Source organism: Schistocerca gregaria, chromosome 7, assembly GCF_023897955.1.
Source record: "Schistocerca gregaria isolate iqSchGreg1 chromosome 7, iqSchGreg1.2, whole genome shotgun sequence".
Classification (NCBI taxonomy): Eukaryota; Metazoa; Arthropoda; class Insecta; order Orthoptera; family Acrididae; genus Schistocerca; species Schistocerca gregaria.
In genome coordinates this window covers 461,437,409-461,581,587 of record NC_064926.1, presented here as the reverse complement: position 1 = coordinate 461,581,587, position 144,179 = coordinate 461,437,409, and the positions used below count along the sequence as shown (strand labels likewise).

The 144,179-nt window shown below is 40.7% G+C and overlaps 1 protein-coding gene and 1 non-coding gene across 6 annotated transcripts; one reads left to right on the top strand and one right to left on the bottom strand.

The window, feature by feature from the left end:
* Positions 1-59,236: 59,236 nt before the first annotated feature.
* On the bottom strand, positions 59,237-141,915 carry LOC126281418 (gastrula zinc finger protein XlCGF17.1-like). 5 transcript variants are annotated; one of them, XM_049980358.1, is made up of 6 exons: positions 141,774-141,915; positions 141,309-141,374; positions 100,593-100,702; positions 89,785-89,828; positions 82,711-82,798; positions 59,237-62,592 (listed from the first exon to the last, which is right to left on the bottom strand). In XM_049980358.1, exons 2-6 carry the CDS (start codon positions 141,342-141,344, stop codon positions 61,518-61,520), a joined length of 1,353 nt encoding a protein of 450 aa, XP_049836315.1. In that variant the 5' UTR covers positions 141,345-141,374; positions 141,774-141,915; the 3' UTR covers positions 59,237-61,517. The 5 variants fall into 5 exon arrangements, with proteins under 5 accessions (XP_049836315.1, XP_049836314.1, XP_049836317.1 ...); XM_049980357.1 differs by having other exon boundaries at positions 141,625-141,843; XM_049980360.1 differs by lacking the exon at positions 141,774-141,915 and adding an exon at positions 134,637-134,702 and having other exon boundaries at positions 141,309-141,508.
* Trnat-ugu (transfer RNA threonine (anticodon UGU)) lies at positions 94,291-94,365 on the top strand. The gene has a single exon. It is a non-coding gene; the product is annotated as a tRNA-Thr (tRNA).
* Positions 141,916-144,179: the final 2,264 nt, after the last annotated feature.

Sequence of the window (144,179 nt, the reverse complement as noted above, 5' to 3'; positions counted from 1 at the left end):
GCGACTTGCACACAGAAGGTACGATACGACAGAAAATTGCGGATAAAGATTGGCAGAGGGCTACAAAGACCCCATCCATGAAGTGTAGAAAGGATGTGATGACGCCATGTCGTATCGTTTGCCTTCCACAAGTCGAAAAAGACAGCGTCCAGGTGCTGACGGCGGGCAAAGGCAGTACGAATGGCCGACTCCAGACTCACCAGATTGTCGGCGGCGGAGCGGCCTTTACGGAACCCACCCTGAGACGGAGCGAGAAGGCCCCGAGACTCCAGTACACAGTTCAACCGCCGGCTCACAATCTGTTCAAGCAACTAGCAAAGAACGTTAGTGAGGCTAATGGGACAGTAGCTGTCCACCTCCAAAGGGTTCTTGCCTGGTTTCAGAATTGGGATAACAATACTTTCCTGCCATTGCAACGGAAACTCATCCTCGACCCAAATACGGTTGTAGAGGTCGAGGAGCCGTCGCTGGCAGTCCACTGAAAGGCGTTTCAGCATCTGACAGTGGATGCCATCTGGCCCAGTAGTGGTATCAGAGCAAGCGGCTAAGGCACTGCGAAATTCGCACTCGCTGAATGGAACATTGTACGATTCTGGATGGTGGGTGCGAAACGAAAGGCTCCGACGTTCCATCCACTGTTTAATGGATCAGAAGGCCAGCAAAATGCTCTGCCAAGCTGTCGGCAATTTCGTTGGGGTCCGTAAAAACTGCTCCATTCAGTGAGAGTGCAGGGACACTGACTGGGTTCCGATAGCCATAGAGGCGTCGGATCTTGACCCAGACATGCGATGGAGAGACATGGAGGCCAATGGTGGACACATGCCGCTCCCAGCACTCCTGCTTGCTTTGGCGGATAAGGCGGAGGGGTCGCGCACGCAGCCGTTTGAAGGTGCTGAGGTGTTCAATGCAGGGATGTCGCTTGTGACGCTGGAGCACCCGCCGGCGATCTTTAAGCGCTTCAGCGATCTCAGGCGTCCACCTAGGCACAGTCCGCCGCCGAGGGGATCCAGAAGAACGGGGAATGGCAGATTCGGCGTCAGTAACGATGCCGGTTGTGACCGATTGAACCACCGCATCAATGTCATCACTAGAGAGAGGCTCAATAGTGGCAGTGGAGGAAAACAAGTCCCAGTCAGCCTTATTCATAGCCCACCTGCAAGGGCGCAGAGAAGACTGACGCTGTGGCAGTGGCGGAAAGACTGGAAAGTGGTCACTACCACACAGGTCGTCATGCACTCTCCATTGGACAGACGGTAAGAGGCTAGGGCTGCAGATGGAAAGGTCGATGGCGGAGTACGTGCCATGCACCACGCTGAAGTGTGTGAAGGAACCATTATTTAAAAGTGAAAGATCGAGCTGTGCCAATAAATGCTCAGTGGTGGCGCCTCGATCTGTCGCCACTGACCCACCCCACAGAGCGTTATGGGCGTTGAAGTCGCCCAGTAACAAAAAAGGTGGCGGCAATTGGGCTATCAGAGCAGCCAGGACCCGCTGTGGGACATCACCATCCAGTGGAAGGTAAAGACTGCAGACGGTAACAGCCTGTGGCGTCCACACGCGAACAGCAACAGCCTCTAAATGTGTTTGTAGAGGTACAGGCGCGCTGTGAAGAGAGTTAAGGACATATATGCAGACGCCACCAGACACCCTTTCATAAGCTGCCCGGTTCTTATAATAACCCCAATAGCCATGGAGGGTGGGGGTTTGCATTGCTGGGAACCAAGTTTCCTGAATAGCAATGCAGAAGAAAGGGCGAAGGCTGATAAGTTGTCGGAGCTCAGCTAGATGGTGGAAGAAACCACTGCAGTTCCACTGGAGAATGGTATTGTCCATGTCTGAGAAAGGCGTGACAGGACGTGGAAGGCAGATTACGACGCTGGGTCACCTGCTGCCTCCAATTGAGCACCAGTGCTAGCGCTATCCATGGTGTCTGAGGGACCGGCGAGATCAAGGTCCTCAGCGGACGCCAGAATCTCCACGTCATCCTCAGACGCAGAGCTTGTAGGAAGCAGTGGGATGGGTGCCACCGCAATGTCGTTAGCCTTGGGGACTTTCTTCTTCTTCTGTTTCTCTCGCTGTGCCTTTGGTGGTTCAGGCTTCACGGGCTTCACAGGGTCAGTCTCAGGGACAGACGACGACTGTGAGGCCCGACGACCAGGGACTGGTGGTTGTTTCAGCCACTTGCGGGTGTCCGCTTTTCCACTGGTTGGAACTTGCGAAGGGAGGTCCCCAAGGGACCCCTTCCTGGCGAGAGTAGCCAAAGAAGTCTTACCCTTCTCAGGCTGGGAAGGGGGAGCTGATGTCCCTGATGGTTGGGAGGGTGTTGCTCCTGAAGAAGATGGAGCAGGAGCTACAGGGTGTGAAGTGCCCCCACAACAATGGGGGCTGTTGGATTCTGACCAATCATAGAACCAACCATACAGGACGACACAGGAGATGGAAGAACCGTCGTTGCAGCAGCGGTGTACATTGACATCATTGGCACAGGATGGAGCCTTTCATATTTCCGCCTAGCCTCAGAGTAGGTCAGGCGGTCCAGGGTTTTATATTCCATTATCTTCCATTCTTTATGGAAGGTCCTACAGTCCGGCAAGCAGGGGGAATGGTGTTCTCCGTAGTTAACACAGGGGGAGCACATGGAGTATTGGGATGTGAAGGACGTCCACAATCTCGACATGTGATGCCGGAAGTACAGCGGGATGACATTTGCCCAAACTTCCAGCATTTAAAACACTGCATCGGAGGAGGGATATATGGCTTCACATCACAGTGGTAAACCATCACCTTGACCTTTTCGGGTAAAACACCACCTTTGAAGGCCAAGATGAAGGCACGGGTGGCTACCTGATTATCCCTCGGACCCCGATGGATGCGCCGTACGAAGTGAACACCCCGTTGTTCTAGATTGGAGCGTAGTTCATCGTCGGGCTGCAGTAGAAAATCCCTGTGGAATATAATACCCTGGACCATGTTTAAACTTTTATGGGGAGTGATGGTGACGGAAACATCCCCCAACTTGTCACAAGTGAGCAACCTCCGTGACTGGGCAGAGAATGCTGTTTTGATGAGAACCGACTCTCATTTCAAACTGTATCGAGCGATGGATGTGTGTGGATAAGGAGACAACCTCATGAATCCATGGACCTTGCATGTCAGCAGGAGATTGTTCAAGTTAGTGGAGGCTCTGTAATGGTGTGAGGAGTGTGCAGTTGGATAGATATGGGACCTGTGATATGTCTAGATTTGACTCTGACAGGTGACATGTACATATACATCGTGTCTGATTACCTGCATCCATTCACATCCATTGTGCATTCGGACGGACTTGGGCAATTCCTGCAGGACAATGTGACTTCCAAAAGAACCAGAACTGCTACAAAGTGGCTCCAGGAACACTCTTCTGAGTTTAAACACTTCAGCTGGCCACCAGACTCCCCAGACATGAACATTTTGAGCATATCTGGAATGCCTTGCAACACACTGTTAAGAAGAGATCTCCACCACCTCATACTCTTATGGATTTGGACAGTCCTGCAGGATTCATGGTGTCATTTCCCTCCAGCACTACTTCAGACATTAGTTGAGTCCATGCCACTTCTGTATGGCACGTGTAACCAGTTTCTTTGGTTCTTCAGGCTGCAAGAATTAAATTTGTAATGGTGTCATTCTGGAGTGTTAGATACTAATTTTGTTTAACTTTATGCTAGGTATGTATAAAAGCATTAAAACTGAAGGTACTATTTGATTGATACACTGTACACCTATGTGTTGTAGTGCTAAGTTTCATGTTAAATTCTCAGCTTTGTCTTCTTTTTTGGTGACTTTGTTGTGCATTGATGCAGGTTCAGCATGGTTGTTAACAGTTTTGACAAGGTTAGTTTAAGGGGTGGAAGGATGCCCTTTCTTTTGCCACCCCATTACCAACCTCCCCCCACCCCACCACCACCACCACCACCACCAACACCATCACCACCATTTGGTTACCTCCCTTCGCATCAGGAGTAATGGCTTGATGGCCTGTCCTGGGCACAGACAGTCTTGTAGTGATATGTGCCCTTCGTAGAATCTCTTCCACTTTTGCACACACATCCAAAGCACACAGTGTTCACCATACATAGTGGACATGCAACAATGAATTTTATGTACATTGGTACCGTCAGCCACCTCAAAATGAATCATACTTCTCCTCTCTTCTTTGCTTGCCACCATGTGAACAACTGGATGAACAGAGTAGACCAGTCCACCAAAAATCAAGGTCATAACCTAACAACTGTTTGCCCTTTGATGTAGCACTAAGCCAATCCCCTACCACATGAATGACAATATTGAACGATAAAAAATGCAGCCAACTGTCATGCAAATAGTGTGTTATGGTGGGTGTTCAGTTTTGATTTGACTGCCTCTTATGATTATCTTTGTAATACTAAATCATATCTTTGGTGTGCATTTCTGTGTTTGGCTTGTAAACAATAATAAGCAAGCAATACATGTTTGTTGACTTTGTTTTCTGTATATATTTGTGATTAAAAACATGTTTGACAGAAGGAAAGTGGTATAAATACTTGTAGGAAACCTGCAACTAAAATAATAGATTGGTACTCATCATAAAGATGACACATCTAATTGAAGATAGGCACAGCAAAAATACTGATATAATTTAGCTTTCGGCTAAAGCCTTCTTCAGAAAAGGAAATACGCGCACACACACACACACACACACACACACACACACACACACACACACATATTTATTCACATAAGCCACTACACCTCATGCACACATGACCATCATCTCCAGCAAAATGCAATTGTCTCATTGAACTGAAAGCAGCGGTCTGGAGGAGGTAGGGACGGGGAAGGCATAGCGGGGTGAGGATAGAGAAGAGTGCTATCTGGTGGAGCATGCAGGGACTAGATGGAGGCCTGCAGACTGCCTGCAGACTCTGTTGGGCAGAGAGGTGGGAAGGGGGGGGGGATGGGCAGATACTTTGGTAGAGGGCAGTACACTGTGAGAGTGATGGTACATGAATGGGGAGGATTTGATTGGACAGTGGGGGCAGAAACTGTTTTGTGGAGGGTGTGTGAACAACAAGTTACCACAGATTGAGGCTGGATAATTTCAATAGCAGAGAATGTGTTGCAAGTATAACTCCCACCTGCACTGTTCAGAAAAGCTGGTGATGGAACGGAGCATCTGAGTTTTTATACTGATGCCTCTTCTTTAGTCTTTTCCTTCTTCTTGTTTATCCCGGCTTCTTGAGATCTCTTGTGAAGAGACATGATACAACAAGTTCCATAGTGGTGTAGGTCAATCAATGAAGTTACACAATAGTTAATAATTTAACTTTTGAAACTGCTAGTTAATTGGCATTTATGGAAAGAAAAACACTCTCATACTAAAACATTACTATGAATTAATTTTGATTTAAGTTAAAGTACTGATCATTGCTGGTGATCTGTTGCAGTGCAAGTCCTGGAAAATGGTGACTGTAGGATTTAACTATAAAGTTAAATGAATATTTAATCCAGTATAATGTTTCAGCTGAATATTTACTATGACCTCAAAGTAAATAAAAGTATCTTGACAAATATGAAATAAGTTGTAACATACATACAATAATGAAATGAATCATGCTCAACAAACTACATGCTTTCTGTCCCAATACACACAAAGTACTGACCCCCTATGCCAATATGACTACCCCTATATATATTTTCCAAACAACCCCGAACAATACTCAGCATTGTATAGGATCATTTTTTGATTAACTAACAATTAAAATTAATATAGAAAACTGAAAATACATATATAACAGCAAGTACAGTTCTATGTCGGGTCATATTTGTGATACTATTTGAGTATAATTTCTCAAATACATCATTACAAAAATGCATTTACATATCTTGTTTTTACTTGAGGTTCCCTTCATGGAAATTGTTCCCTTCATTTACAGATCTTCTACACTTTGAAGTAAATGAAATCAAGCAATTATTTTTGGAGTTACAATTTTTTATAGACAAGTTACATATTTTTGTATGCATGTGTAATTCCGAATTCATCTGGAGAAAGCATGTTTTAAGTGAGTCTGACTGGGCTGTTAACTCTCATGCCATCATCAAACTTCATGTAACATTTTGTGTGTGTAATGGGCCTTACTACATCGCAAATTGTTCTAATGAATTAATTAAGGTGCTTTACAGTGTTGCTAGGCAACGTAATCAACAAGGTGATACATGTCTGAATTAAAATTGGACCTCGATATTATAAATAAACTTTTGGTTCATTTTTTGTCAAAATCAGCACTTGTCTCAAAATTAATTTCCAACTTTGTGCATTAAGTCCAAATGCATTTACAGCTATTGTATGCTATTTACTGGACAGCTCTATCATGCACTGGCATGTAACATATTTCAAATCAAGCGTGAAGTTTTGAGTTTTCCTAATGGCTAAATGACGTATTTGTAATAACGTGATGTGTCTATCTCATGTAAAGTTTAAATGAAACTGGATTTACTCTCCATTCGGGTCAAGATCACAAAATAAAATTCACCACATAGGTCAGCAAACTGTACACACACACTTTTAGCACTCTAAGTGATAACTCATCTCAGAGTAAAAGTCACACATAAATTCACACTTTTTTTATGCATATAATATTCAAAATACCTTTTTATTAAACAAATAAATCATGGCATGTCATTACTAATTAAACATTTCCAATTCTGAATAAACTTCAAGAACTTGTATTAAAATTTTATCGCCTAAGAGAAATTATTAGTTTGCTAAAATGGATTCAGATTACAGTCAACTTGTGTCTAGACATTGACATCACAAGCTGACACTTGCTTGGAATTAATGAAATACCTGTACTGAAAAATACTGTCCATTGAGTAATGTACTGACTTTTATATCAAATTTGGTGCCCCTTGCATTACTACATTGTGAACCAACTGTTGAAATCAAGCTTGTTATGCTCATCTGCATATTGTGCCACAGGGTGGTCAACTTTGCTCTTCATCACAGTTTGGCAGTGGTCATTCATCCTGGTCAACAGCTTGTTAGTAGTCACACCAACACAAAAAGCTCTGCAATGATTGCAGCAGAGCTGGTATAGGACATGGCTGCTTTTGCAGGTGGCCAGGTCTCTGATGGGGTAGGATAAGCCTGAAACAGAACTGGAATCAGAAGTGCCAGGTGAGTGTGCTGGGAAAGTATTGCACCTGGGTCTTTCACAGTGATATGATCTCTGTGGAAAGGGTTTTGGATTGGGAGTGGTATAGAAATGGACTAGGATGATGTTGAGGTTGGGTGGTCAATGGAACACCACTTTAGGAGGGATGGGAAGGATCTTGGGTAGAATGTCACTCATTTCAGGATGTGCTGATAGGTAAAGGATGTGGTTCACTTGTCCTAGTCTAGTGTGTTACTGGATGACATAGGGGGCACTCCTTTGCAGCTGGTTCTTGAGGTTTTTGGAAAGATTGGTGGTATGTAGGGAATGGCACTGAAGATCTGTTTGCAGACTAGGTCTAGGAGTTCTTGTCACTTTAAATATGACATCCAAGCTGTGTGGGAGGGATTTTTTGGTGTGGAAGGGATGACACCTGTTGAAATGCAGGTAACATTGGTGGTTGGTGGGTTTAATGTGGACAGAGGCATGGATGGAGCCTTCAGAGAGGAGGAGGTCAACATGTAGAATGGTGGCATGCTGGGTTGAGAAGAAGCAAGTGAAATGTATGGGAGATTGTGAAGAATGAGGATAGGGTGGTGCTGAGCTCAGATCATGAAGTTATCATCAACAAACCTGAACCAGACCAGGTATTTGGGGTTTCAGAAGGATACGAAGGTTTTCTCTAGATGGTCCATAAACAGGTTGGCACAGGAGGGGGCCATGCGGGTGTCCATAGCCATGCTGCGGATTTGTTTGCATAGCTTCTCTTCAAAGGAGAAGTAGTTGTGTGTTAGGACAAAGTAAGTTGTATGAGGAATGAGATAATGGGTTTGGGGTCTGAAGGATTTTGGGGAAGGTAGTGTTCAATAATGGGAAGACCATGGGCATGCCGTCCCTCATGCCACACTTTCTATTCCATTCCTGCCACAGGACTGTTCTACCCCATCAGTGGCCATGCCACCTGTGAAAGCCATGTCATATACTGACCAGCCAGATCATTATGATGACCAACCTACTACCAATAAAAACGCAACCAGGTAATAGCAGCATCACCTCGTGAGGAATGACTGCTAGTCAGACATTTGCGCAGTGCACATAGTATCAGTGAGTGTGTTGTCTGTGTGTTGAATGGGGGAGGTACACAGTCTATATGAGTCTGACCAGACTGGTAAAACAGGACAGATGGTGAACTGTGTTGGAACTAACTTAGACTTAAAGAGTACAAGTATGACTGAACACACAGTGCAGCAAACACCCCTGATGATGGGCCTCTGCAGCCAATGACTCAAGCTTGTGCCAATGTTAATACCATGATATCGGCAAATATGACTCAAATGGGCACATGACCATTGGCACAGTAGCAGAGCATTGCATGGTCTGATGAATCCTGATACCCTATTTGTCATACTGATGAGAGGGCGCAAATCCATCATATTCAACGGAAACAGCTCCTTGACAACTGTACTGTGGGACAGAGGCAAGCTGGTGGTGACTCCAATATGCTCTGGGGAACATTCGTGTGGGCATCAGTGGGTCCAGTGGAGCTCGTGTGAGGTACCACAACAGCCAAGGAGTACCGTGCATTGGTTGGAGACCACATACACCCCTTCATGACAATCAAGTTTCTTGATGGCAGTGGCATTTTACAACAAGATGATGTGCCACATGACAAGGTCAGAAATGTGATGGAGTGGTTCAAGGAACACACTGGCAAGTTCCAGTTAATGTGCTGGCCCCCAACTTGCCAGATCTGAACCTGATTGAAAGCATCTGGGATGTGACTGAAGGACTGAATGTGGCATCAGAGCTCATTGCCTCCCCCCCACCTAGAATTTACAGGAATTAGGTGACTTGTGCATGCACATGAGGTGCCAACTACTTCCAGCAATCTACTGAGGCCTCAGGGCTTCCATGACACAATTCATCGCTGATATGATCCATGCCAAAGGGGGCCATATTGGCTATTAGGTAGATGGTCATAGTGTTCTGGCTGATCAATGTACACCAGCTCTCCTGTAATTGTTGCACAGCTTTTTATAATGGTATGACTACCAAGCAGCTGTCCACCAGTATGAAGCCACTGCCAAACAGTGGCCAATAGCAAAGTTCACCACTTTGTGGTACAATATGCAGCTTAGCATAATATGCTTTATTACAATGGCTTCTTCACAATTTGGGCTATCTGCACCCCCCCCCCCCCCCCCACTCCACCACTAGCTTTTCTCAGCTGTGCAGATGGAAATATCCTTACAACACATTCCTTGAACCCGAAATTATCATAATAGCCACAACCTAAGGTAATCTACTGTCCCCATAGTCTCCATCCAATTGTTACTGCCCCCTCTGTCCTATCACCTCCTCCCCATTCATGTCCCCTCAGCCCCATTGTCTGCCATCCTCTACCATTGCACCCACCTGTCTTTCCCCTTCCCTGGTCCTATGCTTCTCCACTCCATGTCCCCCCTCCCTGCCCCACAGACTCCTGGCACCATGCCTGGCAGTCATCATGCTTCCATCTAGTCCCTGCACACTGCCATGCTTCCATCTAGTCCCAGCACACTGCCAGACAGCACTCATCTCTTTCTCCTCCTGCACTCCACTGCCCTTCCCTTTCCCTGACTGCTCAAGATTGCTGCTTCCATTCAATGTCACAGTTGCATTCCAGTCCAATTTGTCAGAGATGGTGGGTGGTCATGTGTCTGAGAGGCATGCTTGCTTATGTGAACGAATATGTGTGTGTTTTCCTTTCTGAAGAAATGCTCTAGCTGAAAGCTAAATTGTAGCAGTCTTTTTGTTGTGCCTGTCTGCAACTCAATGTGTCATCTTTATGGTGAGTAGCACTCTATCCTTTTCCTTAAGCTTCCACTGCTAGAAGTAAAAGTAAGTTAGGGGAACGGAAATGAATAGCACAATTAGGAAAGAGAGAGAGAGAGTCACAATAAAGTAGATATATATGAAAAAAAGGGGGGGGGGGGGTGTTTAATGGATATTAATCCCAGGATGGTGTTGGCATGCAAGTGTTTGTAGAAGGGCAGGTTTCCATCTCTAGACTTAAGGAAAATTAGTATCAGGTGGGGGATCTGAATAGCACATATGTCGTAGCGAGCACTCAGACCACTTGAGATATGCTGTAGAGCATTTTGAGCTACTGGGCACTGTATGTTCTCAAGGTGGACAGTTCTTCTATGCCCATTCCTATACTCAGCCAGTTATGTGGTGGTCATGCCATTGTGCAATAGGCACTAGTTAGTTGTATGAATTTTCGTTCGACACAAATACACTATAACTGTCAGTCATCACTTTCACTAGATGCTGTGAGGTTAAGGTGAAAGTTGTCTGTGTAAAAGAAAAACCAAATATTCATCTTCAATACTTAGTTCCTCATCTCAAATTTTAGATCTTCTACCATCAGTAAAATTTTGACCCCAGAGTTATGACATACTCTCTAGACCATAAATTAGTGTGTAAACATCAGATAAAAGTTAGGTGAATGCTACAATAATCCAACTTTGTTTTGCTTTCAAGGCATAGAGTGCTTGTTAAAGGACAGCCTCATTTAGCTGTTGAATATAAAGACAGAACATTTTTACTTGCCACTGAAGAATACTTACGTACATTCATGAGACAACCACAGAAATATATCAGTGAGGAAATGCACTCAATAAAACTAAATAATCCAGATATACAGGCAAAACAGGTAATGTAGTGGTCCATTTAGATTTAGTGACATAGATGAAAGTTTATATAATTTGAATAGTTTATAATGTTCCTTGTTGTTTTCCTCTAGTGTTATATTAATTTGTTCCAAATGCAACATGCTAAATTAGCACAAAATGTGTTGAACAGTCTAGTTTCAGAGGTCTTGATCATCTTTAACATTGTAAAGTAGGTGCTTTACCTTTCTGATGGGACTGAATTATTTTGGGACACAGTTCTCTAAAAGAGTACTCATATTCTCAGAGACAGTGCATTACAGTGTAGATGGGTGTCTTTTGTCTTTTTGTGCATGATCTTAATCTATTCCAGAAATATGGACATTCTTTGGTGAAACGCATATTTGATTTGTTGAACTGATCACCCATACTTTTATAAAATTATTTTCACATGCAGTATTTTTTGGCAATGCCCACCGTCTGTCACATCCCCTGAGTTCCATGGACCTTAAATCCCTAGACTGCCACTTATGTGTGACAAAAAAGATAACTTCAGATATGGAGATAGAGACTGTTGCATATAAGTGTAGACCCAGCACTCTGTATACTGATTTCTTTACTACCACAATAATGAAACTAGCTAGCCTTCTTTTTTGTGCTATTACAATGTTTTTGGTATAGTAAATAGAGTTTAGGTGTATGAAGAAATCTTGAACTTTTCTTTGTCCCTTGCATCTATTGCACAAATTTGTTATCCATGTCCAATAGAAAGCAGAATTATTATATTTGTTCATTTTGCATCAGAATATCGTCATCAAACAGAAAATTATTTGATGTAGGAGAATACTTATAGTTGAGAAGACCACTCATCAAAATTCACATTTTAGCTCCAGTGATTCAAAAATTGGGGCTTGCAAAACCCCTAATTAAGCTGGCCATAATATCTGCATCATGGAAATTAATTTTCTGTGGTAAAGTCAGAAGTTTAGCAGAGGCAGGATTAACATATTTATTTCAAATACTCCATCATTTAATATGATGTTGCTCTGGTACATCCAACTACCAATCTTATAGGAATGATTTCCTTCTGTAACAGTAGTCACTGTTATATAGTGTGGATAAAGCCAATGATGATACTTGGAATGTTATGACTAAATTTTCATCAATGCATGAAACAAACTTGTTAGTATATTAATAGGTAATAATATGTTTGCACTGAGAAACACTTCAGTGCGTATGTAGTGTTCAAGAAAATAATTCAGAAGGAAACGTGTCCTCTGCAATAGGGTTTTGTGTAATATTTGCATTGTATGTCTGTTTGCATGAATGTGTTCATATAACATAAGCTATATTTCAGGTGTTTCTCCTGCAGTAAAATAGCTTTTGATAAAAAGGTGTGCATTTTTGCCTTCAAGAAAAATGTGAACCATATCTCAAACAAATATATTAAGGAAGGGCACAATATCTCAATAGAATTATGTTGACATTTGGACTTTGGTAATAATCTACTGTGTGTTATACAAGGACAGTTGACTGCATTGGCTGTAGAAGTGCAGGATATAAAATTTAATTTGAAATACAACAGTGACACTAATTTTCATATCTCATATACACTAAGATTTTTCTGCAGTTAAAGTGTCAGTAATTGTCATAAAAGATTAGTGTACTGCTGTAACAATTACCTTTGCCTTCATTGATATAACATAATAAAACCCACTCCCTACTCTTTTTCAGCAAACAAAACCTAACTTTCACTCCTTTTCTTAAAGTAAAATTTTAATTTTGCGCAAATTTGCATGTCTCTGCAATTGGCAGTTATTTTACTGTACTGGTGAGCTAGTTTATATGGATGTATGGCAGTGCTACTGAATGGACAGTGTGATTAACATTATTTTCCCATTAAATAATGAAATCACTGTCTCCCTTTGCACAAATATAACCTAAATTATAATTACAAAATTGTAAAAATATGCCACACACTTACTTCAAAATAAACTTTGCAATTATAGGTCCAGTTGTTCCCAATTCTTGGTTTCCTGCAACAGTTTGCAGCAGACATTGTCAGTCAGTGTATTATTTCTGTTGGATCTCTGCGCCCAAAATATCCTTTTATGAATCCAGCTACATCTGTTGCTTTGTACATTGGTTTCTACCTTAAAGGTAAGTGGCATTTTCACTTATACATAAAAAATAACTTTTTTTGAAGTGCATACGGGCAGATAAATGTCAGTTTGAGGGTAGCCTGTTAGTGCCATGAAAACAATAGCAGATTCAAGTATGGAAGTATAAAGTTAATAAATGTAAGGAAGCAGAATGCAAGATGGCGCAACAGCACAGTCTATAACTCTTACCCGGCCCTACGCACTTAAAAAAAAGTGCTTATTCCATACTTGAATCTGCTTTTGATTTCACGGCACTAACAAACTACCCTCAAACACAGCCAAAAGTAAAATTGTTAAGACTTTTGTGGCCAGTTGACAAATTTCCTGTTGGCTTCTGACTCAGGTTCTTCAGCCAATGTATGTTTCATGATTTTTCTGACATTTCATCTGCACAAATGGCTGGCATTGTGAAAGCTCCATCTTCCATTGCTGGTGGTGGATTGGCATTTATCTCATGGCCACTGAAAAGGTCTGATAGCTCTTCTCTTCAGTGATAACTTCTCAGCTGTAGAGAAGAGCTTGTTCTACTTGTTCTAGGAAGGTATAGAAATACTCAAGCATGACAATGGCTTCCACAAGAAAGAAAGAAACCTCAAGATGAACAGATCCTGGATTCCCATACTGCAGCAAACAAGCACTGCGAGTAGCAAGGGGAGTTCCCCCCCCCCTCAGTTTCCCAGCAGTAATTACCTCAACAATGCCAGCCTCTTGTGTCTGTGAAATGTCAGAAAACTCATCAAACAAACATCAGCCAAAGGATTGCTGAGAGTGCTTCAGAATGATATGACACTTCACGTATTAAATAAAAATTATGATACAATAAACAACATATACCTCCAGTCCCTATGTAATCTGTCTGACAATTAATTTGGTTACATTTGTTAACTTCAGAATATGTTATGTAAATCTAATTTTGACGTCGTGATGATAACCCTTTAGCCTCCTGAAAATGCTTTCTGAGCATATGAAATTATTTTTGATGAAAATAATTTACTTTCCTTTTAGTTCAAGTTAATTTTCCCAATGTTTTCTCCATTGAGAACGTTCCAGGTACCAGGGCATGACTTGGTGTCTGGCAGTGAGGCTGGAGGGGTAGTACTGGATGGCTTCCTAAAGAATATTTTGAAATGGGGATAATTGTGTGTCTAGGAAGTTTGGTGTATGGTCTGTCATATATCACATTATGGTGTCACATTATACATGATGATGGTTCATTTTAAATAAAAACTGGTTGTTTAATGGAGTGATAATACAGCTGTGTGGAAATCATGGTATTCCAAAAATTTCTAGAAGTTGTAAATCACTGCCTCTTCAAAATAATGTAGTTATAAGGGCTGAGGAATGTCTTAAGATTAAGAGGGAAGGCTGGGGGGCCCTATTCTGTATCTTTCCGCCATTTGGCTGATCAGTTCAGTACGCAAGTGCACCAAATGGTCTTGTTTCTGAAGGAAAGCATTTTGGAAGTGAGACACTGTTGTCAGTTCTCCTTGTGCCAACGAATCAAAAGCGATCTGCCTCAGATCTGCACATGAGCACTACAGCGCCACAGTGGCATGAACCCAAAGCGTCTAGCAGCCGATACAGTCAAGCTATTCTTCACAGTCCCAAAAAGTGTGGTTAGAGCATGTAATACTGTTTAGATTTTGCTGACCATGTGCTTCCATGAATGTATGATAACGATAGGATATTGACTGTGTTCTATAAACTGTCATAAATGTCACATTGTGTCATTTTGTTCTCATTCACATCAATGTCTTGTTTTGGATTTTATGTTTCAGAATATGAGTAAGGAACAGAGTGTAGTACCTCATTGTAAAATACATCTATATAAACACCCAAAAAACTGACCATTTTTTTTCAGTTTTCCGTCATTCCTTATTGCTTCATATTTCATGGAGGTACATTCCATCTATGCAACTAATTGAAGGCAGTTTGTTTATTGCCACACACATTTCACTTCTTTTATTTGTGAAGCATCTGCTTGTGGTCTTCAATTAGCTGTATAGGCGGAACATACCTCCATGAACCCAAAAAATACCTTAAGAGAGTGTCAAAGAATAAGAAGATGCATAGAATGTGGTTGTAACTCACTCCTAAAGTCCCAAATGATGAAGAAGCCTATTTCCCTATGTGATATAACAATGATTTGGTTCTTAAAAACAAAATTTAAAAAACACCTTTTTGAGAGTGTGTGGCAAGTGCAGATATTGAAGTTCCTTGTAGTTTATAATATACATCTGATGAATCTAAATGTTTCATATATGGTGGCATAGTCTAAAAATATTATGGTGGGGATCTTTCATCTCTGTCTACTATTGTTAAGGATCCAATGGCTAATTTATACTTGCAACAATAAAGAGTATAAAGACGGTTGCTGCTAGTTTCATTTGCAATAATTTAAGTTGTCCGACCACACACTCAGAAATTGCTACAAATTCAGAAAAATATGTTGAATTATTTGTGACAATAAAAAATACATATGTCACTGTGAGTTGTTACACGCACAGCAATTTCATCTTTCGTTCCTTAAATATACGGAAGTCATGGACTGAAAATGACATCACTACAGATGCTAACACATTGCGCTGATCGGTATGAACGATACAGAATAAAGCCCCTGGGAGAGGTTGTTGGTGTAAGAGTTGAGGAATTTGGTGGTGGAGGAGGTGCATTGTCATTGATACCTAAGCTGTAAGGAAATGAATGATGTGGAAGTGGTAATTATGTCAAAGTGTTTATTGTTGCTTATTGGTTGATTTCATATGGACTGAGATTGGGTGTGGGCTTCAGTGAGGTGGAGTTCAGTGTGGCACTGAGTTTGGAAAAGGTGCAGGTGAATATGAGTTGAGAAAATCAGTTACATTGTTGCAAGAAGTGGAGTTCTTCTTCACCGTGAATCCAGACCACAAACCTGTCACTGATAAATTAGTACCAAGCCCAAGAGCCCAACTTTGGAGTCTGGATGAATGCCTCTCACGAAAAGGTTATCATAGAGCAGGATCACTCTGGTTCCAACAGCAGTTCCTCTGATTGTTTGGAAGTCTAACCATCACAAGTGAAGTAGTCGTGGCTGAGGATGAATTTGGCTTTGGTAACAATAAATCAGATTTTAGGAAGTCTTTCAGGTGGCCACTGAAGAAATAGTGTTCTAGTGTTGAGAGGGTGAGTGTATGAGGGATGTCCGTGTAAAGCAAAGTGCACATCAGTCATGACAAAGAGAGTTCCAGGTGGGAGATAGGAGTGGATTTAGACGTTTCAGGAGGTGATTACTACACTCCTGGAAATTGAAATAAGAACACCCTGAATTCATTGTCCCAGGAAGGGGAAACTTTATTGACACATTCTTGGGGTCAGATACATCACATGATCACACTGACAGAACCACAGGCACATAGACACAGGCAACAGAGCATGCACAATGTCGGCACTAGTACAGTGTATATCCACCTTTCGCAGCAATGCAGGCTGCTATTCTCCCATGGAGACGATCGTAGAGATGCGGGATGTAGTCCTGTGGAACGGCTTGCCATGCCATTTCCACCTGGCGCCTCAGTTGGACCAGCGTTCGTGCTGGACGTGCAGACCGTGTGAGACGACGCTTCATCCAGTCCCAAACATGCTCAATAGGGGACAGATCCAGAGATCTTGCTGGCCAGGGTAGTTGACTTACACCTTCTAGAGCACGTTGGGTGGCACGGGATACATGCGGACGTGCATTGTACAGTTGGAACAGCAAGTTCCCTTGCCGGTCTAGGAATGGTAGAATGATGGGTTCGATGACGGTTTGGATGTACCGTGCACTATTCAGTGTCCCCTCGACGATCACCAGAGGTGTACGGCCAGTGTAGGAGATCGCTCCCCACACCATGATGCCGGGTGTTGGCCCTGTGTGCCTCAGTTGTATGCAGTCCTGATTGTGGCGCTCACCTGCACGGCGCCAAACACGCATACGACCATCATTGGCACCAAGGCAGAAGCGACTCTCATCACTGAAGACGACATGTCTCCATTCGTCCCTCCATTCACGCCTGTCGCGACACCACTGGAGGCGGGCTGCACGATGTTGGGGCGTGAGCGGAAGACGGCCTAACGGTGTGCGGGACCGTAGCCCAGCTTCATGGAGACGGTTGCGAATGGTCCTCGCCGATACCCCAGGAGCAACAGTGTCCCTAATTTGCTGGGAAGTGGTGGTGCGGTCCCCTATGGCACTGCGTAGGATCGTACGGTCTTGGCATGCATCCGTGCGTCACTGCGGTCCGGTCCCAGGTCGATGGGCACGTGCACCTTCTGCTGACCACTGGCGACAACATCGATGTACTGTGGAGACCTCACGCCCCACGTGTTGAGCAATTCAGCGGTACGTCCACCTGGCCTCCCGCATCCCACTATATGCCCTCGCTCAAAGTCCGTCAACTGCACATATGGTTCACGTCCACGCTGTCGCGGCATGCTACCAGTGTTAAAGACTGCGATGGAGCTCCGTATGCCATGGCAAACTGGCTGACACTGACGGCGGCGGTGCACAAATGCTGCGCAGCTAGTGCCATTCGACGGCCAACACCGCGGTTCCTGGTCTGTCCGCTGTGCCGTGCGTGTGATCATTGCTTGTACAGCCCTCTCGCAGTGTCCGGAGCAAGTATGGTGTGTCTGACACACCGGTGTCAATGTGTTCTTTTTTCCATTTCCAGGAGTGTATATTTTATGTAGGACAGGAGGTGCTTTGTGATAGATTGGAAGCACTAGATAACCAGGGTTCATTTGGTTTTGGTGGGGGGTTTTAAGGCCAGCTAGTATGGATTATTGTATAAAGCCCATTGCCACAGTCCACACTATGCAGGTATGATATCTAAATCATTTTACAATTTGTTCTGAACTTCTAATGACTTTACTGTGTGGTAAATGACAGAACAACCTGCAAACAATCTGACTGTTCAGATTGTCTCCTAAACTGTCTTTATGGATTAAGAACAGAAGAGAGACTAAAACATTTCCTTGGGGACCCTCAGTTATCACTTTGGTTTCACTAGATGACTTCCCATCAATTACTATGAGCTGTGACTTTATTAAAGAGGCAATATTGAATCAAGTCACACAAATGAGATGATACTGCATACTCACACAAATTGATTAGAAGATCATTGTGAGGAAAGTTTTCTGGAAATCTAGAAATATAGACTCAACTTCAGATTCCTTGTTGACAGCTCTCACTCTTCAGGCAAACAAAAAAAATCAGTTATGTTTTACGGAAACAATGTTGTCCAAATCTGTGTTAGTTATGCATCCATAGATCAGTTCCTTGGAGATATTTCATAATTCTGGAACGCGGTAAATGTACATAAATCCTACTACAAATCAATGAGAGTGACATGGGATATTTAACAGATTAGCTGTCTTTCCTTTCTTTCAGAGTGGAATTACCTCTTCAAATTCTAGTCTTCCATCTAGTGAGTAGTTGTATATGGTTACTAAAAATAGAGCTATATCATCAGCAGATTCCAAAAGGAACTGAATTTTTAGAGAATCTGGACAGGTTAGACTTGGCTTTATTAACTGAGTGAAGTTGCTTCACTTCTTCGAAGGTATCTGTTTCCAAATTACCATTGTTGTGCTTGGTCAGTCTTTACTTCTGCCAGTGCCATGTGGTAATAAAATGGTAGGTATTGCTTGCTAGGTTCCATTACCAAACTTAACCCTGATGGCAGTTATTGCTGCACTTTATATAATCCCAGCAAGTACCGGTCCGGTAGAAACAAATTAGTGCTCAGCTGCCCATATAAAGTGTGATTCAAAGCTTCCTCCAGGCTAGTCACTCCTCCCTTCCTCCAGGCTAGTCACTCCTCCCTGCACATCCCACAGACTGTCAGCTACTACCTGCAAAAGTCTTATCAACATGATCCTGGTATAATGCACTTCCAAGCATCCCTCTAATGCTCCTAGATTTTGGTTCATGATGTCTTCTGATATTTTAGCATACTTCTCCACCTTTCTACAGCTACATCTACATCCATATTCCGCAAGCCACCTGATGGTGTGTGGCGGAGGGTACCCTGAGTACCTCTATCGGTTCTCTCTTCTATTTCAGCCTCGTATTGTTCGTGGAAAGAAGGATTGTCGGTATGATTATGTGTGGGCTCTAATCTCTTTGATTTTATCCTCATGGTCTCTTCGCGAGATATACGTAGGAGGGAGCAATATACTGCTTAACTCTTTGGTGAAGGTATGTTCTCGAAACTTTAACAAAAGCCTTACCGAGCTACTGAGCATCTCTCCTGCAGAGTCTTCCACTGGAGTTTATCTATCATCTCCGTAACGCTTTCGCGATTACTAAATGATCCTGTAACAAATAGACTGCTCTCCATTGGATCTTCTCTATCTCTTCTATCAACCCTATCTGGTACGGATCCCACACTGCTGAGCAGTATTCAAGCAGTGGGCGAACAAGCGTACTGTAACCTACTTCCTTTGTTTTTGATTGCATTTCCTTAGGATTCTTCCAATGAATCTCAGTCTGGCATCTGCTTTACCAATGATCAACTTTAATATGATCATTCCATTTTTAACTGCTTCCAGTGCTGACCTGCTATTTTGTAGCTAAATGATAAGCGATCTATCTTTCTATGTACTCGCAGCACATTACGCTTGTCTACATTGAGATTCAATTGCCATTCCCTGCACCATTCGCTGCAGATCCTCCTGCATTTCAGTACAATTTTCATTTTTTACAACCTCTCGATACACCACAGCATCATCTGCAAAAAGCCTCAGTGAACTTCCGATGTCATCCACAAGGTAATTTATGTATATTGTGAATAGCAACGGTCCTATGATACTCCCCTGCGGCACACCTGAAATCACTCTTACTTCGGAAGACTTCTCTCCATTGAGAATGGCATACTCCGTTCTGTTATCTAGGAACTCCTCAATCCAATCACACAATTGGTCTGATAGTCCATATGCTCTTACTTTGTTCATTAAACGACTGTGGGCAACTGTATGAAACGAATTGCGGAAGTCAAGAAACACGGCATCTACCTGTGAACCCGTGTCTATGGCTCTCTGAGTCTCGTGGACGAATAGCGCAAGCTGGGTTTCACACAACCATCTTTTGTGAAACCCATGCTGATTTCTACAGAGTAGATTTCTAGTCTCCAGAAAAGTCATTATACTCGAACATAATACGTGTTCCAAAATTCTACAACTGATCGATGTTAGAGATATAGGTCTATAGTCCTGCACGTCTGTTCAATGTCCCTTCTTGAAAATGGGGATGACCTATGCCCTTTTCCAATCCTTTGGAACGCTACGATCTTCTAGAGACCTACGGTACACCGCTGCAAGAAGGGGGGCAAGTTCCTTTGCATACTCTGTGTAAAATCGAACTGGTATCCCATCAGGTCCAGCGGTCTTTCCTCTTTTGAGCGATTTTAATTGTTTCTCTATCCATCTGTCGTCTATTTTGATATCTACCATTTTGTCATCTGTGCGACAATCTAGAGAAGGAACTACAGTGCAGTCTACCTCTGTGAAACAGCTTTGGAAGAAGACATTTAGTATTTCGGCCTTTAGTCTGTCATCCTCTGTTTCAGTACCATTTTGGTCACAGAGTGTCTGGACATTTTGTTTTGATCCACCTAATGCTTTGACAGAAGACCAAAATTTCTTAGGATTTTCTGCCAAGTCAGTGCATAGAACTTTACTTTCGAATTCATTGAACACCTCTTGCATAGCCCTCCTCACACTACATTTTGCTTCGCGTAATTTTTGTTTGTCTGCAAGGCTTTGGCTATGTTTATGTTTTGCTGTGAAGTTCCCTTTGCTTCCGCAGCAGTTTTCTAACTCGGTTGTTGTACCAAGGTGGCTCTTTTCCATCTCTTACAATCTTGCTTGGCACATACTCATCTAATGCATATTGTACAATGGTTTTGAACTTTGTCCACTAATCCTCAACACTATCTGTACTTGAGACAAAACTTTTGTGTTAAGCCGTCAGGTACTCTATAATCTGCTTTTTGTCACTTTTACTAAACAGAAAAATTCTCCTACCATTTTTAATATTTCTATTTACGGCTGAAATCATCGATGCAGTAACCGCTTTATGATCGCTGATTCCCTGTTCTGCATTAACTTTTTCAAGTAGTTCGGGTCTGCTTGTCACCAGAAGGTCTAATATGTTATCGCCATGAGTCTGTTCTCTGTTTAACTGCTCCAGGCAGTTTTCAGATAAAGCACTTAAAAAAATTTCACTGGATTCTTTGTCCCTGCCACCCATTATGAACATTTGAGTCTCCCAGTCTATATCTGGTAAATTAAAATCTCCACCCAGAACTATAACATGGTGGGGAAATCTACTCGAAATATTTTCCAAATTATTCTTCAGGTGCTCAGCCACAACAGCTGCTGAGCCTGGGGGGCCTATAGAGACACCCAATTACCATGTCTGAGCCTGTTTTAACTGTGACCTTCTCCCAAATCATTTCACATTTCGGATCTCCGTCAATTTCCTTCGATGCTATTGCACTACTTATCGCTATAAACACACCTCCCCCTTCACTTTCCAGCCTGTCTCTGCGGTATACATTCCAATCTGAGTTTAGGATTTCATTACTGTTTACGTCTGGTTTCAGTCAACTTTCTGTCCCTAGTACTATATGGGCGTTGTGACCATTTATAAATGAGAGCAGTTCTGGGACCTTTCTATAGACGCTCCTGCAGTTTACTATTAGCACATTAATATTGTTATTTCCTGTTGCATTTTGCCTACTCCTACCTTGCCGTGTCTCAGGAGGCATCTTGTCGGGCCTAGGGAGGGAATTCTCTAACCTAAAAAAACCCCATGTGCACTCCACACTTACTCCGCTACCCTTGTAGCCACTTCCGGCGTGTAGTGCACGCCTGACCGATTCAGGGGGACCCTACATTTCTCCACCCGATAGCGGAGGTAGAGAAATTTGCACCCCAGCTCTCTGCAGAATCATCTGAGCCTCTGGTTTAAGCCTTCCACTCAGCTCCAAACCAGAGGACCACGATCGGTTCTGGGAACGATACTACAAATAGTTAGCTCTGATTCCACCCCATGAGCAAGGCTTTCCGCCTTCACCAATTCCGCCAACCACCTGTACGAACTGAGGATGACCTCTGAACCCAGACGGCAGGAGTCATTGGTGCCGACATGAGCAACAATTTGCAGTCGGGTGCACCCAGTGCTCTCTATCGCCGCCGGTAGGGCCTCCTCCACATCTCAGACAACTTACAAAGTAGAATGTATTGCACAGGACTACCCCTTCCAAACTCTATATTTGTGTCACATCCCATGCCTCCATTGCTTTATTCTCCTCTGCCAATTTCTTTACAGTTCAATTCCCTAATATTGCATTCATTGGTCATTCCACATTCACCCTGATGAGGACGACGAGATGCACCAGGGCCAAGGTTGCCATTTTTGGTAACCAGAGGACAGGAATCACCTTCGCCCTTCCTCCATTTTCAAAAGACTGCTGCCCCTAGCAGTCTCTGTAACACACATAAAGTCAAACACATAACTAAATTACAACAGAATGGAATGGTCAGTCACTACTAGCTAATAGAAAAAAATTACACATACTTCCTACTACCTCCTAAATCGCAACGCATATGGCACTTCACGCTCTGGCTCAATCACATCTTACTGTTTCTCCCTTTGCTCTACCTTTTCTGTTTCCCCTTTTTTCCTTCCAAAATAGCCAGAATTCCATCTGCACATCCATTAAACAAGCACAGATGCCCAGTGTGCACAGTTGACTAGTGGGCAATTGAAGTTTAATGTTGACAGGTGATGTGGCTTCTGCTACCTCATGTCACCCTTGATACCAGGTGATGAATTTCTTGGTCTCCCCTTTTGGCATATATGGGCTCTCAACAGCATCTCCCATTACCCCACTCTGTATCATGACAAACTCACCACCCATCTCACTGGCTCCTCCTGCTTATCCATTTGCTTTTTGCACTCATTTCCACATGTCCCGAACCATTATCATGAACTCATGCACTGATTCTCCATTTCTTCCCTTTCCCACCTTTATCAGATCAAATGGAGAAGGCATTTTCCATCCTTATACTATCTCTTATGGAGACAACCTGGTATTCATGTGGACTTTTTGGTTGTAAGCACAGATGAAATACCCTAGATATTCATCCCAGTCCTGATGATGTGAGTTCATATAGTAACCCAGCATCTTACCAACCATTCTGTGCACACATTCTGTCCTCCCATTTGCCTGAAAATGCAGCATGCTCATCCACAACTTCTTTACCTTCAGCAATCAACAAAGTTCTTGCAAAAGATCTGACATAAAATTGGTGCCCTGGTCAGCATGATCATTTTGAGTACACCAAACTTCAAAATCCAGTTGTTCAACAACACTTGCATGACTATCAAGCCTGCTGATTCAGCATGGCTACCATTTCTACATACCATGAAAAATGGTCTATTATTATTAGAATGAATATGTTCCCTGCTGGTGTTCACCTGAACAATACCATGATATCAGTCTCCAACACAGAAAATGGCTTGGTGTTTCTGGCAATCTCCACAGTTGTATCTGCTTCTGGCTCAAATAACCCCTTTGCACACACTATATATAGCTTCTCTCATACTGGTCTACATAATTTATTGGTCCCTTCCACTAATACCTCTCTGGCACTCTCCTATTCATCTACCTACATCCACTATTACCAGACAATACATCATCATGCAATTCGCTTACACTTTCTCCTTTAGCTTTGTTGTCACCACTACTTGTGGTCCTAACCCCATTTATCTGCACAAAAGACCATCATGTGTGCTACACTGTGCCTGTGTCCAGTACCACTTACAATCACCATAAGTGTCCAGTATTTTCTACCATGCTGCAGGATCATGACCCAGGGCTTTCACCATTGCCTCCTTTTTACTGAGTGTCCATATTATCACGCTTTTTCCCTGTCTTGTGTAAGATGCCATAGTCAAACTTACTAAGCCTTAAAGCCTACCTTGCAATTCTATTAGATGGATATTTCAGTTCCAGCAGCCATTTAAAAGTGGTGAGGTCTGTTACCACATGAAATTTTTGCCCATAGAGATAACACTTAAAATATGCAATCTCATAAACCACACTACTCGTTTCCCTCTGTGTCACTGAGTGATTCCTTTCTACTGCATTCTGTTGTCTTGATACATAGGCCACAGGATGCTCCTTCCCCTCAAGTTACTGGCTATGAACACACCCCAGTGTCTGATTATATGTGTCGCATGCCAGAATAAACTCGTTCTCAAAATCTGGAAAAACAAGAATCAGACCCAATGTCAGCATGCTTCCTGATACTCCCCCACTCCCCTGTCCACTTACGCATCACACCCTTCTGTAAGAACTGTGTAGAAAGGACACTACTTGAAGATAGACATAAATTATTCTGAGAAAACTTATTATTGAAATTTCAAAAACCGGCTTTAAATGATGACTCTAAGAATATACTAAAATCCATTAATATTGCTCACATAGAGATCATGAGGATAAGATTAGAATAATTACTGCATGCACAGAAGCATTCAAACAGTCATTCTTCCTGCACTTTATATGTGAATGGAATGAGAAGAAACCATAATAACTGGTAAAATGGGAACTACCCCCTGTCGTCCATCTCACAGTTGTTGCAGAGTATAGATGCAGATGTACATGTAGATTTATTTTCATGATTGCTTTGGGAATTTAATGTTTTGCTTTTTACAAAAGCATCAATACTTGTTGTAAGTTTAAAATACTGATTCTTGCTCGTTATAGCTTACACAACTTTTTTTTTAATGCTGGTATCACAATTAGTCTAAAATTCCTTTTTTTTTTTTTTTTTTTTTGGCAATAGCTGTAAGCCTTACAATTAGTAAATGGCTCTGGATCATATTTAGTAATATATATGAGAGCAGTTTTCCTACTCTTACATGACTGAATGTCAAATAAATCTAAAATAAGTCCAAATAACCACTCTAATTTCATCCTCATATCAGACAACAAATACATATTTGAAGTCTTAAAATAAACATGAATATCCATTTTTTCACCTGAAGCAAATTTCTCCTCACAAACTCAATACTAAAGAACGTCAACCTCTGTTAGTAAACACACTCTGAAAACTACTTTACCGCCAACAGACTCAGAACCAACTGTAACTAGAAATGGCATACCGCCCTTTTTATAGCGATCAGAAAGCAATGCCTTTGGATAAAATAACGGATTGGACTAGTATTGAGAAAGAATATGGTGCTTGTAATACTGTATTTCAGACTAATCTGATAGGAGACAATAAAAAACGCACAAACACACACACAAATATCAAGCTTTCACAACCCATGGTTGCTTCATCAGGAAAGAGGGAAGGAGAGGGGAAGTCAAAAGAATGTGGGTTTTAAGGGAGAGGGTAAGAAGTCATTCCAGTACCGGGAGTGGAAAGACTTACCTTGGGGGGAAAAAGGGAGCTATATCATCAGCAGATTCCAAAAGGAACTGAATTGTTACAGAATCTGGACAGGTTAGGCTTGGCTTTATTAAGTGACTGAAGTTGCTTCACTACTTCGAAGGTATCAAAGATTCTGTGACTTACCAAACAAAACCACTGGCAGGTCAATAGACACACAAACATACATACAAAATTCAAGCTTTCGCAATCGCAACCAATGGTTGCTTCTTCAGGAAAGAGGGAAGGAGAGGGAAAGATGAAAGGATGTGGGTTTTAAGGGAGAGGGTAAGGAGTCATTCCAATCCCAGGAGCAGAAAGACTTACCTTAGGAGGAAAAAAGGACAGGTATACACTCGTACACACACATATCCATCCGCACATACACAGACAGAAGCATACATTTGTAAAGGCAAAGAGTTTGGGCAGAGATGTCAGTCGAGGCGGAAGTACAGAGCCAAAGATGTTGTTGAAAGACAGGCAGCAACTTGAAATAGCAGAGTTTGAGGCCTGATGGATAACGAGAAGAGAGGATATACTGAAGGGCAAGTTCCCATCTCCGGAGTTCTGACAGGTTAGTGTTAGTGCGAAGTATCCAGATAATCCGGACGGTGTAACACTGTGCCAAGATGTGCTGGCCGTGCGCCAAGGCATGTTTAGCCACAGGGTGATCCTCATTACCAACAAACACTGTCTGCCTGTGTCCATTCATGCGAATGGACAGTTTGTTACTGGTCATTCCTACATAGAAATCTTCACAGTGTAGGCAGGTCAGTTGGTAAATCACGTGGGTGCTTTCACACGTGGCTCTGACTTTGATCGTGTACATCTTCCGGGTTACAGGAACTGGAATAGGTGGTGGTGGGAGGGTGCATGAGACAGGTAGTACATCGGGGGTGGTTACAAAGGTAGGAGCCAGAGGGTAGGGAAGGTGGTTTGGGGATTTCATAGGAATGAACTAAGCAGTTACGAAGGTTAGGTGGACGGCGGAAAGACACTATTGGTGGAGTGCGGAGGATTTCATGAAAGATGGATCTCATTTCAGGGCAGGATTTGAGGAAGTCGTATCCCTGCTGAAGAGCCACATTCAGAGTCTGATCCAGTCCCGGAAAGTATCTTGTCACAAGTAGGGCACTTTTGTGGTTCTTCTGTGGGAGGTTCTGGGTTTGAGGGGATGAGGAAGTGGCTCTGGTTATTTGCTTCTGTACCAGGTTGGGAGGGTAGCTGCGGGATGCGAAAGCTGTTTTCAGGTTGTTGGTGTAATGGTTCAGGGATTCTGGACTGGAGCAGATTCGTTTGCTGTGAAGACCTAGGCTGTAGGGAAGGGACCGTTTGATGTGGAATGGGTGGCAGCTGTCATAATGGAGGTACTATTGCTTGATGGTGGGTTTGATGTGGACGGACGTGTGAAGCTGGCCATTAGACAGATGGAGGTCAACATCAAGGAAATATATATAATTTGAAAGAATCACATATAATAGGTTAATGGAATTTGTGGATAAGAAATGCCCAACATGGTTTTCAGAAAAATAAATCTACAACCAGAGTTGTTGTTTGTTGTTGTTGTGGTCTTCAGTCCTGAGACTGGTTTGATGCAGCTCTCCATGCTACCCTATCCTGTGCAAGCTTCTTCATCTCTCAGTACTTACTGCAACCTGAATCCTTCTGAATCTGCTTAGTGTATTCATCTCTTGGTCTTCCTCTACAATTTTTACCCTCCATGCTGCCCTCCAATGCTAAATTTATGATCCCTTGATGCCTCAGAACATGTCCTACCAACCAGTCACTTCTTCTTGTCAAGTTGTGCCACAAACTCCTCTTCTCCCCAATTCTATTCAATACCTCCTCATTAGTTATGCGATCTACCCACCTAATCTTCAGAATTCTTCTGTAGCACCACATTTCAAAAGCTTCTATTCTCTTCTTGTCCAAACTATTTATCATCCATGTTTCACTTCCATACATGGATACACTCCAAACAAATACTTTCAGAAATGACTTCCTGACACTTAAATCTATACTCGATGTTAACAAATTTCTCTTCTTTAGAAGCGCTTTCCTTGCCATTGCCAGTCTACATTTTATATCTTCTCTACTTCAGTTATCATCAGTTATTTTGTTCCCCAAATAGCAAAACTCCTTTACTACTTTAAGTGTCTCATTTCCTAATCTAATTCTATCAGCATCACCCGACTTAATTCGACTGCATTCCATTATCCTCGTTTTGCTTTTGTTGTTGTTCATCTTATATCCTCCTTTCAAGACACTGTCCATTCCATTTAACTGCTCTTCCAAGTCCTTTGCTGTCTCTGACAGAATTACAATGTCATCGGTGAACCTCAATATACAGATTCAATAACGTCAGGGAGAGGCTATAACCCTGCCTCACTCCCTCCCAACCACTGCTTCCCTTTCATGCCCATTGACTCTTATAACTGCCATCTGGTTTTTGTACAAATTGTAAATAGCCTTTCACTCCCTGTATTTTATCCCTGCCACCTTTAGAATTTGAAAGATAGTATTCTAGTCAACTACAACCAGTCCCATATAGAATTTCTTAGAAATTGATCTAGAAGCACTGGATAATAAACAAAATGCTGCTGGTATTTTCTTAGATCTGAGCAATCCTGTTGGAAAAACTCCAAAAGTATGCCATAAGAGGCTCCGCATTAAAATGGTTCTCCTCATATCTTACAAGCTGAAAACAAAGAGTACTGTAATAATAACATATGAACTAAATGCTAGTACTAGAACATATTTTTCAGATGCAGGCATAATTAAAACTGGAGTCCCCCAAGGATCCATCACTGGGCCTATTATTTTCCTTATGTATATAAATGATGTAGATGTAAGCATAGACTCACACCTAAATATTTGGCTTGCAGATGACACAAGCATACTTCTTACAAGGGAAACACAAACACAGCTAAAAGGAAACATAAATAAAGCTACAGACTAGCTAAATGACTGGTTTGGAGGAAATAAACTAATAATAAACACTTCCAAAGCAACTGTGCTTAGTTTCTGCTTGAAGGAGGAAGCCTGCAACACTTCTGTGACAATAAACACCAGTGGAATTACACCCTAACTGGAAACAAAATTTTTAGGCATATGGCATCAAAATTATTTTAGATGGCGGACACATATAACAAAAATGAATACGACAATGAAAAAAGTATGCTGCAGCCTACATTTACGTGCACACAAAGCAAGCTTCCACACTGTTAGAGTTGCATAACTTGGCCAGTTCCATGGTATTCTACAGTATGGAATTATATTCTGTGGTAGCAAAGCTGCTAGCTCAGTAATCTTACAGACCCGAAAAAGAGCTGTAAGAGCAATGCACCATGCAAAACAGACTGACTCATGTAGGTCTCTCTTTAAAAGTCGTCCATCCCCCCTCCCCCCTGTCTTTTTATTCTAGAAAATTGTAAATATGTGAGGAAAAATATCAAAGAGGTAAATAAAACATGTAAAGTACACATGTTTGCATAATACCAGACAAAAAAAAACCTCCATGTTCAGTCAGTACGGACAACAGCCTATAAACTCCAGTACAAATAGTGCAATACAAATGTATAATAGTCTACCACATAAAATTAAAGTTATTTCTTCATTTTCTCTGTTTCACAAATTCCTAAGGGCATTCTTATTAGATCACTGCTTATATTCAGTGGCAGAATTCTTAAACCATGTAAAGTACAACAGACATGAAGTAAGAATATGCAAAAACTACTACTGCTGCTAAACCAAGATCAAATATAACGGATTTATTGTACTATTAAAATGTATCTTCCACATGTGAGGTTGAATATTTTATGACTCAATCTTTTTTCAGTGAACAATTGCAAGGCCCCAGTGGAACAGCAACAGATATTTGCTGAAAGATGGAAGGACTTCAAACATAAGTGTGCACTGCTTACGTCACCTGAACATCAAACATGTATGCTAGAATTATATCCTGTGAAGAATATTTCAATATAGTTTATTCTGTAATAATGTTGCACCCTTTCTCTAGAAGGCATTGTGTTCTAGAAGAATTGCTGACTTACAAGTTATACATGTTAAAATGCTTACTGTTGCTACAATTTATGTAGTTATGACTGTTTCTTGTTTCCCTCTTTCTTAAGTGACATTAGAAAGTGGTAGAGGAATTAAAAGCGCCATTAATTTCCCCTTTGTTATTCTAATTACTCATCCAATAAAGAGTACGATATATCACTACTAGTGAAATTTTTGTCACTTGTAAATATGTATAAAAATAATAAAAGACAATCTAAACTCAGGACTATTACTATTTCACAAGTTTAAGCTAAAAAAGAGCACAGCTCAGTATGTTCCACTTTTCCCTATCATGCTCATTGTTTTCCGTCATGACTCGCACATGCAAGTGGTATCTGCTTCTTTTGGCTACCGTGTGTAGGTATGAGAGTCTTCTGTTTCAAACACTGTTACTCATCAATAACTTAAGTTTTACAATAACTGTTGATAACTCATCTTCTAGATAACTCATCTTCTACTCATTTATGTGTTTGTTTCTACCAAAGGAAATGATAATCTACACTTACATATAAAGGGGAAATGTTATTAGCAAAAGTCTCAAAGTTCTTGACTGATTTCTTAAATAACATTGTACAGGTTTTCTATTAAAACTGATTGCAAGGGAGAAAATGCTGTGCAGTGAAACGTTTGGTTTCATTTTCTTTCTCACAGCAGATTTTTTACTACAGTAGCATAAAGTGAATGAGTAAATCTGTTGGGATCATTGATATACACGGGGTATGAGAGAAACCTCTCTAGCTGCCACATCTGTGTAGATAATAGTTTCAATGACATTATTTTGCATAGTTTTAATCTATGAATGTGTAGCATTACAAAGTTACAGAGTTTCCATTGCAGTGACCTACTGTCCTTCTCCCAATGCCTGCAATGGAAACACTTACTTATGTGCCACTCCAACCAAAGCCAACCTAAGTCTAACATTAAACCTGCCTCTCCCAGTTCATACCAACACCCAACCATGATCCTCTCCCCCCCCCCCCCCCCCCCTCCCCACCCTTCCTACCAACCACCCGGTGCCGGTCACCTTCCAGGAATGCTTTACTCCAACTCAGCCTCACCATAGTTCTTCAGGTCCATTTCTCAGAACAACATCCATTCAGTAGAAGGAATAATAGCCATATACTATCTCAAAACAAATTCTGACCTAATCATCCTACCTGCAGACAAAGGTTACACCACTGCTTTTATGAATTGCAGTGACTACCTGGTGGAAGACTTCTGCCAATTACCTGACTCCTTCACCTATAAACACAGTCAGAGTGATCCTATCCCAGAAGTCCAACACAATTTCCAATCCCCACTTAAAGCCTTAGGCCCTGCCCATGATCTCTCCCCTGAATCAATTTTCTCCTCCCACCTATGACACCTTGCACATGTACTTTCTACATGCTCCCCAAAATCCACAAACCCAACAATCCTGGATGCCTCATTGTGCATGATTATTGTGCCCCATCTGAAAGAATTTTCGTCCTCATTGGCCAATACCTCCAACCAATTTCATGTAATTTAGCATCCCACATCAAAGATATCAACCACTTCACCAACTCTCCACCATCCCCACTCCTTTAACTACTGCATCCGTACTCATCACTGTTAATGCCAGCTCCCTAGGCACTAAAATCTCTCTTGCCTTTGGTCTTATTGCTGTTGAATACTACCTTTCCCAATGTCCTTCAGGTTCCAAACCCACTACCTCATTCCCCATACACCTTACTAAAATTTCAATTAGTTTTCCTTTGAAGGGAAGGTATACAAACAAATTTGTGGCACAGGCATGGATACCCGCATGGCACCCTCCTGTTCCAACCTGTTGATGGGCCAACTAGAGGAGACCTCTTAGCCTCCCAAAACACCAAACCCCTGCTCTGGTTCAGATTCATTGATTATATCTTCATGATCTGGACTCATGGCCAAGAGACCCGACCTTCATTCAAGACATCGTACTTTCCCCCTACCACAACCTCAACACTTTCTCTCCCACCCATTTCACCTAGTTCTCCTCAACCCAGTGTGCCACCTCCTTAGACGTTGACATCTTCCTGTCTGGTGGCTCCATCTGCACCTCTGCCCACATTAAGCCCAACAGCAGGCCACAGTACCTGCATTTTGACAGCTGTCATTCATTTCACATCAAAAAATCCCATAGAGCCTGGCCACCCAGGGACAGCGTATCTGTAGTGACAAATGCCCAGTATGCTGAATATATCACCAAAACCTCCCCCAGACCTAGTCCACAAATAGATCTCCCATGCCATTTCCCCTCACAAATCCAATTTTCCCACCAGCCCCCAAGAACCAGTATCAGACCCTAGATCCTTTCCACCCCTCCTAAAGTGTTGTTCCATCACTTACCCAACCTCCACAACATCCAAGTTCACCCCCATCAAAGTCCCAATCTCAACTCCTTACCAGAAAGATGATATCCCTGTGGAAGACCCAGGTGCAAGACCTGCCCAATACATCCAACCATCACTTCCTATCGCAGCCCTGTCACAGGTTTATCTTACCCCATCATGGGCTGGGGCACCTGTGAAAGCAGCAATGTCATTTACCAGCTCTGTTGCAGTCATTACTTTGTATGTTGGCACGACTACCAATCAGCTGTTCACCATGATGAACAGCCATCACCAAACTGAGGCTAAGAGCAAAGTAGACCATCCTGTGGCACAGCAGCTGATCACAACAGGCTCAGTTTCAATGGCTGCTTCATTACCCAAGCCATCTGGATTTTACCCTTGACCATCAGCTTTTATGAACTCTGCACTTGGAAGGTATCCCTATGGTACATTTTCCGCTCCTGTAATAATCCTGTCCTGAACATATGGTAAAATATTCTGCACACCCTCGATCCAAAAGTTTCCACCTTCTCGGTTCTATGACCTCCCTATTGACTTCCCCCATCATCTGTTTGCTGCCCTCTGCCAATGCACCCACCTATCTTTTACCATTGCTCTTTTTTTTTTTTTTTTTTTTTTTTTTTTGCTCCGATTTCCCCACCTCCCTGCCCCACAACACCTGATTCTATGCCTATTAACATTCTAGTCCCTGCACACACTGCCACGTAGAATTCGTCTCTCCCCCCACCCATACATTGCTATCACTCCCTCTTCCATCCACCCCTATTAGCTGAGTGGTCAGTGCTGTGGAATGCCATGCCAAGGGGCCTGGGATCGATTCCATGCTCGGGCAGGAGATTTTCTCCACTCAGGGACTAGGTGTTGAGTTGTCATCATCATCATTTCATACCCATCTCCAATGCACATGTCGCTCAATGTGGCGTCAAATGCAAGAAGTACTTGCCCTTGGTGACCGAATTTCCCCAAATGGGGGACTCCTGGACCACAATGCCGTACGCTCATTTCGATTTTCACTTCCCTGCCACCTCCCAACTGCTGCTTCCATCCCATTTGATATTGCATTCTGGCCCAAGCTGCCAGAGTTGGTGCTCATGTGTGCATGAGATGTGCTTACTTGTGTGAGTAGATAGTGTGTATTTCTCTTTTTCTGGTGAAGTCAATGGCCAAAAGCTTATTTGTAAGTGTCTTTCAATTGTGCCTGTCTGCAACTTAATATGCCATCTGTATGGCAAGTAGCAATCTATCTTTTCCTTCATTTTTTATATTCCTACCTGGAGTTTCCATTGTTGGGCAAAGTCCTTTGCTATGTATAGAAAAAACACACACATTCATACAAGCGGCACGAGATGATAATGGCCATGGGTCTGAGAGTAATGTTTATGTGAATGTCTGTGAGTTTTCTATGTCTGATGAGTTATGTGGTCCAGTTGCTGCATATATGTAGCATTCTTTTTCATTGTCTGCTGTTAGAAGTAATAAGTTATGTTATTTCAAAATAATGTATGCAGAGTTTAATAAGTTGTTTGAAAGAAATATATATAGAGAGAAAATTGTTGGTTGGCATTTAGGAGGCTTCCTGGAACAAAGAAAAAGAGCTAAAATCTTATATTACACTCGGTTATCAATATGTTACCAGCAATAATTGCAATATTTCAAACATTTGATACTCAAATTGCTTGAAAAGAATGGAAAACCAATGTGCTCACTAAATGCCTTTATTTTTTAAATGCTGTTGTAGTGATGTTTCATGTCCATATGCAGTGATTGTGAGTTGAATTCCCAGTAACATCAGCAGTATCTCCCATAAGTCCATTCTTTTTACAATTGCAATGAACCTTCTCCAGTGTACACTAGATGGTGTGTAGTTGCAAATAACCTAGTAATGCTGGAAGCACCCTACACAATTATTTGAACCTGTTGTGACTAATTTTCCACTCTATTTTATTTTTTTTAATTAGTTACTTGCATTTTTTGTGGATCATAATTTGCATATGTGCATGTCCAAAGGAACATTGCATCACAGTCAGAATAACACAAGCACTGCAATATCACATACAACTGCCAATACTGGGCAAGTGACTTTCTAGTAAAACGTCTGACCTGTATTGGAATATACATAACCAATACAGGAATACAGGCTGTGGATGCATGGTTGATGACATTTGGAAGTTTGGGTCTGGCTGTGAATCATGCACGGGTAGCTAAATGGTAAGGTGACCACTTTTGACAAATGGGAATTCTGGGTTTGAGTTCTGGGCCAGCACAAATTTTCATTGCTGTCATTCCATTCTACAGCTGATGGTAGTCCTTATTTGCAATTGCGAATTCATTTGTTGTGTTTTGTAATGGCTGTGGTCACCACAGTGCCCTTTCCTTTGGATATGCATGCATGTACAAAGGAACTTTGCATCATAATCAGAATAACACAGGCACTGCAATATCATATAAAGGAGATGTTGAGCTGCAGACAAGCACAACACGATTGCCACACATTTAAGCTTTCAACCAAAAGACCTACTTCTAAAGTAGGAAACACACACACACACACACACACACACACACACACACACACACAAATGCGAGCACGAATGCAAGTGTGTGTAAGTGCAAGTGCACATGTGCGCTCATGCCTTTGACCTCTGTCTCTGGACATTGAGGCCAGAGTGTGAGCAAAAGCGTCTGATGGGAGAAGAAACCTGGGAGCGGTGGGGGTAAGGAGGAAGCTGAGTCACGGAAGTGGTGGGATTAAAGGGTAGGGGTGGGGCACTGCGTAGTGCTGCTTGCGGGAGCATGCAGGAAAGTAGTGGGGACAGGACAGGGATGCTAGATGCAGTCAGGAAATCTGACGGAGGGAACAGGGGCAGTAAGTAAGAGAAGTAGACGAAAATAAAAAGATTAATGGATGGATTGGTGGAATAGGAGGCTGTGCAGTGCTGGAGTGGAAACAAGGAAGGGGATAATTGGGTGAATTCTGTAAGTGCAAATGTTGCTATTCAGTGTAATCCTTAACGTGAGAGACCCTCCCAATACACCAATAGTAATTGGAATGCTTCCCAAGGTAGCAGGAACATTTCAATGTGTTGGAGGTGCTGGGATTGCACAAAGGTGGTCTTTAATATGTTTGTATATTTGCAGATAATAGTGTGTTGCCATGTACAAAATTTGCACATGGATTTGCAAATAAAAGAGCTTAATAAGTGAAGGATGACCAAATAATCACTGGACTGCCACACAAAAGATGAGTGTGATATTTTTCAGTGACTAACTTTCTGTTCAATTCCTTTTCATAGTGTTTGCGAGTGACTATATCGGAGGCAGGCTAAGGTGTTAAATGCATGTGACAAAGTTTGGGGTTAGGATTTGCTGTTGTGTATATTGTGCCCTCCCATAACCATCACCCCTCTAGCTCCGAGAATATAGACATTACAGGAGAAACATCTACTCCATTACAACAAACTCGTATGTCGACCCCAAACTGGCAGCTATCATTGGAAAGTCCACCATTTTTGGGATTTGGATCAAGAGAGCAAGAATCTGGTTTACTAGCGAACTTGGCAGAACTATCAAAACAAAATAACAAGGATCTGCAACAAGGTCTACAAAAGACCTGAAAGAGGATATTGATAGCAAATTTGAAGGTTTAAATCATACTACTGATAACCTGAATGAATATTAAAGACTCTAATGAATATGTTAGAAATCAGTCAGCTACGTGAATCTGCTGCCATAGATTTTCAAACAGTTAATGACAGGTTGGAAAATGCAGAATCCCATGTTAAGAACTCGATAGACGCAATGCAGAGTTTAAGGTTATCAATGAATACATCGAGCAAGAATGCTCCTTTATTGAGGAAAGACTAAAACTGAATAATAATCAAATGCAGGGACATTCTTCAAATGTTAACCATAAAATAAGTGTTGTTTCTCAAAACATTCAAACTTTCGAATCTCATCTGAACAATGTAGAATCAACTATGGTGCACCTACAAGTTAATGTTAGCTTTGTACCATCCTGCAACTTATTGCTTAAATATTTTCCCAGGGATTTTAAGGTGCACCTCATTGATTTTATCTGTCAGTGTAGAGATAGCTTTCTTGCTGGCTTGTCTGACTCGGCTAAAATAAAATTAGCAAAACAGTTTCTTGATGGTGAAGCCCTGTCTTGAGCCAGTTGGCATATTCAAGCTGAAATTACATTTACAGAATTTGAGCAGTTATTCTTAAACAAATTCTGGTGTGCAAACAGGCCAGCATTAAAAGAGCATTTTTAAATGGTAGCCATTACAGGCCTGGTAATATATTGATGAGAGAATTCTGTGAAAGATCATCTCAACAAACCGCTAGATCATTTAATACTTATAGATGCTTTAAGAAGACGTTTGCCCAGAAGAGCTCAATGGGGCCTAGCCTGCAGTCTCGATGACACAATTAATAATTTCTTAAGGCATGTTGATAAATAAGAAAATCTTTAGATGAGGAAGACAGATACAAAAATTCACATAACACAAATGGTAACCATAATGGAGGTTCTGATAATCATAAACAGCAGAACTTTCACAACAGACACAGAAAGAACCACCACAACAACAGTAATCTCAACAATCACAATAATTGGAATGGTAATAGGAACAATAACCACAACTCCCACAACCAGGAAAACCAATAATTCCTTCACTTGAGGCCTTTCAAGTGGTGTACTTAGAAATATTCAATAATAACCATACCAGTTATTCAATGCAGAAAAGCCAACTAATTCCAACTGATGTAAGTGGCTTTGTAGCAAACCAGGACAAAAGTAGTCAACGTACTGAAACTGACAGTAGAATTAAGGAACACTTCAGAAACTGTGGGGAGGTTGCAACAGATAATATGAATGATCATCAACATATAAATGTCCAACAATAGTGTAAACCAGTTATGTGACTTAGACTTTAAGGAGGTTGAGAATGATTCATTGAGAGAAGATAATGTTACAGAACAACATAATTATATGGTAGCCCATACATAGAGATATTGGTTGGTAACTGGATAGGTTTATGTCTGACATTGGCAGTGCATTTTCAATCATATCTGATAAATTTAGAGACAGAGTACAGAATAATCCTGACTACATTGAGTTTCCTATCTCAGGAATTAAAATCAGAGGTGCAACTGGTAAGTACAGCAAAGTGGTTAATAAAGAAGCATTAATTACCTTCCATATAGGAAAAACTGTGTTTGAGCAGGGTTGTCTGATCGTCAGTGATATCAACGATGAGATACACCTGCAAATAGATTGGATCTTAAAGTATGATATGTCTTTTGACTGGATTAATTCGGAGGTTCAGTATGGAATTGACTGTTGTGAGAGCGAAGTTCAAATTTCTGGTCATACTAAGCTATATCTAAGAACTGCTGAGTCTACAACTAACAAAGTGTGTGGCAATGAGGTAGAAGTAAAGAAAGGAGTTTTAGATGACCTTACGGGTGTTGATGTTACTGTTAAGGACATTGATCATTTGGTTAGTGATAAGGTCAGTGAGACTGATGGGCTTACTGAGTACAAAAAAATCTGAACTTGAAAGTGTATGGAGAGAGTTCAAAGATATTTTGAGTGTTTGAAGATAAATTCAGTGAAAAGCCAGGTAAAGTTAAGAATTATTCTTGTAAGCTTCAGCTGAAGCGGCATCAGCCCTTCATAAGGCCATACTCAGTGCCTACATGTAAGAAACAGATTGTGGAGAGGGAACTCCAAAAGTTGCAAGAGTGTGGAACTATTGAAAGAAGCATAGGCCAGTACAGCCACCCTCTTGTTGTCGTATCCATAAAAGATGGTGGAGTCAGGCTTGTACTTGATTCAAGACATCTAAACAAATATTTGGAAAGGGAAACAGATCACCCAGAGTCAATGGAAGAATTATTAAATAAGTTAAATGGTGCCAGGTATTTTATTTGTCAGGATCTGACATTAGACTTCCATCAGATCACTCTTGATCCTAGTTCCAGAAAATACACTGCTTTTTTATTCTCTGGAAAAAGTTATGTCTCAATATGCCAGTTGCAGAATTTATAAGAGCCATAGATTTAGTGTTAGTGAGATACTATCCACGCTGGTTATTTATGTTGATGACATTCTCATAACGAGTAGTTCATGGAATGAACACATCAAGACAATTAAGAAGGTAGCAATGAAATTCAGAAAAGGAGGTATGACCCTCAAATTAGTTACATGTAGATTTGGGCTTAAATCTTTGAACCTCTTGGGTCCCACCATCAGTGAGGAAGGATTTCTGCCCAATGTAGATAAAATTAAAGCTATTGACGGTTTTCCCAGACCCAGGAATAAAGATGAACTGAGCTCCTTCTATGGATTATGTAACTTCTACCATAAATACATAAGATCACAAGTTCTGAATGAACCATGTTTACTTCATTTATTAAAAAAGAACACATTGTGGGAATGGTCCACAGAATGTCAAACAGTTTTTGATGAAATCAAAAAACAGCTTTGCAATAGTCTGATTCTACGTAGGCCTGATCTTTCCTTACCATTTTGCTTTATGGCAGATAGTTGTGATTATGGGCTTGGTGCCTATATTTTTCAGCAGAAAGAGGATGATGGTCAGATGGAACAATGTGCAATAAGTTTTGCAAGTAGGAGTTTACTTAAACACAAAAGGAATTACACAGCCCTGAAGAAGAGTTTCTTGCAATTTTGTGGGGTTTCAAGAAATTTAGGAACCATCTCACTGGACATAAAGTCATCGTATTCTCTGATCACACAGTTCTGAACTATTTACAGGAATGTAAGCTGTATCATAACTGATCACTCACTGGGCATTATTTCTTGAGCAATTTTATTACACTATTTCCCATATTAAAGGTGAGCAAAATTCTGTTGCTGATGCCTTATCTAGGTTGTCAGCTGGTAATGATCAGGAGAGTACTGAGATTCAGAAGGACAAGAACTTTAGAAATATGTTCATTAAGGGAGTGAAATGTGAGAGAGAAATTAGAAAAATTTGTGAACAATTACAGAGACACCAAAACCAAGATGAGGATTTGAAACTAGTGAAAAGCTTACTCAGTAAGAAAGGTGAAGATAAAGTTGGACAGTATTACCAGGTGCACATGGGTATTTTGTTCAGAAGACACAGACCAGACTCTGATAACTGGAAGCTATGTTGGCCCTAACAACACATAGACTTACTCATCGAGTTTATACATGAGAGTTTTGTCCACTGTGGTATTATGAAATGCACTCAAAAGCTACAAGAAAATGTTTATTTTCATAATATAGCCAGGAGAGTAAAATGTTGGCTAGCTTCTTGTGATAGATGCCAGAGAGTAAAGGTAACAAATCAGTGCCATAAAGATTTTTTAAATAGCATTATACCCAAAGGTAAATCTGAGTTATTTGGAGTTGACTTCTTTGGACAATTATCTCATTCCAAAGAAGGATACAGTTATATCTTTGTTGTGGTTTATTTGTTTAGTAAATTAGTTAAATTGTACCCATTGAAAAAGGCTACCAGTACAAAAATTATCCAATGCTTTGGAAATGATTATTTCACCAATCCTGGCAAACCTAAAGCTATATTGTCCAACAATAGAAGCCAGTTCTTCTCACATATATGGAAACAGTTTATGGCAGATCAGTATATCATATTTGTATTTCCATTTACTCACCGTCTTGCAATCTTACTGACAGATACATGCGTGAGATTGGTCGACTTTGTAGGACTTACTGTTGCAAAGATCATTCAGATTGGTACTCATATGTAACACAATTTGAGGATACTTTCAACCATCTGCAACACATAACTACTGGATTTTCTCCTTACACGATACATTACAATAAGAAACCAACTAATTTATTGTATGAACTAGCAAAGTTTCCCAAGTGTTCTGAGTTGTCTCCTGGTAAGAGAGAAGATATTTCGAAGAGAAATATGGAGATGTATCACAGCAAGAAGAAGTTACGGTATGGCAAAAATGTTAAGGTGATTCAGTACAAAGTTGGTGATCTGGTGTTAATGAAAAGTTATGAGAAATCAAAAGCTATAAATAAGGAGATCAAAAGTTTATGTCCTTTTGAAATTTGTGAAATGCCACATCCCAATGCATACAGACTCATCTATCCTAGATTCAGGAAAGTGTTTGGATTGAGAAACACAGTGCAGGTTAAACCATATGTACGCTACTGACCATTAAAACTGCTACACCAAGAAGAAATGCAGGTGATAAACGGGTATTCATTGGACACATATATTATACTAGAACCGACATGTGATTACATTTTCAAGCAATTTGGGTGCATAGATGCTGAGAAATCAGTACCCAGAACAACCCCCTTTGGCCGTAATAATGGCCTTAATACGCCTGGGCACCGAGTCAAACAGAGCTCAGTTGGCGTGTACAGGTATAGCTGCCCATGCAGCTTCAACATGATACCACAGTTCATCAAGAGCCAGTTGCTCAGCCACCATTGACCAGAAGTTTTCAATTGGTGAGAGATATGGAGAATGTGCTGGCCAGGGCAGCAGTCAAACATTTTCTGTATCCAGAAAGGCCCGTACGGGACCTGCAACATGCAGTCGTGCAGTATCCTGCTAAAATGTAGGGTTTCACAGGGATTGAATGAAGGGTAGAGCTACGGGTCGTAACACATCTGAAATTTAACGTCCGCTGTTCAAAGTGCCGTCAATGCGAACAAGAGGTGACCGAGACATGTGACCAATGGCACCCCATACCATCACGCCAGGTGATAAGCCAGCATGGCGATGACGAATACACACTTCCAATGTGCATTCACCGCGATGTCGCCAAACTTGGATGCGACCATCATGATGCTGTAAACAGAACCTGGATTCATCAAAAAAAAAAAAAAATGTTTTGCCATTCGTGCATCCAGGTTCATCTTTGAGTACACCATCCTGTCTGTGATGCCGCATCAAGGGTAACCGCAGCCATGGTTCCCGAGTTCCCGAGCTGATAGTCCATGCTGCTGCATACGTCATCGAACTGTTCATGCAGATGGTTGTTAGTCTTGCAAACGTCCCCATCTGTTGACTCAGGGATCGAGATGTGGCTGCACGATTCGTTACAGCCATGCGGATAAGATGCCTGTCATCTCGACTGCTAGTGATATGAGGCAGTTGGGATCCAGCTTTCCGTATTACCCTCCTGAACCCACTGATTCCATATTCTGCTAACAGTCATTGGATCTCGACCAACGTGAGCAGCAATGTTGCTATACGATAAACTGCAATCGCAATAGGCTACAATCTGACTTTTATCAAAGTCAGAAACATGATGGTACGCATTTCTTCTCTTTACACAAGGCATCACAACAACATTTCACCAAGCAACGCCAGTCAACTGCTGTTTGTGTATGAGAAATTGGTTGGAAACTTTCCTCATGTCAGCACGTTGTAGGTCTCGCCACCAAAGCCAACCTTGTGCGAATGCTCTGAAAAGCTAATCATTTGCATATCGCAGCATCTTCTTCCTGTTGGTTAAATTTCGCTTCTGTAGAATGTCATCTTCGTGGTGTAGCAATTTTAATGGCCAGTAGTGTATAATAAAGTTACACTTCAGTAGCACATCACTCATATACAGATTGATACATATGATTTTCTGTTGTTGTTCTGCATACATTTGAAAGTGGTGAATTTTGTCTTTTGAAAACCTGTGAGTGATACATTTGAAAAGTACTTTTTGGTACTGAGACAAATTGGATTGAGAATTTGAGAATGTTGATTGATGAAGAAATTTATACATCAGCTTATGACATTTGACAAAGCTATCAGGAATTTTTGACTCTGAAGGTGTTTTTCATGCTCGATCCAGGGGTGACAGCAGCAGATAGGGGAATGAGTTGGTTGTGCAATGTTTTGAATTGATGACTTCGCTTGATACCATCACTCTGGTGGGTGCCTTGCAAAGCTTTAGGATTTTTGGATGATTTGGTCAGTGAATGACCAGCCTTTTCAATATTTGTGATATACATTTTTGAATGAACATGTTAAATTGGTTGATATCACTTGAGTTTTTTTTTTTAACTTGTTGGGATTGGTTCATTTGTGGATGGCAACATATTGCATCTTGTTTCACCCTTATCAACAGGCTGGGGGCGAGGGGGTAGTTTTAACTTAATAATTTTTTATGTGTTTAGGTTAGATGATTTTCACTTTGCATAGTACATATGAGAGACATTGTGAGTTGGAGGAGATGGTTTCCTTAGAGAAATGAGTTTAACACTACTGAGATTGAAAATAAAAATTGACACTTGGACTTAGACTGTACAATTTCAGTGACATAACTTGGATAATATTAATGGAAAAAAACGGTTAGGTTAAGTTATTTTAATGATTTTGTCTTACTACTTTACATATATTTCTCTTACATTGTACAGGGTAACTTATTGTTTTCATGTCATACAGTTAACACACCTATTGCATCTATGTACAACTTATTCTTCATGAAACCTCAAGGTGACGCTGTGTATCCTGAGACTCAGAAAGAAGATAAAACCTTACTTGGCGCTGTGCAGTTAGCACAAACATGCTGTGATATTAACAGTTTTAACACATGAGGGGAACAATGTTGTGGTTATTGATTCTAAATCCACACTCACACTAACTACACTGCTTATAGTAAACCCACATTTACGTTGTCCAAACCGTTAACATGAAATGTTTGTCAAGAAAAGTTGAGCAAGCTATTTAGATTCGGGGCATTGAGATTACCTTGACTTGGCTATTCGATACCATACCTGGATTTGACTTTTCCATAACTACTGAATGTCAGAATGAGAACTATCCTATGATTATTTTTCTTATTTGTATTTTGTGCCATTTTCATTTATCTTGTTTAGTGTATTTTCTATATTTTGTATATATAGCTGGATTTGGCTTAAAAGTAGTCTGTCTGATTTCGTGCCAAAACTAAAAATGTTATACAAATATGAAGAAATGTTCATTATACCTGAGAGAAAATACATGATAAATAGAGAACGTGTAATGTTTAAGGTATAAAGACTCTGATTTAAATGATTGTGTATGCAATATATTCAAGTGGAATGGAACCTAATAAAACTAGTTTCAGGAACTGAAAAGTCAGTAAGATACCTGAGACTAGCTAATTTAATGGACCAAATTTGAGAGCAGACACCTCTCTGAAGGAGACTTGGTCTCTGACAAAATTGAATTAATGTAAAAAGAAAACCTCTGTAAGTAATTTACATGGTAGCTTATACTTATTAAATTCTGTTACATTAATTCTAGTAAGTATTCACTGTCAACTTTGACAAAATATATTTCATTGCCTCACACCAATGTAGGGAAAAATTTATAGTGTTTTGCTATGCCAATTTCCTTATAGAATTGTAGAATGAACGAACTTTTTCATGCCAATTTACTAGTTATTCGTAACTTTTGCATTTTGGTTACTTTTGTTCAGGTGCTTAACACCATTTAATACAGTTTTGTAATTTATGCTGGTAATTGTGCTTCACATGACACAACTCTCATCTACTTCATTTATTAATTTCACTGATGCTTTACACCATTTAAAACTTTTATGTATGATTTTGCGCCTGCAAATTTGTATTTCTATGTTAATAAACCTGAATTTTGAAAGTAGGGTTTAAAACTCACAAATATATCATTTCATTGACTCTCATTTGTCTACCACGGGTACCGGAATTTTGCTTACTTTCCCAAATTTCACATACAATCCACTTGCTGGTCATAGAAGAGTTTTCAATTAAAGCTCTTCAGGGGATATTGAAATGGAACCACTTTCCATTTCTATCCTTCCCGTTACTATGTGCAGATCTTAGTATCTAATTTCTGTTTTACGCAAATTATGCACAGATCTTAATTACACATTTTTTGGTGTGACATAATTATTGATATTAATTTTATTGTTAATTCAAACAACTTTATATTATGTGCAGATCTTAATTATACATTTTCTGGTGTGACATAATTATTTATATTAATTTTAACTGTTAATTCATTAATCTTCCATTTCCGAAGATGTTAATTTTTTGTCAATTGTTTGTTCTTTGGAAGAGAGGCGTTTTGAAGTGAAGTTTTTAATGGCAGTTGAATGCATGTGGCTGGTGGTGATGGAACAATTGGGCAGAGGAAATGTTTTGTATTTTTCATGAATAAACGATGATGACTCAAAATTTCTGCAGATTATTATTGCAACATACACATATAGGAAGACCAGCTACAGTAAGACCTAGGATTGTCTTTTCTAGCAGAGCAACCTATGCCCCAAGGATTTTACATGAAGTATTGCTTTTGCCAGCAACAGAGAACTGTCTCTGCAAATACAAGTCTTTTAGTTTTTCCAGATTTTTATCTAATTCCTTAATTGCATACATTACTATTCACTGTAATCCTTAACATGCGAAGACCCTCTCATCACATCAATAGTAATTGCAATGCTTCCCCAAGGTAGCGGGAACATTTCAATTGGCAAGGGACCATTTACTATAGCCCAATGTGAAGAATGAGTGTAAGCTTTGGACTCGTACATGCATTCTGTGCCAAAGAAGCAAGGTATCACACGATGCTCAACCACCCTTGCATCACTTTGCATGAGCACGCTGATCTCGTGGGATGACAGGTCTCTGACGGCTATCGCCACATCCTGTTAGTGATCAATTGCGTCACTCAATGAGTAGAAACTGCACAGCTTAACAATATTATAGGCAAATCAACTGCCAATGGTTTTATTGACACAGGGATTTTTCAGTTGTCTCATATTCGTAACGACCAACTGAGGTTGGCCCTTTGAATCGGCCTATTTTCCTTGAGTTGTGCTATGTTGTCAGCACACATCAATTTAGAAAGGCAGTTTATCATCCAAACAGCAATGGGCTTGTTGAGCAGTGCCATCACACCTTAAAGGTGGCTCATGTGCCACAGCAGATGCTGGACAGAGGCAATACCATTAATACTCCTGGAAGTGCATATGTCCCACAAACATGACTTTGGAGCCTCAAATGCTGAAATTTTGTACAGCAAAGTGCTCTCTCAGCCTGCTAACAACAACCTTAAACTATGCCTCCTGATCAGCCTTATCTATTTTCTCAAATACAATGCCATGGCATCCAATTCTGATTACCTCCCCTCTCCCTTACATTGCACCTAAGGTTTTCCTCCACAAGACTCCAAAAGTTGTGAGATTGATATGTTATGTGATGACACAATCTGATCAGTTTGCAACCATCATACTCAGCTGCCCACAAGGTACTTAATGGGATGACCATACCTTTGTCATATTGTTATATGGCACACCTAAGACAGGTCCTGTCAATCACCTTAAGCTGAAGTGGGCTCTGTAAGAAGCTTTAGTGAATGATGATCTCTGCCAACTTCCCTCCACTACTCTACCAGAAAAACCATTGTCTCCTGGCGACGTACCCCTGACTTCAAATTATGCCCTGATGTTCACAGTTTTCTTCCTAACACATTTGTCATGCCCACATGGGACCTGGACGATCCCTGTGCCCCCACGTAACCTCATCACCTTTCTCACTCTACACATCTTTCCCAACAGTGCTCCACACTACCGTGGGAGGGAGCTTTGTAGGAACTCTGCAACAAGAAACAATAAGACTGCAGCCATGAGTAAGAGATCCTGACAGACAATTCATGTAATGGCTTCAAGCACTGTAGATGCACCACTGTTGTACCAATTTTATGAGAATAAATTGTGCACTTATCCAGATGTGCTATTGTTCATCAAACATCCCATCTATACTACAGCATTACAAAGTTACTGATGTTACTTTTTAACTATTCTTACCACTGGCAACAAGTGCAACATTGTTGGTAGAAATGCAACTACTTATTGTAATGGGTTCATTCAGCAGTAAGTAATTTTTGTTATTTTGGGAATATCAAAATGGTGTGCTCTTACAGTAAAAAAACTCACAATGTTGCAGCTTTCAACATCAAAGAAGAAACTGGCAAATTGTATGGAAAAGTTTGAGAAAATACAAGGCACTGGACAGTTTTGACGTCTTATGATCAGTGATCTGAACTCCAGCTTTGGCAACTGAAATAAGGTTTTTCTATTTTAAAAAATTCCTTCTTCAAGTTGTAAACTGGGAGAATAGCTCACCAGATTGAAAGAGGGTATTTTTATTATTGTTTTAGGGCATAAAACAGCTATGGTCATAAGCGACCATTCTGTAGCTTAGTGAAGGGCAAAAACAGGAATTTAAATCAGCAGCAATGGGAACGGAACTCAAGAAGGAGGGAAACTAAAAACGGAAGGAAATCCTAGAAAACTGCTATTGAAGGGGTGTTGTTTTCCCTGAAAAAAGCTTCAAATGACCGATGTCATCTCACTAACACTTATAAACTCAAGGACATGAGTGGCTGAGCAAGTCATCTGCTACAAGGGAAGATATGTCAGGCGACAGCTGTAAACGGGCACGTATCGGATTGAAATAGGGGCACTGAAGTAAAAGGTGTCTCACCGCCTACAATTGAGAGGAGTGGGGACAAAGCAGGGAAGGTTCGCCACTTAAAAGATGTCAATGGCTAAAAAGACAGTGCCCAATCCGGAGTCTAGTTAAAATTAGCTCCTACCGATGATGAGGCTGAGAGGAAGAGGTCCAAGCACAGTGAAGAGGGCTTATGTCCCGTAATTTATTATCCTGAAGTGCAGACCAATGTGCATTCTGTCAAAGAGCAAAATAATGATATAAAATGCTCTGTAGATCAGTAAAGGCAACTGCGTGAACAGCGGGCCGAAGAAGAGAGACAGCGACCTTTGCTGCTACATCAACTGCCTCATTTCCACATATACCAACATGCCCTGGGAGCCAGAGGAATGCCACATAGATGGCCCTCAAGTGGAGCATATGGAGGTAGTCCTGAATCCAGTGGACCAGTGGGTGAACAGGATAAAGAGCTTGGAGATTGAAAAGAGAGCTGAGAAAATCCGAGCATATAATATACTATATCCACTGATGGCGATGGATGAATTGTACAGCCTGGAGAACAGTGTAAATGTCCACAGTAAAAAACCAAAAACTGATCAGGAAGAAGAAATCTTATAGAGGTGCCATCAATAATATAGGCACTCCCGACACAAAAGGTGGTCTTTGAGCCATCAGTGTAAATAAATGTAGCATCCTCCATTTGTGTGCATAGAGCAACAAATGCCAGATGATAAACTATAGGGGGGAAGCTGACAAAGGTAACAGAGAAGGCAGGTCTAGGGGCAAAGCCAAAGTGGCTTCATATCCCCATTTGTCAAGAAAGTTTTAGGAAATTGGAAGGGAAGTGAATGTAGAAATTGACAGAAGCAGACTCCCAGTAGTAGTTGAGAGGAAGCGCTGTCTGCCTACCCTAAATCCAAGGAGGCGTCAAAAAAAAGAGCATGGGTTGGATGAGCAGGCATGGAAGAAAGGGGACTAGTGTAACAACTCAAAGGACAGCTTGCCGATTGGACAGCGGAGGTTAAGCAGTCTCAGCATAAAGGCTCTCCACGGGTCTAGTGTAAAAAGCTCCAGACGCTAAACACAATCCACGGTGATGCACAGAATCTAGATGTCAGAGAACAGATGGCCACGCAGAGGAGTAAACTATGCTTCCATAGTCCAATTTCGAGTGCACTGAGGCGCGATATAGGTGGAGGAGGATCAATCGGTCTGCTCCCCAGGAGGTACCCCTCAGAAGATGGAGGGTGTTGAGGGATTGCAGACAGTGAGCCGAAAGGTGTGAAACATGGGAAGACCAGCACAGTTTTCTGTCAAACATAAGTCCCAGGAATTTGTTGATGTCCACAAACAGAAGGTAACAGGGCCTAGATGTACGGAAAGCAGATAATACTCCGTATAATGCCACAAATTTACACAAATGGTCTTACTGGTAGAAAATTGGAAGCTGGTTTCAATAACCCCATGAGTGGAGGGAATCGAAACATCCTTGAAGACGTCATTCAAGAAGGCTTGTCCATTGAGAGCTGTAGTAGATTGCAAAATCATCGACAAAGAGGGAGCCCAAGGCAACTGGAAGGAGACAATTCACAATTGCATTTATGACAATGGCAAACAGTACAACACTTAGCACGGAGCCCTGGGGCATCCTGTTTTCTTGGGAGAAAGTACGGAATAGAGTAGTGTTCATCCACATATTAAATGTGTTCTCTGTCATAAATTCATGGATGAAAAGGGGTAGCCAAACTTGAAAGCCCCCCCCCCCCCCCCCCCCCCCCAGAGAACAGTGTGCAGAGGATGCCATTCCTCCAACAGGTATTGTATGCCCTCTCCAGATCAAAAAATATAGGTACCGTTTGGCGATTCCTGAGAAAATTGTTCATGATATAAGTGGAGAGGGCAACAAGATGGTCAACAGTGGAACGATGCTTTCGAAAACCTCATTGGGCAGTTGTTTCAGGACTCCAGCCACCAGCCTAAACGGCAATTTACTATATGCTCCAAAATCTTACAAACACTACTTGTGAGAGAGATTGGGTGATAGCTGGAGGTGAGATGTTTGTCCTTTCCAGATTTTGGAACAGGAATGAAGACAGCTTCCCACCATCTTCTAGGAAACGTACTGTCGACCCAAAGTTGATTATAAAGGCAAAGGAGGTAGCAAAGACTAGGGTATGACAGATGTACAAACATTTGGATGTGGATATCATCTGGTCCCGGAGCAGAACAGCGAGGGGAGGACACTGCATGTCTGAGTTTCCACATAGAAAAGACAGCATTATAGCTTTCACAATTTTGAGAGGAAAACACAAGAGGTTCCTCTTCCGTTACCCATTTCTTTAGGAAAAAGGCTGGTGGGTAGTTAGAAGGTATGGAAATCTCAGAAAAGTGTCAACCTAATGAGTCAGAGATTGCAACTGAGTCCACTACGGTATCCCACATGACAGTTAGCCCAGAGGTCACGGAAAAACTGGACATGCCGGGTTCAGCTCCAAACAACTGATGAGGGAGTGAAGATACTAAAGGAGCTGGCAAAAAAATCTCAGTTTGCCTTCTTGCTATCATGTATGATGCGAAGGCAACATGCACGTAACTGCTTATAGCAGATACAGTTGGCCAACATAGGATGATGGCGGAAAAAGCGAAGAGCACATCTCCGATAGCACGCCTTGTTCCACCAAGGAACTGGGGACGCTAGGGCAAAGGGGAGGTATTAGGTATTGAAAATTCGATGGCTGTAAGTATAACTGCCATAACATGAGTGACCTGATCACTGGTGCTAGGAAATTGATAGTCATCAAATGTTGCTAAAGAGGAGAAAAGTGTGCAATCGACTTGGGAAAACTTCCAGAGTTTTACATGAAAAGATGACAGTTGTGGCTGTTCTGGTGTAACCACAAGCACCGGAGCGAAGACAAGGAACACAAGATCAGAAAAGGTGGTGAAATGACATCAGCCAATGGTGCACTGATTAGGACCATGCCACGACAGGAGCGACACATGCAAGAAGTGAATATAAGTGCCGCTCCCCACCAGCCTCAGCCGGACATTGGTGGACAGTATTAGGGTGGCCTAGCAGAGAGTGCTACAATAACAGATTGTAGTGATCCATATACATTGCTTATTTGAACATTGTGTATAACAAAGACTCAAATTTATGTTGCATGTGGCTAATCGTTTGTAACACCTTTGTACATTCAAGTTAAGTATTGTCAATCTGCTTTATTGAAATAAAACTATGAATGTTATTTGCTTGAATTGTTGTATAGCATTCCAAGAATGCAGCATCCTTAAGGTGCCCTATACGAGATGAGTGGGCAAGACCCAACAGCTGTAATCGAAGGAAACAGGGAAAATGGTCACTCGAGTGTGTATCAGCAAGAGTGAATCATTCAAAGCACCAAGCTAGCTGAACAGTACCAACCAAAATGTCCAAATGAGAGTAGGTTGACGTGGAAGCAGACAAAAATGTAGGGTCCCCAGTTTTGAGGCTAACAAGGTCCACTTGGTGAAAGAGGTCAATCAATAGGGAGCCTCTTGGACAAGGATGCGGAGATCCCCAAAGTAGGTGGTGGGTGTTGAAGTCCCCAACCAGTAATTATGGCAGTGGGAGCTGACGAAGGAGATGAAGGAGATCAGCTCTTGCTATTGGTGTGGACGATGGAATGTATATGGTTCAAAGAGAGAAGGTGGATCCAGAAAGGGAAAGACGTACAGCAACAGCTAGGAAGGAACTGTGCAACTGGATTGGGTGATAATGGATAGTATCATGCAGAGGAATTATAAGTCCCCTATGTGTCCGCATGCCAGCACCAGAGGGGAGATCAAACCAGACTGAGTGGCAATGTGGGAAGACATAGTGATCATGGGGACATAACTTTGTTTCCTGAAGACAGAAGATGACTGGGGAGTCGGATTGTAAGATGATCGACAGTTCATCCCAATTGGAGCAAACTCTGTGGATATTCCAATGGATAAGTGACATAGGGTGGACAAAAAAGGAAAAATCTCACCATGGATGCCATCAACTCAGCGAACGCTGAGAGCCAGCAGCTGAAGGTGTGGAATGGTATTCAGCCAGAGGCAGAAGATCCTGATCCATAGGTTGTTTGGGGGCAGCTCCTCCTGCCAGTGATCAGCTGGTAGATCGGCCACCAATGGTGCATCTCGGCGACACAGAAGACGGCTGAGGGCAGCTATCACTGGGTGGTGCTGTAGAAGAGACACGCCATGGTGGGGATGGAGAGGAGCCTTCTTGGAAGCAGGACGTTGGGATGAAGGATAAGTTGATGGTTGTGAAGTCTGGGTACATAAAAAAATCTTCACGAGTAGGCTCTTTTTTAGAAGTCGGGGTGTTTGATTTTGGGGGCCATGATTTAGCACAAGCCAATGAAGATTCAGCCTTAGAGTGAGCAAGTGATAGAGGGGAGGTTGAAATGGCAAACTTTGGGCTGGCCAATCTGACGACGAAAGCACTAAAGACGAGATCCCAAGTCTGCGTGGCTACCTCCTTAGTAGGTTGAGGAGAGGTGAGGGCAGTGCTATATTTACCCGCTGGAAGCACAGTGGTCTTTCTACTGATGAATAACTTATGAGCTACAAAGGTAGACACCTTTTCCTTCACTCGGATTTCCTGAGTAATTCATTCATCTTTAAAAGTAGGGCAATCTCTAGAGGAATCAGCGTGGTCAGTCGTACAGTTGATGAGGGTGGACAATCACCCTCAAGGGCATCCCTGTCACATGTTAGGCATTTGACCATATTGGAACAAGACTGGCTGGTATGATTAAACTTCTGACATTGATAGCAACACGTAGGGTTGAGGATGTAAGGGCAAACTGAAATTATCTCATATCCTGCTTTAATGTTCGATGGAAGTTGCACTCTCTCAAACATCAAGAAGAGAATGTGGGTTGGTACGAACCCTTTTCATTATTCAATGTACAGCTGTTACTCGCTGATCAGACAGGTAATTGTGGATGTCCTCATTTGATAATATGCTGAGTGATCTTGTATAAACCAACCCATGTGAAAAGTTTGACTTTAAAGTACGGTGCACTTCAACCAGTCAGGGAAGGTGTGTAGCAGTGTAGTTTCTTGTGCCTGGTTGGCACTCTGTTTCTAACGACAAGGTTCCATTTCGTAACGGGGAACAGTACTTTACAGGACCTGCAATTGTGTAGTCATCTTTCTGAATTATAAAAGGGTTTACTGTTGAACAGTCTTGACCTTTGTCAGACCGAGAAACAACTAGGAATGTTGGCACTGATGGTAGAATTTTCTTTGGCTAAGACTCATCTATCTTTCTGTTGTGGGCAAAAGTTGTAGAAGTAGAAGAAACCATTACGAAAGGAACCCCATGATTACCAGCATATCCGATGGTGTGATCCTTCCTAGTGGGGGCCCACTCTGAGGGCATTCCCACCTTAGGTGATTGTCAATACCTCAAATCACACCTCCTGAGAAACGGATGGAGGGACCAATCAGCATCTTCCTATGTACCAGCTCGCGTAAGCACACCTCCCTGGACCTGGCCTTTACCAGGGGGTATGTACGTGTCCTACTTGTCTAGCTGGGCCATGGAATTACTCATTACCCCATTACTGGCTATGCATGGGAACGCATGGGTCGACTTTCAAACATGCACAAGAAGGAAAGAAAGAAAAAGGGAGGAACAAAGAAAAGGAAAGAAGAGAAGAGAAGATTTCTCAAACGCTGCAGCAGAGAAGAAGGTAAAGAGAAGAACCAAGGAAAGAGAAAGCAAAGTAAGGACAGATACTTTACATTGTAGAGATAAAAGAAGAGAAACCACTTCATTCATTCATTCACAAGCATCCAACTACAGATGTAGGTTCAAAACATACTCTCAAAGAGAGGGAGAAGGGGAAGGGAAGGGGCAGGGGAAGGATCAGGGACAGGGAGGGATGTGGAATGGCAAGGTACGCAGCCCGGAAAGGAAAGAGAGCTGCATGAGCTTAGGTCCTGTGTTCGCCACGTATCCACAAAAAGAGTTGTGAACTCCCTGGGGGGAGATAGAGAGAGGGTGGGGTGGGTGGAGGGAGAGGAAAAGATTAATAAAAGTCAAATTTCTTTAGCAAAGTGACAAAAATGACTTCATTACAAAATCAGAAAAATGAAACTAATTATATATTTTTGCCTTCCGTAGTTATGTGAATGTATTTTAATTCATTTTATAGCTCCTGGCCGCAGAAATCAGTTTTGTTTTCATTTGATGTGGTATCTATTAATGAAGAGGAAACAGCAAAATCATTAAATGTAAACACAGGTCACATGGAGTCTAACCTCCCTCCCCACTACAGCTCACATTGCTCTGCACATGCGTGAATCTGGCTGCTTGGGTGCGCCTAATGTCCGGCTGCTTGCTGCTACTGCCTATACAGCTAACAGCCACACCTCAAGTACCCAGAAGTGGGAGAAGGTACTGCTCATACACGACTCAACCTCGCATGCACTTTAGCCTGGTGGCAACTGCACAAATGAACCTAATGAAAACATCAAAAGCAATTTGTTGTTAGGAAGTACTGCATAGCCTTTGTCCTAAGGCCTTTGACACATTTTGCTGTTGGCAGACACTTGTGTGTGCAAGGTGTTTTGTGGTTGTAAATGGCATATTTTCTTTACAGCTAAAGTATTTTTTTTTTCTCATTTCTGTTTTATTGCTGCAGTACTATCCTGCAACAGTGGGATACTGTAATATTCCTTGTTAGAGTATCGGTTCTTACCAGTCACAATAATAAAAATTTAGCTGAAAACTAAAACAATAAAAGATTCCCAGAATTCCAGAAGGTTCCCAGATTTCTCCCGGATGAAAAACATCCTCGTGTTTTTCCCGGGGAGTATACACTCTGTAATTATAACTAAGGACCTGACTTTTTGGCCCTAATAATACATCTAAATGGAGGGAAGAACGATTAGTACTTGATGTTCTGTTGAGAATAAGGTCATTCGAAAGATCACAAGCTCAGATTGGTGAAGGATATTGGCAATCTGGCTGCCGACTTTTCCAAAATACACTCCTGAAAATGGAAAAAAGAACACATTGACACCGGTGTGTCAGACCCACCATACTTGCTCCGGACACTGCGAGAGGGCTGTACAAGCAATGATCACACGCACGGCACAGCGGACAGACCAGGAACCGCGGTGTTGGCCGTCGAATGGCGCTAGCTGCGCAGCATTTGTGCACCGCCGCCGTCAGTGTCAGCCAGTTTGCCGTGGCATACGGAGCTCCATCGCAGTCTGTAACACTGGTAGCATGCCGCGACAGCGTGGACGTGAACCGTATGTGCAGTTGACGGACTTTGAGCGAGGCCGTATAGCGGGCATGCGGGAGGCCGGGTGGACGTACCGCCGAATTGCTCAACACGTGGGGTGTGAGGTCTCCACAGTACATCGATGTTGTCGCCAGTGGTCGGCGGAAGGTGCATGTGCCCGCCGACCTGGGACCGGACCGCAGCGACGCACGGATGCACGCCAAGACCGTAGGATCCTACGCAGTGCCGTAGGGGACCGCACCGCCACTTCCCAGCAAATTAGGGACACTGTTGCTCCTGGGGTATCGGCGAGGACCATTCGCAACCGTCTCCATGAAGCTTGGCTACGGTCCCGCACACCGTTAGGCCGTCTTCCACTCATGCCCCAACATCGTGCAGCCCGCCTCCAGTGGTGTCGCGACAGGCGTGAATGGTGGGACGAATGGAGACGTGTCGTCTTCAGTGATGAGAGTCGCTTCTGCCTTGGTGCCAATGATGGTCGTATGCGTGTTTGGCGCCGTGCAGGTGAGTGCCACAATCAGGACTGCATACGACCGAGGCACACAGGGCCAACACCCGGCATCATGGTGTGGGGAGCGATCTCCTACACTGGCCGTACACCTCTGGTTATCGTCGAGGGGACACTGAATAGTGCACGGTACATCCAAACCGTCATCGAACCCATAGTTCTACCATTCCTAGACCGGCAAGGGAACTTGCTGTTCCAACTGTACAATGCACGTCCGCATGTATCCCGTGCCACCCAATGTGCTCTAGAAGGTGTAAGTCAACTACCCTGGCCAGCAAGATCTCCGGATCTGTCCGCCATTGAGCATGTTTGGGACTGGATGAAGCGTCGTCTCACGTGGTCTGCACGTCCAGCACAAACGCTGGTCCAACTGAGGCGCCAGGTGGAAATAGCATGGCAAGCCATTCCACAGGACTACATCCAGCATCTCTACGATCGTCTCCATGGGAGAATAGCAGCCTGCATTGCTGCGAAAGGTGGATATACACTGTACTAGTGCCAATATTTTGCATGCTCTGTTGCCTGTGTCTATGTGCCTGTGGTTCTGTCAGTGTGATCATGTGATGAATCTGACCCCAGGAATGTGTCAATAAAGTTTCCCCTTACTGGGACAATGAATTCACGGTGTTCTTATTTCAATTTCCAGGAGTGTAGTATTGTATTCTGCAATAGTATCTCACCTTAGCAGCAATAATACCCTCATCAAACCACAGTTTGTGAATCAGAAGGGTTGTTCTAATTCCTCATACCCAGCATTACTTCACAACCCTTCCTCAGGTCCCTACATGACCTCAACCTGTCCTCTGCAGAACTCCAAGCTCTTTGTTTCCTAAAAGCTAATGACTCTATCATTATCTTCCCAGCAGACAAAGGGTCTACCACTCTAGTACTTGACCAAAAGAAGTATGTTAGTGAAGGCCTATGCCAGCTGTCCGGCATTTCTACATACAGCATCTGCCATCAAGATCCCATCCCTGTGATTCAAACTGGCCTGCCGTCCTTCCTTAAAACCTCAGACCCCTCGAAAGGATTGAAGCCTCAATCCATAGAACTTCTCACGCCACCCAAACTATGCACTCCTTCCACCTTTTACCTTCTTCCTAAGATCCACAAGCTGAATCACACCTTCAACCCATTGTACAAAGACTTCCCTCCTATATCAAAGATACCAACAATTTCCTACATTGTTTGAAATAAGTGCCTGTCCCACTCCCACCACACACCTTGCTTTTCACCATTAATGCCACCTCTCTCTATACTAACAATCCCCACGTGTATGGTCTGTCTGCTGCTGAACATTTCCTCACTCAGTGCCCACCTGATTCCAAACATATGACATCCTTCCTACTCACCTTAATCAACTTTATACTCACCAACAACTACTTTACCTTTAAGGAGCAGACATACAAACAGACAAGGGATATGGCTGTGGGAACTAGAATGACTCCTTCCTATGCCAACCTTGACATGCGTCGCTTGGGGGTGGGGTGCCTGGGATCCATAATCCTTCAGCCCCTGGTTTGGTTTAGATATATTGATGACATCTTTACCATATGGACTCATGGTGAAGCTGACCTGTTACAATTCCTGGAACCTCTGAGTACATTCTCCCAATTAAATTTCACATGGTCCCGTGCCATTTTGCTTGATGTTGATCTTGTCCTCAACTAAGGCAAGCAACACACTTCTGTCCACATTAAACCTACTAACAAACACCAGTACTTACATTTTGACGGTTGCCATTCTTTCCCTGTCAAATGTTCCCTCCCATTCAGCCTTGGCGTTCGAGGCAAACATATTTGTTTGAATGCCGATTCTTTACAGCAGTACACCAATATTTTCACCTCAGCCTTCATTGTACATAATTACCCCAGCTGCCTAGTTCAAAAGCACATTTCACGGGCCACCACATCTGATCCAGGTACTGCTTATGCCTTCAAAAAACAACTTTGGAGCACACCACTGGTCACTCAGTATTATCCTGATCAGGAATGAATTAATCAGCTACTTTGACAAGGCTGTGACTTCCTAAAACCATGAGATCCATTATGTCAGATTTTGCCCACTACACCTAGAATAGCTTTTCACCGCCCTCCTAATCTCCATTATTCTTGTCAGACCTTATGCTGCATCTGTGCCCATCTCCCTACCATATGGTTCCTACCCCTATGACTGTCTCTGCTGCAAGACTTGCCCTATTCACCCTCCTACAACCACCTATACAAGCACTGTAACTGGCAACACATATACGATCAAAGGTAGAGCCACCTCTGAAATGACACCAGCTGTTATGTGAATACTGTTCAGCCTTTAACATTGGTACGACTACCGCCAAATTATCAGCGAGGATGAATGAGAATAGGCAGAGGGTGTATAGTGGCAACACACGACATGCCATTGCAGAGCATGCTTCACAATATGACAATCGTGACCTGTAGCATATTTCACCACATGTGCCATCTGGATTCTCCCCCCAGACACCAGTTCCTCAAACCTCCGCAGGTGGAAACTACACTACATGTCCTTGGTTCTTGACACCCAACTGGCATTAATATAAGTTAATTTGTTGTGTATCACCATTTCTTCACAATAACTACTCCTTTCTTCACTCTGTTTTAGTTTTCACTTTATTACCTGATAATTATCGCCATCCCCCTACCACCTCTATTATGTGCAATGTTCTTAGCTTTTCACTCTTATTAACTTGTGCATGATGTTTAAGCAGTAATCTCTGTCTTGCATATTACCCTCCCTCCCACCTTTAAGCTCTTACGTTTTCAAATCTTGTTTAGTGCAGTCCTCTACAATCAGTCTTTCCTTCTCATTCCACCTGGTAAGTCTCCCCTGACTCACAGTTCTGGGTGACTTTCCCAAACTCTACCCCCTTTCGTAGACCTCTCCAGTCTTTTTCCTTCACCCCTCTTTCTTTCCCTTCAACCCTTCTGCCAGAAGGAGCCAATGGCTCCGAAAGCTTGCCAAATTAAAACCACCTTTTATGTGTGTGTTCTGGCGCCGTTTGGTGAGTAGATTTTTTATCTATCCATTTATATTAAATAGAAGTAGTGTGTACTACAAAGTTTCAGGGAATGTGGACTGACGAACATTTAAATTGGAATGAAGATGTTGTGTATCTAGCAGAAACTCAGTTCAACATGTTTTGTCTTGCGAATAATATCGAAGGTATGTACCAAAGGTATGTGCTACAGCTGTGTACTTTAGTTGTTTCCAGTCAGTTTCAAGCTACAGCATAAGTTTTTGGGGCTTCCTTTTTTACACAAAAAAGAGCTACTGGTATCATCACACTGTAGACCTTATTAAATAGCTAAAGATACTAACAATACCATCTATTTATATTTTAAAATGGCTGGAAAAGATCAGTGAAAATCACTGTAATCTTCAAACCAACTCTAACAAACATAATCAAAATACAAGGCATTGCAGAAACTTCCAGTTTCCATATGTAGCAAAAACTAAAAGACAGAATCATGTGAGCCACTTAGGAATAAACCTTTTAAATGCACTTCCATCCCAAATCAAAGAGCTGGAAGCATCCAAGCATGAAGTAAAAAAATACCTGATGGACAGATGCTTATTCAGTGTCAATGAATATCTGTCTCAGATAGTAAACTGAAACCTTTACTTGCTTTCAATAATTTACACAAATTTAAATTTATTTTCAAATTACAAAACACTTATAAAAATTCTGTTATATGCCCCCCCCCCCCCCCCCCCCAAAAAATACATTTTGTGTATAAGCCACAGTTAATGCCCTACATATGTTTGTCACGATTATGTGTTTTTTGTGTAGTGTTTGTTCTCTATTTATAGACTATGGGTATGTAATCTGCTTTGCACAATTATGTTATGCATAGTTATCATGTGTTACAGGTAAACATTATAATGATAGATCATATATCACATGTGAGATCTTTTGGATGATGATGTAATGCATCCACTACAGTTCAAAAGGAACAATGATGTACATAATTACAGTATCAGAAGGAAAATGATATTCATCACTCCATATTAAGTGGGCCCTGATGACCACACTGTTTAGCGCCCGAAAACCTCAAACCACACAAACACTCCATATTATGATCACTTACCTATTGATATAAAATGTCTGACAGACAGCAAAGTAAAATTTGAAAACAAACTGAGAAAGTCTCTCCTTAATAACTCCTCCTGATCTGTAGAAGAATCTCTATTATTGTAATGTGTACAACTAGGTGGGCGGGAATTATTAAATTACATCTGTATATCATTTTTCTATTTGCAGAGAAAAGGAAAAGAAATAACTTAGAAATGTTCAGAATCCAGCCATACATACAAATTAATTCACAGTGTGAATGTAAAATGACTCGTTCTGCATCATTACTATTTATCATGCAAAATGATCCATGGAACATGTAACTAACTAAATCTTTTTCGAAGGAAGCATCTTGGTATTTGTCTGAAGTGATTTAAGGAAACTACAAGAGATGTATATCAGGGTGCTGGGGTGTGGATTTGAACCACCAACCTCCCAAATATCAACAAAGTGTCTTATCACAGTGACATCTCACTTGTCCTCTAAACGGAAACCAGAATGAACAGATCTGTTACTACAACAGGTTATGAATTTTAAAAATTATAGGGTGGTGTTCTACAGTCATTTACTTATAAACACTACCTGAGTCTCTCCAGTGACTGCCCTACAGCAATCTTATGATAGTACTAAAACCATGTAAAAAATTTCATTTCAAGTATTGCATGTTTCTATTAGATGAGTACAATTTTCAACTATTTGTGTCAAGTTGCTACATGTTTCATCTATGCACATTACTGTAATCTGTATACATTTTTTACTTAAAGCTGTGTTGCAATAAAATCTGAGGATAATCATGGACTTCTAAATGGAAGTCAAGCAAACAGTATCACATGCACGCAATAACTTGAACTGTGCTGGGCACGTATGTAATAACCAGAAGAGCTTTGAAGCAGTAGAGGGTCTGTTGGTTTCTGAAGTGACTACTTAGTGACAAAATAGTTTGCTAATTTAAGTACCACACATTTAACCACCAAAAAGGAGAAGGAACAGTCTTAAGTATTCAGCAATTGACATGCATCATTATAAAACAAAAATTTTATTATAACTCTTTAGTGTGAAAATTGACTGCTACATCATTTGACTGTCTGAGAAATGACAGTTCTAGTGAATATCCTAAAAAAAGTCTTCACAAGTCACAACTCTTATATTGCTCTCTTTTTATCTGTAATGCAATACATCACTAATATATCAGGAAAACATGAGTCACGTTGACCAAGTTATGTTCACATTTTTGACATGTCTGTGTACAGAGTAACATTTCCCACTTCATTTTACCAGCTATTACAATTTAAACTTGGTATGTACTTGTTTACTGCAATAGTTTTTCTTCCCCACTGATTTTTTTACATATATAAAATAATAATATTTTATTACAACCTCATTTTTTCCTACTATTCTATGTGGTGACTGTAAATTAAGATGTTTCCACAAAGCATCTGATGGATCCTGATAGAAATCAATTATTACAAACCTTCAAATTCTTGCACAAATTCAAACGTCAAATTATGACGACAAGAATTTCAGTATGGGGACAACAAACAAAAATAAAGCAAGGCAGCTATCCATTTGTATCAGATTAATGCATGGAACATAAAAATTTAACAGCACAGGTTCCGTTTCCTCCAGCTTTTGACTACTGCTCATCTCTGGTTCACACTTTCAACACCCAAGACTTTCACCTGCAGTTGCAGCAACATCAACTATTTCATCATAGCTGTAGGAGGATGTGTTTGGGTGTGTCTGTAAAAGTGGTATTTAAACTAAAAAGAGTGGTTGCTCAATAGCTAGTAAACACTGTCCATGCCACACATCCATGTACTAGTCATAGGTTCCCTTTTTCATTTTTATATAACTATATCTTATTAGAGCTTTTTGAGTGAAATGCCAGTCTCTGTACACAGTCTTATTTTCTAGTGAAAAGCATCAGCATTCCTGTGAGATAATAAGTACTGGCCAACCACCATTTCCCAATATTATTGCTATTTCCCTTAACCTAATCTTAATTTTTACAAACTTTTTATTTTGTATTTCAACCTGGCAGTTTTTAACAACATACTCCAGAAAATTAATGTTTTATCTCTTAATGTTTTGTTTGATTTGTGTATATCCTCTCTGTTCTTTCTTCCCATCACTGCAATTTCTCTGTTTCATAAGGTGAGGAGGCCCAGGGCATTTTATATGGCTACTGACTGTTATATGCTATGTCTGTGTTAAAAGTAACACACTCCTGTTCCATTATTCCCCCTCCCCAACACATACCTTCTGTGTGCTATTACATCCTACCAAACAGTTCCTAAAAAGGGCCACCATTCATAACATATATTTAATTTTACTACTATATAAGAGAGAGATATTCTCTCTACGAACCTTGTCAGATTTCACCACTTGAATATTATAGTTTGTAAGAAACGGTCTTTATGGCCTAATTTAGAAAATTCCTCATACAAAACATTAATAATGTATGTGATTGTGAAGATAACTGGTATTTTGTTCCTATCAGCTCTGCATTAAAATCACATATTTTTTGTGACAGAAAACTTCAATAATAATAATAATAATAATAATAATAATAATATAGCATTATTCCAAAACAACAAAATTTTTCCCACAAATAGTTCATAAGAATTTCACCTAGCTCGTTGAAATAGTTTTTACTTCTCTAAATCATTATTACACGTTTCCCTCTCAAATTATTATGTATTTCAATATAAATGCCTATAGGAAGCTCAATACACTTGAGACTTACTACCTCTCCCACCAACACCTACCACATAAAACTAGATACAGAAAATGTAATACATCAGTCAGTAGAAGGATAGTCATGACTGCTTACAGTTTGTAAAGTCAAATGATATGTTACATTGTATAAAAACATATGCTCTTTGACATTTATGACACAAAACTTATCTCAAGTTAAATACCATAGCATATTATTGCATCTATTTTTAACAGTCTTCTTTTCACTTCTCAAATGGAATTAATCAAGGATTCATTTTTATACTTTTTACATTGTGCACAAATTTCAACTCTTGAGTAACAAATCATTCAGAATACATTACAAACAGATACACAAAGGCACAGGTACTTACAAATAATAAAACCTGAAAACAATGCTCATTACGCTCTGGAGATAAATAAAACCTTCGTTACTGAGTTTTATTTTTCAGAGTTTCACTAAGCTATTTATGATGTCACTGACAGCAAATGATTACTGACAGATACTTTCTAACTGTGATGCTGGAATATATCAGTTCTGCACAAATTACCGTTTGTTTGATACACTGTTTTGCATGTGTGGCACTCAGCTGTCTACTGAACATTCACTGACATGTGCGCAGTCGTTTTGAATGTCCTGGTTTGTCTCTGTAACTGGCAACAAACCTTGCCATAAAGAATCAGCGTGGACTGAGTGGTTCATAACATGCCTTGCCATATTAGACTTATGCTTGAAACCCTTGCCACATACTTCACATTTAAATGGCCTATCTCTTGAATGAGAAGGAAGATGCCGTGCCAGGTGAGACTGTGATGTGAATTTCATTTGGCAGACAGGGCAATACAAAAGCCTTTCCCCTGAATGCACTCTAATGTGAGATGTTAGATGTGATGAATGGGCAAATAGTTTCCCACAAATGCTGCAGCTGAAAGGTTTCTCACCTGAATGTTTTCTATAATGAGATTTTAGTTGAGATGACTGAGAGAATGCCTTTCCACATTGTTCGCACGAGAATGGTCTCTCTCCAGTGTGGACTCTCCTGTGGACTGTTAGATGAGATGATGTAACAAATGTTTTCCCACATTCATGACAAGAAAAAGGTTTTTCACCCGTGTGCTTTCGTAAATGTACTACCAAGCTTGTGGAACGTGCAAACTTCTGGCCACAGTGAGCACAAGAAAATGGTTCTTCACCGGTATGGATCCGCATATGGACAGTCAAGTGGGATGATGAAACAAATGCTTTACCACACAACTTACAAGGAAATGGTTTCTCACCAGTATGTGAACGTATGTGAACTGTTAACTGGGATGATGAAATAAAACGCTTGCCACACTCTATGCATTTATATGGTTTCTCACCAGTGTGAGTTTTGAAGTGAACGCTCAGCTGCGAGGAAGACACAAATGTTTTGCCACATTCTATGCATGCATATGGCTTTTCACCAGTATGTATTCTCCTATGTATGGTTAATTTTGATGAAGACACAAATGCCTTTCCACAATCAGGACACCCATATGGTCTTGTTTTGTCAGTTACATCTTCTGCAGGAAATTTCTGGGCACTTCGTTGTGGTGCTTGTCGGCGAATATTACTCACAGCTGCATCATCTTTCTTGAGTGTAAGTAATTGCTGACGAGTTGCTGCATGACTTCTACTCCTGTAAAATAAATAAAATTAAAATGTGTTGAAATTTCCACATTGCAAATTGGGAAGCTGCAATCAATAGAGTGTAAACAATAAAGAATATCGATGTGGTTCTTGAAAATTTTCATCAAGAAGAGCAACATCAGGCAAAAGGATTAAGCAATTTTACTGCTAACGCAGAGTGTGTCATAATCGATTATACAACTTTGGAATGATATAGAAATTTATTGAGATAACTTACAGAATCGATAGATGTGTCACTTTGTAGCAAACTACCTCAAGTTTCACAAAAAGTGTCAAGTGTCATGTTGGTTCAATGTGACTACCACTTGTGATGCTGCAAACATACCACCAGTAATCAATTTCTTCCCACATTTTTTGCAGCAAACTGGGCACAAATTGTGCAACAGCAGCTTAGATTTGATTTCTCAGGTCAGTTAAATTGTTTGGTATGGAAGAAACACACACATGGTCTTTAATTAAACCACAGAGAAAGAAATCCAGTGCTGTCAAAGCACAGTAAGCATGCTCTGCACAAGTAAAAGTAGCCATTTTAATTGTGCAGTATCCTGGTACTTCTGGTGGCAGAATGCGGTGATAGTGCACTACATGAATTACACTTGATGTTGCTTGCTACAAAATGACACATCTACCAATTCTGTAAATTATCTCAAAAAAATTCTATACCATTCCAAAGTTGTAAAGTCCTTTTTGACTCACCCTTTATAATGCTCTAGATCAAAAAGAACTATTAGCACAGTATTTTTCTTTGATAACAGAAATATATGAAAAAAAATACAATTACTTTCTGTCAACATTAATACCCACAGAGCACTATTTTTGAATAGACCTAAATGAAGGAAGGAAGCAACTGTGAAAGAGCATTGCTTGCATTTGACTTTTTGATTTCATTAAATCATAGAAAACCTAAATAGGTATGGCAGCCAAATAGGGAACTGAGCTCAGAACCACCTGGAAATGAGTCTAACGTCCTGAACAGCCAACACCAACCAACCTGACCACAGCAGTATTCAGCTAAGTATCAAAATCCGATTGACACAACAGTTCAATTACACGGAAACATAAAGACTGGCCAGCTCTTAGCTTTTGGAGGTGTAATTTCAAGTACTGTTGGTAGAAACACTTAAAATTAGAAGAAACTTTCAAATTTTCAGACCTTTTATATTTGTTCAAAAGTGACAGATTAGTTGGGGAATTTGAAAGAAAGGAGGGGCAAGATTGAGAGTGACCCCCTGTTGTGCAAGCAAAATTACCAAACTTCTTGCAGAGAACTCTTTAAGAGTCTTGTAATTTTCCCACTCACTTTCCAGTACATTTACTCTTTAACTGTACATGCTTCTGATGATAAAACAATAAAACACTATGTCAGTTGAACTGCGATTTTTTCAATCACAATACAAGACACAAAAATAGCACTCACCAACAAGTTTCCCTCTTGTCAATGGTTCAGGGTGGAGTTATGTACTCTGTTCCAAAGGTGTTCACAAAGCTTACATGTTAGATTAAACAAAAACTGGGAATATGTCATTAGTTGTGCTAATACTGCTCATCTAGTTTGAAGATTCCTTTTACTTGCCTATGAAGTAACAATGTTAACTGTAAACACACTTCTATTATTACATTTCTCTGCAAAACTTTTGGACAAACTAGGTAAAGTAACACAATATGTTTTATAATATGTTAACTAATCAGGACAATGAAGAAATGTGGGAACATGTCAGAAGTCTCCCAGTTGCACACAGAAAGTTAGACATCACATGGCATGAGGTCAGTGTGACTGTAGCAACCAAATGGGACTGGCCACATAACAAAAGACAGTTGAAACAACAAGAAAAGACAGTGTGTTCAATCAGTGAGCAGTTACTCTGCATTGTGGTGGTTTTCTTCATTACAAAATGGCCTGGAGATAACATTTGAATGACTTCACTTGGGAAAGAATCATAGGGAAACTGGAAGAAGGATGAAGTGTGATGAGGTATTACTCACAGCAATTGTTTCACGTGCAGGGAAAGTGTTCTGGACCACAGGCGCTGCTGCCTGAGGGGGAGGAGGTGACGACCACAGTAAACTATCAGCAGCAAATGATTGATACATTGTGCAGCATGCAAGATAGACCTCATATCAAACAGCAGGTGCAGTTGCAATCACATTTAACACGACTACAAGGCACACAATCTCTCAGTCCGCTAAGGCACAGCTACTCCATGGGGGATGATCTCTTCGGCCAATGGACAGCATGTTGTGTTCTACAGGCAACCGCACATCAGTGGCACTATTTGCGATCATACCAAGATCATCAGGACAATGCACCCAGGAACATTGTTGAACATCATCATTTTGGTGGTCCAGGTTTTATGGTGTGGGGAGGCATAATGTTGCATGGGCATACTGACCTCCAAACCTTTGCACATGGGACACTTACCAGTCAACATTATTGTGACACCGTATTCCTTCCTGCAGCGGTGGTGGTGTTGGTTAGTGTTTAACATCCCGTCGACAACGAGGTCATTAGAGACGGAGTGCAAGCTCGGGTTAGGGAAGGATTGGGAAGGAAATCAGCCACGCCCTTTCAGAGGAACCATCCCGGCATTTGCCTGAAACGATTTAAGGAAATCACGAAAAACCTAAATCAGGATGGCTGGAGACGGGATTGAACTGTCGTCCTCCCGAATGCGAGTCCAGTATGCTAACCACTGCGACACCAAGCTCGGTCCTTCCTGCAGTGACTACAACTTCACGTTGTAGCCAGATATGAGAATCAAGACAGTCCGATCAGCTGCAGCACCATCTTCCTACCTCTACCTCAGCCAATCCACCAAAGAGTTTAATAACAACAACATCACCAGCCACAGCTTGCCAGGAAGGCTCGCCAGACAGGCTGACTCCAATATGTCTGACAGAGGGTGAACCATTGCTATCTAGAAGTGAGTCCTGCCTTCGGTCACCACTACACTCGTGCAGGTGTAAACACTACTTGTGGTCTGATTTAAATGAGCACACAGACCACTACAACCAGTTTATCTCAGTGTGCTGTAGGACAAGGACTCAGAGATCAAAAAGCCATTCCAGCATATCTGAATATGGCTTTACTAAGAATACTAAGAAAAGTAGGAATATCTTTCCCCTAAGCAAGAGCGAAAAGAAACATTTAAGATTAACTGAGTGGTACAAACATTTCATCTGAAGCAATAAATGTTGGGTTTTTAATGAAAAAAGTTCAGTACACCTTAAACAGGTAAGTGTCCAGACCTTAAACAGGTAAGTGTCCAGCAAAGTTGTGAGGGATGGATGAGACCCACCGTGGTTCAACAGCCATGTTAAAAAGATACTACAAAAGCAAAGAGAGCCTCACTGCAAATGCAAATGTATCTAAAGCCCCACAGACAAACAAAAACTAAATGAAACCAAAATTAGTGTAAGAGGAGCCACGTGTAGAGTGTTCAACCAATTCAAAAGTAAAATTCTACCTAAGAATCTGTGTGATGATAATGACATTGAAAGGCCCAAATACTAAACATATTTTACAAGGCTGCTTCCCAGAGAGATCATACTGTTGTACCTGCTTTAAATCTCTGCACAAATGACAAAATAAAAGACACCAAAATAAGAGTCCACAGGATAGAAAAGTAACTGAACTTGCTCAACAGAGGAAAGGTCATTGGACATGACTAGATATTGGTACAATTCTAGACAGACTATGTGAAAGAACTTTCCCCTCTTCTAGTAGCAGTGTACCACAGGTCTAATAGGTCTCCAGAGGAGCGAAGAGTTTGTCATGATTAGAAAAAAACACAGGTCATACTTGTTTTCAAGAGGGGTCCAACAGACACACAAAACTACAAGCCTCTATACGTGATGATGTTCTTCTGTAACATTTTGGAGCGTGTTTTATACTTATGAATTATGGTACTTCTGGAGACCAAAAATCTCCACTGTAGGAGTCCATGTAGGTTCAAAAAATAATGATTTTGTGAAATCCAACTCTGTCTGTTCATACATGACAGTCAGACAGGAGTAGATACAGGGCATTCAATACAGTTCTGCACCGCTGCCTAGTGATCAACATATGAGCATGCAGAAAATCATAAGCTCAAAAGCATTTTTTTTACACGTCAAGTTCCTAGGGCCAAATTGAGGAGCAAATCTCCAAGGTCATTGAACATGTCAGTACATAAAATTACAACATAAAAGTAATAACAGATAAAAATAAAATGTTTATGAACCTGAAAAAATTCAAGCCATAAGTTTAAGTAAATGCAATCAACAATACAACAAGAATCAGCTTAATTTTTCAAGGAACTCCTCGACAGAATAGAAGAAGTGACCCATGAGGAAACTCTTCAGTTTCAATTTGACAGCACTTGGATTACTGCTAATATTTTTGAATCTGAGTGGTACCTTATTGAAAATGGATGCAGCACTATATTGCACACCTTTCTGCAAAAGAGTTAAGAAAGACCGATCCAAATGCAGGTTAGATTTCTGCCGAATATTAACTGACTGAAAGCTACTTGTTCAGGGAATAACATAAGATTGTTAACAAGAAACGACACTACATCTACATCTATACTCCACAAGCCACCCAACGGTGTGTCACGGAGGGCACTTTACATGCCACTCTCATTACCTCCCATTCCTGTTCCAGTTGCATATGGTTCGCGGAAGAACGACTGCCGGAAAGCCTCCATGCGCGCTCAAATCTCTCTAATTTTACATTCGTGATCTCCTCAGGAGGTATAAGTAGGGGGAAGCAATGTATTCGATACCTGATCCAGAAACGCACCCTCTCTAAACCTGGACAGCAAGCTACACTGCGACCCAGAGCGCCTCTCATGCAAAGTCTGCCACTTGAGTTTGCTAAACATCTCCGTAACGCTATCACGCTTACCAAATAACACTGTGACGAAATGAGCCACTCTTCTTTGGATCTTCTCTACCTCCTCCGTCAACCCGATCTGGTATAGATCCCACACCGATGAGCAATACTCAAGGATAGGTCGAACGAGTCTTTTGTAAGCCACCTCCTTTGTTGATTGACTACATTTTTTAAGGACTGGTACCCGCCTTACCAACAATTAATTTTATATGATCATTCCACTTCAAATCGTTCCGCATGCATACTCCCAGATATTTTACAGAAGTAACTGCTGCCAGTGTTTGTTCCACTATCATATACTCGTACAATAAAGGATCCTTCTTTCTATGTATTCGCAATACATTACATTTGTCTATGTTAAGGGTCAGTTGCCACTCCCTGCACCAAGTGCCTATCCGCTGCATCTCTTCCTGCATTTCGCTACAATTTTCTAATGCTGCAACTCCTCTGTATACTAAAGCATCATCCGCGAAAAGCCGTATGGAACTTCCGACACTATCTACTAGGTCATTTATATATGTTGTGAAAAGCAATGGTCCCATAACACTCCCCTGTGGCACGCCAGAGGTTACTTTAATGCCTGTAGACGTCTCTTCATTGAGAACAACATGCTGTGTTCTGTCTGCTAAAGACTCTTCAATCCAGCCACACAGCTGGTCTGATATTCCATAGGCTCTTCCTTTGTTTATCAGGTGACAGTGCAGAACTATATCAAACCCCTTCCGGATGTCAAGGAAAATAGCATCTACCTGGGAGCCTGTATCTAATATTTTTTGGGTCTCATGAACAAATAAAGCGAGTTGGGTCTCACACAATCGCTGTTTCCAGAATTCATGTTGATTCCTACAGAGTAGATTCTGGGTTTCCAGAAATGACATGATACACGAGCAAAAAACATGTTCTAAAATTCTACAACAGATCGATGTCAAAGATATAGGTCTATAGTTTTGCGCATCTGCTCAACGACCCTTCTTGATGACTGGGACTACCTGTGCTATTTTCCAATCATTTGGAACCTTCCGTTCCTGTAGAGACTTGCGGTACACGGCTGTTAGAAGGGGTGCAAGTTCTTTCACGTACGCTGTATTGAATCGAATTGGTATCCTGTCAAGTCCAGTGGACTTTCCTCTGTTGAGTGATTCCAGTTGCTTTTCTAATCCTTAGACACTTATTTCGATGTCGGCCATTTTTTCGTTTGTGCGAGGATTTACAGAAGGAACTGCAGTGCGGTCTTCCTCTGTGCAACAGCTTTGGAAAAAGATGTTTAGTAGTTCAGCTTAACGCATGTCATCATCTGTTTCAATGCCATCATCATCCCAGAGTGTCTGGATATGTTGTTTCGAGCCACTTAGTGATTTAATGTAAGGCTCAGAACTTCCTAGGATTTTCTGTCAAGTCAGTACATAGAATTTTACTTTCGAATTCACTGAACGCTTCAGGCATAGCCCTCCTTAAGCTAACTTTGACATCGTTTAGCTTCTGTTTGTCTGAGGGGTTTTGGCTGTGTTTAAACTTGCAGTGAAGCTCTCTTTGCTTTCACAGTAGTTTCCTAACTTTGTTGTTGAACCACGGTGGGTTTTTCCCATCCCTCACAGTTTTATTCGTCATGTAACTGTCTAAAACACATTTGCGATTGCCTTGAACTTTTTCCATAAACACTCAACATTGTCAGTGTCGGAACAGAAATTTTCATTTTGATCTGTTAGGTAGTCTGTAATCTGCCTTCTATTACTCTTGCTAAACAGTTAAACCTCCTTCCCCTTTTATATATTCCTATTTACTTCCGTATTCAGGTATGCTGCAACAGCCTTATGTTCACTGATTCCCTGTTCTGCACTTACAGAGTCGAAAAGTTCGGGTCTGTTTGTTATCAGTAGGTCCAAGATGTTATCTCCACGAGTCGGTTCTCTGTTTAATTGCTAGAGGTAATTTTCGGATAGTGCACTCAGTATAATATCACTTGATGATCTGTCCCTTCCACCCATCCTAAACATCTGAGTGTCCCAGTCTATATCTGGTAAACTGAAATCTCCACCTAAGACTATAACATGCTGAGAAAATTTATGTGAAATGTATTCCAGATTTTTTCTCAGTTGTTCTGCCACTAATGCTGCTGAGTCGGGAGGTCGGTAAAAGGAGCCAATTATTAACCTAGCTCAGTTGTTGAGTGTAACCTCTACCCATAATAATTCACAGGAACTATGCACTTCTACTTCACTACAGGATAAACTACTACTAACAGCGACAAACACATCACCATCAGTTGCATGCAATCTACCCTTTCTAAACACTGTCTGTGTCTTTGTAAAAATTTCGGCAGAATTTATCTCTGGCTTCAGCCAGCTTTCCTTACCTATAACGATTTCAGCTTCTGTGCTTTCTATCAGCGTTTGAAGTTCCAGTACTTTACCAATGCGGCTTCGAAAGTTTACAATTACAATACTGATTGCTGCTTGGTCCCCGCATGTCCTGACTTTGCCCCACACCCTTTGAGGCTGCCTAGTCCACACCACACAACCCCTTCTACCCGTGTAGCCACCTGCTGCGTGTAGTGGACTCCTGACCTATCCAGCGGAACCCGAAACCCCACCACACTATGGCACAAGTCTAGGAATCTGCAGCCCACACGGTCGCAGAACTGTCTCAGCCTCTGATTCAGACCCTCCACTCGGCTCTCTACCAGTCAGTCCTGTCGACGATGATGCAAATGGTGAGCTCTGCTTTCATCCCGCTAGCGAGACTGGCAGTCTTCACCAAATCAGATAGCCGCCGAAAGCCAGAGAGGATTTCCTCCCATCCATAGCGACACACATCATTGGTGCTGGCATGAGCGACCACCTGCAGATGGGTGCACCCTGTACCCTTCATGGCATCCGGAAAGAACCTTTCCACATCTGGAATGACTCCCCCCAGTATGCACACGGAGTGCACATTGGTTTTCTTCCTCTCTCTTGCTGCCATATCACCCTATTATGCACCTGATGTTGGAGCTCCCAACTGCCAGTAATCTCACCCTCTGCAACCGCCCGGATCTTGCAGACTGAGGGGCAACCTCTGGAACAGGACAAGCAGCCATGTCCGGCCAAAGATCAGTATCAGCCGGAGACAGGGCCTGAAACCCGTTCCTCAGACAAACTGGAGAGGACTACCGTTCAGCCCTCCGGAATGTCTTTCGCCCCCTGTCACACCTCGAGATGATCACCCACTCTATCACGGGTGAGGGGTCAGCCTCAATGTGGGCAGTGTCCCGGGCAGGACTTATTGGGCGAGCCAACTGTTCCTGAGCCAAAAATATCCTTTTAGAATGGGAAGAGTTACCTCAAAATATAATACCATACAACATAAGCAAATTAAAATAAGCAAAGGAGACTAATTTTTGTGTTGAACGATCACTCACTTCAGATATCATTCGAATAGTAAAACTGGCAGCATTAAGTCTTTGAACAATATCTTGAACATGGGCTTTCCACAGCAGTTTACTATCTATCTGAACACCTACAAATTTGAACTGTTCAGTTTCACGATCATATGCCCATTCTGTGAAATTAAAATGTGGGATTTTGTTCAATTGTGAGTTAGAAACTGTAAAAATTGTGTCTTACTGTGATATAGCGTTTATTTTCTACAAGCCATGAACTCATGTCATGGGCTACACTAGTTGAAACCGGCCAATGTTGCACACAACATCGTTTACTACCAAGCTAGTGTCATCAGCAAACAGAAATATTTTAGAGCTACACATAATACTAGAGAGCATATCATTTATATGGAACAGGAGTGGCCCCACACTAATCCCTGGGGCACCCCCGCCCCCCACCCCCCACTTGGCTGTACCCCACTCGGACCCCACATCACAGCCATTCTCAACACTGTGAATGATGACCTGTCTGGCAAACAGAACACAGTATGTCATTCTCAACAGACTGAAATCTTCAGAAGTGAAAGTGATTGGATAAAACTCAAGGAAGTGTTATAACACTATTACTTTTCATAATATATTAAAATGACCTAGTAGACAAAGTCAGAAGTTCAATATGGCTTTGCGTGGATGATGATATTGTGTACAGGAAAGTTGCAATGATATAAAATTGTAGTGAAATGCTGGGGACGGGATTGACGCCTTATGCAGGGACTGGTAATTCACCATTAACACAAGCAAATGTAACGTATTGCACATAAATAGTCAAAAAACTCTTTATTTTGTGAGTACACAATTGCAAAATAACCACTGGAGAAGTTACTGTTCAACAGTCTTTCTCGAACTATTTAGGGACACAACTTGGTTGGAAAAAAAAATATCTCCCATCTCATTGCCTCATTCATCAGTTTTATGATGAACTGCCTACCATTTTGTTTACAGTAGCAGATATTAAGCATGCTTCTGCATGAAATTTGAAAACTTTGCAATGAAAATAGGGTTCCTTTTGAGTATGCATTACGTAAATGTTAGGTCATACAATGCTGTACACTGGTAGTAGCTAACATAGTTAAATGCAATAATGGAAATTCCAGGATGGAACAGTATGTAAAACCACGTACCTATAGCGGTCTGATGTATGGAGTAAAGAAACACGTAGCGGTTGTGTGAGTGAATGTTTGTACATTTGCTAGAAAAAGAGCAAGAGCTCAAAAGATAGCACAAAAAGAGTTTCGTGTTATGTGTTTCTATGCTACACACACCAGTCTAACATTTTAAATTGAGATGAGATCCATATCTGCCTCCAATCCCGAGAAAATGGATTGTATATAGTGCATTCACTTCCAATAGTGCATGCAGACACTACAGTGAAAATGAAATATTCATAACACCCCTCATATCTCGTAAACAGTTCAAGATATCAAAACAAGTTTTGGGCACATGACACCATGCAAAGCAGAGAGTATTTTGTCACATAGTTGACATGAGACACTTTCTTATCTGCCATGATATATGAAAAACTACAGGTTTTTTTATTCAAAAAAAATAATTATTTTAAGGGCTAATGATAGATAGTGAAATGAGAATTAGTAAGGATTTGCAACAACCTAATTTTTCATAAGCTATTAACTTGACTTGTCCTCAGTTTTTTCTTGTATGTGATGCATTCAAAAAGAAACGAACTAGAGGCTATAACATGAAAACTGCTGAAAGGATCATAATGACGTTGCCTGCACCAGGAGAGGACCCTACAAGAGCACTTACGTCCAAAACTTGTCACTAGAGGAACACAGATGCACACCCACATGATGACAGAGCAAGCACGCACACACTTTGACCACCTACTACACTCAGTCTGCTGCAAACAGCGAAATGGAGGCTTCAAAAGAAGACCAAAGGAGTGTAGTGCATTTCCTGACAGCAGAAGGAATGTGGGAAATGGAAATTCATTGAAGAATGGTACAAGTGTACGGAGAGCACTGCACACCTGTTGCATTTCGATGCCCCATCCTATCCCAGCAGCGATGGCTGCTACCATAACTTCTGGCCTTGAGTAATGAGGGCATCCACCTGTCAGACAATGGTGTTGGTAATGTGATGTGTCATTCCAGACCATGCATCAATGGCCAAAAACATCCATCCTTCCCAGAATTGCTTGTGCAATGTTTTAATTTTGCAACAGATGTGCAGCACTCTCCATTCACTCTTGAGTGAATTTCCATTCCCCACATTCCTTCCACTGTCAGAAAATGCACTACACATCTTATCTTTTCTTTTTTTGCTTTCCTTTTCTTTTGAAGCCTCCATTTCACTGTTTCCAGCATGACTGAGTGCAGCAGACAGTCAACATGTGTGTGTGCTTGCTCTGTTGTCAGGTGGGTGTACACAAATGTCCCTCCAGCAGCAAGTTTGGAACCACAGTACTTTATAGGAACCAACCATTCTTCTTAAGGTAATGACATTATGATGCTTTCGACAGTTTTCATTTTACAATCTTTGGCTTGTTTCTTTTTTAAGGCATCTTACATAACAACAGACTTTCAGGATTCTGTCACAATTGCAACTACATTACTTGAAACTGTGTAAATCCTGCTGTGTTTTGATGAAAGAAGCTAATTTTAACATAACGACAAGAGAAAGGATAAAAGGTTTAGAAGTCAGGTGAGAATAAACTCCTCCTCCTTGTGCAATTTCAATGTAATCTTGTACCCCACAGTGGTTTTAATAATGAATGGTTGACATGTTGGACTATTGGTCGGACCAACAATGCGATCATTTGGAGACTCACTAGTTGAGCTTACAAGTTTTGCATGTGATCAAGCTTTAGCTTCCACCTCAGCTGCACCTTCCCTACTGCACTGTCTACTGGCAACTAGTAATGCAACCCAAACCATTACCTCACCCCCTCCCTACTATTCTGTTTGCACAAGTAGGTGCCAAGTTGTAATTTTGAACACTCTGCATCATGGAATGGCCTCCATAAAACACAAAAACAGAAACCATCCTGATTCATAACCACTCAACCATGAATCACATGTGCAAATTATTCAGAGCTGCACCCGTGTCATGCACAAATCATTCAATTACGTCCCAAATGTACTCATTAGGACTGATAACAGGTAACTGGAGTGAGGCAGGGCACATAAGCTAGATGCTACAGGCAAACAAGTAGATGCAAATGATGAAACAGTAAGTTTCTTTATTTTTCACTGGTGAAAGATGATGGCAGACATATCTGGGAATTTGTTTCATCCTGTGTAAGTAATCCCTACACAAGAACACCTCCACCATCTGTTTGAAGAGTACCCTTTTACAAAGTGGTTTGAACTGCATCATGTTATTTTAAATATGTTCACACTCTGTGATCCGGAAATGCCAAAATGTACCATACTCATCAGTACAGATAACCTTTCTCCTTACTCTAAGTGTTCCATGAAAGCGCTCTCAAGTCCATTTAATATTAGTGTTCTGGGGCATGCCATTACCGATGCTCACTGGTTATTCTTATCCAGCTCATAAATGGCAAGTGATGAGCTAGACTGTGGCTCATCTTGTGAAGTTATAAAGGTATATTGAATTAAATAATTATATATTAAATCCTATTATAATAATACAAAATATTTAGTTATATATAATTATATATTTTATTATATAATAACCTGTTCTAAACCAAAAACATAAGTAATCTGCAGAATTCAGTGTCGGACAATGTCATCAAAAAACTGTTGTTCACAGCAGTTATTAGTGGGGGTGGAGTTTCCAAAATATTCAAGTACTAAAACTACGTCCTTCACATTGCAGCACAATGAAAGCTGGTGCTTTGATGACCTTGGAGGTGAAGTGCTCCTTATTTGATAAAGCTGTGATTAAATGTTTCAATATGGTACGTGTTGCGCAACCTGTGCTCTGCTGTCGTAACAACGGACAGTACAAACTCTGACATCTCAAGTCACAGGACAAGGTGAAGTATTCCTTCTGCCAATGTAACAAGAGCATTCTGTGTTCTATACAACTACTGCTAATTAAACTGCTTGTTTCAGCTCTTTTCTTCAACTTTTCAATAAAATAATAATAATAATAATAATAATAATAATAATAATAATAATATCAGACTGTGGGTTATAAGAAAACTAATACAGACAAAAAACTGACAGCTGGGAAAAACAATCTGAGAATGGCACTGCAAATAAAGTGGAACAAAACAGCCTGAAGAGAGAAAGAAAATTCATGCAGAAAAAATGAGAGCTGCCTAAAAACTTATAAAAATGAATCGTAAGACTCTGTCTGATACAAACATATAAATATGATCCAAATGCACATAATATATAAATTATTACTATTATAATAATAATAATATATAAATTATTATTATTATTATTATTATTATTATTATTATTAGACTGTGTAAATGTACCACATTCATGAATGTCCATCAGTAAAGTAATTAATGAGTCTTAAATATAGTACAGATGCAAGTCGTGTCTCCAAAAGTGGGTATTACCCTGTTGTCTGTACTACGCTACAATTACAGTCAGTTGACACCTAAGCACAATGGATTTAGAACCATAACAAAGACTATGTTTTATTTACAGCCTTTCTTTTTCACTGATGTGACTAATGAGTATTCCTAATTTAACAGTTCAAGGCACTCTGAATTGCCCACTTCCTTCCTCTAAGAAATATGCCTCTACACCCCACCTCCCCCAACACGACATTTTCAGTACTATACTATGATGCATTCATAATAAATTATGGATACTGCGGTGACTGCCACTTCACATTGTAGCTGGATATGAGAAGTAAGACAGTCTGAGCAGCAACAGCACCGTGTCCAACACTGGCACCTCAGCCAATTTGACAAGGGATTGACATTAACAACAACAACAACATTAACAACAACAACAACAACAACAGCCACAGCATGACAGCAAAATTCACCACCTGGACAGACAGGCTGACTTCAGTACAGCCAAAAAAAGAGCGAATAATCGTGACCTGGAAGTGAGTCTTGCCTTTAGCCACCACCATGCAAACACAAATACAAGGGGCCTTATTTAAAGCAGAATGCAGGCCACTACTGTCAGTTTATCTCACTTTGCTGTGCTATGCTGCTACTTACACCAAAAATAGAGAGTTATGGCCATGCTCTGAATTCTGGACTAGCATTATGGTGTATTGTGCCATTCACCGTCTACGTTTGGCTGGACTATCTGCACACTGTTAAGCAGAATGGACTTTGCTTTGTGAACTGGACTTGTATTTTTATGGTGTGAGTAATAACTGTGTGTCAGTATGTGATTTGTGTTCTTTCTGTCATAACACAGAAACTGGCACAGCCTAATAATGGAGTCAACTCAGGCATATGACCATATTGTTCAAGTGATCACTCAACGGATGGCTCAGCAAAAGAAACTGATGTAGGTGCAAGCACAGGCCCACAGGGAGATCATGGCTCAAACGCAAATTATGATGCCCTGAATGAAATTTTCACTCTGCAGTAGAGTGCAAGCTGATATGAAACTTCCTGGCAGATTAAAACTGTGTGCCAGACTGAGACTCAAACTCAGGACCTTTTCCTTTCACAGGCAAGTGCTCTACAATCTAAGCTACCCAAGCAGGACTTATGACCTGTCCTCACAGCTTTAATTCTGCAAGCACCTTGTCACTACCTTCCAAACTTCACAGAAGCTCTCCAACAGACCTTGCAGAACTGGCACTGCTGGAAGACAGGATATTGTGGAGACATGGCTTAGTCACAGCCTGGAGGATGTTTCCAGAATTAAATTTTCACTCTGTGCACTGATATGAAACTTCCTGGCAGATTAGAAGGTAGGAGACGGGACTTCAAGGTAGGACATGAGGTACTGGCAGAATTAAAGCTTTGAGGATTGGTCTTCAGTCGTGCTTGGGTAGCTCAGATTATAGATCACTTGCCCACGGAAGGTAAAGGTCCCAAGTTTGAGTCTCAGTCTGGCACACAGTTTTAATCTGCCAGAAAGTTTCGTATTAGCACACACACAGCTGTAGAGTGAAAATTTCATTCTGAAACATCCCCCAGGCTGTGGAAAGCCCCGTCTCCACAATATCTTTTCTTCCAGAAGTTCTAGCTCCGCAAGGTCTCCGGGAGAGCTTCTGTGGAGTTTGGAAAATAGGAGATGAGGTACAGGTGGAATTAAAGCTGTGAAGATGGGTTGTGAGTCATGCTTTGGTATTTCAGATGGTACAGCACTTGCCCACAAAAGGTAAAGGTCCCAAGTTCGAGTCTCGGTCTGGCACACAGTTTTAATCTGCCAGGAAGTTTCAGGATCCCCTGTTACAGCAACAGCAGCCGCAGTCACCATTCTTTCCTTCGTATGACGAAGCCACTGAGGAATGGGGTCTGTATGAAAATCATATTCAGGAGAACTGCACAACTTTTAAGGTAGGAGATCAAGTCATCAACAAATCACTTTTTCTTTCATGTTGCAGGTCTCAAATTATATACTTCTGGGTAAATTAGCACCATTGACAGAGCTTTCAGTATTAGCTTTTTCTCAGTGCATATTGTTGGCAGCACTATCATGTTGTTTCGGCATGGGTAGAATTTCATCAGTACATGAAGTTTCCTACCACTCGTATAGGGCGTGGGCAACCAAACACCATGTGCTCAGTAAAAAATCTCATTTTGCGATGGCCACACATAGAGAGTCTTACACAGATGACATGGTGTGAGACATGATCATTTGATTAGCCCTGGATAAACAGTTCCAACACAATGTTCAGCCGTGTTAGAATAGGTGCTCACATTCACACAATCACATGGTGTTTTGAATGCAGTTAGAAATATGGGAGAACATTGCAGCAGTTAACCATGACCTGGAAAAGCTGTATATGCAGGATCAGGATGATGAAAAAGCCACAATTCAATCTCGCCCGCAATGGTAGATTGCAAAAACTCTGTACCTGTGGCGAACCTCCAAAACAAAGTCCAGAAACAGGGGTCCACTTCTGTCATGCTCTGATTGTTTTAAGAAACATTGTCAGGATTAATTCCAAGACAAATGGAACTTTTGCAACATTTGAGACCAACAGGGGCACATACCATCTGTCTGCAGAGTAAAAACACACTGCCCCTTTTCCCCAGCAAAGCATACTCATGGATGTTGCGAAGAATGAGTACAGTAGATGATCACCGGCCAAACTTTTTATTGACATTACAATTAAGGAAAAGGCAATCCAGCTACAGGTGGACGCTGGTGCTGTAGCCAGTTGAAGCAATTAGCCAACAAATGTCGGACTGGGATAACGAAAGATGACTCCCACACAGCGGCAAACTGTCAGCTACAACAACGGCGAATTCCGTGGAAGGGCCAAATCACTGTCTTGGCTTTGTACATGAACATAGGCCAGAAATAACTTTCTTACTAGTGAACAGTAATATCACAGAAACTTTATTTGCCCTAGATGCCTTTCAAAGTTTTGCCTTCTCAATCCAAGATCCTGTAAAAAGTGTAGAATAATGCCAATTTAAAGAACCAGACAAGTTATGCAATGCCTACCACCAAATTTTTGCTCCCAGATTCGAAAAGGCCAAGTTTTTTGAAGCTCACATAATGCTCAAGCAAACGGAGAAACAGCACTTTTATAGGGCTAGCCTGGTGCCGATGTCCCTTCAGGCCCAGGTAAAGGAGGAACTGACCAGTTGGCTCAGTCAAATGTTACAGAACTTATCACCACCAGCAAATGCACCATGGTGCTGGTTGTGGTCAAAAACCCATCCAGGAATTTATGGCTCTTTGGAGACTTCAAAGTGACTGTCAGCTCTCAAATGGAGGGGGACACAGGTCCCATTCCTAGGCTGGAGGAACTTCTCACAAGATCAAGTCAGGACAGGGACTTTTCCAAAATCAACCCAGATGAGGCACATCTACAGCTTCCCTTAGACCAGAACTCTCCAAAAACTCCAGTCATAAATCCATAGCCAATGCTTCAGACCATAGCGTGGAAGCAGTACACAGTAACAAAAATGCTGATGAATCATAACAGCCCATCACTTTTGCATCCAAGTCATCGAATGCTGCACAGCAGGGAAATTTGCAAATAGAGAAAGAAGAATTGGCAATCATGTTGGCACTAAGGAAAAAAAGAAAAAAAAAACAACTTGTTTATCTCTATGGATATACCTTTCAACTCATCACTGACTACAAGCCACTGGTCGCACTGTTCAACCCGGATGGCAAGATTCTGGACAAAACTACTCACCTTCTCAAGACATGAGTTTTACTACCAACGGCAGCAACATCACCATGTTGAATAAGGCTTTACATGCAGCCACAGGACAATGTGTTGTGACTCAAACTGTGCGCAATGGGCTGCATCATGCGCAACTTCACTCCCGACATCCTTGGTGAGATCCATCTTTGCAGCCACAGCACCGTGCAGTGCAGTACATATGGGCCCAACAACATGCCGAAATAGACCACTCAGGATTGGCATCACATTCTCTCATCATATTATCTCCATCAATGAGTGGCATACGCTTTCTACCAGACAATCATCGGAGACGTGTTTGGAGGAAACCCGGTTGGGCTGAAAGCCTTAGACACACTGTTCAACAAGTGCAGCAAGGTGGAGGTTCCCTGATGTTTCGGGGTGGCAATATGTAGGGCCGACGTACGACACTGGCAGTCGTGGAAGGCACCATAACGGCTGTACGATATATGAATGCCATCCTCTAAATGATAGTGCAGCCAAATCGGCAGCATATTGGCGAGGCATTCATCTTCCTGGACGACAATTCATGCCCCCATCGTGCACATCTTGTGAATGACCTCCTTCAGGATGACGACATCGCTCCACTAGAGTGGCCAGCATGTTCTCCAGACATGAACACTATCAAACATGCCTGGGATACATTGAAAAGGGCTGTTTATGGACGACGTGACCCACCAACCACTCTGAGGGATCTATGCCGAATTGCCGCTGAGGAGTGGGACAATCTGGACCAACAGTGCCTTGATGAACTTGTGGATAGTATGCAATGACGAATACAGGCATGCATCAGTGCAAGAGGGCATGCTACTGGGTATTAGAGGTACTGGTGTGTACAGCAATCTGGACAACCACCTCTGAAGGTTTTCTGGTTTTCATGAGCAATAAAAAGGGTAGAAATGATATTTATGTTGATCTCTATTCCAGTTTTCTGTACAGGTTCCGGAACTCTAAGAACTGAGGCAATGCAAAACTTTTTTTGTTGTGTGTATAGGTAACAACAGTCAACTGAAGATGTGCTACATCTGTTCTTGAGTTTGTACAGGTCCACGCTGATGGGGCAAGAAAAGTCCAGCTCCTTGACAGATGCCAACACCGGATCCTCTTACATTTACCCTGCAGCCCGGCCACTCACCAGCGCTGCCATTCAGCAGGTACCGGACAGAAACACCAGTGTGGGCACAGGGGTAGGACAACAGTCATCCCTGTTCCTGGTCACCATCATTCATCAGTGGGGGCAGAAGGTCTTCATCCATGTGGGGGACCAGGAAGTCATCTGCCACACCATACAACTTCACCTATGACATGGTGACATCCCTCAACAGACCCACCATTCCCACCTCCAGTCTCACAACCAATATCTGGCTCCCCTTGCACCTCAGTCCTTTCCACCCGGCCTCCACATATCCGGAATCTTTTATCATCCTCAATATCAACATGTCTCCTGCAGGCTTACACTGTCCTTTGTTTTTATCGACCAATGCTCATCCCCTGCTGGAGCCTCTATGGGACCTGCCAGGACCTGCCATCACTGTTCACCGACTCCCAGCAGCCGTCTTCCATCAGCCAGGTCGCTCCTGAGCAGCCTCAGGAACCGTCTTCGCTGGAGAGCCCAAGACAGCGATGGCTCTGCCACCTTTCAGTGACCATGTCCTTGCACCTCCTAGGAGCTGTCAGCAGTTCCACCCACGCTACTTTCAGCCCTACAGTCTTACCCCAGCCAGCCAACAGCTATTGTGGGACATGGACGATCGAACACTGGGAGACGACCGCAGATTGCCGGAGAAAATCAACTTTACCCACATCAGGAACCCATAGAACTTTGATTGCCACCAGGGCCCGGGTAGCCACCCCCTCCCCTCCCCCCCCCCCCTCGCCCTCATGAAGGGATAGGGGTGGAAGGGTGCAGTTACTGCCACTCCACATCATAGCCAGATATGAGAAGCAAGATAGTCTGAACAATGAAACCACCGTGCTCGGCCAGTCTACCAAAGAGATTAACAACAACTACATTAGCCACAGCATTTCAGGCAGACATGCCAGCTGGCCAGGCAGGCCAGCTTTGATACAGCCAACAGAGGACCAACCATCACAACATGGAAGCGAGTCTCACCTTTAGCCACTACTACAGTCATGCAGGTTCAAATACTATGAGCGGCCTTTTTTAAACAAGCATCCAGGTCACTGCTGCCAGTTTATCTCACTTACCTGTGCTACGCTGCCACTGATGCCAACGATCGGGAATTATAACAATGCTCCGAATTCTGGATTAGCATTTTGGCATATTGCTATCATTCATTGTCTACGCTTGGCCAGACTGATAGGACACTGTTTATTGGAATGGACTTTGGCTTGTGAATTGGACTTGTATTTTCATGGTGTGATCAATAAACATGTCAGTAATTGATTCTGTGTTCTTTCAATTATAGCAGATTTTCTTTCTTTTCAAAAATACGAAATTATATCAAAACTTTTATTACTAAAAAAGTAAAAGTAGATCCAAAACTTAAAGACTGCTACATATAGATATGCAACTTTTTGCCTACTTCGTTTACTTTCGCTATTTGAATTTTATTTTCATCTTGCCTATCCATTTTTCCTGGAACCCCATTTTTATTTTTTCATTCATGCAGCATTTTGATTTAGTAATTACTTTGATTATGTGTAGATTATTGAATAGTTTCTGGTCTCTGTTCTAGAAATATCTTGATATTCTGCAGTACTCTGCTTCATTCTGTCACAGTGTGTATGCACTCATGCAAAAGCAATGACCTATATAAAGGCAGAGACTTGTAATCTTGACCTCATTAGCACTCAGTCAATTAATTGGTGTCATAAGCTGTCCTTTGATGTGTTCTGAAACTTCTTCACAGCTATATATAGTGGTGGTCTTGATTTACAATGCCAGTGGTATAGCAGTGAACATTTTACATGATGATATGGGTTTACCAGCAAAGATGCAAAATTTGTTACATAGTGTTTCCTCAGTTCAGTAATAAAAGAACATTTGGTTTCAATCCTTCTCATGGCGTTCTTATTCATAATTTCTGATATTCTCTCCAGCCAATCAAGCACACCCACGTATCTTCTACTAACTTTAATAATTTCTGTTATGGAAAACTCGAAGACTGTAGGTGCATAATGAATACTCAACAATGTCCCACCTGAGAACTCTTTCACACACATAATTTATAAATTTTCTTAGTAAACTGTAACCTAGCATTTGAATTACCTATGAAAAGTTTATATGATCATTTTATAGATATCTGAATGGTTTCAGCAAGTTTTCTGATCAGTTACAATGGCACTACTAATGTGTTATTGATGCTACATTCAAACAATAAAAGATATCAGTTGCTAAATAAAAGTTTTTTCAGGAGATGTATGTTCTCTTGTTTAGTCTTTTCCGTCTTAATATAATCAAGAGCACTAGAAATTTAGAAATAGCTACTAAAATCTGAGTCATGAGGGAAATTAGTGTACTGAAGAATTAAATGAGCAACCAGACTTGTTTTTTCTTTTTTTTCGGAATATGTCAAACATTTTGTACTACAAAAGATTCTCACCGCAAAGACCTGTTGCGTTCGCCACTGCTCCCTTTCTTGCCCTCAGCATTCTCCTGCACAAAATATCCCTGTGCTTCCATTTCATTTCCTGTGTGAGAAATAAAAAAAAAATGTATCTGTTTTAGGTGTATAAAATACAAACAAACAAACAAAAAATGTTGAAACATACAACCCAACTAAGATCAAACACCACACAATTACACAAAACATATGCTGTATGTAGCTAAATCAACAGCACCCTTCTTCAATCTTTTTTTAATGGAACTCACTGGTCAACTGAGGGAATCTATTTCATACCTTTAAAGGTATGATGATGCTAGGATCTACTTATAAATTGGGAGCATTTAAAACAGCATTGCTTTTTGTGGCAAATTCTTCATTATTAACATCATATGAATCTATTACTACAACTCAGTATATAGTGAGGGGAAAATTAGCAAGTTAAAATACCCATTATGGCAGTTAGTCTATAGGTGTTGTATGAAAGTTCTGGTGGAATGTAAATGCTTTTAGATTTTTCCAGAGAATGATCTTCTGTTATCCAAAAGCAATTACTCTATAGATATTAATTCTGTAACAATATCCCTACTAGTTCATGATATTTTATTATTAAAACAGTGCCGGGAGAGGGAACACGTACCTGCAATAAAAATTCAAGGAACACTGCTACCACAGATCACATACACAAAATTTGTTATACCATGGAAGATGTCAGTATACTGTCAGAGAAAGAGATCAACCATTTGACCACCACTGCTGGATAAATGTCTTCTCTGCACTTTTCCATGTATCATGGTCTTCAGCATTGTTTATCCATGTTGCTCATGCTGGATTTCTAAGATCAACCACCATTTTTACTATACCATCATCGCCATCTCTTCACATCTTTTGTATTCCAGCACAAAATTTCCTTAGTCCATTTACGGTCGATTCATCTCACCAGGCCTCACTACCTCCACCTCTTTTAGTTCAATTATAATTATGTATTCCACTCCCCTGTTCCCTGATCCATTTGTTTGCTTTCCTTTTCTCATAGTAATTCTTACAATGCATCTCTCCATTACCTGTTGAGCAACCAATAGTAGTTCATGCATTTTGCATTTCTGCTCCATGTCTCACTGTGTCAAAAGTGGCACAATACAATGAATGTAAGTTAACCATTTCAGACACACTGGAAGTTTCATTTTGAAAACTTAATTTACCAAAAGAATTTATATACATATACCACTACAGGAGCTGTATTCCTTAAATAATCAACAAGTCTGAATCGTTAGTCTTGTACAAGCCTGCTATGACACCAGTTATACATTTAAATGGCAGCTGTACATGTTACAAGTAAGCACCTAAAAACTGCAAATTGTCAAAATCAGCTGACTGTATGAAGTAAAAGACTGTGCTCATAATACAATTAAACTGGAAAATGGTAATGTCCTTTAATAGAAGAAGTTACTAATAATGATCTCTATTACTTTAGTTTTGAATATGTGGGAATTTCCAATCTCCTATCTGATGTAGTAGAAGTATAAGGTGTTAAAAGTCTTTTGCACCAGAATAAAAATCTCCACTCTGAACCATAGAAAGTGATGCATAGTCTATTTGGAGGAGTCATAAAGTTAATATAAATAGGTTTAAAACAAATTACAGTCACCCATTTTTGACAATTCCTTCAACTCCCTATGATATCTTAACCACTGATTATTATCAATCTATAAAGAAATGCACATGATGTGATGTTTCTAAACCATTTTCATACTACAAGTTATCATAATAAAGTTATCAGAATAAAACTATATACAAAACTTGATATGAGCATACTCAAGGGAGGTGTATCACATTAAAATAAGCAATAATTCACCATCCTGGAAGATGATTATTACATAGTCATGTACAAAGGTACTTAGCCAAACAGCAAAAAATTTTGCAGCTACTGAGAAGCAAAAGAATAGAAAATCTCAAATGGAATGAGGCATCTATTAAAGAGAAGACATGAGTTTCAAACCAATGGTAATAGGAACTTGATAGAACATGGTGAATTGAGCAAAAGTATTTTGCTTTTGGATCCAAAACATCATGATGTACATGAGCGTCCATTTACCAGTGCTGTTCAAATGAAACTGTGAATGGCAATACACATAACAACTGCAGAACAAACACAAATGTCACAGCATTGACTAAATTTGCCAATGATGATACCTTTCAAATAATAAAGGAAAACATGTATGGCACAAAAAGTTCATTTCGGTCAGTTATAATTAGACTAATCTTGTGATAACTGTTGATGCAATACCACACACAACTTATAATTACAACAAAAGTTAAAGATGCAACAAAAGTTAGAGGTGTTTCGGTTGTCTGTTCAGTAATTATTCTACTGTTTTAAATTATATCACTGCACTGTAATCAGATACGATGTTTTGTAAATCTAATTGTACATTACAGTCAGTGAGGCCATTCACTTCTACATAAACACTTATACCACTAAGTGTTCACCTAATAAATGTTTTCTATTACTGTACCGCTGTCTTGTGTAATTCTGGTGTAGTTAACAACAACACACATATGTTGTACGTGTTATGCAACATTCCCAAGTCATCCCTTTTATTTGAATCTTTCAGAAAATTAATATTAAGATCACCACAGAATATATTTACTTTCTTTTGTCTGCAGGTGACATAATAATGACCCAACAAATATGTGAAAGTTTGCCAGTAAGGATCCACAAGGGATGATCAAAAAGTAATATACAATGATTTTATTATCAATAAGTTTAATAGGTAACAAAAAATTATAAATGAACTTACATGTTTTACCTACTTTTCTACATATCACCAACATTGTGGTACCAGTTTCAATATGCCCTGTCCATAAAAGTCTGTTTGGTTGAAGCATAGCCATCTGCAGACTGCCGATTTTGCTTCCGCATCTGCTGCACAGTGTTGTTCATCCATAAATCTCTTCATTGGATGAAACAGATGAAAATATGATCGTGCAGGGTCCAGACTGTATGGTGGATGTTGGAGTACCTCCCACCCAAATTTGACAATTTGCTCACAAAGAGGAGTGTCATAAAGAAGTTTCAGCATCAGCTTTAACATTGTTGCATTTGTCACGAAAGACATGATGCAACTTAACAAGAGTTTTAATGTAGACTGCAGGATTCACAGTGGTCCCGTGTTCGGCAAAGACCACCAATGAACACATCATGCATATCCCAGAACACTGTCACAAGCACTTTCCTAGCAGACTGGGTCCCTTTGAATCTTTTTCGCCCTGAGGAACCAGCATAGCCAATGGCCTTGCCACAGTGGTCACACCAATTCCTGTCAGGTCACCAAAGTTAAGCACTGTCAGGCTGGGCTAGCACTTGGGTGGGTGACCATCCAGTATGCCGAGCACTGTTGACAAACAGGGTGTACTCTTCCCTTGTGAGGCAAACTGAGGAGCTACCTGATTAAGGAATAGTGACTTCAGTCTCGTAAGCTGACAGCTGGCTGGGAGAGCAGTGTGCTGACCACATGCCCCTCTGTATCTGCATCCAATGAGGTCTGTGAGCCGAGGATGACACAGCAGCTGGTCGGTATTGTTGAGCCTTCATGACCTGTTTGGGCAGAGTTTAGTTTTAATTTAGTTTTTTTTCTGAGGAACTAGCATGTTTCCCCTCCATAGAGTTCTGCTTGGTTTCGGGCGTGTAGTGGTATGTCCACAACCCATCACCAGTGGCGACTGCTTTCAGGGAGTCATGCCCTTCTGCGGCATATTGCATTAAATGATCCAAGCTTGTCATCATTTACTAGCCCTTGTTGTTGCCTGTCAGGTTCTTAGGCACTCAGCAAGCACTAACTTTACCAAATTCCAGTATTTCATGAACAATATTACACATTGCACTATAGGAAATTTTGAAGTCCTGCAATACAGTTCGTAGTTGCACATGCCAGTCACTCAAAATTGTTGCTTCAATGGCTCTAAAAATCTGCAGGGTTGCAGCTGTTACTAGCCATCGGGAATGTGGCAAATCACTAAGGTTCACATGGCCGTCTTGGAACCATGCACACCACCAAGAGACATTGCTATGGTCCATAAAATCATTCCCATACACACATCACACATACACAATCCCTAAACATATCACACATTCCCTTGTAAAACTCACTTGGATCAGGCCATTTGGCCCACAAATATGGAACTACACTTTACTGCTCTTCACAAGTTGATGACAGTAACATACGCACCATGTTTGTTTCATAGTTCAGGCTTTTCTTAGAAAGAAAGCTGCACGTGAAAACAAAATACCCTTTGCAGTGCAAACTTCAAATTCTATTGTCACAAAATTTCAAGATTAAAGCTGCAATACTATGGGAGAAAAAAAGTATTGTACATTAGTTTCCGATCCTCCCTTGTACAATTATAAATGACTTTTAAATGACTTCTTCGGTAGCAGCTACCAGGGATATTTACTAGAGGGCATGAAAATGACCCACCCATCATTGTAATGCACAAATGGAGGCTGGAAACTGTCACTTTGAACAGTTGCTACCAACTTAGCAGTTGCTGCTCTGCCTAAGTTATTTAAAGGTGACGAAAACTGTCAACTCAGAGATTTACTAGACATGGAAACTGTGTATCCTTGCCTTCCTCCAACAGCTGAAGTAACTCACACAGGCAGTTGTATGGGAAAACACAATTTAATTCAATCTCTGAACCATGCTGCACCTTCGATTTTTCCTGCACACAAACCACTACCTAATCTGAAAGAAGCATTAAAGGATATCAAAAATCTTTGGACATGTAGTCGGATACTTATCTTCTGATCCACATGAACTAGTATGCATACATATACTAGGTCTAGGGAACTCATACCAGTTAGAAACCAAAGATGCTAAATATAGAGGTCGCAGGGTTTGGTAAGACATGACAATACTGTAAAGTGACAAAGATGTTGAAGAACTTGAGAGAAGATCATTAATTTCTGAAAAAGTCACAGCTCAATAGCTCTTGGAAAATAAACTGGTAATAAACCTAAAAGAAGACTATGTAACCAGTATTCAGAAACAAAGAGAGGGCTGGGCAAATGGATTTAGAGGTGGGTGAAACAATGCTGGAAGAAGTAGAATCCACTTGATTCTTAGGTATCACCAATGATGATGAGCTGAAATGGGAGCAGAAATTTAATTTTGTCTGTATGAAACTAATCTCCCTCTTATTCATAATGAAGCAGCTATCACAGTATACAGACAGCTTCTGTATACCACACTCTTCGCATCACATCTGCGGCAGTGTAGGGGAACTCAAACAATCAAGAAACAAAAAGAGGGTTCATATTATGGAAAGAAGCAATAAGGTTCATTTTAAGACAACAGACTTCTGAAACATGCAGAAACTTCCTCAAAAATCAAGGCCTCTTAATTTTCACATCTTTGTACACGTGTAAGAGAACAATACACATCACAAAAGATAGGGTACAGTGGATTATAAATGCTAGTGTACACACCCACAACACATAAAGGAACAATGATATAAAAAGCATACACCATCGACTGACAGCACTAGGAAAAGGACCTCAGTACTAAGGCATCAAATTACTAAGCAGTCTGCCTAAAAATCTGCATGATGGTGCACAAGACACTAACTTTCCAAAGAAACTCAAAGACTATCTGGTTGAAAAGAAATTTTTATAGTGTTGAAGAGCACATATCACATTAAATTTGTATACATTGTTCTTTATAATCAGTGATGTTAGAATGTAAGAAAAATTGTTACAAAGTAAGTGATAGTTTTTCTGTTTGTAACATGCCCTATATTATATGTACAATTATTGTGCACAATGTAATCCTACAGTAGAAAAGAAGATTCCACTCGGTTCTTCATTCGTGGGGCCATATTGTCCATAGTGTTTCTGTTTGTGCCATGCCCTATATTATATGTACAATTATTGTGCACAAAGTAATCCTACAGCAGAAAAGAAGATTCCACTCGGTTCTTCATTTGTGGGGTCATATTGTCCATAGTTACTTTAGATTTATTGAGAGCAGACTCTCAACAATTCAATTCTATTCAATTATAGGGCACAAGTCCTCAAATCGGTTTACTATTAAAAGCCTTCAGCAATTACCATAGCTTATTCAAAATGTATGTTGCAGAGATCTACATTTGAGCAACATTTAAGGATGTGCTTCCAACACGTTTTCACTGAAAGGGTGCTGTAATTCTTTTTAAAAGTTATCTACCCTGAATATTAGTAAACAGATATACTGTGATGTTAATGTAAGAATCCTCCACTTGTTACATAAACATCTATACGAGATTCACAAATGAACATTACTACAGCCCTAAAGGCTTGATACTGGGCTAAAAATATCATTTGTTTCTGCCTTAAGTTGCCCTCACCTCATACATAATGACAGTATCCAAACTAACATTTCTTCTGAAGAGGAAAGGATTGCTGCTATCTGACAATACCTATGTAACATTGCTTTCTCCACAAGTTCAGTTATATTCTCTCTTGATGTGACTGCATTGTCGTTTTTATCTGCTTCTGGGTGCAATTACTAAAAAGGATTTTTAGCTGTTTGTTATCACACATCAAATGATGATATAATCTGTTATAGGATGGTGGAATCAATTTTAGTTTGTTTTAAGATAAGTGTAACAATAAATACACTGTCTCTCAGTGGTTTCCCTCTATCATGCTCTTCCCAAGCACCCTCGAGCCTCCAGCATCTACCCCCTACCTTGCACATTGGACAATATTCCCCTGTGTCTCTGGAACATTGGGCAACTATGACTGTCTGCATGTAAGTAATCCTGCTCTTATGCTGTACTGCTGTCCTTTACCACTTCTGTTCCTTTCCTTGTGTTCCTCTTTGTGGCCCATCAACTCTCTCATTCAAAATGATTCCACCCCCCCCCCCCTCCCTCTCTCTCATCCCCCTCCTCCCCTCGGTGTGTGTGTGTGTGTGTGTGTGTGTGTGTGTGTGTGTGTGTGTGTGTGTGTTTTCAATAATATTATATTGAGATATTGCACATTTGAACATAGCTTTCAATGCACTAATATTACTGATTAAGTGTGGATAATACCTTTTACATGACCAGTACTGTCATCCTTCTGTTCTGAAATGTCTCTGAAAGTAAGAAAACTTTTAATTACTAATTTATATAGATACTGTGATATTTAAAATTTAGCACACAAAATTTTCAAATATCCTTCAAAGCCGAAAAAGTATTAAAAACTTTGAAAGTAACAATGAAAATTAGCTCCATTCACTTTAATATAGAAAAAAAAGAATGGTAGTTCCTCGTAACAAATCCCTACATAAATCTAAGATGTAATTTTATGTAAACAAGAACTAAACTAGTGATAATCAGTAACTACAAAAAAACTAAATGGTCTGAATTTAATTCATTACAGAGATGTATGCAAACATGAGAGAAATTATCATCATTCTGTGGCTACCAAAATATACCATTAAATGTTAATGAAAAATCCTCTTAAATATTAGGGTACACCATACATGATACTGCAGTCTTCCAGCCATCTCTTTGCTGCAACTAGATTCCACAAATGATACTGGAGGCCTATGAAGTGTATAGCTTCAAAGATAAATTTAGATGGATGAATTTTGGACTAATAGAACTCAGTGTGTTGCACTGGGTAGCAGATGTTCATTAGAAATGAAAAATAACATTGTGTGTACCTCAAGTAACTAATAGATCCTTTATCAGGGAGGAGAGAGGCACAGGCTGGGGGGGGGTGTGAAAAAGAAAAGACAGGTCACTCAAACCCTACCAGATATCGAAGTATAGCAAGGATGATGGTACACAAAGATCTTAGTTTACACTCTAACAACTATAGGTGGGTTCCATTTATCCTGCAGTCAGTGACATGCCCTTCCCCAACCCATCTCTCTCTCTCTCTCTCTCTCTCTCTCTCTCTCTCTCTCTGACTAAGGAATTATTTTCAATCTAAAAGCTAAGCCTGTGTATCTGTGTATCAGCAACTCAAATTCTGCTTCTTGAAAGTGGGCACTGATCAGACTTCGGTCTCAAAATTCTATAAGTGTGTCACATACAGTGGCATGTACACTAAACTCCCCTTGCACATGCCACAATTCTCATCCCATTGAAACAAACGGAACTAGAACCATGCATTCCTAATAATGAACACTTTTTTTCTTTCCACATGTTTCTTTTGAAACCAATTATCCATATTACATATATGTGTATATGTCCTAGTCCGTCACAATTTTATTCAGGCCATATTTCACGCAAATGCATTATTGAGTTGATAACTTTCATTGTGATGATTATAGAGGTGTATTTAGTTTTCTGGAAACCATATTAATTACAAGTAATGGATGACTGAAATTACTACTGTAGTACGTAGTACGAGATTCTGGCTGAGCTTATCAGTAGTTTTAGAAATGTTGACACCTACCATTAAATTACTGTAATTTGTTTTAATTTCCTGGAAACTAATTAACCAAAAAGATATTTGGTATTACAGTTCAAATACAATCAAAATTACTGTTCCCTTTTGCGCCATTATACCTGTTTAATTCCCAAGTTTACCATTATAATTTTGTTGCCCAAATTACTCTGGGCAGCATAACATCCATCATTAATTAATTAATCTGCTAACATCATGTAGTAAAGTTGGTGCCTAGAAAGTACCCAATTGAGTTTTTGATGCACATTCATGATCATTAGATCAAGCTAGCAAGTTTAAGATATAAAAGTCTTACGGCTGTCACATATTGATCAATTAACATTTCAATGTCATTTCTCTTGTTAATAACATGGCTGTGTGAAATAATTGTATGAACTTGTTTTGTTGTCGTGTGTATGAGCTGTGTTTACCAGACTGCAATTCATATATGAATTTTGACTTGGGCCACACTGAAAATTTATATTCGTTTTAATAATAAGTAGTGCTCAACTGACCGCGTTTCTATAAACTACCATTTATGAAAGGAGGAAGTGCATGACGAGTGTAGTCACTGAACCTGTCACTGGATATGTAGGCTAGCCTGGTTTTGCCTGAACATGTAGCTCATCCACTCGAGTAAAGACTAAGTCTGGCTTTGGCGGTTAAAGAGAGTGGTTCTTTGTGTGTATGGGGGGAGGGGAGGGGGGGTGTATGGTGTTCATTCTGATGAAAAAGGCCTGTTTGACCAGAAGCTTAGTTTGACAACCTTTCTGTTGTTCCTATCGGCGACTCAGCACCTCCGCCTTCCTACCCAAAAATCTTCCCTCTGCTCTTGCTCTTATATTGTGACGTGTGTGCTGAAGTATGAATGTGCTAACATCTTCATGTCAGTATCCTCCACCTAGTAGTAAAGTTCATGCAATTAGGAAACTGGCCATCATCCAACAGGCCAATTGAAGTTAATAAATGTGTGACCAAGTGAAACTAAAAAACAGTTCTGTTGTGTGCAGTGTTGTATAACATAGTTCAATACCCAAAAAGTTTTCAGTCTGGAAACAACAAACCGGAGATGTTACCAAGAAGACATGGTTGAAACCAGGTTAGTATCATCACCCCGTACCCTTGCTGAATCTCCCTCTCAGCTAGTCAACAATCCTTACCTTCAACCCTCCCTCCCTCCCCCTCCCACAGTCTGCCCAATACAACCCATCTACATAGATACTCAGAAAACCACTGTATGGTGCATGATGGAGTGTAGAGTGTACCATGACCAGTACCAGTCAAATAGAGCAAGAGAAAAACAACTGCCTATATGCCTTCTAAATGAGCCCCAATTTCTCTAATCTTATCTTCATGATCCTTACATACAATATGTGTTGGTGGCACCATAATTGTTTGGCAGTCAGTTTCAAATCCCGGTTCTCTGAATTTTCTCAGTACTGTTTCTTGAAAAGAACATATCCTTCCCTCCAGGTATTCCCATTTGAGTTCCTGAAGCATCTCTGTACACTTACATATTGTTTGAACTTACAGATAAATCTAGCAGCCTGTTTTTGAGATACTTCAATGTATTCCTTCAATCCGACCAGGTACAGATCCCAAACACTCAAGCAGTACTCACGAATAGGTCACACCAGTGTCCTATATGCAGTCTTCTTTACAAGTGAACCACTCTTTCTTAAAATTCTCCCGATAAACCAAACCTGACAGTTTATCTTCCTTACCACAGTTCTCACATGCTGATTCCATTTCACGTCGCTTTGCAACGTTATGCCCAGATATTGAAGTAATTTGACAGTGTCACGCAGGACACTAGTAATCCTGTAACCGAAGATTACAGGTTTGTTCTGCCCGCTCATCCACATTAACTTACGTTTTTCCACATTTAGAGCTAGCTGCCATTCATCATACCAACTAGAAATTTTGCCACAGTCATCTTTTATCTTCCTACAATCACTCAACTTTGACACCTTACTGTACACCACAGCATCTTCAGCAAAAAACTGGAGATCGCTGACTATCCTTTCTGCCACACAATTTATGTATATAAATAACAATAGCAGTCCTAGCACACTTCCCTGATGATACCCTTGTCTCTCATGAACATTCGTCATCGAGGACAATGTACTGGGTTCTATTACTTAATAAATCTTTGAGCTATTCTCATATCTGTGAACTTATTCGATACACCCGTACCTTCGTTAACAGCCTGCAATGGGGCACTGTGTCAAATGCTTTCTGGAAATCTAGAAATATGGAATCTGCCTGTTGCCCTTCATCCATCGTTCACAGTATGTCATGTGAGAAAAGGGCAAACTGAGTGTTGCTTTCTAAAACCATGCTGACACTTGGACAAAGTCTCAAGAAAGTTTATTATATTCAAACTGACAATAAGTTTAAGGATTCTGTAGCTAACCGAAGTTAGGAATATTGGTCTGTGATTTTGCAGGTTCATTCTCTTACTCTTCTTATGTACTGGAGTCATCTGTACTTTTTTCCAGTAGTTTGGGATGTTATGCTGAGCGAGAGATTAGCAATAAATGCAAGTTAGGTAAGGGGCCAATGGCACAGAGGCATACTCTTTGTAATACCAAATTGGGATTCCATCCAGACCTGGTAATCTATTTGCTTTCAAAACTTTCAGTTGTTTCTCTATAGCAGGGATGCTTATTACTGTCGTCCACATGGGAGTCTGTCTGATGGTCAAATGAAAGTACATTTGCACGATTCTCATGTGTGAACGATTTCTTCAGAGCGAAATTTGAAACTTCAGCTTTTGTTTTGCAATTTTCAACTGTCACACCAGACTTGTCAACAAGGAAATGATGATTAACTCGAAACCCTTAGCTGCTGACAGGTGGTGTTGATATACATCAATGGGGACAGCTGAAAATGTGTGCCCTGACCAGGACTCGAACCCGGGATCTCCTGCTTACATGGCACACGCTGTATCCATCTGAGCCACCAAGGGCACAAAGGATAGTGCGACTGCAGGGACTTATTCCTTGAATGCTTCCCATGAGACCCACATTGCCAACTGTCCACGACCTACATTCGTATTGTTCCTAATACTACAAATGTAGGTTGTAGACAGCTGGGAATGTGTGTGTAACAGGAATCGTGTAAGAGTAAGTCCCTGCAGTCGCACTATCCTCTGTGCCCTTGGTGGCTCAGATGGATAGAGCGTCTGCCATGTAAGCAGGAGATCCCGGGTTCGACTCCCGGTCGGGGCACACATTTTCAGCTGTCCCCATCGATGTATATCAACACCACCTGTCAGAAGCTAAAGGTTTCGATTTAATTATCATTTCATTCTAGAGAAGCTGCACGGACATCAATGGTATCAGTTCTTTCGGGAAGCCTTCATCTCAGTTATGCTGTACTACCAACACATTGTAATTCCACAACAATTCAGCTATGCAAAAAAGTGTGTGTGTGTGTGTGGGGGGGGTTTCTGTACTTGCTATCTCTGAAAAAGAGCATTGTTCAAAAGCTTAGCAATATTTTCAGTCTCACTTACGTGCCTATTTGGCACTCAATGCTTCAATTATACAATGATTTCTTACTTTTACTGCATGCCTCGGCAGAATTTCTATTTTGGAAAATGAATAGCAACTTGCTTTGAATGTGAATAGATGTAGGTTTATGTGTGTGGAATGAAAAAATAGCTGTGTAATGTTCAAACACGTTCTTATCAATTAAATATCTATGCATAACATTGTGAATTGATGTGTAATGGAATGAGCACATAAGGTCAGTTGTAGGGGAGCTAAAATGCAGACTACAGTTATTGGAAGGGTTCTGCAAAAGTGAAGCAAACCTTTAAAGGAGACCATACATAGAACAGTCATGCAATTCATCGTTTTGTATCGCTCATGTGTTTTGGATCCTCTCCATGTAGAGTTAAAGAAAGAAATCAAAGTAATTCAGAGATTTATTACTGGTTTAGTCGATTGGTATGATTGTATTACAGACCTGTGAGCTCAGATGGGATCACTTCGTGGAAGAAAGTGATCTTTTTGTGGAATGTTATTGAGAAAGTTTAAAGGACTGGCATTTATGAGACTGTAGAATGATTCTGTTACCTCCAAGGGGTACGTGAAATAAGGACCATAAGGTCAAAATTAGGACGAATACAGAGGCACATATACCATCATTTTTTACTATCTTTTTCTAGATCCATGAATGGAACAAGAAAGGGAATGGCAAGAAATGGTACAAAGTACCCTTCACACTGCATTGTACAACAGCTAGCAGAGTGACGTATACAAATGTGAATCATCAGATCATCACAGATGAACAAAAGCGTCATAATGATAGTTACTTCTGTAACATGATGAGACTGCGTCACAAGACTCACTATTTGTATTGCAAGAAAAACCTGTCTCTTATGGTCTTTCAACAACCCAAATATTGCAGGATCAGGTTGATTATCATTAGCACTGCATTTCACAAATTTTTGAAACTTTATGTTTGTTGTGACAGTGCCACGACATTTACAGTGCCGCCACAACAGTACGCGCAAACGGCAATAGAGGCGCTCCGCAACTCGTCTGAGCACGGGAGCGCCACCTAGCTATGAATGGTGCCGGCCGCATGTCACGGCACGGCAGTCGAATACGAGATACTGAGTTGTTACCATGTAACCAGCTATTGTTTCTAAGAGAGAGTGTTTGAGTATCCACACAATTATTGGCGATTAAAGGTTATAACACTTTTTGGCGACGAGGTCGAATATTTTCACTGCGTTGTGGATTTGTGTGTTCGTGACGGGGCAGACATGGAACAGCTTATGCAAGCACTCATTGAACAACAAACACAGCTGACGGCTGCGATTTAGGTGTCGTCGACATCGCTTACTCATCGTCTGTCTTCCTCTTCTCCGCCTCCATTCCCTCCTTACGATGAGGCCGCTGCAGACTGGGAGGATTATGAGAAGCGTTTGCGGTAACACTTCTTGGCTTTCGGCGTTGTTGACGCCCCTATGTGTAAATTGTTATTTCTATCTTGGATTTCCCCACGGATCTATCAGCTGCTATCTCAGTTAGCCCCTCTGCGGGAACCTGCCTCTCTGTCCTTCCAAGAAATGTGTGACTTATTGTCTAACTATTACCGAAGAAACACCCACGTCGTTGCTGCCCGCGTGGCATTCTACCAGTGTCGTAAACAGCCCCGGGCTTGGGCGGCGGAACTACACAGTCTGAGTAGGAAATGTCAGTTTGTCACGGACACTCATCATGAGTCTTATGCTGATTCAATGGTTAGGGATGCTATTCTACGGCTTGCTCCTGATAAAGAAGTTCGGCAACGTGCCCTACAACTCGTTTCTAAGCATCGCTCAATCCTTTGAAGTGTCTCATGCTGCTGGCACGCAAATAGACGCGTGGTGTGATGTAGGCACTGTACAGTCAACTTTCGACACAGGCAATTTGCCTGTTTCACAGAAGAATGAAGATGTCACGGCGGTTCACTCGCGTAAACAACGTCGCGTTGGGTCGCAGCGCTCGCAGCGAAACCAGCAACCACAGAAGCAGGTTTGTTTCGCACTTCCTTCTTGTCCATGTTGTTTCATACAGCATGACAGGGCCACATGTCCAAAACGTTTGGCCACGTGTAATTCATGTAGGAAAAAAGGCCACATTGCTTCTGTGTGTCAGTCCCCTAAAGTTCCTGTCGACGAGGACAAGGCATCGGACATGGATGTTCACTATGTGCTTTCTCAAACAAATAAGTTGTTTCTTACTGTTTGTGTTCTGGATAAAGACATCCGCATGCAAGTGTACACTGGCTCTGCAGTAACTCTCATTAATTCTCGCCACGTATTAGGAGTTGGGCTCCCCTCCTTTGTCTCCAGTTACGCGAAATCTCAGAACTTATAATAAACAGAAAATTCCTATCATTGGCCAGTTTGATGCTTCCACTGCCTACAAGTCTGTTCTTAGGCCCCTCACGTTTTATGTGGTGGATCATGCGGGCACTGAAAACCTGTTCGGTTTGATGCTCTCCAGTTGTTCGGGTTCTCCATTGATGATGATGTGCACCTCATATCTGAGGATATTCCATATCAACAGCTGGATGGATTGTGTTCTGAATTTTCGTCCGTGTTCTCTGCTGGTCTGGATCGTGCCAAGGATTTTGAAGCCCACATTACTCTTAAACCTACAGCTCGACCTAAGTTTTTCCGGACACGCCCTATTCCGGTGGCGTTGCGTGCACCTGTCAAGGCTGAGATAGACAGGTTAACAGCTTCAGGGATTCTCCTTCCTGTTACCTCCAGCGAATGGGCATCGCCATTCATGGTGGTTTCTAAACCAAATGGGAGTCTGCGATTGTGTGGTGATTTTAAAGCCACTGTCAATGCTCAGAGCCTCATTAACACTTATCCTCTTCCCCGTCCTGAGGAGTTATTTACCATGCTCGCTGGGGGCCAGTTCTTTTCCAAACTTGACTTATCCGAGGTGTACCATCAGTTGCCATTGGATGCCTCTTCCAAGGAATTTCTTGTCATCATTACTCCTTGTGGGTTGTGTCAGTACCAGCAGTTACCATTTGGCGTCGCTAGCGCACCGGCCATTTTTCAGCGGTTTTTGGAACAGCTCACAGCTTCCGTACCCAGCTGCATAAAATATCTGGATGACATTGTTGTCACGGGGGCCTCCACTGAGGAGCACCTTCGCAATTTGTGTTCACTGTTTCGGGTTTTACATTCGGCCTGGGTTGAGGTGCAATCTGGACAAGTCACAGTTCTTCCAACCCTCCATTGTGTATCTTGGTTTCCACTTGTCCCGTGAGGATATACGTCCTCTATGTCAGCACGTTGTGGCCATTAACACTCTACCCCGGCCGTCTATGGTCAAAGAACTTCAGGTGTTTCTAGGCAAGATTGCTTATTAACACAAATTCATTCCATCCGCGGTGGCAGTAACTCATCCTCTGCATCAGCTGTTACGCAAAAACGTCCCTTTCTGTTGGTCCGACGAGTGAGAGCAGGCTTTTGTCTGCCTGAAGGCTCATTTGCAGTTGGTGCCTTGTCTTGCCACTTTCCGTCCGGGTCAGCACTTGGTTCTGGCGACTGACGCGTCACAGTATGGCCTAGGGGCTGTTCTCGCCCATTGGTATGACGATGGGTCGTTCCGACCCATCGCCTATGCTTCCAAGACCCTCAACGATGCGCAACGGCGTTACTCTCAAATCAAAAAGGAGGCGCTTGGTATCATTTATGCTCTAAAAAAGTTCAGCGTTTTTTTGTATGGTTCTAAGTTTCACCTCATCACCGACCACAAGCCGCTGGTCTCCCTGTTCAGCCCATCAGCGTCGCTTTCGGATAAGGCAGCTCACTGCCTGCAACGTTGGGCCTTATACTTGTCTCATTTTCACTATGAGATTCACTATCGCCCCACAGCCCAGTACGCCAACGCTGACGCATTGCCGATGAGCCCCGACCCGGTTTTCAATCGTGATGAACTACTCTGTTTCCACATTGATGAGGAAGAACGTCGTGCGGTCGAGGGTTTTCCACTTACAGGTTCGCAGGTCGCATCTGCTACTGCACGGGACCCGGTCCTGTGTCGGGTGATCAGTTTTGATCAACAGGGTTGGCCGGACAGGACCAAGGGCCGAGCATCGGATCCCCTTCGCAACTACCATGCCTTGCACCTTCATCTGTCTGTTCGTGATGGTGTTGTTCTTCTGGCCACAGATGGCGCATCTCCATGGGTCGTGGTGCCAGCCCCTCTTCACCCCTTCTCGGGGCCTCACAAGAGGCCATGGATGTCTCCGCACTTTCCATGTCTCCAAGAAAGTGGGTGGTTTTTTTTTCAAGACGGGAAAAGTGTTGTGACAGTGCCACGACATTTAACAGTGCCACCACAACAGCACGCGCAAATGGCGATAGAGGCGCTCCGCAACTCGGCTGAGCGCAGGAGCGCCACCTAGCTACGAACGGCGCCGGCTGCATGTCACGGCAGTCGAATACGAGATACCTAGTTGGTATCATGTAACCAGCTATTGCTTCTAAGAGAGAGTGTTTGAATATCCACGCAATTATTGGTGATTAAAGGTTATAACACTTTTTTAAATAAGTACAGAGAATTAACTGTCCACACTATTCCTCTCACTACACATTCATTTTGTGGCGTGTAGGGACAGTGCTGCCACCTACCCTCTCTCTTTTCAAATATGAAAGAGCAGTCATCAGGGGTGAATCAGGTTCAGTCTTCTTTATGAGCCCTTGTAAATCATGCTCTATGAAGCAAAAATTAATGTAACAAATTCTGGTAGCAAGTAATCCTTTTTTTTTATTATTTCAAAACTGTACGGAACACCATGTAGTGCTGAATTCAAGATCTTATTCTAAATTGGTTATCCTGAGAAGACATTTCTTGCTTATGCAATGTACAATCAACTGTTTCTTTCAGACCCTGATTATTTAACAACTGATACAAAATTACTACACATTGTAATGAAGGGAAAAAAGTCCCTGTGCTTTGAAATGCAGCACAACAACAAATCAGCAGTATGTAATCTGGTTAAGGACCATATTCGCATAATGTACAAATGTGCTGCATGTAAATGTGTTGCTATATCTATCAAATAAATATACAACACAAGCAGCTGCAAACAGGAATTTTTGCAGAATTGCTACCAAATGCATTATAAATGCATTATACACTACGGCCAAAAAGTTAAAACATGCTCAGAAATCTCTAATTCTCCCCCAAACACAGACGCATGCATGCAAGCGTGCGCGCACATGCACGCACACACGCACACACACACACACACGCACGCACGCACGCACACACACACACACACACACACACACACACACACACTCACTCACTCACTGACACAGAGAGAGAGAGAGAGAGAGAGAGAGAGAGAGAGAGAGAGAGAGAGAATCAAAAATAAACATTACATGTTAAGGAATAAAAACTATACTTGTGAGTACTATTATTAAGGTATTTGAAACTTGAGTGTTGTGAGTAAAAATATTTTATTCCTGCACTAGACTTTCAATCACACACTTCATTTACTAACATTTGATGTGATTATTTAGCTAATTTTAAGTAAAAGCTATAACTACACAAAAACTACATCACAGATGAGTTCAATAGCTATCTCGATTATAACATTCATTGGTTGTAGGAGATCTTATACAATGAAACAATCTGTATTGCTTCTTGAGATCTGCCACAGCAAAAGCATTTACATGACTCTATTGCTTAAGACAAAGAGGTAAAAATGGTTTACAAGATAAAAAGATTTTCATGCCACAGCCAAATCAATGAATATGAAAAATGTTTTACAAACAGAAGCACAAATCACACTGAAAAGTTCTGAAAATGAACAGTATGTTTTAATTAATTATATAATACTGTTTAGATAATACTGTTTAGAAACAAAAATACATATGTAAGAGGACATTCACTATTTAAAAAAAAAGAAGAATAACTCTTACTCATCATATGTAGCCTCCACTTTAAAAGGAATGTAATCTTCAAATGTCATCTCGTCAAACTCTTCATCCGGATCACCATTTCCATGGTCTCCGTGATCAACATTAGGCTCCTGAAAAATGAATAACTTTCAGCTGAATAAGTTAAAATGACGAGGAAAATCTGTTGTTCAGCCAATACAGCACAAACGAGGGATAAACAACTTTTATTTGCATTTCTAAAATTAGATACCACTTTTTTCCCTCTTTCAAAGGCTTGGCCAGGTACAAACGTAATGGTTGTACAATTTCATTACACACAATAGACGAGTTTTGAAAATGAACTGATGCCTTCCACACCCAATAAACCTATGTATTTTGTATAGTCTGTTCCTTTAGATTCAACAATTGACTAATGAGTATCTTCTTCAAATCTGACTGTACTTCTCCTAAAGATGTTCAGTGTAAAGATTGTCGAAAAACTGCAGCCACAGATGAAAATAGAAAGAAATTGCATAACATGCTACCAGATAATAGGTATTAAAATGTGCAAAAAATATTTGACATCATTGGCATATCAAAATAAAGAGAATGATGCCTTCTGCAAAAGAATTAACAGTGAGAAAGGTTTGTGAAATATAAGCATGTTGACCAAAATCAAATTCCAAAATGAACTTCTCAGCAAAATTTGAATTACCTTAACAAGGACACAAGTGCTTTGTGCATCAATATCTTACTGAGGATGAGATTTCGATCCACCACTTCATGCAAAAGAGTAATTAAAGCCAGAGGCTTTGTACTAAAAAGGAAAATGCAACTTTATCTACCAGAAGGTTATGGGCAGACGAGCTCTGGTTCGGACAAAAAAATTTCTTTCATTAGGATAACACAACCACTACAAAAATTTTTGACAATGGGGAAATTGTAGAAGTCAAAAATACGAACTGCTGGAATATCTAACCTGTTAACGTCATTTGACATCTGTCTTCCACATGTAATGAAATTTATGAATCAAAAAGTTTTGAGCCTAATAAAAAAATTATGGTAATCAGACAAAGGGATTTTGCAGGCCTTCTAGAAATGTACTTTTGGGACAGAGTTTGGTCATTGCAACAAAGTTAATTTTTTTAAATTTGGAAAAACATAGTGTTTCTCTGCCATATTAATAAATTTTGTCCGTGACTTCATACCACATCACATTATTTTGAAGAAACATAAAACACAACTACGTAAGCTGTTGGAATTCAAAATCCTTTCAAACCTCTAGGGAATACATACTTACAGAAATGAATTGTTGTAAATACATATATTTATTCTGATGTAAATAAAATAGAAAGAAACTTCCACATGGGAAAAATATATTAAAAACAAAGATTCCAAGACTTACCAAGCGGGAAAGCGCCGGCAGACAGGCACATGAACAAAACACACAAACACACACACAGAATTACTAGCTTTCGCAACCGATGGTTGCTTCTTCAGGAAGGAGAGGGAAAGAAGAAAGGATGTGGGTTTTAAGGGAGAGGGTAAGGAGTCATTCCAATCCCGGGAGCGGAAAGACTTCCCTTAGGGGGAAAAAAGGACAGGTGTACACTCGCGCGCACACACACACACACACATCTACATCTACATCTACATCCGTACTCCGCAAGCCACCTGACGGTGTGTGGCGGAGGGTACCCTGAGTACCTCTATCGGTTCTCCCTTCTATTCCAGTCTCGTATTGTACGTGGAAAGAAGGATTGTCGGTATGCTTCTGTGTGGGCTCTAATCTCTCTGATTTTATCCTCATGGTCTCTTCGCGAGATATACGTAGGAGGGAGCAATATACTGCTTGACTCTTCGGTGAAGGTATGTTCTCGAAACTTTAACAAAAGCCCGTACCGAGCTACTGAGCGTCTCTCCCGCAGAGTCTTCCACTGGAGTTTATCTATCATCTCCGTAACGCTTTCGCAATTACTAAATATTCCTGTAACGAAGCGCGCTGCTCTCCGTTGGATCTTCTCTATCTCTTCTATCAACCCTACCTGGTGCGGATCCCACACTGCTGAGCAGTATTCAAGCATTGGGCGAACAAGCGTACTGTAACCTACTTCCTTTGTTGTCGGATTGCATTTCCTTAGGATTCTTCCAATGAATCTCAGTCTGGCATCTGCTTTACCGACGATCAACTTCATATGATCATTCCATTTTAAATCACTCCTAATGCGTACTCCCAGATAATTTATGGAATTAACTGCTTCCAGTTGCTGACCTGCTATTTTGTAGCTAAATGATAAGGGACCTATCTTTCTATGTATTCGCATCACATTACACTTCGCTACATTGAGATTCAATTGCCATTCCCTGCACCATGCGTCAATTCGCTGCAGATCCTCCTGCATTTCAGTACAATTTTCCATTGTTGCAACCTTTCGATACACCACAGCATCATCTGCAAAAAGCCTCAGTGAACTTCCGATGTCATCCACCAGGTCATTTATGTATATTGTGAATAGCAACGGTCCTATGACACTCCCCTGCGGCACACCTGAAATCACTCTTACTTCGGAAGACTTCTCTCCATTGAGAATGACGTGCTGCGTTCTGTTATCTAGGAACTCCTCAATCCAATCACACAATTGATCTGATAGTCCATATGCTCTTACTTTGTTCATTAAACGACTGTGGGGAACTGTGTCAAACGCCTTGCGGAAGTCAAGAAACACGGCATCTACCTGTGAACCCGTGTCTAAGGCCCTCTGAGTCTCGTGGACGAATAGCGCGAGCTGGGTTTCACACGATCGTCTTTTTCGAAACCCATGCTGATTCCTACAGAGTAGATTTCTAGTCTCCAGAAAAGACATTATACTCGAACATAATACGTGTTCCAAAATTCTACAACTGATCGACGTTAGAGATATAGGTCTATAGTTCTGCACATCCGTTCGACGTCCCTTCTTGAGAACGGGGATGACCTGTGCCCTTTTCCAATCCTTTGGAACGCTTCGCTCTTCTAGAGACCTACGGTACACCGCTGCAAGAAGGGGGGCAAGTTCCTTCGCGTACTCTGTGTAAAATCGAACTGGTATCCCATCAGGACCAGCGGCCTTTCCTCTTTTGAGCGATTTTAATTGTTTCTCTATCCCTCTGTCGTCTACTTCGATATCTACCATTTTGTCAACTGTGCGACAATCTAGAGAAGGAAGCACAGTGCAGTCTTCCTCTGTGAAACAGCTTTGGAAGAAGACATTTAGTAATTCGGCCTTTAGTCTGTCATCCTCTGTTTCAGTACCATTTTGGTCACAGAGTGTCTGGACATTTTGTTTTGATCCACCTACCACTTTGACATAGGACCAAAATTTCTTAGGATTTTCTGCCAAGTCAGTACATAGAACTTTACTTTCGAATTCATTGAAAGCCTCTCGCATAGCCCTCCTCACACTACATTTCGCTTCGCGTAATTTTTGTTTGTCTGCAAGGCTTTGGCTATGTTTATGTTTGCTGTGAAGCTTGTGTCTGTGTATGTGCGGATGGATGTGTGTGTGTGTGTGTGTGTGTGTGTGTGTGTGTGTGTGTGTGTACACCTGTCCTTTTTTTCCCCTAAGGGAAGTCTTTCCGCTCCCGGGATTGGAATGAGGAATGACTCCTTACCCTCTCCCTTAAAACCCACATCCTTTCGTCTTTCCCTCTCCTTCCTGAAGAAGCAACCATCGGTTGCGAAAGCTAGTAATTCTGTGTGTGTGTTTGTGTGTTTTGTTCATATATTTATTCTGATATAGTATGCAGTTTACGATTAATGGAAGTTATGAGTCCAATATCACCACTACATTTATTTTACCCAGTGTCAGTAATGACAAAAAGGGAGATATATAAAGCTATACTGTTGGTACAATGGGTTCTGTGACAAGACTGGAATGAATAACCCATTGGATTACACATACAAAATTTTTTCCCATATAATTTAAAAAAATCAAAAACACTCTGGAACCACAACTTGTATAATACCGAGGAGGATTCCACTTATACAAAAATTGCCCACAAAGAATTCTCAGCTTGAAATAACTTATGGAATATTACAAGTACAGAAATAAAGAGCTGTTTATTCCATTCAAATATTTCAAAAAAGCCTATTATAGTATCCATACACATATACTTTTAAAAATCCTCAAATCATGTGGTCTACATACCAAATTAATAGAAATCATCGAACTAACTGAAATAAACACACATTCCAAGGTAAAGTTGAAGGGAAAAAAAATTCTAAAGTTTTCATAATACATACTGACGTTAGAAAAATTGGTGGATTAACCCCATTGCTTTTTGGTGCAGCTCTGAATTACATTGTGAAAATTTGGCAAAAGGTAAACCAATCTAAAATCATAATTAGAGCCAAAGTCTCAATAAGAACAAGCTGCTTGGGTTTTGTAGACTATTTTGGTCTCTCTTGGGTCTTGATGTAAAAGCACAAGCCCAGACCATGTCTCCAAAAAATATCTTAAAACAGGATTACAAGATTCGAGAAAACTGAGATCATTCTCACGAAATCCATAAAAATATCTAACATCTTCATAAACAACAAAAAAATTAACATAGTTCTGCAGTATAAATATCCTGGAGAAATCATCACATTTATGTCAAAAAGAAACATAGATAAATAGAACCAACAAAATAAAGAGAGATCAGTTTCCAACCTTGCCAATGAATAATAATAAATGCTTCTGTATTGACACTAAGATCCTATACTATAAAACTGTAACTCTTCTGGGAGTCACTTATGCATGCAAAACCTGTTCCAAATTAAAAATGAAAGAACACTGATCACCTCTCGAAACTGAAAGAAGAATAATCAGAACTAGGGTAAATAAAAAATACCAGATCAAAGAATTCAAGACTCCTGCCCAATGAAACTGTCTATTGAGAGAGACACATCACCAGCATAATGAAGAAGAAAAGAATCTCTCCTTTCTTCCAGATCTTGAAAATGAAAATGATCAGGATTTTACAACTTGTGATGAGAAAGAAGACAGGATGCCAATGGATCTGAGAAATGCAGCTAGACCTTAAGGTAGTTCCAGATAATAGATGCAACTTTCAGTGGAAATGATGCATAGAAGGAATGCAGAGATTTCAGACAAATAAGGGAAATTACAATCAAAAATAAAAAAAAAACCTGTATTGGGCACACTAGAAGAACCAAACAGTACAAATCAAGATAATAACAACAATATAGTCACAAAATCATGTTTATATGGGATATAAGTTACAGCAACTGTTGAAGAAGCATATAGCTTTTCATTACAATGATTTTTTTTTTTTTAATATTCATGCACTGTAAACAACAGAACATGCATATCTTTTCACTACAATCATTTCAAAATATATATGTACTGTAGAGCACAGAGTACAGGGGATTCAAAAGTCCATTAACATTGAAATTTCAATACTTCATGGAATAAACATAAGTAGAAGGTAAAATTGACACACATGTTCGAAATGACATGGGGTCTTATTGAAACCAAAAATTGGCACGAAATGACCGACAAATAGCACTTCATGTGATGCAAAAGCAATAATTAGCGTAATAGTGGATTTTTATCTAGACAATGTTCTTTATAACAAATGCTCAACATGTCGTCCATCAATCAACAATACCTGTAATTGTGGGACACTGTTGTGAGCAGCACTGTACTGCATGTAAGCAGGTACAGTGAGAAAATGCTGTCCAATGTTATCTTTTAGCACCCCTAATAAGCTTGGATGATAGTGGCTTCAGCTAAAACCTCAACCAATCATCACATGACAAAGGTCTGTGGACCTAGAAGGCCAAGCACGACTGACGTGGAGGCTCAGCACATAATCTTCACCATACACTGTGCGCAAGAGATCTTGAACAAATGTAGCAATATGGGGTGAAGCACTGTCCTGCATTAAAGTCGCACCTTCCAGCAGGTGTTTATCCTCATGTGGCGTCACTGATGTGTTACTGTCCAGCACCATCTGTTAGCCAGTTTTAGCACTCATTTTTTGTTTCAATAAAACTCCATGTCATTTCAGGCATTTGTGTCAATTTTTACCTCTACCTACATTATCCCATGAACAACACATTTTCAAATGTAGATGAACTTTCGGGTCACGCTGTACATATATCAACAAAAAAATTAAATGTAAGTTAGCTACCACACCATTCAACATTATTACATTGTCAACAAAAAGTTACATGTGACATAAATTCGTCTCCATAAATTCAGCAACACAATGAAAATAATGCTGGAGTATTATACTGGTAACAGTCTTCCCGAAGGATTTATTATTTTGATTGAGCAAGGTAATTTGTTACAGAATATGCAGTCCTTGTGCTTCAACACTGTCATGGCATTTACTCAGTCTCTGACTAGTAAGATGAATGTTAACCCCCTTTGTTACAGGGAGGAAACCACTGCAGTGGGCCCAGGAGAATCCACACGAGCCCAGCCACAGCACCAGGACCGACCCGGCTTTGACGAACATGCAGCAACATAGGTAATGATGCACGATACCTCACACTAACCTTACCTCACCTTGCATGCTCTGTCGCAGCTAGCAAGCCGCTACTGCCCTTACTACCCTTACTACCCATCCTACTGTCGCAGAGGTTTCTTTCCCTTGGCGCTTGCCTTGGCACTTTTTTTCTTGTGCCCTTACAACTGCTACCCTTCGATCGTCTTCGACCACTTCTATTTCCTGATGGACTGTGTAAATGAGTAATCCCAGATGCATGGATAACATCACAGCACACATTCTGTGACTCTTGATTAAAAAACTAACATGTTATACGGAGGTGACAGTAGAACTTTTGGTTTGGTCACCACGTTGGTGTGGGTGTGGAGGGGCCCCATCCTTTATTTTCTAGCACAGGTGTTGTAATCGTGTATATCACCTTTTTTTTAGGGTATGGAGATCCCTATTTACAGATGAAACAGTCCCTTATGTGTATATACATGGGACAAGTAATATTCCCAGCTCTTTGAAGATCGGTTTGGTAGGAGCATGTAGTGACAATCATATCATAATCTTGACAATTCGCATAGCAAATATTTTCTTGTGTGTTGACTTCCAGAGGGGAATGCCATACGAAATTATTGAGTTAGCCAGAGAAAAGTGAGTTCTAATAGCAATCAAGTCACACCTTTGCCCGATAACTTGGAAGCCACTGCAGAATTCAATCATTTTGCACAGAAGTTTATCTATGTAGATATTCCACTGAAGTGTAGATCATATGGGTTTTTTTAATTTTCCATGTTAACTAAAAGATTGTCACCATAGCCAGTACAGAACCCTTCCACTGCTGTCAATTATGTCAGCTCTTATTTGACATAGAGAAACATTACAAGAGACGTGGTTTCTATCATGAGAAAGAGTACAGTTACTGCTGAGGGCAGGTTTTCTGGCAGATCATTAATTAAGAGAAGGAGTGTGCTCCCTGCCGCCATTGGATAAGCAGCTGCAGCAAGTCGTATACCCCTAGCTTACTTATTTGTTACATAGTTTAATTCTTAATTTCTTTGCGTGTTTTTGGGTACTTGCATTGTTTAATTCATATATTTCGGGCGTATTATAGTATTTGAGAGTTGTAGCATCGCGCTTTAGTGTTTACTTGGTAGATTCTTACTTAAATTGCGTGTGAGTTTCGTATAGGAGGTGTAATTTCGAGTTTTACTGTAATAGTAAATTCAGGCACATTGTAGCGCAGTCGTTAGGCATTTGTACAGGTTAGTTGATACATTCTTTGTGTGTTTCGCTTGCGTTATCTAGGCACGGACTCGTGTTTCAGTAATTGTTGTTCAACATCGATTAGAATGGACAGGGACTGCGATTGATGTGTTCGGATGAGGGCTGAGTTGGCATCCCTTCGCTCACAGCTGCAAGCGGCGCTGACTTCGGTCGCGCAGCTTGAGGTTGTTGCCAATGGGCACCACTGTGGGACGCCGGAATTGGGTATCACGGGGATGTCATTGGGTATCACGGGGATGTCAACCTCGTCCCGTCTGTCCCCAGATCGGTCTGCCGCTGTGGTTGCCCCGGTTGCTGCCCGCAGTGGGGCTGAGCCCTCGCCTGTGGTTGATTGGGAGGTCGTTCCAAGGCGTGGCAGGTAGCGAAAGACGTCCCCGGAGGCTGATCAGAAAGCCTCCCCAGTGTGTCTGACAAACAGGTTTCAGGCACTGTCTCTGGCTGAACCAGATGCAGCTGCCTGCCCTGTTTCAGAGGATCATTCTCAGCCTTCAAGATCCGGGCAACCGCAGAGGGTGGGCTTATTGGTAGTTGGGAGCTCCAATGTTAGGCGCGTAATGGGGCCCCTTAGGGATATGGCGGCTAAGGAGGGAAAGAAATCCAGCGTGCACTCCGGGAGGAATCATTCCTGATGTGGAAAGGGTCCTTCCGGATGCCATGAAGAGCACAGGGTGCAGCCAGCTGCAGGTGGTGGCACATGTCGGCACTAATGACGTGTGCGCTTTGGATCTGAGGAAATTCTCTCTGGATTCCAGCGGCTATCTAATTTGGTGAAGGTTACCGGTCTTGCTTACGAGATGAAGGCAGAGCTCACCATCTGCAGCATCGTCGACAGAACCGACTGCGGACCTTTGGTGCAGAGCCGGGTGGAGGGTCTGAACAGAGGCTCAGACGGTTTTGCAACCGTGTTGGCTGCAGATTCCTTGACTTGCGACATAGGGTGGTGGGGTTTCGGGTTCCGCTGAATAGGTCAAGAGTTCACTACACTCAGCTGGCGGCTACACGGGTAGCAGAGGCTGTGTGGCGTGGACTGGGCAGTTTTTTAGGTTAGAAGGCCTCAGGAAAGTACGGGGTGGGCTGCAATGTCAAAGGGTGCATGGCAAATATAGGACGTGATTGGATCATGGAACAGTTGGAATTATAGTTGTAAATTGTTGTAGTTGTGCTGGGAAAGTCCCTGAGCTTCAAGCGCTAATAGAAAGCACTGAAGCTGATTTTGTTATAGGTACAGAAAGCTGGCTAAAGCCTGAAATAAGTTCTGCAGAAATTTTTACGAAGTCTCAGACGGTGTTCAGGAAAGATACATTAGGCACAATTGGTGGTGGAGTGTTTGTGTCTGTCAGTAGTGGTTTATCTTGTAGTGAAGTCGAAGTAGATACTCCGTGCGAATTGGTATGGGTGGAGGTTATACTTAACAGCCGAACTAAGTTAATAATTGGCTCCTTCTACCAACCCCCAGACTCTGATGATACAGTTGCGGAACAGTTCAGAGAAAGTTTGAGTCTCGTATCAAATAAATACCCCACTCATACGGTTATAGTTGGTGGGGACTTTAACCTTCCCTCGATATGTTGGCAAAAATACTTGTTCAAAACCGGTGGTAGGCAGAAAACATCTTCCGAGATTGCCCAAAATGCTTTCTCCAAAAATTATTTCGACGAGCAGTTAGTCCATGAACCCATGCGAATTGTAAATGGTTGCGAAAACACATTTGACCTCTTAGCCACAAACAATCCAGAGCTGATAGAGAGCATCATGACTGATACAGGGATTAGTGATCACAAGATCGTTGTAGCTAGGTTCAATACCGTTTCTTCCAAATCCATCAGATACAAATGCAAAATAATTTTATTTAAAAAAGCGGATAAAGTGTCGCTAGAAGCCTTCCTAAGAGACAATCTCCATTCCTTCCGAACTGACTATGCAAATGTAGATGAGATGTGACTCAAATTCAAAGATATAGTAGCAACAGCAATTGAGAGATTCATACCTCATAAATTGGTAAGAGATGGAATGAATCCCCCGTGGTAAACAAAACAGGTCCGAACGCTGTTGCAGATGCAACGGAAAAAGCATGCGAAGTTCAGAAGAACGCGAAATCCTGAAGATTGGCTAAAATTTACAGAAGCACGAAATTTGGCACGGAGTTCGATGCGAGATGCCTTTAATAGGTTCTACAACGAAACATTGTCTCGAAATTTGGTAGAAAATCCGAAGAAATTCTGGTCGTATGTAAAGTACACAAGCGGCAAGACGCAGTAAATACCTTCGTTGCACAGTGCCGATGGTACTGTTACCGACGACTGTGCCGCTAAAGCGGAGTTATTGAACGTAGTTTTCCGAAATTCCTTCACCTGGGAAGACGAATGGAATATTCCAGAATTTGAAACACGTACATCTGCTAGCATGAGTTTCTTAGAAGTAGATACCTTAGGGGTTGCGAAGCAACTCAAATCGCTTGATATGGGCAAGTCTTCAAGTCCAGATTGTATACCGATTAGGTTCCTTTCAGATTACGCTGATACAATAGCTCCATACTTAGCACTCATATACAACCGCTCGCTCACTGATAGGTCTGTACCTACAGATTGGAAAATTGCGCAGGTCGCACCAGTGTTTAAGAAGGGTAGTAGGAGTATTCCATCTAACTACAGACCTATATCATTGACGTCGGTTTGCAGTAGGGTTTTGGAGCATATACTGTATTCAAACATTATGAATCACCTCGAAGGGAATGATCTATTGATACATAATCAGCATGGCTTCAGAAAATATCGCTCTTGTGCAACGCAGCTAGCTCTTTATTCGCACGAAGTAATGGCCGCTATCGACAGGGGATCTCAAGTTGATTCGGTATTTCTAGATTTCCGGAAAGCTTTTGACACCATATTCCTCACAAGTGACTTCTAATCAAGCTGCGGGCCTATGGGGCATCGTCTCAGTTGTGCGACTGGATTCGTGATTTCCTGTCAGGAAGGTCGCAGTTCGTAGTAATAGACGGCAAATCATCGAGTAAAACTGAAGTGATATCAGGTGTTCCCCAGGGAAGCGTCCTGGGACCTCTGCTGTTCCTGATCTATATAAATGACCTGGGTGACAATCTGAGCAGTTCTCTTAAGTTGTTCGCAGATGATGCTGTAATTTACTGTATAGTAACGTCATCCGAAGACCAGTATCAGTTGCAAAGCGATTTAGAAAAGATTGCTGTATGGTGTGGCGGGTGACAGTCGACGCTAAATAACGAAAAGTGTGAGGTGATCCACATGAGTTCCAAAAGAAATCCGTTGGAATTCAATTACTCGATAAATAGTACAATTCTCAAGGCTGTCAATTCAACTAAGTACCTGGGTGTTAAAATACGAACAACTTCAGTTGGAAAGACCACATAGATAATATTGTGGGGAAGGGGAGCCAAAGGTTGCGTTTCATTGGCAGGACACTTAGAAGATGCAACAAGTCCACTAAAGAGACAGCTTACACTACACTCGTTCGTCCTCTGTTAGAATATTGCTGCGCGGTGTGGGATCCTTACCAGGTGGGATTGACGGAGGACATTGAAAGGGTGCAAAAAGAGGGCAGCTCGTTTTGTATTATCACGTAATAGGGGAGAGAGTGTGGCAGATATGATGCGCGAATTGGGATGGAAGTCATTACAGCAAAGACGTTTTTCGTCGCGGCGAGATCTATTTACGAAATTTCAGTCACCAACTTTCTCTTCTGAATGCGAAAATATTTTGTTGAGCCCAACCTACATAGGTAGGAATGATCATCAAAATAAAATAAGAGAAATCAGAGCTCGAACAGAAAGGTTTAGGTGTTCGTTTTTCCCGCTCGCTGTTCGGGAGTGGAATAGTAGAGAGATAGTATGATTGTGGTTCGATGAACCCTCTGCCAAGCACTTAAATGTGAATTGCAGAGTAGTCATGTAGATGTAGATGTAGAACAGGAGGGGATCTAAGGTTGAGCCTTGTCAGCCTCCTGAGCTGACTGATAAATCCAAATGAGTCGTTTGTGGTGTCATCAAACATCAACAGTATCATACTACCAGTTGACTGTCACAAGGATGCTGCCAATCCAGACGAGGCTTCAGATGCCTCCCATGAGGTTCAATGCACTGCCACCAGGCATTGATTATTTAATAAGGCAGCAAGGGACGAGTGCGGCAGTTCCATTTGGAGTACAGTTGGAGATCTACTTCTTCTTCCAGAGGACACACCAGAAGGAATTTTTCATGTTCCTATTAATTAGGAGAGTCATCTTCAAAGCTGAAAATTTTAGGAAAAAGTAGTTTCTCAGATCTTACACACTTTGCAGGGAAAGATTTTGTTGGTGGAGGGCAACCAATTGAAAGAATACTTAGCTACATCAGAAAAATGTTTATGAAATGTATCACAAATGTGCTTGGTGTCTATAATTTGTTGATTATTACAATGGGAAGATTCCAGTGTTTCTTTTTTGACATCGGTTTGTAAAGTTTTTCTGACAATATCCCCTATGACTTTAAATCTGTTACTTGAGTCATTTATGTAGGCTTGATTTGCTAGTTGTTTTTCCTTAGATGTTACTTTTAAGGACCTTCTACTTAAGTTTAAAAAACTGAGGAAATTTGGATCTAATGGAGCTACAATTTGATCATAGAGTGACCTACTAGCCTCACATACCCTTTGTGATACAGCCATTTTGAGTTTTGTGCACTGACCTGTTTTATTGGAAAGGCAATATTGAAAAGATGACAGATTATGTACATGAATAGTGAAGTTTTCTTATCTAAATCATCTTCCTCATAAATTTACTAGACAATGGTAACAGTTAATTTCAATTCAGCTTATATTTATGATTAAGGCATTAAGGACAATTATAAAATAAGAGTTTTGAAATCCAGTTTAAAAAATTAGTTTATAGTAGAGGCAATTATGAAACAGCTACAGGGATGTCTTTAGCATAAGGAAAGTTCCTACAAAGGAAATGTTAACAAAGTTCTCCCAGAGACTAGATTCGGGCTGTTTTCATCTGCTCATTCATTGTATTATGTAGACCTAATCAAGAGTGAAACCTTCAGGGATGTAGAACAAGTGATGGTATACACAAGACAAACACATCATACAAAGTTAATTCACATTCTGTATTGATGTTATTCACAATTATGCCATCTAAAATTAATAAAGAAAATAAGCGAGAAAGCTGCTACTTTGATAAAAGCTCTTGCCACCTTAGTTTTACTACAGAGCTGACGTTCATCTGCTATTATTAGATTAATATTTATTTGATGTCTGCTTGTGTCTGTGTATGTGCGGATGGATATGTGTGTGTGTGTGTGTGTGTGTGTGCGAGTGTACACCTGTCCTTTCCCCCCCCCCCCCCCCCCCCCCCCTAAGGGAAGTCTTTCCGCTCCCGGGATTGGAATGACTCCTTACCCTCTCCCTTAAAACCCACATCCTTTCATTTTTCCCTCTCCTTCCTTCCTTCCTGACGAAGCAACTGCCAGTTGCGAAAGCTCGTAATTCTGTGTGTGTGTTTTGTTCATGTGCCTGTCTGCCGGCGCTTTCCCGCTTGGTAAGTCTTGGAATCTTTGTTTTTAATATATTTTTCCCATGTGGAAGTTTCTTTCTGTTTTATTTACATCATCAGAAAACTGACTTACATTTATAGTACGTTATTTCTTGTCATGCAGCTTTGTAACTAACATGGCTACTAACCAAATAGTTCAGAGAGCTATTCTATCACTGAATCTAGATATTCAGACAATTTGTAGAAACAGTGGCTAATGCTGTATTGTTGAATAACTTACTAGCAGGGTATGTAACTCAGTTCTGAACTCTGGACAAGGAAATGAAAATTATTTTAGTGTATGTGATATTGCAGTGCCAGAGTTATTATGAATTGTGATGCAAAATTCTTTCAGACATGCATGCATGACTGAAACAAAAGGCAATGCAGCGACTACAGCCATTATGAAATAAAAGAAATGTATTTGCAGTTGCAAATATGGACAATCATCATCTGTATAATGGAATGATAACGAAGAAAATGTTTGCTGGACTGGGACCTGATCCCAGATTGCCTGCTTATCACATGCAGTCACCATACCACTTGGCTATCCGAGCATGAATTGGAGCCAGAAGTTTAGGTCTGACCATGAGTCATGCTAAGATAGTCACATGGTATAGCAGATACGTGGTTGAAAGTTTTAGCATTTTTCCCTGGCAAATTTTGACAGAAGTTGACAATCTGTCTTTGCAGCTATGGTACAAGAAACAATAGTGCAAACAAGGAAATATTTAACAAAAACTTGCAAACAGATGATGTTTCCCAAAATGAGCAGAAATATTAAGTACTAACATCAACAGCTTTTGTAATGAACTGTTTTTTAGATGGAGAAAGCAAGCCAAATAGTATAAGTTCTTTATTTAAATCGTTAATGTCGTTTATTTCAATAAAATGAAACATATTTTGTGACAAAAATATGGATTTCCTTGGAGTCGCAAGACAGATTTAAAATACATTCACTGATTTCTGAAATAACTTCAGAAAAACTATGCCTCTTGAAAGAAGTGTATAAGGTTGGTAAGAATTGTGTAAACCAACAATGTAGGTGACCGCAATAAATTTTAGTTCTACTAATTTCATTATTGTCAGTTATTACCTACTGTGTTATATCTATTATTTTACAGGTATTTTGCAATTTTTCTTTTGAGAAATCTATGAGTACATAGTGTACAAACTGTCAGTGAGTGACAATTTTCTTCTTCTTATCGTCCATACTTTCCAACATTTGAACTACTTTTGAAAAGCCAAAATGTACTAGAACAAATAAAATGTCCATAAAATGCCACACTGTACAACATAATTGCAGTGAGACAGTTGCAACTCCTGAAATCCCTCACATGACATCTGGCCTGCTGATGGGCATTACAGTCCTGGATCCATGGATATATCATGAACACCTGCTGCTTTACACCACACAAAAACAGATCGGGCCTGTAGGGAGATCAGTGAGATTAGATCCGACAGGCAGTGTCTGCACATTAGTGAAAACTGAATTGCTTCAGATCAGCACGCAGATACTCTTAGTAACAGCCTGTGGTTTTGGCCCGTTGTGGAAACCCACTTGTGTGGCCAGCTAGTCCTGAACCACAGACATCATGTTGATGAAATGAGACCATAGTGATCAATCCATACAACAGTCATGTTCAAATACTCTGAGAATCAATAATAACGAGGAAAAGCAGAAACTCGCCATAAAGATGATTTCTGAGCCAGAGACAGGCAGGTAGGAAAGACAATTACACTCTCGCAACTAAATTTTCAGCCATAGCTCTTGTCAGAAAGCATACAGTCACTCAGAAACAACTCGTGCACTCACGACCATTGTGTCCGGCCACTGTGTCTACAGTCTCTAAGAATCAGATCCAAAAAAAACACTTCTCATGCCTTCCTGCCACTTGTATGCAGCTGCTAGGCTAGTGGCGAGACGTTGTGGCAGCACTGACTGCAAGCTGGGAGGAGTGTTAGGAAGGAGAGAACTAATAGTAATGAGGCAATAGGGAAGTGGCACACATACTCAGCTGCACCTAGCTAGCAATGATGCATGACACCTCAGTAAACAAACCATTTCATCTACTGAGATAAAAACGAGATTCTTCCAATGTTTTTTTTTTCACATTTCCCTGATATTTTCATGATAAGTTTGAAATTCCCTGATTTCCAGAACCTTTGGCAACCTTGGGTAACGCGACTGCTCGTGATATGCAGAAAATCCGTGTGAGTCCCAGTGCAGCACAAATTGTCATTGTCATAATTTCATTATACAGCTGATGGTTGTCCATATTCGCAACTGCAAATGCATTTTCTGTTTTGTCATATGACTGAATCTCACAGTTCAATTGAAACTAATTTTTATTATCACCAACAAAAACCATTATAAATAAATGTACTGGGAAGTGAGTAAGAATTCCAAGGTACAGTGTGTGTTTGGGACTAACAGGCACCCAACAGCAAGGTTATCAGTGCCCTCACACACATTAAAAGAAATTAATGTGAATAAAACATTGAACATGTGAACATACACACTAAGACAATGAAGAAATTCTAAAATGTGCTATACAGCAGATTAAAACACAAGTAAAACAACAAAGGAGCTGCAAGAAAGGTCAGGGAGATGTGACTGGCTGACCACTTACAAAATACTTGGGTAGCAAGTCACCCAGTGAACGCATTAAAGCAATTCCCCTAATATCTTCAGAAAAATATTGGACAATTCACAAAACTTTAAAATACAAACCACATTTGTTTGCATGTTACTTAAAATAGAAGGCAGACCCATCAGCAAATCTGCCATGACCCACTGGTCAGAAAATGAAACACAGTCCAATAAAATGTGGAACACAGTGATCTGTATGCTACAAGCACCAAACACTGGAGGTTCCTCTTGCCTGAGCAAGAAGTCACACGTCATAGGGTTGTGGCCTATGCGAAGAAAAGTAAGGAGGACCTCGTCCCATCAACGTGGCTGGAAGGAGGTACGCCACGGCCACGTTGTGAGCTTTATTTGACAGAGCTTAGTGTCTGTCACTTCCAGCCACTCATCCTCCCAGTGGTACAAGATTTTGGATCTCAACATTGAGGCACACATGGATGGCACACTCAAATAACTGAGTATCACGACATGCCTTGGATGCTAGATCCGTCCTGGCACTCCCCGCAATACCCATATCCCTGGTACCCAGCAGAAAGTCACCTCCTTCTCCAGTCGTTGCAGTTGGAGGAGGGCATCCTGGATATTGTGGGCTACTTTAGCTGCTGGATATAAACGTTTAGAGAGTGAAGGGCACTCAGAGAAGCGGAACAGGCAGGAAATTTAAAACCGAAACAACCTCTCATCAGCTCCAGTGCCTGCAAGATCACATATATTTCTGCATCGAAGACAGTAAATCTTAAGACAGTCCGACCTTGATGACACGGTTTGGGAAAACAACAGAGGAAACAACAGTAACCCTGTTTAGACCCATTCGCAAAGACAGCTATATACTTGTGGTGCTAATATATGAGAGAAAATATTGTATTAAAAACCGAAGCAATAGTACAATCTCTCCTGTACTGACGAAACCTAAAATGAGTCTGGGGCTCTGCAGTAATCAGGGTGGCAAATGACTAAAACCCAGGATTTGAGACTGGACTTGCTTCACTCTAAGTGACACCAGCACATGCCGAACGTGGACTTCAAATGGCCTTATCACTCATGATCAATGGGAGAAAAGGCATTCCACAGGGGGGCGAGCAACAATGTGGTATGCAGGTGAATTCAGAGGTGTGAGGAACTTATATGCGTGACACACATTCAGGAGTTGCCTTCGAATTTCAAAGCAGCAGTTCACCAGCCTCAGCACAGAGATTGGGTATGGGGCTGGGAAATAAGCACTCACGCACAGCCTAATCCCCTCATGGTGGATAGCATCAATAATCTTCAAATAACGAAGCCTCGTCGACGCATACACTGTGCACCGTAGTCTAGCCACGAGCACACAAAAGCCTTATAAAACTGGATCAAATGTGTCCTGTCCCCAAGATCTGTGGTTAAAGCATTTTATGATGTTCAGCACCTTTAGGGTCCTGGCTTTCAAGTCTCTCAGCTGTGGAACCACAACAATCTAGAGTAAAAAATTAGGCTCAGGAACTTCACCGAGTCACTAAAGTGTAGAATGGTGTCCTTCATACACAAGGCAAGTAAATTAAAAATATGACAAGAATGATTAAAATGAACACACACACACAAACACACACACACACACACACACACACACACACACACACACTTATCTGCAGAAAATTGAAAACCCATGTTTGCAGCCCACTCCTCTAATCCACAGTGTAAGTTGCAACTGATGGCTCACTGTTGCAACACTGTAGTGAGAACTCAAAACAGCAAAATTGCTCGCAAATAAGGAGCACTCTGCAAGACTCCTTACCGTAGATAAAATGCTATTTATGGCTGTGGTAAAGAGGATAACACTTAAAACACTACACACTGCCCTGAGGAACACCGTTCTCCTGCTCAAAATGATCTGACAGCATATCACCAACTCGGATCCTAAAAAACCGCTGAGACAGGAAAGACCTTATAGAGATGTGGAGGGGGTCATGCAAGCCGTAGTGATGCATTTGTACAAGAATACTGTGTCTTCTAGTAGTCTTGCATGCCTTACTGACATCAAAGAATATGCCAATACAGCTATGTTTACATAGAAAAACCTGTTGAATAGCTGCCCCTAGTAGGTTCGGGTTGTCGACAATGGACCGAAATCTCCAGAACAGAGAGCAGTTAAGGAGTTGCCTAGCCTCTAATAACCAGACCAGAATGACTGTTAACCATTTGCTCAAATGTCTTTCCTGCACAGCTCATTAAGGCAATACTCCGCTAACTACTGAGACATGTCGAGTCCTTTCCTGGTTCGAGGAGAGGTCTTAAAATTGCCTCTCTCCATGAGCTGGGGAGGTGACCTGTCTACAACATAAGATTAAAACATTCAAAAAGTATTTCTTTGACACTGCTGGCAAATGTCAAAGCATGCACTACCGGATTTGGTCATGACCAGGTGCAGTGTCACGAGTCTCAGACAGGGCCAATTCCAGCTCCCACAAGGAGAAGGGGAGTTGTAACCCTGAACAGTGTGATCTTAAATACAGCTTGCCCCTCTCTACAGTCACAAGGTAGCAGCGAAATGCCAGATCTTGGCTGGAAATGGCAGTAGTTTTTGTAGAATGCTCTGCCAGCATCTAAGCAATGCCTGTAGGCACTGTTTGGGAACATTCCTGCTAATGGTACATGACTGCATTTATCAAATGAAGGTCGTCAATCACCTGCGACTGAAGGGAGTCTGCAAGGGCTGGACAGCAGAAAGAACGATCGATTGCCGAGAATGACCCAGTACCAGTACAGGAATTAGTGGAAGTACCTGTGTTGAGGATACACAGCTCATGAGACGTCATGATGGCCTCCAAACCCAACCCTGAGGGTCGATGAGATGGGCATTGAAGTCTCCCAGTAGGAGAAATGGCTGCACAAGTTGTTCACAAGATCTATGAGAGCCTCAGACTCTACTGCATTTTGCACAGGTAGATACAGCAAGCAAATGTGATCCTCCGACACCCATAAATTTCGACAGCAGCTGCTTACAGGTTGTATCCAGCAGAAGAGTGATGTGCATCCTTGGCACACTCGACAACCACTCTCTTGGCTCTGCCCCAATCAACTCATCCTTTCAGTGGAAGGTATAGGCCCATAGCACAGAAATGTCAGTGGCTTTAAAATGTGTTACCTGTAAACACAAGCACATAGGCATTCCTGCACTAGCAGTTTCAGTTCCTCCACATGTATCATGAACCCATTAATGTTCCATTCCATTTTTATACTGTCTCTCCACCAGGAAGGGAGCCCATAATGGATGGGGTTCAGTCCGACACCAAGGTCCATTAGTTCTACTGAAAGGCCAGAGGGACATCAGACTGTATGATGGCATTCTCGGACTGTTTACTTCCCACCTCCGTCACTGGTGAATGCTTGACCTTTGATTTTTTGCCCTGGGTAGGCTTCAGAGCTACAACCAAAGAAGTGGTAATGGCACTGATGGACTGTGGACCAGAATGAACCTTAGGAGGAGCAGGGAGCTCCGCAATGTTGGTGACAACAGACTTTTTCGATGTTTTGGAAGGAAGTGTAGGTTTTGAAGGAACTGCAACAGTACAAGTGCACTGACAAAATGGTAGTAGTACTGACACCCAGGAACCTCCGTTTGGGTAGCAGCATCAGTCTTCTGAACTGGTTGTTTAAGAGCAGACACAAAGGAGGTAGCGAACTTCATGAGCTGCAAGGCCTTATAGATCTTTTTGGCCTCACCATGTGAAAAACACTTATTTGTTCTGACCTCTTGTACCTTTCTTTCTTCAAGGAAGACACCAAAGCTCCTACCCCAGTCAAAGTGATCCCCAGAGCAGTTTACACACTTTGGAGGAGGTGAACAACCAACACATTCACTCATGGTCAGTCTTACCACATTTGTCACAAGTGGCTCCTCCCTTACAACCTAAGGTGGTGTGCCCAAAGCACTGACATGTAAAACAGTGCACTAGGTTAGGATTGTTGGTTGTTTTGGGGAAGTAGACCAAACAGCGAGGTCATCGGTCTCATCGGATTAGGAAAGGATGGGGAAGGAAGTCGGCCGTGCCCTCTGAAACGAACCATCCCGGCATTTGCCTGGAGCGATTTAGGGAAATCACGGAAAACCTAAATCAGGATGGTTGGATGTGGGATTGAACCGTGGTCCTCCCAAATGCAAGTCCAGTGTCTAACCTCTGCGCCACCTCGCTCGGTTCTAGGTTAGGAAAATAAGGCCATACACTGAGGTGGAGGAAACCAACCTTAACACGCTCTGGAAGTTTTGTGCTGCTGAAAGTTGGTACAAACTAGTCCGATTTTATGAGATTGCCATCCACCCATTTCATTATGTTCTGTACATAAGCAGATGCCTTTCTGGGATCACTCAGCTTTCAGTTACTCTCAGGCAATGTCAACCAGATCGCAGCAAATCACAACATCTTTACTATAGTTCAAGGCGTTGTGCAATTCAAATTCTATTGCATACTACCTGAGGCACTGAGCTTTCTGGACGTTTTTCACTTGTTGGGAATTGGATGTTTTTACCAACAGGGTCCCATTTCGCAACCACCTGACAGGTTTTAGGTTTTCAGTGATTCCCTCTAAACCTTTTTGTATGCAAACACTGGCTCAAATCTCTCTCTCTCTCTCTCTCTCTCTCTCTCTCTCTCTCCCCTTTTTTTCCTCAAGAAAGAGTCTGCGTAATCCCTAAGTAAGGAGGACTGGCTACATGGGCCCATGGATCCATGCTGGTCCCAAAAGTAGTTACGGAAATAAAAGTCCATCTAGACAGAGCCCCTCATGCCTAGGTAACTCTTATACGACAGAGGTGTGACAGGTTCTGCAGAGGTTGCCAGCTAACTACTGTTCCACCTCAACAGCAATGTATCTCATCAGCATGCAGCACACCTTGAGACTGAAGTTTTTGCCATCCTCGCAATCTGGTCAGTCAAGTCAAGATCCTCATTCGATGTGACACACAACGTTCCACTGCCGTGCTGACTGAAGCATGCCCAGAGCCTATGGTGACAAGGGATTGGTGGCGCTAACCGGTCCCCAGCTCAGGAACCCCGGGGTCACTAAGCCCAGGTATTAACAAAGGGTTCTGCAAGATGAAATGTTATCTACTTCATGCATATGTTAACACTGTAACGCATTACAAAGAACACTGTAAAATAAGGAAGCAAGTTATCCAGAAATCTAAGCCTCTTTGTTACATTAGGCAACAAAATAAAAACTAATGGGACATAGTGAAGACAGAGACAGGTGGGGCCAGAAACAAAGAGAACGGATAGCTCTAAAAATAAATGAGACATTGGTAACAAGAGCATGCAATGTTGCGAACCTCTTAAGCAAGTGCTTTTTTTCTGTTGCTGTCAGCTTGGGAGTTATCAGATTCAGTAAATAGTGTAATGGAATACCTGAGACCAGTCTCAGTAAAATGGAAGTGAGACTCACTTCTCCCAAAGAAGTAGCATCCATCATAAAACCCTTAAAAACAAAATAGTTTAGTGGTTATGATAACATATCAACAAAGTTAATCAACGAGTGTTCATGTGAGTTGAGTTCTAAATTAACTTAATTGTGTAATCAATGTCATCAGTATAACATTTTCAGACTGGCTAAAATATGCTGAAGTTAAGTGTCTTTACAAGATGGGGGATAAAGAGATACTGTCAAACTGTCAACCAATTTCACTTTTTCCAGCATTTTCAAAAATATTTTAAAAGATTGTGTTTAAGCATCTACATTTGACTGCAAGCAATATGATGTCACAGTTTGGGTTCCTTAAGGGTTTCGATATAGAGATGGCTCTATACACATACTGTGAAAATATACTTGATTCATTACATAACACATCAGAGGCTACAGGTATTTCTTGTCACCTGTCAAAAGCCTTTGAGTGTGTAAATCACAGCACACTCTTAAGTAAATTAGAATTTTATGATGTCACTGGCAGTGCTGCTAAATGTTTGAGTCTTACCTAACTAAAAGGAAACAGTGGGGGTCATTGTGAAGTAGCTGTGGGATAGCTAATCAGTCTTCATATGATTGGGAATTAATTACATATGGTGCTCCTCAAGGTTCATCTTGGTTCTGTTACTTTTTCTTGTGCACATTAACGACATCTTATCTGTTACATTCCCAAATGCTAAGTTTGTTTTGTTTGTAGATTATACAAACATTGCGATAAATAGCAAGTCAAGTACAGATTTAGAAATGGCTGCTACCAAATTGTCACTAACATTAATAAATAGTTTAAAGATAATTCACTGTCATTAAACTTTGGAAAGCCCTATTATAAGCAATTCAGAACCTGTAAGAGATTTCCTTCTAGCATGTGTATCACTTGTGGTGTAAATTCAAGATCAACATGTAGAAACCTGTTCAGTAAATTTATTCCTTAATGAAATTAGTTGCAAATAATATGTGTCTGTTTCCAATCAATAGCTCAATACATAGTATCAGTATTAGAAACAAGAACAATCTACATAACACTTCAGATCACTTATCTTGGTCCAAAAAGGAGTCCAATATTCAGGAACACATGTTTCTAATAAATTGCCAGCAACCATCGAAAACTTGGTTTCAGATTTAGCACAGTTTAAACAGAGTTTGATATTTTGGTAGGAAATTCCTTCTACTCTATAGATAAATATCTTAACAGAGACTGTTAGACCACCTGAGGTAAAAATGTCTGTTAATGTCAGTTTTGACACCATTTGATCACAACAGTCAAGATTAGGCATTTTTTTTTGTATGACAAATTTATTAGAGTGTATAACTATGTGTCATTCTGGCAGTGTATTAATTTTGTAAATATTAGCAGTTCCAGTTTTTCTGTAATGTACTCACAAATGTTAACAATCTCCTGAAAAATGAGCAGGTAAGTGAGTATTATATTCAAACATTCCATGTTTTTTATGTTATACTTTCTAATAAATACCACACCAATGAGAATCATCTCATTTTTGGGTCTATGGAACAAGAACTGAATCTAATCTGATCTTATCTCCATATTTTTACTGCTTTGTTTACTTTAGGCAGTATGGAGTGAAAATATGCAAAATAAGCCAACATTTTTGTTTATATACCAAAACAATGGGAGATGCTTCCAAGGGTATAACAAGCTGAACTGAGCTGCTTGGTTCTGCGAATTATGTCAAAAGTTTGCTTATTGGTAAGAGCATGAGTGGTGTATTTTGAGTATTATCAAATACATGTAACATGCACACCAATACTTTGGAATACAACTGTATCGTAGTGCAAGACACAAACAACAGCATGGCCACAATGAACCAAAGTTCAGTTTTCTTCCAGCAAACAACAGTTGAGAAGATATCCACGAAGACACAAACAATCATAGTACTTATATAAGCAGTTGCTGACAATAAGTATGAACATAATATGAGAGCAAGTGCTGGCTGCACTGTGCTCACAAAGAGGAGGGCTCTGGTAGAGGGCACGCTGGATGCCATGGCATGTGCACAAGTCATTTGGCCCACAGCAAATGGCCTCTGGTAGCCGGCTCATGCAGATGCCATCAGCAGAATATTCGAAGTATAGCATGCCAGCGGCCTGGTGCCACGGTGCATACCAAAGTATAACGTACAAGGTTATAGCACCCCTCCCCCCCCCCCCCCCCCCCCCTAGGGGAAAGGGCGTTGGGGAAACTGTTGAAACATTATGGCCTTTGCATCAGAAGTCACAGGCAATGACAGCAGCTGCAGGAGGAGATTCTGGTCCAAAAACAATGAGTAGGGTTGGAAATGGCACAGCTGAGGGCACACATCACAGTCACTCCCCCACAAAGTACCATAAGGGAGGACCAATGGCAAGGGCGCTGGTAGTATCACCATGTCCAGTCTCTCGACATTGTGGTTTAAATGATGGTGAAGAAACCTGTCGCTTGGTCAGGGATACAGTTTTCAAAGACTCGAAGTTGCTGGCGCAGCTGGTGGTGGAATCATCAATAGCAGTGAAGCATCACAGGGAGGTCTGGTAGCAGGTACCTGGAGGCTTGACCTTAGAGAAAAAAGTAGGAGGCAGTTGTGACAACAGGGATGCCTCACACGGCTGACAGAGGGGATGAGGTAGGAGGCAGAGGTGGTAGAGCCAAAGCCCTCGCCGTCACTTGAGGATGTCTTGGTGGTGGGCCACTAGTCCATCACTGGTTCACACATACAAAGGTATTGGCCTCAGCAGCTGTGGACAGTGGTCAAATTCCTCTTCTGTCAACAACCAAGCCTGAATTGTGCAGCCAGGAGTGAACCGCGACGATGCCATGTTGGGCATCAGTGGGGCAACATGAACAGATAAAGGAGAATGCTTCGCTGGTGACCATGAAGCATCTCAGCCAGACACCAATCCCCCAGCAAGGAAGTTGGGGCATCGTCCACGGAGGTGTCTGCAACATACTTCCTTATTTGAACCTCGAAATGTTCCAGCTCGCTGTTAGTTTGGAAGTGAAAAGGAGGAGCAGTCATGTGGCGAGTGCTCTGCCTGGTGCAGAATTGTGGAGGGTCGGAGACACAAACAGTTGACCATTATCCATCACAAGAGTGTAAGATAATATTTCAATACAAAAATATTTGGAGGTGGCTTCAGTCACAGCCATGGCTGATGTCGAAAGGTAGCAGGTAACTTACACGGAAACTTAGTGAAAGCATTGATTATAACAACCGGTAAGAATTTAGGAAGAGTCCTGCAGTATCAATATGGACATTGCAGTGTATGCCATGGAGAGAGTACCACCCTCTGTGCCCCCTATTAGATAGCACAATGATAGCAGGCCGCAACAAGACGTGCAATGTTACGATCAGTGATGGCCCAATAGCTTGGTACATGAGACCTCCTAATGTGCCTGATGTAGGAGCTGAAGCACATCCCGCCATAAAGCGGAATAGATTATGCAAAAATATGTGAAATGAGGAGACATCTGCTCTAGAATACGCTGCCTACTTGAACAAACATGGACGAAGGGTGAGACCCAGCCCTGATTGGGGGCGGGGGAGGGAGGGGGAGAGAGAGAAAGAGAGAGAGGCGTGGGGAGGCACTTTCACTGTATTAATTTAGTGTTACAGGCACTACCCATGGATAAGTGATCAGTTATCATAAGTGTTTTTGGACAACTATTTAAAAAAGGACTACTGATAGTGATTGCAGATATTAACACATTAAATTTCAAGCAATCAAATGATATGCCTGCAGCCAATTTGCTTGCCTACTTCAAATTCCTAGCTTGCTGCCTTTTTTGTCCTTTTTCCTGTTCACATTAATAAATAATTCTTCCTCATTGTGGACACATTAAAATTCTTCAACTGTCGAAATTGAATGCAATTTATAATGAATCAGTTGCAACCAGTTGCTATTACAGGTGTTTCTTTTTTTTTTCCCATGACGACATTTCAAGGTGCCCAGCACTCATCTTCAGAAGTTCAAATTTATTTACTTGTAGCAAACATTGTTTCTTTACTAATGGCATTGCAGAACTTTGCAATGGAAATTTTTAAGACAACTATTGTAAAACATTGGAAAGTAAAGAAACAATAATCGAGATGCACAAATAAATCCCCCTCTGAAGATGGGGTGAACATAAATTGAAGGTACTCTCAAATAAGAGTGGTTTGAGGCATAATTTGTTGGCATGGCACATCAGAAAAGAGTTACCATTTATATCAATGGGCTACCCCATAAAAATTGATGTCGTGCTAGCTATAGTTCTGATCTTCTGTGCTAGGCGCAGTGCTGTCGCATCGAATGACGAAGCAGCCCACGAGCTTAAAAAAAGTAAGTGAATCAGGCCTGCAAGTAATCAAAGGTTGCCCATGTGTGGGCTAAAGGATGGAACATGAGAAGAAAAAAAATACTATGATAAAACTCAAAATATTTTCATTAGACATTACTACCAGTTCCTTCACATTTCTCTGAACTCAAAATTTCATTGCTAATACCATGGTGCTAAGATGACAGTTCTGTATCTAAAAGCTACTGAGGTAATCCCATAATGAACAAGCCTCATCAGTGGATATTTGATTGAGCCATCATACTTACAATATAATAATTCCACTCTAGTAATTCCAATCCCAAAAACAGCAGGTGTTGACAGATGTGAAAATTACCGAACTATCAGTTTAATAAGTCACAGCTGCAAAATACTAATGCGAATTATTTACAGACAATTGGAAAAACTGGTAGGAGCTGACCTCGGGGAAGATCAGTTTGGATTCCATAGAAATGTTGGAACACGTAATGCAGTACTGACCTTATGACTTATCTTAGAAGAAAGCTTAAGGAGAGGCAAACCTACATTTCTAGCATTTGTAGACTTAGAGAAAGCTTTTGACTATCTTGACTGGAATACTCTCTTTCATATTCTAAAGGTGGCAAGGGTAAAATACAGGGAGCGAAAGGCTATTTACAATTTGTACAGAAACCAGATGGCAGTTATAAGAGTCAAGGGGCATGAAAGGGAAGCAGTGGTTGGGAGGGAGTGAGACAGGGTTGTAGCCTCTCCCCGATGTTATTCAATCTGTACATTGAGCAAGCAGTAAAGGAAACAAAAGAAAAATTCAGATTAGGTGTTAAAATCCAGGGAGAAGAAATAACTTTGAGGTTAGCCAATGACATTGTAATTCTGTCAGGGACAGCAAAGGACTTGGAAGAGCAGTTGAACGGAGTGGACAGTGTCTTGAAAGGAGGATATAAGATGAACATCAACAAAAGCAAAACGAGGATAATGGAATGTAGATGAATTAAGTCAGGTGATGCTGAGGGATTTAGATTAGGAAATGAGACACTTAAAGTAGTAAAGGAGTTTTGCTATTTGGGGAGCAAAATAATCGATGATGGTCGAAGTAGAGAGGATATAAAATGTAGACTGGCAATGGCAAGGAAAACGTTTCTGAAGAAGATAAATTTGTTAACATCGAGTATATATTAAAGTGCCAGGACGTCGTTTCTGAAAGTATTTGTATGGAGTGTAGCCATGTATGGAAGTGAAATGTGGACGATAAATAGTTTGGACAAGAAGAGAATAGAAGCTTTCGAAATGTGGTGCTACAGAAGAATGATGAAGATTAGGTGGGTAGATCACATAACTAATGAGGAGGTACTGAATAGGGTTGGGGATTGTGGCACAACTTGACTAGAAGAAGGGATTGGTTGGTAGGACATGTCCTGAGGCATCAAGGGATCACACATTTAGCATTGGAGGGCAGCCTGGAGGGTAAAAATCGTAGAGGGAGACCAAGAGATGAATATACTAAGCAGATTCAGAAGGATGTAGGTTGCAGTAGGTACTGGAAGATGAAGGAGCTTGTACAGGATAGAGTAGCATAGAGAGCTGCATCAAACCAGTCTCAGGACTGAAGACCACAATAACAACAACACTTACAACAAGAAGGACCTGAGAGATGACAAGCATGTATGTAAAGCTGTAATTTACTATTTGAGTACTAGCTTTAATTTGTGATTTAGCAATATTTGTTACATTTTGCTTGCACATCAATAAAATTTCATTTGTTTAAATACACTACTGGCCATTCAAATTGCTACACCACAAAGATGACGTGCTACAGATGCGAAATTTAACCGACAGGAAGAAGATGCTGTGATATGCAAATGATTAGCTTTTCAGAGCATTCACACAAGGTTGCCACTGGTGGCAACACCTACAACGTGCTGACATGAAGAAGGTTTCCAATCGATTTCTCACACACAAACAACAGTTGACCGGTGTTGCCTGGTGAAACATTGTTGTGATGCCTCGTGTAAGGAGGAGAAATGTGTACCATCATGTTTCCAACTTTGATAAAGGTCAGATTGTAGCCTATCAAGATTGCAGTTTATCATATCGCGACATTGCTGCTCGCATTGGTTGAGATCCAATGACTGTTAGCAGAATATGGAATTCGTTGGGTTCAGGAGGGTAATACGGAAGGCCATGCTGGATCCCAACGGCCTCATATCACTAGCAGTCGAGATGACTGGAATCTTATCCGCATGGCTGTAACGGATCACGCAGCCGCATATCATTCCCTGAGTCAACAAACAGGGACGTTTGCAAGACAACAACCATCTGCACGAACAGTTCGACGACATTTGCTGCAGCATGGACTATCAGATCAGAGACGATGGCTGTGGTTACCCTTGATGCTGCATCACAGACAGGAGCACCTGCGATGGTGTACTCAACGATGAACCTGGGTGCACGAATGGTAAAACGTCATTTTTTCGGATGAATCCAGGTTCTGTTTACAGCATCATGATGGTCGCATCCGTGTTTGGCGAAATTGCGGTGAGCGCACATTGGAAGTGTGTATTCGTCATCGCCATACTGGTGTATCACCCGGCGTGATGGTAAGGGGTGCCATTGGTTACACATCCCAGTCACCTCTTGTTCGCATTGACGGCACTTTGAACAGTGGGCGTTACATTTCAGATGTGTCATGACCCATGGCTCTACCCTTCATTCGGTCCCTGTGAAACCCTACTTTTCAGCAGGAAAATGCATGACCGCATGTTGCAGGTCCTGTACGGGCCTTTCTGGATACAGTAAGTGTTCGACTGCTGCCCTGGCCAGCACATTCTCCAGATCTCTCACCAATTGAAAATGTCTTGTCAATGGTGGCTGAACAACTGCCTCATCACAATACGCCAGTCACTACTCTTGATGAACTGTGGTATCGTGTTGAAGCTGCATGGGCAGCTGTATCTGTACACGCCACCCAATGCCCAGGCGTATCAAGGCCATTATTATGCTAGAGCAGGCTGTTCTGGGTACTGATTTCTCAGCATCTATACACCCAAATTGCGTGAAAATGTAATCACATGACAGTTCTAGTATAATACATTTGTCCGATGAATACCCGTTTATCATCTGCATTTCTTCTTGGTGCACCAATTTTAATGGCCAGTAGTGTATTATCTTGCACGTGAGCAATGTGTGTGTTGTTTGTAAACAAAAAAGTGAAGAAAGGCTTAAATGCTCAGTGAAATGATTTGTCTAAAAGTAAGAAATAAAAAGAGATTAGAGAAAAATTTAACATATCATTGAATGATGCTCAAAATCAGGTACAACAAATGAGGTGCCTATTGAGAATTTAAAGTTCAACATTTAACTTGGTATTTTAGAATTTTAAAGAGTACTACACAGTATTTGTCTTTTGGACTATCACCCAGTGATCTCCTTATATCACTAACACATGAACATCTCAGCTATTGTACACGATTTTGAGAATCATTGAGGGCTCATAAGATATTTCTCTAATTTATTTCATTTCTTACTTTTAAAGAAATCATTTTACAAAATATTTAACCTTTTTTTCATTTTTCAAGTTTTGTTCAGAAATTATGAAATATAATTTACTTAAATATCGATCAATTTTCTAATGTTGTTCTTAATAATAATAATAATAATAATAATAATAATAATAATAATAATAATAATATTATTATTATTATTATTATTATTATTATTATTATTATTATTATTATTATTATTATTATTATTATTATCAGACTATAAATCAAGAGAAAGCAGAGACGTTCTTATTAGTTTTTCACTACTCTCGTTACTTTCAAGCAATTAAACATCCCTTTTCTCCCAAAACTAGATCTCACATTGGTCAGTTTGACACCTATCCCATTTCTCCGTTTTCCACTCTTCATTTGGCTATCAAAATTCGGACAACAATCTATTGTGTAATTTCTAGGACGTCTCATGTTCACTCCACTCAAACTTTTGACCAATAACACTTTTCTTTTATTAAAACAATACACAAGTTATCATTTGAATACAGAGAAAAAGGAATAAAACTTCTCTACACATAAACAAAAGTAATTCAGAATTTCCTTTATGAACAGTAGTTAAAGCTAATAGGCTGCCACTTGATGACATCTATCTGTGACTTACGTTTCTTTATTTCCGCAGTGTTGGCAGAATGTGGCAATGGTTTAACATCATAGAACAGAGCAGATTATAATGAGGCCTTTTATATTCGCAGTAGTTGATTTGTATTTGAGGTTTTAATATGTGTTCCATAGATCCATATATGACAATACGTCAGAGGAATGTTAAAAAAATGTAAAGATTTTGAAATTACAAGCAATGATCTAAGGAACTATTGATCACGGCATATAAAATTGTAATGGTTTTTTCATGGTGACCTTGTTCGTAGGCTGTGACAAACTACATCAATGCTATATTCTCTATGTTAAATGATTTTCCAGACAATAATAGAAACCTACAATGTATGCCAAAGACACATATTATCTGTGCAGATGAGACAAAGAAGCTTGAAAAGGAAGTAGTCCTGAATATTGAAAATGCAAATAAGTATCTACTTCAAAACAAAATTTTTTATAAGCAATTCTAAAACAACATGTGTCATATTTCAAACCAAACACATGGAAATGTCTAATGTAAATACGAAAATAAATGGAGTGGCAATTGAAGAAGTAAGTAGCACATAAATTTTAGGAACTATTATGGATAAGCATTTGATATGACATGATCAAATAGATATGCTGTGTAAAAATATAAACACACTGATCTTCCTCATGTGTAAAAGTTGTGGATGATCAAATTCTCATGGAAGTGTACTATGGACTAATGTTGCCACATCTGTCCTACTCAGTTCATATGTGGGAAAGTGCACAAGCTGGTTACTTAAAAAGAATATTTGTGATTCAGAAAAGAGCAGTGCAATGAATAGCAAAAATACTACCCAGGGAATCCTGTAGACGAGCTTTGATACAGCACAATATTATGACAGTGAACTCACCACATATACGGGTGGAGAAAAAATTTTGTCACAAAAGTTTAATCTTGGATAGCTGATGCAACTAGGAACCAAAATTACTAATGTTGTGTAGTTCAACAATGCACCATTTCTAAATTATGGAAACTTGGCACCACCTGCTCCGATTGGCCATGGGATTGCCCTGCTGCCATTTGTCAGTTGACAGGCAATGCTATGGTTGTCAGTTCTCACATACAAACATCCCTCGCCCTGTCACTGCCCCAACATGATATGCATACATGTCGAATAGGTCTTGCTGTTTGTCTAGACCTCACATCAGAAGCATTCACATGCAAGTTTTGTTTCGGAGCGCACACACACGTCACCTGCGATTAGTCATACCATAAGCATGGCAGCACAGAATTTGTTTGAAGAACAATGAGATATGATTTTTGTTTATGGACTAGCTGATGGTAATGCTCATGAAGCTCGACAGTTATAAGAGGAACGGTTCCCAGCAAGACACCATCCAGTCCCACAAACGTTTACAGCAATTCACCAGCGACTTGGCGAAACAGGCTCATTAGCGGGAAATCATGGTGATGCTAGAAGACCTCAAACACAACAGGATGCTGCATTTGAAGAGACTGTTCTCGAGCGCTTCAAGGAAGCACCTACAACATGTACTTGAGTGGCTGGACACAATGTGGGGGTCACTCATCAGTTAATCTGGGAGGTTTTGAGGGATGATGGCCAGCATCCATTTGGTTTCCACCCTATCCAAGACATAAATCCTGTGGCAGGCTATGAACACAGGCTAAGGTTTTGCTGGTGGTTTCTGCGACATGGTGCACAAGATCATCCCAACTTCCCCGCCATTGTGTTCTTTATCAACAAGTGCACCTTCCATCAGGATGGCCTTTACAACACTAGAAATGTTCATTACTGGGCACAGGGAAATCCTTTCGTCACGTATGTCCACAGACACTAGGAACGATTTTCGCTCAACATTTGGAGAGGCATAATGGGTGACCATCTGATTGGGCCAGTCCGTCTACCTCCTTGACTTACCGGGGCAAGTTACCTTCACTTTTCACAAGAAACTCTACCCAGCCTGCTGGAAGATGTTCCCTAGGACATATGGCTACGTATGTGGTTGCAGCATGATGGGGTGCCCACACATAACAGTTGTGCTGTGCACGGATATTTAAATGAACTCTTTGATGGCTGGGTAATTGGCAGAGGTGCTCACACGACATGGCCCCATGATCACCAGACCTCAAGCCAACAAATTTTTTCCTGTGGGGATTCTTCAAGGTTCTAGTTCATCCACCCTGATGATAACCACCCAGAAACAAAGAGGAATTAATGGATTGCATTCAACATGCTGTCAATCACATTAAGGCAGTGCCAGGAATCTTTGAAAGACTTCAGCTAAACACCATTCGACATTACCAAGCTTGTGTCATGTCAGAGAGTCACCAGTTTAACCATCTGCTTTAAGTAAACAATGTCCTAGTTACAAAAAAGGCCCTATTCAGGGTGACACAATTTGTAAAAGACTTTCTGTATGCGAACTAACAGCTTCTGACAGATTTCTTCCAGGTACGTCTTATCATGCAATTACAATGGATGTGTTGGGACCCTGGAGGATACGCGCGAAGCCTCCAAAGTGGAAGGCTGATGCGTTACCAAAAAGCGTGCGAGCTCCCTTGGATACATCACAATCTCCAGCAAGCAAGCATCCACAGTCATGCCTTGCCCAGAACATCTGGCACCAGGGCAATTCCGCGGCCAATTGGAGTGCATGTCGCCGAGTTTCCGTAGTTCAAAAATTGTGTGTTGTCGACCTACACAACATTATTAGTTTTGGTCCCTACTGGCACCAGCTATCCAGGATCAAAATTTCGTGACAATTTTTCTCCACCCTGTATATTAGAACATCATGGCAGTGAGAGCAAGTAATAATCACCTCCTTAATAAAGATGTACATGACCATGCAACAATAGGAAAGGAGACAGTATTACACAAGCCAGTGAAATCTCAAACTGACAATGAGTGCTCCAGGTGAAGCAGGCAAAAGGTTTTTTAATGAGCTACGTATCTCAATTAAGGAAATAAATGGAATATAAGTTTTTTGAAGTCCTTAAAAGTGTATTTCTCAGAGAAAGTATATACAGTATACAGAGTATTAAAAATGAAACTAATGTCAGATGTTAGATTGCAGTAGAAAATATTTAACAACCTTTTATGTGCCCACAAAGAATGATCCTTTTTATTTTTATTGTATATGCATTGTAATTAATACTTGATGTAACAGAACATGGTAAATGGAGTCACAACACAGACATTACATCTGCATTAGCCTCTCTGCACTTGAAATTGTATGACACACATAATACTCTCGCCTGAAAATTATTATATGAGAGTCCACAGACAATGAATGAATGAATTGGTCAACTCGGCAATAGTTAACAAGCAGCTTAAGATATTCTAATAGAATGGAAAGGCGGTAGCACCTTCACCCAACTTCACACAAAAATGCCACCACAAGTACTGTGAACAGCGAAAAGAGAGAATTCCGACATGTGAATTCAAATGAATTCTGTCTTGAAAGCAGCAAACACAAATACACTTTCTTCTGTGTCATACTTTACACAGGACTTTTTCTGGAAGAGTACAAGAGCAAATAATTCATCCATTGAAACTGAGCTGTGTAATTTGGATTAAACTTGTCACAAGTGTAAAGACCTAGTTAAAAACAAAAAAATGCCACATGCTAATATGCTGTTACAAATAGTTTCTTAGCAATCCATGTAATGTCTTATCTCTTGTGTTGAGATATTTTACTGATAAAGTGGGAAGTCAGCTCTATGTGAATCTTGAAGTTTTCCCACTGGGTCAAGTATTTAACAAAATTTTAATAATACTACCTTTGTGAACTCATTCTGGAAAATAGCTAGAAAGTAGGCAGCTGAAAGCCAAAGTTATGAAAAGGTTGCTGCAAAATTAGTTATTACTATGGCTGGAATAACGAGAAGAAAAAAGAAAGAAAAAACAAAAATTACTTTCGCTTAACAAGAGCGACAAACAGATTTTTAACTATCTTAGCAGCCAAAAGCAAACATTTCACACAGGTGAGCAGTATGTGCAGAATTTCTTGCATAAATTCCAAAACTATTGTTGGGCATCAACTAGACATTTAGGCATTATTCAAAATAGTAAGGGAAGGAAAGAATCAAATATTGCTCTGTTATGCTATCACAAAGCACTCACTTATTACTCATCTAAGTTAAAACTGCCACCCAGAGAAATTTAAGGTGGAAAGACTATGCATATCTAACCACGAGCAAAGCATACAGCACACTGAGAGTCAATGTAAGAATGGTAAGAAAGGGTAATTCATTCAAAAACATCACTTACAAAATTCTTGTCCATCCAGTTCTTAATTACTGTCCATTAGTCTGAGACCATTATCAAGTTGGATAGCTGTAAGAAAGGGACAAATTTCACAGAAGAGTTAAGAAATTCATCACGAATTTGTTTACTGAGCGCAAAAGCATCAGATAGGTGCTCAAAAATCTCCCTTGGAAGATGCTACATGGAAGAAGTTGTGCAACACATAAAGAATTATTCTTACAACTGAAAGATAAATCAAACATGTATATACAATACATTACTTCCTTCCACACAGCACCATGTACTGACTATAATGGTAACATTAAAGAAACAGAAGCTTTCATGGTGTTGCACCATCCCCTAATGGAAGAGGAAGGAACTAAAATGATACCAATAAATTACGGACCCTCCGCAACACTCATCATACGGACTTGGTGAGTAAAAAACCAAGGTTTATTAGTCCACAATGCACTGACTGAATTTCTGTGGTGCTATTCAAACATGACCATATTATTTCATTCTGATCAAGATAATTATAGTGTCTGTTTCGTGACGGGACCTACAAAATATGATGAACAAATAAATGCTCATACAATGGTATCTGTTCATCAGCTGAAGAATGTGTCATTTTTACCAGACAGAATTAACACCTGGTGACAAGACCACTGAAATTATGTATTACAAAAAGTTTAACCTGGCACAAAGTGGTTTCCCTGAGAATTTCAGGTATCTGGAGCAAGATGGTGTCATACAAGATCCATGGTAAATTAACATTTAGCGGAAGAGGGGGAATGGAGTTAGGCCATAGTTTTCAGACAACAATAATTCACATAGAATAACATTCACATAATTAACACACTTTGAAATATCAAGTATCTTAATATTTGTGGTTTATAAAACTCTATAAAATTCTATTCTAGTGATAGATTAAAACACAGAAGTCCCTAGGATTTTATGAAAATCCTGAAACTCTGAGATTTTCCTGATATTTGCAAGTAAAATGTAATTCCCTGAGAATTTCAGGTTTTCCAGAATAATCTGCACCAACAAGCATTCAGAAGGAATCACAAATATTTCTTTGTGTGGAGTGGTTTATGAAATTGTAGGAAACTGTTTGTACTGTGCAATACCAACATAGTTCAATGGGAAAAATAATTTTGTGGTATGTTAAAACCATATGCTGGACCTTGTCTCAAACCTGGAACCTTTGTATTTTGTGGGCAAGTGTTCTACTGACTGAGATATCCAACCCTACAGCTTCACTTCCACAAATAATTATTTTCTTATTGTTCAAAGCAACACAAGTTTTTCTGCACATCTTGCATGAATAGCACTCATGGAATAAGAATATTGCAGAGAAATGGCCTGACCAGAGTCTACGATTTTATTTCAAGAATAAATTTTCACTCTACAGTGGAGTATACTCTAGGTTCAAGGTTCAAGTTCTGGTGCAGCATACAGTTATAATTTGCCAGGAAATTTCAAATTAGTGCAGACTCCACTGCGCAGTGAAAATTCGTTCTAGGAGAAAGGTTAGAGTTAAAATCTTTCTGATGACAGAGCCACGACAGAAGCTCAGTAGCAAGAATGGAACGGACCTGGCTGTGGCCCTTCAAAAGAAACCTGTAACACTATAGAGAATGTATGAAGTAGGCAGTATCTGTTCCCACCACTGTTTGGTGCAGTAGATGATTGGAAGACTGTAAATGGCAGTAGTCAGAGAGAGGATGAAACAAACTTTTGGAAGGTCATAACGAAATTGGAGTGGGTTCCAGTCCGAGAATGTACTGATCAACATTTATTGAGTTGTTAAGTCAATTTTTATAGGATACTAATAAGAGCAGTTTTGAGCATGTATATATAGACACATAAGATTATGGGTTCCTTCACAGCAAACTGAGGAGATAATGATAATGCATAAGGCTACTCCAAGAGTGCCACCTGCACGGAGTCCAGCAACCTTGTGCAAGACTTTTTAGTTGACACCACTTCGGCAACTTGCATGTTGATGGGAATGAAATGATGATGAAGACAACACAATAACCAGTCCCTCAGCAGAGAAAAATCTGACTCAGTGTGAGGATATGGGATTTTCCATATGTTTTGTCGCCAAAGTTCTGTGAAATAAATGATTTTGTTAACTGAGAATGGACTCTTGTACTAATCTATATAAATAAAAATGTAAATGTTCGTTTGTTTAATAATGTGTATCTCTGAAAGTCCTTCACCAATTGCCTTGAAATTTTGACAACACTGCATTCTAATACTGGCGGGTATTTAGGTGCCTATTTTTTATAACTTTTTGAGATTTTTCTGTAACAACATGTCCCTATTATTAAACTCATGCGAAATTATAAACGAGATATATTAAAAAATAAGTATATAAAAATACGTAATGTCAATGCCATTTTGTGTCAAACTCTCAAAGCATTTGGTCAAAAACTTTCAGAGATTTGCTATTAGGAATATCTACAGTTTGTTTCTTCAAAATCTCAAACCACCAAGTTCTTCATTGATTGCTCTGAAATTTTGACACAACATTGTATTCGAATACCCAAGTGTTTTTATGTACCTACTGGAATGCCATCTGGTAGATATATAACAAAATGGGTGTCTTTATAAAAATATAAATATTGGTTTGTTCAAAATTATTAAGCTCCAAAAGTTCTTGACTGATTGCTTTGAAATTTTGACTTATGTTGATTTCTAATATAGGCAATTTCCTACGTTTCCATTTAAGCATATTGAGCCACAGGAAATCATGGCCACTTACAGCTAGTTTTAGATATAAGTGAACTAGCTTTATTACCAAAAGATTTGTTCATTTGTTTATTGAGAAAAATTGTGCAGAACTTAAAAATGTTATTAGTGTGTAAGAGGATTTAATAAGGAGCAAGTCTTGTTTCATATGTTCTATTATATGACTGAGGTATTCCGCACTGACCCAATGTTGTCCCAAGAACATTAAAGCTGTGCTTGGCATCCTTTGCAAAGTAATTGGAGGTAGCAAAGAATCTGTCGCGAGACCCATGGGATCAATGAATACCAATAACTAGAAGATTGTAACAATAATGTACATGCTCATGTACTGACATTCCATTTTGGGAGAGGGGAAGTTTGGAGTTTGTTCAAAACGAGCTGTAACTAGATGATTAACCTCCGGCCACATTTTGTAATTAAAGGCACAACAGAAGCCTTCCCGTAAGTCAGAGTTGACGAGTTCTGGTTCTGGCAGAAGGTGAGTTGTTCTACAGACGTGAGAAGAACTGGCAATCTCTCTGGGTATAAATATCCAAGCAGTCGCTTTTCTGTGTTTTAAATATGATACAGTGTACCATTAACTAGATTTTAAGCCACTGCAGCCGTGTTACAGGAACATTATATCGTAGGCTAATTGTGGCTAGACACTGTGGTAAATGGGGCTGGAAAAAATGACAGAAATTTAATAATTGTTAACAAAACATTTATGAAATGCAACAGCATTTCTGTTCCATAAACATTTCATTGCCGATAACTAAATTTCCATCAATTTCACCAGACCCATCATCATAGTATCTTGCTACACTTTGTCTGCGACATACTGTTCCTGTAACATTTCCGACTGGTGATATGCTTGAAGTGGCTCAAAAACTAGTTGGCGGCACAATAGACTGTATCTAAAATCCAAAAAATCAACTGGTTGCATATTTATACCCAGATAAATAGACAATTTAAATCACAGTTTCACTTCATCATGCACAATGAACATACTGAAAATAAGAAGAATTATCAACAAGTTGGGGGTTCGCAGACATCTCAGAGCTGAAGATTAGCAATAAGGTAATTTATAAACTAACTGGACCCTCGCACTAGCCGGGAATCGAATCTGGGCCCCTTAGACACTGACCGCTCAGCTACAGAGGTGGAAACTGAGGTGATAAGTACACACCACATAAAACCCTACTTGTTATATTCATGGTGGACATGGTACTTACCTGATCCCACTCAGTTAAATTCATTGTTAAATTTCAGAGTATGTTGACAGTTAATGTTATTACCTTCATTCAGACTCCTAGTGTTCCTTGTCCTGTTGCTCTCTCATTTGAATATAGTGTACTGTTATATTAATACAGTACTCAAACGTGCCAGTGAAACAGAAACAGTAGAAAGTATAAAAATATTAACCACATAATCCAAGCTTTGAATGGTTGGCAGAAACATAAACAAGACTGAGCTTGCAGCTAAGATTAAAGAGGAAGTTCTGAAACAGAATAGTATGGTGGCGCCAGCAAGTTCATCCCAGTGCAAAATAGGGAAAGTCACATCATGTACATGACGAAATAGGAGACATGAGTCAAAGTGAGGGAAAGAAATGTAGGAATCTGAATGCAGTAGTCACCATTGTTGCACATACATTTATAAATATGAGTACGACTGAGTTGCTAGCCATGACTATCGAAATATTCTGGTTTACAGCAATATAATATGCTACCACTTCCTTAGTTATAACTAATTAATACTACAGCAACTGGTTTCAGATGTATGGTCATCATCACTTACCGCTACATAAAAAAAAAATAATAAATAAAAAATTAACTTTCTTTTTTGAAACAATATGCACTCCTTAATGCTGCTAAATTGTAGCAATGCCCTGACACTCAACAAGGAGGAATCACAATTTAGCAGCATTACAGAACACACAGTTTCTGAGAAAAAAATAGTTTACCCAAAATGCAATGTTTATAACAAGTCTTACAGGAAACCATAAGTAACGATTTGTACAACTTTGAAACTTATATCCAATTCCTAAATTTAACTAGCTGATTTTGACATTTAATTTAGCAGCAGAGTTTAAATTTATATATGACATATAAATTACACCATCTTAATTGTAATTAATTAATTTTTGTTTTGCTTTGACCAGTCTACACATCAGTTTAGGTCATGCTCAAGGCATTACAGAAATATTTACAAACACACATACTATTACGCAGGACAAGTGGCTCACAGTGGTTAAGGACTGATGGGAGTTAGAACCCTGCATCTGCCAAACTTAAGTCCAGTCTCTTAACAGTACACCACCTCAGGTAGTATTTTGCCTGTATACAGTAAACTATACTGACATTATTCCAAGATCTAAAAATACTAAAAAGAAAAAATAAATTAGGTTGCCTATTCCTTCCAAATTTGAATCACAAACCTTAAGTAATGCACCACCTTCCTCAGTGAAATGATGAAGTAGCACACTAAATAGAAGATATTACTGTCAAATTAATAAATTTTGTTGCTTTGCTCCCATTCTTTGCTGAAATCTTTGTCTAAATTGGACGGTGGTCTGCCCTCCAGCTTGTCTGTGTTACATCCCAAAATTTCCATTACTGAATAAATATTTCAAGGATACCTGCTTACATATTGTTATCAGACCTCACACAACACTGTTGAGAGAAATGTTATAATATGTAAATTACAGGCTGTAAGGAAGCATGTATGCAATCAACTATCTGAATTCTATATATGAAACGAATCTGAAGAATATTTAATAATACAGTTAAGAGTTACCAGAATCCCCCTGGCAAGATAAAATATAATTTTACAATCAGAGAAAAAGGAAATGCACCAAAACAATGAATTCTATTATGTTCCTGAGGTCTAAATAAAATAAAATATATGTATATACTTAAAATTTGTGATTCAACTAATTATCCAACTGAAGTTACATACTCAATGTACCAATGCACACAAAACTGGATATTCAGGTCTTACAACAAATACAAAATTATGAAGCAGTGTTTATCAGATGTCAGGGCAGGTGGGCTGATGATTTCTTACGTTTCAGCTTGTGCTATCTTACGGTCCCCGTGTCACCAATTTTTCACTTCTTTTCCCAGTAATTGTAAATGGAATTTAACACACACAGGCAAATTAATGCTGATATTTGAACCATGCACATTTGTTTATCATGCAGTGTTTTTTGTTTATATAATATATTGGGCATGCTATGTGCAGTTGTTGATAAAAGCGGAACAAGGGATATGGAATGGTACTGCAGTTCACTAACACAGGGGCATAATTGCAATTCACTTGCCAAAAACAAATATACTGGAGAGAACAACTGTTTCTAAAACTTTTATATTGCTGTTAACTTTACTCTTTCCAGTTTGCCCGTGGCAGACTCTGCGTTTCCATGTACAATTACAGTCTGAAGAAAAAAAAATGGGAATAAAAAAATATTTGAGCCCTTCCACTCCAAAATATTCACTTGTGGTATCCTCTTCTAAAACACGCGTGTTAAGTGTCATGCTTCATATTTTCTTAACCATTCTTGCTCATTGTTATTATCTGAGTCAAAATATATGAGAAAATCCCTTCACAATAAGGTCTCCATATCTTCTTCTTGTGGTCACTTTTACAGAAATAATCACATAAAAATTAAATTAAAGCATATTTTAATGATTTTAAATCGTTTGCGAGTGACGCGCTGAATCCATATTAGTTTGCCGCAAATAATTACTCGTCTCTCATGTGTCAAACTTATTAAAGGACATTGGCAAAAAAACAAACACTGTCATTTGTGACAGCAGCTGTGCAGGGCTTCGTAATCTAAATATCTTTGCATAGCCGTATCTGGTACCGTGCAAAAACTGAGTTCACCGCGAGGGTGTTGCTGAACTTCGTTAATATGTCACAAACAACAGTGTAGGAGACATTGATGCCTACCTCTTTCATAACACGGTTGAATGCTGGGCCAGACATGACGTCCTGGTATATAGCTTCCAAATGATTCTGTAAAAGCGATAAAACAAAACAGTCATCATCATTTGTGGTAGGCAAGTATATTTCGAAACAGGTTAATTCTGAAGTGGTATTTGTTGTGAGCCTCGGTAAAAATACACTCCCTCCCTAGACGCCATAACACTGACTACAAGATGTTTACTGTCTGAGGAGAAAAATCTTCCCACCTGTTTCTTCGGCTAAGAAAACTATTCAGGTTGCTCGAAAAGTAATTTGTAAACTCGTAAAATATAATACAAACCTTAGTTGTACGATAAATTAATTCACTAATCGAAAACAATTTAGAGTAAAATCCAGTTCCTTAACGAACCAACTTTATGCAATTCAAAGGAGCAATCTATACTAATGATAAGTGAAAAGGAAGGGTCTGCTTTAACATCAGGAGGCTACCTGGAGACATTAAAATTAACTAATTTACATCATGTTCGATAGTACGTCCGTTATTCTGATTCGAGGAGCATATGCGGTTTCGCTAGATTTGACGTTAAAAGTGAAAACGATACGAAGAATGAAAGAAACTTGTTTATGAAACATGTTGGTAGTGCTGTTATTGCAAGCAATCTGTCACTTCCTGATTAAAGTATATGGTAGCGAAAAGTGTGGAGTTGTCTTGAAAGCGCAAGTCTTGAAAATTTACGAAGTCGACACGCTCTGTAGCTAAGGCATGGTTTAAGAAATAAACCACTTGAGATTTCTTAGTGACATTTTCTCCATTCTTGCGGTATCGGGAATACTGTACAAGTTGTACTACATCACTAAAAGCACTATTATATTTTAAAAAATTCGGCAAAAGGAATTTCGCACGACTTAGCCGTATTCTTATGTAGATTGTAGGCCGTAAAAATGCATAATACTAACGTGTTTGAAGTGAATAATTACGGAGATTAAAACTGCCTAGATCCCTTTTGGGTGAAGGTAAATTTATAGATAGTGCAAGATACATGATACTTTTATCATCATCTTTTTCTTGTAACTATTAAGCAAGACTAGTTGTAAATAAATATCATCATCTTTAATGTCAAAGTAGCAACTGTTCTTAATGTAGCTGATTCTCCTTCCAGTTGTCATTTTTTATGTGCTGCCTTATAAGTGAGACAAGACTAAAGATTATTGATAAACGGGACAGAAATAAAGATTATTATTCATAATCTTCAAACACCTGTTAATAATTTATGCTTCCATTTATTGATAAAGGTTCGTCACTGTGACATTGTGAACATGATAGGCTATAATGATAATTGAATGTATTGTAAAATATAATTAAATGCTATTACCCTAATAAGCTTACAAAAGGAGGTCTGGTTCCAGACCATGAGCATCTTTACTTCAGTGGGTAGTTAGTAACCATAGACTCATTTAACACTCCCGTCATACTGTGTTGCCTGAAATTGCTGCAACAGCTGTCAGTTTGTTCCTGTGCAACAGATTTACTATTGTAAATCCTGTGTTTTACAGTACCATATTATTTCGTGTGAGATCGTACAGAATTATCACTGTCGTAACACTATAGGCCTACAGGTGAATCTGAAACTGCTTGTATAAAATAAATTACGAGACAGGTTTTATTTTATTTAAAAAACACTCAATCATTGTGAACCATCCTGAACTGTAATTAAAGAGGGATAAAGAAATTCCAGGCAGCAGGATCCAAACTGAGTGCTATTTTCTCAATGAATATTTTCTAAATTGTAGTAGTCTGATCTCCCAATAAATACAGTAGGCTACTATACTCGCTAAATTGCATCTTGTATACAGAGACCCTACTCGCATGACCACTACAAATAAGAAATGTGAACTTTTTTGGGTCTTGAAACACTGTGTATTGTTGTTGTGTTGCAATCTTCAGTCTGAGACTGGTTGATTGCAGCACTCAGCACTGGTGTATCCTGTGCAAGCCTCTTCTGGTCTCTTCTTGTCTGAACTGCTTATTGTCCACTTATCTATTCTTTACCAGGCTACACTTCAATCCTCTGTAAAAGGCTTTGTAATGTTTAAAATTATGTTAGATATTAACAGATTTCTCTTTCTCATAAAATGCTCCCCCCCCCCCCCCCCCAAACTGAATGTCCTTCAGCCATCATCTTATTTTGCTGCTCAAATAAATAAAATGATCTATTACTTTTAGTGTGTCTTTACCTAAATTAATTTCTTCAGAATCACCTAATTTAATTTGACTAAATTCCATTAACCTTTGTTTTACTTTTGTTGATGTTTGTCTTATAATTTCTTTTCAAGATACTATCTATTCTGTTAAAATGCTCTTCCAAGTCCTTTCAGTCTCGGACAGAACTACAATGTTGTCAGCAAACCTCTTGGATTTTCTCTTCCCAGAACTTTAATCCCCATCCTACGTTCCTCCTTGATTTCCGTTATTGCTTGCTACTGAGCAGATTGAATAGTGTAGGGGATAGATTACAACCTTTTCCACTCCCTTGACAACTGCCACATAACCTCTCCTGTTCTTGTAACTGCGGTCCGGTTTCTGTACAAGTTATAAATAACCTTTTGCTCCCTGTATTTTATCCTCATCACCTTCAAAATTTGAAACAATGTAGTCCAGTCAGCACTTTCAAAAGGTTTCTTTGAATATGCAAATGCTATAAATTTGTATTTGGCTTTCTTTAATCTATCATCTAATATAAGATGTAGAGTCAGTATTGCTTCATGTGTTCCAATATCTCTTCAGGCCTCAAATTGATATTTCCTGAGGTAGGCTTCTACAGGTTTTTCTATTCTTCTGTGAATAATACGTGTCAATATTTCAACCATGATTAACTTATGAGTCAATAGTATTCA

Excerpts from the sequence above, each read along its gene's own strand:
- LOC126281418 (XM_049980358.1), bottom strand. The coding sequence starts at position 141,344 with ATGTCTGGCCCAGCATTCAACCGTGTTATGAAAGAG. Across the intron at positions 100,703-141,308 it reads TCAACCGTGTTATGAAAGAG|GAGCCTAATGTTGATCACGG; the intron begins GTAGGCATCAAT and ends TTCATTTTTCAG. Across the intron at positions 89,829-100,592 it reads GTGGAGGCTACATATGATGA|AGACATTTCAGAACAGAAGG; the intron begins GTAAGAGTTATT and ends TCTTACTTTCAG.